The 144,179-nt window shown below is 48.2% G+C and overlaps 2 protein-coding genes and 1 pseudogene across 7 annotated transcripts in view; all 3 read right to left on the minus strand.

Annotated features, from left to right (window-relative positions):
• DDX3X (DEAD-box helicase 3 X-linked) overlaps positions 1–855 on the minus strand; it is a 15,543-nt gene extending 14,688 nt beyond the window's left edge. Inside the window, exon 1 of one of the 2 annotated variants that reach the window (XM_054714408.1) lies at positions 696–855. In XM_054714408.1, coding sequence (XP_054570383.1) covers positions 696–740 — 45 coding nt within the window. In that variant the 5' untranslated portion in view covers positions 741–855. The remainder of the gene's footprint in view (positions 1–695) is intronic. The other variant, XM_008153026.3, reaches the window with a different exon arrangement.
• Positions 856–36,017: 35,162 nt separating this feature from the next.
• Positions 36,018–111,922, minus strand: USP9X (ubiquitin specific peptidase 9 X-linked). Of its 5 annotated transcripts, none has more exons than XM_054714424.1 (45): positions 111,912–111,922; positions 92,924–93,177; positions 89,561–89,706; positions 88,507–88,586; positions 87,217–87,329; positions 86,082–86,300; positions 83,954–84,069; positions 83,501–83,752; positions 83,289–83,427; positions 81,450–81,602; positions 80,298–80,402; positions 79,735–79,941; positions 78,276–78,412; positions 76,955–77,103; positions 73,740–73,827; positions 72,830–73,172; positions 71,740–71,835; positions 71,021–71,232; positions 69,310–69,550; positions 68,600–68,749; positions 67,701–67,821; positions 66,386–66,516; positions 65,928–66,206; positions 63,924–64,049; positions 62,351–62,476; positions 61,057–61,223; positions 59,898–60,006; positions 59,553–59,699; positions 58,850–58,996; positions 58,279–58,501; positions 56,637–56,857; positions 54,620–54,810; positions 53,493–53,666; positions 50,724–50,865; positions 48,746–49,499; positions 48,036–48,159; positions 47,106–47,331; positions 46,497–46,626; positions 45,337–45,522; positions 44,691–44,911; positions 44,516–44,604; positions 42,426–42,582; positions 42,007–42,267; positions 41,054–41,149; positions 36,018–39,890 (listed from the first exon to the last, which is right to left on the minus strand). In XM_054714424.1, exons 2-45 carry the CDS (start codon positions 93,017–93,019, stop codon positions 39,753–39,755), a joined length of 7,728 nt encoding a protein of 2,575 aa, XP_054570399.1. In that variant the 5' UTR covers positions 93,020–93,177; positions 111,912–111,922; the 3' UTR covers positions 36,018–39,752. The 5 variants fall into 5 exon arrangements, with proteins under 5 accessions (XP_054570399.1, XP_054570407.1, XP_054570392.1 ...); XM_054714432.1 differs by lacking the exon at positions 111,912–111,922 and adding an exon at positions 110,767–111,459 and having other exon boundaries at positions 76,955–77,088; XM_054714417.1 differs by lacking the exon at positions 111,912–111,922 and adding an exon at positions 110,767–111,459.
• Positions 104,121–113,499, minus strand: LOC103296464 (60S ribosomal protein L38-like; annotated as a pseudogene).
• Positions 113,500–144,179: the final 30,680 nt, after the last annotated feature.

The raw sequence follows: 144,179 nt of genomic DNA on the forward strand, positions 1-144,179 counted from the left end.
CCGGAAACGCGGCCTCCGGGCCGCCGCGCTGGGCCTGCGGAAACCGGGCCGCGGCGAGGCCGCCTGCGGAAGGAAGGACGCCGCCGATGGACCGGGCGCCCCTTCCATCTCCCTTTCCGGGCCCGCGCCGGCCAGGGCCCCCGGGGATCCTCCCTCCCTCCCTCCCCCGCTAGTGGGCCGCAGCGCCGCCCCGCCACCCGGCGCCACACAAAGGAGGCCGCCGCCATTACCCGGCGCGCGGGCCGCCCCCCGCGCCGCCCCCCTCCCACATTCCAGGGCCGCGGTCCACGTCGGGGGCGCGCGCGCGCTCACCGACGCCGCCTGACGGGAATCCGGGCGGCGGGGCCACAAAGAGTCCACCGGGCGCACCCCCGCCGCCACCCGCGGGTCGGTCGGGCCGGGCCCGCGCGTGCGCCTCCCCGCGAGCGCGCGCACCCTCGCCCTCCGCCGCCCGCGCCGGCACACACAAAAGCCGCCATTGTGCTCGTCCCGGGGACAATACCGCGGGTCGAGCCGGGGACCCGGCCCGGGCGCCGGTCACAAGCCGCCCTCCCGTCACCTCCCCGCTCCTGTACAGCCCCGTGGACACGCGCCAGCTCGAGGTGGCCGGGAAATGGGGACGAAGGGCGTCCGCGGGCGCTGCGCCATAAGCCAAGTTGGCGGAGGGGAGGGATCCCGGGCGCCGGGCAGCTCACCTGCTGGTCCAGCCCGAGCGCATTTTCCACCGCCACATGACTCATCCCTGAAGAGTACCGGGAACTCGGAGTCTTCCGCTGCTGAGCGAGTGCGTTAGGTTCACCGCGAAGGTCCTCTCACGGGAGAACTGCGGCTCTAGAGCGCTCGGCGCTGCCAGGGATCTAATATACCCACTCGCAGGCTGTGACGTCAGCACGTAATGCGCGTGCCCTCCCTTTCACACCCCCGCTCCCGCGGCCCCACCACTTCTGCCTAGCGACTGAGCGCCTGGTCAGCCCTGATCTCGCGGGATTTCCTGCTTTCCCGTCCCTGGCTGGTCGTCCTACCTGGGAACTCAAAACGCAAACGGTGTCCTACTTTGCTAGAGCTTCCCTTCCCTGTCCCCCGCCGACAGCCCACGGAAGGCTGGCTCTCGAGATATCGCGAGAACTCGTCTTCCCGCTTTTCGCCCGCTAGGGGCCTTAACATTTCCCTTAAGGCCTCGGTCACCTTCCGCCCCCTCCACTCCCGGTGTTTGCTCTTCCCCCCCTTCCTGGCGCTCGCCCTCGCTCTCTTTTCTTTCCCTCAGTGTCCGGACGAGCAGATGCCGGGAGATTTTTCCAAACTGATCGCCCTCGCTCGTCCGCGGCCACCGTGTCCGCAGTCCGGGGTCACGTGACCGCAGGTGCCGGCCGCGGTGGCCATTTTGTGGATCAGGAAACCGAGGCTTAAATAGGGCGCTCGGAATGCGGGGGTCTCGAGGGGGACGTGGGAAGAGGAGTGGGAAAAGGAGGAGAGAGAAACGGGAGGAAGGGGAGCGGGAAGGTGACCGGGTTAGGGGCACGGGGGGCTGGCGGCGCGCGCCCGGGGGCCGTCGCTCTGCAGCGCGGTTGCCTAGGCAGCGGGGACGCCGCCTAGAAACGCAGCAATCCCTCAGTGTCACCCCCAGACTCCAGCGCGCTCCTGCGCGCGCCCCCGAACCCCGCGATGAGGAAACAATAAAACAATCACGCGCTGAGTTTGAGCGGCGGGGTGCGCACCCCGAAGGGACCCCGGCCTCCGCGGGTACAAGTGCTACATGAGGCCCTTTATTTCCCCCCTCAAAGCCCGGGGACCCTGGGTACCGAGAACGGCTCCCCTGGGGAATAGGGGGGTTGCGCTGGGCGAATCGGGGCTGCCCAAGTGCTGTGGCATTATTGGCCTGGGGTCCGGGGAACCCTGCAGCCACTGCGGGGGAAGGGGAGGAAACGTGGCCCCCCTCCGAGCCCGCCACCCCTGGCTCCAGCTTCCATGCCACAGGCCTCCAGGTAGAAGAAAGTGCGTTTCAGCGGCCGCACAGACGGGGTTCTTTCTTAGAAACGCTTTGCCCCTCTTCTCTGACCCGCAGCCTGACAAATACTACGCAGCGTTTTTCGCCACCACCGCCGCCCCCCCCCCCCCCCAAAGGGCCTTCTGCTGCCCGGATTCAGATAGCTCATCCTCCTCACATAATTTCCCCGGCACCACTCTCCCTTTCCAGTTTTTCAAATTGAAATAATCCCAAGGAGACCCGGAGGTAACACTTGCGCCCTGGGGCAAGCTGCTGAACTGCTTTGGGCCTCAAGGTCCTCATTTGTAAAAGGAGTCGGCAGGACTAGTAACCCTGTAAAGGATCTAACTCCTTTTGGTAACAGTATTTGGTAACGCCCCCAATAACCATACTGAAATAAGAAATCGTAGATAATAAAAACAACACACAATTTCAAAAAAAAATGATCTAACGAATAAAAGCGCGGATGGTTAGAATGAAACGATTTTAATAAGCGAACGCTCCCAGGCAACGCTAGCTGATGCCAGACACCTGCCCCGCGGGTCCCAGCGCAAACGGAAGGCCTGGCACCAAGCGCCACGGTTGCGCGTGGATTCCCGGCCCGCACACGAAGCAGGAGTTGGCCAATGGACTCATGGATGGACCAAACAAATAACGCGTCCCTCTCCCTCTCTCTCTCTCTCTCTCTCTCTCTCTCTCTCTCTCTCTCAAATCAATTTTTAAAATGCGACTGGAAACTTGTGTTTTCACCACTCCAGTATGATGAGCAATTTTGCCACTGGTGACTTTTACAAAACGGCTAATTCTTGATAATGTTTGAAACAAAATAGTACAATGTTCCCGCACTTGCTGAGGTAGTTACATTCCTGGAGAATATTTGTATCAAGATTAAGAGCCCTGCCCCATACCTGCTTAGAGCCATGGGGGGCAAACCGCGGCTCTCAAGCCACATGCGGCTCTTTGGCCCCTTGAGTTGTTAGCCAAGGCCAGTTTAGGAGGATACTAATTAAGTTAATAACAATGTACCTACCTATATAGTTTAAGTGTAAAAAATTTGGCTCTCCAAAGAAATTTCGTTGTCCTGTTGATATTTGGCTCTGTGACTAATGAGTTTGCCGATCCCTGGCTTAGATCATCCTTCCCCTAAGCCAAGGGTGGGGGTTCCATCCCTGGTCAGGGCACTCACACGGAGCAACCAATGAATGTGTAAATAAGCGGACCAACAAATCGGTGTTTCTCTAAAATCAATTTTTAAAAACTGGGCAAAGAGCCCTAGCCAGTTGGCTCAGTGGATAGAGCGTCGGCCTAGGGACTGACGGGTTCCGGGTTCTATTCAGGTCAAGGGTGCTACCCGGTGGCGGGCTGCCGGCCCTGGTCAGGACATGAGGGAGGCAATCAATTGATGTGTCTCTCTCACATTGGTATTTCTGTCTCTCCCTCTCTGTCTAAAAAAAAAAAGGAAAAAATATCATAGGGTGAGGATTCAAAAAAAAAAAACCAAACAAAAAAACTGGGCAAAGCTAGTTTGTGCTTGTGTGTCAAATAGAGTTAATTCTGGGAACTCGTTTTCAGGTGAGCGTCCCGCACTGTAGACCAGCACGCCTGGCGCCTGCCCACTGCGTGCCAGTAGCCCCTGCCACCCGAGTCCCTTTCCGCCGAGATTCGTGGATTCTCAGGGACCGTTGTCAGGTGTTTTTGCATCGTTTTGCTTATAGAGCATCGGCCTGCGGACTGAAGGGTCCCGGGTTCGATTCCGGTCAAGGGCATGTACCTTGGCTGCGGGCACATCCCCAGTAGGGGAGTGTGCAGGAGGCAGCTGATCGGTGTTTCTCTCTCATCGATGTTTCTAACTCTATCCCTCTCTCTTCTTCTCTGTAAAAAAAATCAATAAAATATATTTTAAAAAAGAGAGTAAGAGCTGTGAGTTCTGACAGTTCAAACTGCACATAACAGCAGAGGGATGTACTTACTATTCTGCTTCTGAGCTTGGTTTAATTTTGAGTAGAGCCGGTGTACAAGGTACTGCCTGGGAGTACCTAAAAGAATAAGTTATACAGCCTGGCCGGCGTGGCTCAGGGGTTGAGCATCCACCTAGGAACCAGGAGGTCAGGGTTCGATTCCTGGTCAGGGCGCAGGCCCAGGTTGCGGGCTCCATCCCCAGTGTGGGGCGTGCAGGAGGCAGGCAGCTTCTCTCATCATTGATGTTTCTGTCTCTCCCTCTCCCTTCCTCTCTGACATCAATACAAATATATTTTTAAAAAGAATAAATTATACAGCAGTTTCCTCTTTTCAATGAGCCCTGCTCGTAGGCATCCTCAGTTCAAGTCCATGGGTGTTTTGTTACTACATTATAATTGGACTATCGCGTTGGAAAGGGAGCGGGAAATATACAAGGCTTTGTCTTCAAACACATTCACTCTGAAAAAGAATGCGCACGTGGGGTGGCTGACTTTTCCACCGAGTCATTTGCATATCTTCCCGGGCAGTCATTTGCAAATTTTATTGAAAGTGACCTCAAAAGGCTTAGGAAAAGCTGAACGTGAGAAACTTTTTCCGGCCTCCCTTTTGTACATTCCGGGGCATTGTTAAAGGGAGCCCTCACATCGCAGCAAATAACTACCGTTTGTACCACCCCTCCCCCCTCCCTGGAGGCAGCCAATCAGACGAGAAAAGGCCTGGAAACTGCAAGATGCTGGCCGTTCAGATCCCCCCCTGTGACTGGGAACAACTTAACATCTCAATGCCTCAGTTTCCATCTGTAAAGTTAGAGTGAACCAAAGAATTTATATGCATATATGCATAATCCATGCGCACAGACCACAGTGTGGTGAAGGCGGGGGCGGGGGGGGGGGGTGGAGGTAGGTCAAAGGGGGAGAAAAGGGGGACATAGGTAATACTTTCAACAATAAAGATAAGTTAAAAATAAAACAGTTTTGGCTGGCCAGTGTGGCTCAGTGGTTGAGCATGAACCAGGAGGTCACGGTTCGACTCCCGGTCAGGGCACAGGCCCAGGTTGCGGGCTCCCTCCCCAGTGTGGGGCGTGTGCAGGAGACAGCCGATGCATGATTCTCTCTCATCATGGATGTTTCTGTCTCTCTCTCTGCCTTCATTTCTGAAATTAAAAAAAAATTTTTTTTAATAAATAGAACAGTTGTTTTGCCTCAAAAGGTGGTTGAGATGTAAGGGCTGGTGCATGAAATGCTTTGCAAAGAGGAAGAGCTTAGTACACGGTGCGTAAAGGGAAATATACACTTCCCTCCCCACCGTCTCAGCCGCCCAGCACACAGGCTGCCCTGCCACCCCCCCCCCCCGCGCCCGCCCCCCCCCCCCGGCCAAGGCTGCATCGTGACCCCTTGTTGTTCTGCAGCTGCGGGTGTGAGCCCACGGAGAAGGACTGGTCACACCCAGGGCCGTGCAAGGAGCGGCACACAGATGCCCGACGGATGACTGCTGGTGGGTAAGAGTGCAATGCCCCCCTGCCAATTCCAATGTGGGCGCCTTTTTTTTTCATGTGGGCACCTTAAGGGGGCTAGTTCCATTCGTTTGTTTCCGCAGGTGACTTAATTTTTTTAATATATTTTATTGATTTCTTACAGAGAGGAAGAGAGAGGGATAGAAAGTTAGAAACATGGATGAGAGAGAAACATCCATCAGCCACCTCCTGCACACCCCCCACTGGGTATGTGCCCGCAACCAAGGTACATGCCCTTGACCAGAATCCAACCCGGGACCCCTGAGTCCAAAGGCCGGTGCTCTATCCACTGAGCCACACCGGTCAGGGCCCGCAGGGGACTTTAAACCGCTTTCCTCACCTCTCTCTGAGACCGGCTTTCTCTTGCTTTATTGTTGACAGTATTACAGGTCTCCCATTGCCTCCCTTTTGCCCCCTCCACCCCACTCCTGACCGCGCCCCAGGCCTTCACCGCCCCATTGTCTGTCCCTGGGTGATGCATACATGCACACAAGTTCTCCCCCTCTTCCTGTCCCCTCCCCGCACCCGCCAAGGTCTCTTCTGCCCCATGCACCCATACCTCTGAGCCCGTTTGCTTCACCCGTTGATTTCGTTCTCTAGATTTCGCCTGTAAGTGAGATCATGCGCTATTTGTCTCTCTGACTGGCTCATTCGCCTAGCATCATTGTGAGAGCGATTTTTAGTGTCTGTGCTGCCCAAGCCAGCCCCGGCAGAGGCCGAGCCAGACCGAAATCGCATTATTGCGACGCGAACAAATAACGTGGCTGAGGAGCCCCCAGCCAGCAGGGCGATGCGGAGAGGACAGCAGCAGGAAGAGGGATTCCGAGACGTGGAGACCTCGGAGCCTTTCGTGGTGACTTCATTCCCCAAAGTGCTGAATTCTTTTTTTAAAAAATATATTTTATTGATTTCTTACAGAGAGGAAGGGAGAGGGATAGAGAGCTAGACACATCGATGAGAGAGAAACATCCATCAGCTTGCCTCCTGCACACCCCCCACTGGGGATGTGCCCGCAACCCAGGTACATGCCCTTGACCGGAATCGAACCCGGGACCCTTCAGTCCGCAGACCGACGCTCTATCCACTGAGCCAAACCGGTCAGGGCAAAGTGCTGAATTCTTGATCATGTTTGAAACAAAACAGTACGATGTTCTAGCAGCTACATTCCCAGACAAGTCAGTGTGGGTCAGAAGTAAGAGCGAGCCTTCCCGAGCGCCACGCATTTTTCCCCGCCAGGTCCAGGGGCAAGGCCTGGGTCCAGCCAGCCCTGCCTCCCTCTGGGGGGGGTGGGGGTAAAGTTCAACAGGGCAGAGCTCCCCGTCATCAGAGGTTAATTACAGGTGAGAGCAGTTGCCCATTGTGTCTCCTCTCATGTCTGAAAGGGTAACAGCCTTTGGGGGGGGGGTTGTTTGTTTGTTTGGGGTTTCAGATAGGGCAGATCCCCTCCCAAGCCGGTAAGTTACAGCATCAGGAGGATGCTGCTGACCAAGTTCTAAAGGGAAGCGGGGAGTCTTGGGCTCCAGGATATCATCCAAGGGCCAGAGCTGCTACTTACAAAACCAAGAATGGCTTAGGCCAGGGGTCGGCAAACTCATGAGTCCACAGAGCCAAATATCAACAGCACGACGATTGACATTTCTTCTGAGAGCCACATTTTTTAAACGTAAACTTCTTCTAACGCCACTTCTTCAACACAGACTCGCCCAGGCCGTGGTATTTTGTGGAAGAGCCACCCTCAAGGGGCCAAAGAGCCACATGTGGCTCGCGAGCCGCAGTTTGCCGACCACGGTCTTAGGCAGTGATACTCCTAAATAGCAGATCTGGCTGGGAACCCACTTGTTCCCCACAAAAGCGGCAAGGCGAACCTCAAAATTAGGGGGAAGACATGTTCTCTGCCGCTTTCAAACAGAAAAACTGGGTGCGTGTCTGCCTTCATTCACGCGAAGAGACTGCGGAGCACGGGATGAACAGGGGAGCCTGGGGGGGGATCTGAGCGGGGTGGGGGGGGGGCGGGCAGGAGGCTGCCTGGCCTCTGGAGAGAAGACAGGGGCCTTGGAAGGACAGCGAGGAGGGGCACGCGCCCGTGGGGACCCCCATGCCGCATCTCAGGTCGCGGGGCGCTTTTAAGACTCCCTGTCGGGTGACGTGGGACCGAGCTGGGCCTCGCCTCGCAGTCCTGTGCGGGCCTCGCACGCTCACCGCTGTCCCCGGCCCTTCCCTTTGTGACTCCTGGTGTCAGCGCCCCCCACACTTCGATGGCTACTAGGTTTCATCATTTTTTAATCTTTGAAACGTTTCTTTTCCTCTTTTTTTTTTTTTTTTTTGTGCCCACGCCACACTCCTTTGTCTGCCGGGCGCGAGCTGCCAACCCGCTTCAATGTTTTTTAATTTTTATTTCTTTAGAGGCTCAGTTGGTTAGAGCATCCTCCTGACACACCAAGGTGGCGGGTTCGATCCTTGCTCGGGGCACATACAAGAAACAACCCATGAATGCACAAACCAGTGGAACAACAAAACAAAAGGATCTCTCTCTCTCTCTCTCTCTCTCTCTCTCTCTCTCTCTCTCTCTCTCTCTCTCTCTCTCTCTCTCTCTCTTTCCCTCCTTCTCTTCCTCCCTACCCCCACCCTGTCTCTCAAATCAATGAATTAAAAAATAATAAAATAAAGCACCTTGATGTGCTGTGAGGATATATAACGAGAACTATTCTCTAGGTCTCCCACCCGCTCCTGACAGCTCCGAAAACCTTGGAATTTCCTGCGCGGCGGGCTGCGAGGGCCTTTTGTTATGTTAATGTGGGGCTGGTTGCCAGTGGAGACGATCACGTGACCACAGGGTTGGAATTTTCATTCCCACCCCACCCCCACCTCTGGGGAAAGGGAGACGGGCTGAATGGAGAGTGAGTTCAGTCGTCCAAGGACAATGAGGCTTATGTATGGAAGCCTCTAAAACCCGAAAAGCGGTGCCCCTGGGCAGGGGGGGGGGCACGGGGGGGGAGCGGGGGAGCGCCTCCCACTTCCCACACCTCGCCCTGCGCAGCGCTTCCCTCTGACCGGCCCCGAGGCACAGCCTTTTATAAGAAGCCGAGATCTGGCGAGGAAATGCTCCTCTGAGCCCCAGGAGCCGCTCGCAAATGAATCTGACCCAAATCGGGGGGGGGGGGGGGGGGGGGGGTCGCTGGGACCCCCAGTCTGTAGCTGGCTGGTCAGAAGCACAGGACAGCCTGGGTTTGCCGCCGGCATCTGAAGCCGGGGGAGGGGGCTGGTGGGACCAAGCCCTGAACCTGTGGGATCCACACGCTCCAGGGAGCGGGCGTGAGAACGGGGCTGGTGTGGGACCGGCTTGGTGACGGGGGGGGGGGGGAGCCCACATTATAATTGGAATCAATCCCGTCCCACCCAGTGTTCTCTATTAAGATATACAGAATGGGCCGAAACCGGTGTGGCTCAGTGGATAGAGCGTCACCCTGAGGACTGAAGGGTCCCAGGTTCGATTCCGGTCAAGGGCATGTGCCTTGGTTGCGGGCACATCCCCAGTGGGGGGGGGGTGTGCGGGAGGCAGCTGATCGATGTTTCTCTCTCATCGATGTTTCTAACTCTCTATCCCTCTCCCTTTCTCTCTGTAAAAAATCAATAAAATATATATTTTTTAAAAAAGATATACAGAATTAGCCCTGGCCGGTGTGGCTCAGTGGATAGAGCGTCGGCCTGCAGACCAAAGGCTCCCGGTTCGATTCCAGTCAAGGGCAGGTACCTGGGTCCGGGGCCGGTCCTGGTCAGGGCATGTGCAGGAGGCACCAATGGGTGTGTTTCTCTCACATCGATGTCTCTCTCTGTCTCTCCCTCTCTCTTCCACTCTCTCTAAAAATCAGTGAAAAATATCCTCCGGTGCGGATGAACAAAACCAAACAGAACCGAAAAAAGATACACAGACTTGGTCCTTGCTGGGTTTGCTCAATGGTTAGGGCATCGGCCTGCAGACTGAAAGGTCCTAGGTTCAATTCTGGTCAAGGGCACGGACCTGGGTTGCAGGCTCGATCCCCTCCCCCGTCAGGGTGCGTGCAGGAGGCAACCAATCAACGTGTCTCTCTCACATCAATGTTCCTCTCTCTCTGTCTCTCCCCCTCCCTTCCACCTAAAAGAGCATACAGAACTGTGTACTTAGGTAGGACCCTGGACCTTCTGCTAATTCTCCCTTCATGTCGGCCATCCTAATGTTATGAAGCAAAAGACAGGGGAGAGTGGTTAGAGACCAACCCTCAGCAGTCCCGGAGGGGGGGGGGGGGAGGCCTGGCCTCGGGCACAGAGAGGAGGCCCAAGGACATGCTGCTCTCACCTGGCGAGTGAGTGGCAGAGCCGGGAGCCAAAGCCAGGCCCAGTGCAGCCAGGGCGCCATCGCTAACCAGGGCCCTCGTACCCCTCGAACTCAGCAAGTCCTAAACAAGACGCCTCCCTACCTCCCCAACCACTTCCTCCTCCGGTCTTTTTTTTTAATGTATTTTTATTGATGTCAGAGAGGAAGGGAGAGGGAGAGAGAGACATCCATGATGAGAGAGAATCAGGGATCGGCTGCCTCCTGCACGCCCCCCACTGGGGATCGAGCCCGCAACCCGGGCCTGTGCCCTGATCAGAATTGAACCCTGACCTCCTGGTTCACAGGTCGAGGCTCGCAATGCCAGGTTTCTTAAGAGAGGCAGGGCATCCAGATGGCTGTGTGCAGTGTCTTGATTTGGGACTGTTGGCTGCTCAGGTTATTTCATGTTCTGTGTGGCTATTTTTTTAAAAAAAATACATTTTATTGATTTTTTTACAGAGAGGAAGGGAGAGGGATAGAGAGCTAGAAACATCGATGAGAGAGAAACATCGATCAGCTGCCTCCTGCACACCTCCCTACTGGGGATGTGCCCGCAACCAAGGTACATGCCCTTGACCGGAATCGAACCTGGGACCCTTCAGTCCGCAGGCCGACGCTCTACCCACTGAGCCACACCGGCCAGGGCTCTGTGTGGCTATTGGCACCATTCTAGTTGTTAAGCGGGTTGATGGGTACATCATGGGCCTGTACTCCCTGATTCCTCTCACCTCCTGGGAAGGTTATCAATCTCCTTTTCTGTGTATCCCGAGTTCACTGCCAAAACCTCTAAGCCCTTTAGCGAGTTCCATTTTGCCAGCAGACCACTCATTTGCATCCTGTACTGGATATTAGTTTGCAGTTCGGCAAAACTGGCAGATAACATGAAGGTCTGCGGCTCTACACCTCCACCTGAATAATCATCAGATTAGTGAGGCATTGCTTTGTGCTGAAAATAGAAGGCAGCAATGCTGCTTCTTCCACAGGAATTGTTCTAGGAAAGGAAAAATGGTGCAACTCGCCGACTGCCGCCCACGCTTCTCTCCTGGCATGTTTCTGAGTCTATCATGTCACCTTCACGCAGCCTGAGGTTGAATATAATAAGAACATTAATTAGCCCTGGCCGGTGTGGCTCAGTGGATAGAGCGTCGGCCTGTGGACTGAAAGGTCTTGGGTTCGATTCCGGTCAAGGGCGCATGCCTGGGTTGCAGGCTCCATCCCCAGTGGCGGGTGTGCAGGAGGCAGCCGATCCATGATTCTCTCTCATCATGGATGTTTCTCTCTCTCTCTCTCTCTCTCTCTCTCTCTCTCTCTCTCTCTCTCTCCCCCCATCTCCCTTCCTCTCTGAAATCAATAAAAAGAAATTTAAAAAAATACATGGAGCGAACGAATGAGTGGTACCAAACATGCAGTAAGTAACTGTTCTAAGGAGGAAGATACTCTGGTGGCCTACAAAGTTCTGGAAGCTTTGCAAGTTGGAGCTTGAATCAAACCTGGAGCCACAGGTAGGATTAGAATCAGCAGAGGGGAGGGGGAGGCTGCTTCTGGCTGTGGGCACGAGGGGGAGATGCCTGGTGTGTAGAACTAGGAAGGAGACTATGAGGATTGGAGAAGGAGGGACGTGGGGGGGAGGGGGGGACAGGATGACAAAAAGCACGCTCTGGTTTTAAGCCCAGGCATTTGCTGTGAAGATCAACTGGCCAGTCCTACACGGGCAAGGTCAGCCTTCCGCTCTGAAACATTCTTGGAGGAGAGCTGGGCCCAGAGCAAATTAAGATATACAGAAATGGTCCTGGCCGGTGTGGCTCAGTGGATAGAGCATGGACCTGGGGACTGAAGGGTCCCAGGTTCAATTCCAGTCAAGGGCATATACCTTGGTTGCGGGCACATCCCCAGTAGGGAGTGTGCAGGAGGCAGCTGATCGATGTTTCTCTCTCATCGATGTTTCTAGCTCTCTATCCCACACTTCCCTAGGCGCCCGGTAGGGAAGAGGGGACTCTGCTTGGAATATAGGCAAATCCTGTCTCCCCAGCCGCAGAGTCATTGGAGTGAGGCAGCTTGTCAGGGAAGACCACCGTTGAACGAACACGTGTCATTTTGTTTTATTTTTCATTATTTTTTTTAAATGTATTTTTACTGATTTCAGAGAGGAAGGGAGAGGTAGAGGGAGAGATAGAAACATCCATGATGAGAGAGAATCATGGATCGGCTGCCTCCTGCACGCCCCCCACTGGGGATCAAGCCCACAACCCAGAGATGTGCCCGTGACCGGAATCGAACCTGGGACCCTTCAGTCCGCAGGAGGACGCTCTATCCACTGAGCCAAGCCGGCTAGGGCCACATCATAATGTTAAACTTTGCTCTGCCAAAGACCCTGCTAAGAAGATTAAATGAGAGATTAAGGAGTACAAATTGCCAGTTATAAAAGCAGCCACAGGGCTGTAAAGCACAGGAAGATGGGAATGACGATGTATGGCGCCGGTGGGTACTAGATCTACTGTGGTGGCCACTTGGTAAGCTATGGAAATGTCTAATCACAGTGTGGCACACCGGAAACGAACACAGTATCGGATGTCAACTATCACCCAAAGCAAAGTTAAAAAAAGATGAAAAGACAAGTTCAAGACTGGGAGATGATATTTGCAAAGCACACATCTGACAAGGACTTGCATCTAGATTATGTGTATAAAGAACTCTCAAAACTCAACACTAATAAACAATCCAATTAGAAAATGGGCAAGAGACATAGGCAGATATTTCAATGAATTGGACACACAGATGGCAAATAAGCCCAGGAGGATATTCAACATCAGTGGTCGTTAGAGAAGCCCAGGTTCAAACCACAATGAGCCATCAGCACACCCCCTCCAAACGGCTAAACGCACAAATATTGGTGATACCAAATGCTGGACCATCTACAGAGAAACGGGCTCATTCACTCAGCGCTGGTGGGAACAGATGAGGCAGCCGCTCGGGAAGACAGCTTGACGGGTTCTTTTATTTTTTATTTTATTGATTTTTTACAGAGAGGAAGGGAGAGGGACAGAGAGTCAGAAATATCGATGAGAGAGAAACATCGATCAGCTGCCTCCTGCACGCCCCCTACTGGGGATGTGCCCGCAACCAAGGTACCTGCCCTTGACCGGAATTGAACCTGGGACCCTTCAGTCCACAGGCTGATGCTCTATCCACTGAGCCAAACTGGCCAGGGCTGACGGGTTCTTTTAAAACGAAAGAGGGACTTACCATATGACCCAGGATTACATCAGACATTTATGCAGAGAAATGAAACTTATTTTCAAACAGAAACCTGTACACAAATGTTCATAGTAGCTTTAATAGCCAAAGACTTGAAGCTACCCGAATATCCTTCAATGAGTGACGGTTAAACTGCGGTACAACCATACCATGGAATACGAAACAGTAAAAAGGAATGAACTGGAGCAGGGCTCCGTGGTTGAGCGTCGACCTGTGAACCAGGAGGTCACGGTTCCATTCCTGGTCGGGGTGCAGTTTGTGGGCTCGATTCCCAGTGTGGGGTGGTGCAGGAGGCAGCCAATCCATGATTCTCTCATCGTGGAGGTTTCTCCCTTTCCCTCTCCCCTCCTCTCTGAAATCAATACAAATATATTTTTTAAAAAGAAATAAATACAAAGGAATGAGCTAGCATGTTATGAACTCGATGTTTGTGTCTCCCCAATGGGAAGGTATTTGGAGATGGGGCCTTGGGAGGTGATTAGGTTTGGCTGTGATTATGAGGGTGGGGCCCTCATGATGGCATTCGTGCCCTTTGTAAGAAAAGGCCCAGCCAGTAAGAGGGCCCTCACCCAGAACCAAATCTGCCAGCTACCTTCATCTTGGACTTCCAGGATCCAGAACTCGGAGAACTAAATGTCTGTTGTGTAAGCCACTCAGCCTTTAGTATTTTGTTTCAGCAGCTTGAGCTCAGACATATTGATACATGTAACGACACAGACAGAGCTTCAAGGGATTCTGTTGAGGGGCGGGGGGAGCCGATCTCAAAAGTATGCACACCGTATGATTACATGTACACAACATTTGTGGAATAACATCATTCTAGAGCCGGAGGACAGTGTAATATTGCCTGGGGTTAGGGATGGGGACGGGAGGGGACCAGATGTGGCCATAAAGGGATAGCCTGAGGGAGCCTTGTGGTCATGGTACAGGTCATTATCTTGATCATGGTGGTTACACAAAGCTACACCGGAGAGCATTGCATGGAGCCCACGTAAAACTGGCAAAATGCAGCCCAGCCGGTGTGGCTCAGGGGATGAGCCTCGACCTATGAACCAGGAGGTCAGGGTTCAATTCCCGGCCAGGGCACATGCCCAGGTTGCAGGCTCAATCCCCAGTGTGTGGCGTGCGGGAGGCAGCCGATCCATGATTCTCTCTGATTCTCTCTCATGTTTCTATCTCTCTCCCCCTCTCCCTTCCTCTCTGAAATCAATACAAACATATATATTTTTAAAATCTGAATAAGATCTGTAGGTTGTACATTTCCTGGTTTTCATCTTATACTGGAGTTATGCAACTCCCTGGGAATCTATGATTAGTCTAAAATTAAAAGTTGTTTTTAAATGAAACCAGACAGCATTTCTGACTCGCAACTTTGTTTTCCTTTAAGCACGCCCTCTCTTTTAAATACTGTGTGTTACATCAAGATTCCTGAGGGCCTCGAGGCAATTAAAATCTATCTGGAGCCTTCCACAGCGCCTTTAAAGCTGTGATCCTTTGTTACTGTTTTGTGGTGGTAACAGCAGAGGTTTCTCTTAAAGGCCCAGTGCGGATTCCTCCCCTTTCCTTTCTGGTTACTGAAATCCCCGTGGCTTCCTCCTTGCTGAGCTCTTCTGGCAAATGGCGAGGGAAGGGTTTTCTGAGGATCCTGGAGATGAATCGTGTCCAGAAATGTGAGGAGTCAGCGATGTACACGCTGACCTTTGCTGTCGTCACGGCCCCGAGGCTGATTGGACAATTACACTCTACAATTAAGTGCACTGGAACAGCAGGCCGGGCTGCGGGCCGGGTCATTAACCACCCAACCTCCGTGTTTGCTGTCTTGACCTCATCATCACAATGACAGCTGGAGAGGGAAGTGCCTGCGCCCCTCTGGGCTGTTAGAACAGACGCCGCAGGCTGGCAGCTTACACACAACACACACTCATTCCTCGCAGTTCTGGAATGTCCAAGGGCAAGGCGCCAACAGTGGGTGTCTGGTGAGCCCGGGGCCTGATCCACAGACAGTTGTGTTTTTGCTGTACCCTCACCTGGTGGTGGGGCTAGGAAGCTTTCTGCGGTCCCTTTTGTACAGGCACTGACCCGCCCTGGTCGGGTTGCTCAGTGGTTAGAGTGTCGGCCCTCGGGCTAAAAGGTTGTGGGTTGGAATCCGGTCAAGGGCAGGATATCTAAGTTGCAGGCTCTGTCAGGGTGTGTGTGGGAGGCAACCAATCCCTGCCTCTCTCTCACATGCATGTTTCTCTCCCTCTGTCTCTCTCCCTCCCTTCCCCCCTCTCTAAAAATCAATGGAAAAATGTCCTCAGGTGAGGATTAACACTAAATAAACAACTAAATAAATAAAGGGCACTGATGCCCTCACCGGTGTGGCTCAGTGGATAGAGCGTCGGCCTGCGGACTGAAAGGTCCCAGGTTCGATTCCGGCCAAGGGCATGTACCTTGGTTGCGGGCACATCCCCAGTGGGGGGTGTGCAGGAGGCAGCTGATTGATGTTTCTCTCTCATCGATGTTTCTAACTCTCTATCCCTCTCCCTTTCTCTCTGTAAAAAAACAATAAAATATATTTTTAAAAAATAAAGGGCACTGATCCCATTTGTGAGGGTCCACCCTCATGACCTACACGAGGCCCCATCTCCTAAGACCATCACGTTGGGATTAGGATTTCTACATATGAATTGGGGGGGGGGGGCGGCCACAGTGGATAGCAAGAACATTTCTCCTGGGTCCTCCAGTTTGTGGGGACCCCGCACTGGCTGGCTGGGGAAGCAGGGAGAGAAAGGAAGTGCCCTCGCGGAGCGGAAATGTCTCTGGAGGAAGCCATGAGAGTTGGTAGCCCTTCCGGTCCTGCTCCCGCCTCCCCTGTCACCACCGTCACCATTATTGCTTCTGAGGGACCAGCCGCTCACTAAGCAGTCCCTGTGCCAGCCCCGGGCAGTGTTGACAGGGGTCTGTGCCACACAGGGTTGTTGTTCTTTGTGGGGGTTTTTGGTTAATACTCCCCGAGGGTATCTTTCCAGTGATTTTAGGGAGAGTGGGAGGGAGAAGGAGAGACAGAGAAACATCGATGTGAGAGAAACACACCGATGGGCTGCCTCCTGCACACGCCCCGCCCAGGGCCTGGGCCTGGGAGGAGCCCGCAACCAAGGTACATGCCCTTGACCAGAATTGAACCCAGGACCCTTCAGTCGGCAGGCCGACACTCTATCCACTGAGCCACACCGGCCGGGGCCCACACAGGGTTTTGAACAAAGCCATCCAAAACCAAACACTTCTGTTCCGAAGATGCCCTGGCTGACTGTCTGTCTGCTGCCGGTGCCCAGCCTGGGGGGCCGCCCTGGACGGTGAGCTGGGGTGTGACGCAGTGGCAGCATGAATGGGGCTCCGGGCTCCCAGCTTCCGAGCCACAGACTCATTCATCACACAGACGCTCCTGGGACCACCTGTGTCACCTGTGTCTCAGGACGGCGTCCAGCGAGCGGACAAGCCCTGCGCAGCGTCAGCTCCTTCCACGTGATCGCCTTGTGGTTTTGGGAGAGGAAGGAACTGCTGAAACTGTGATCCCGGGCAGCTCTCAGCTCCATGACTACGCTGTCCTGACGGCCTTCATGGATGTAATTAACCCATGACGAGGCTACCAGCTGCACCAGCAACCATTCCTTTCGCTTGTTTGTTTTGTTTTAAATATATAATTTTTAAATTGATTTCAGAGAGGAAGGGAGAGGGAGAGAGAGAAGCATCCATGATGAGAGAGAATCATGGATCGGCTGCCTCCTGCACGCCCCACACTGGGGATCGAGCCCACAACCCTGGGCATGTGCCCTGACCGGGAATCGAACCATAACCTCCTGGTTCCTAGGTCGCCGCTGAACCACTGAGCCACGCCAGCCGGGCTTGTGTGGCTTCTTAATGAGCCGTGACCACTCGCTGCTCCCTCCCCGGGGACAAGAGATTGTGTACTCAGATTATTGTTCTTTGGATGCAATTAGCAGGATCCTGAGACTTTGAACGTGAATAGCAGGCAGTCGCTATTGAGGAACCGACTCAATCCGGAAGCTGATGGGAGCAGAACATAATGGCAGGACTGGACAGAGACTGGGGTGCAGGGACTTGATGGTGGAGGGACATGGAGCTTCACAGCACAGTCCCCCTGGACCCAAGACGCTGACCTTGGGAAGGCCTCGTGAGGGGGCACAGGCTGAGGCTGAGGAGGCCGGAAGGCTGGTCTGTGATGTGCCTCTTGTTCGGGAGAGTTCCCCGCTGCCCTGGAGAAAGATAACTAGAGCTGGGCGGAGGCAGCTGGAGAGAGATGTTTGAGGCTTAGGAGACAGAGGATCTGGGGATGGGTGGGATCCGATGGGGAGAGGGGGGGGGGGGTCAGAGCCCTTAGGAAAGCAGCTGGCCCGGGACCCTGGGTGACGGAGATCACAAATACTGTCCACGGCCTGGCCGGTGTGGCTCAGTGGCTGAGCGTCAACCCATGAACCAGGAAGTTACAATTTGATGCCTGGTCAGGGCGCAGGCCCGGGTTGTGGGCTCGACCCCCAGTGGGGGGCGTGCAGGAGGCAGCCGATCCATGATTCTCTCTCATCGTTGTTTCTATTTCTCTCTCCCTCTTCCTACCTCTCTGACATCAATGAAAATATATTTAAAGAAACAAACAAATACTGTGCATGAGGCAGGGCTCCGTGGAGCTGAGGAGCCAGCGGGCATCCAAGTGGGAACGGCCAGCAGGCCTTAGGGGATAGGGACCCGAGCCACTGCCTCAGCCAGGTGATGTGCTGCTGAGCAAACACAGCGCCGGCTGCATAGACGCTGCAGCCACAGCTGCATTGACGCTGAAGCCACAGCTGCATTGACGCTGCAGCCACAGCTGCATAGACGCTGCAGCCACAGCTGCATCGATGCATCAGCCACAGCTGCATTGACGCTGCAGCCACAGCTGCATTGACCTGCAGCCACAGCTGCATCGATGCATCAGCCACAGCTGCATTGACGCTGCAGCCACAGCTGCATTGACCTGCAGCCACAGCTGCATCGATGCATCAGCCACAGCTGCATTGACGCTGCAGCCACAGCTGCATTGACGCTGCAGCCACAGCTGCATTGACGCTGCAGCCACAGCTGCATTGACGCTGCAGCCACAGCTGCATTGACCTGCAGCCACAGCTGCATCGATGCATCAGCCACAGCTGCATTGACGCTGCAGCCACAGCTGCATTGACGCTGCAGCCACAGCTGCATTGACGCTGCAGCCACAGCTGCATAGACGCTGCAGCCACAGCTGCATCGATGCATCAGCCACAGCTGCATTGACGCTGCAGCCACAGCTGCATTGACCTGCAGCCACAGCTGCATTGACGCCGCAGCCACAGCTGTAGTGCTCAGGCAGAGCCCAGTGTCACTGTTAGCTGGAGGGCACCTCATTCGGGTCCCCAGCAGTGCGGAATGGGCACAGCTTCCCACTGACATTGGTAACCCAGCTCATAACCTGATTGTAGGGGCGGGGGGGGGGCGGGGGGGCAGCCTAGAGGGGGGGAACGGGAACTCATGTTACAGACGCTAGAAAAGCCTAGATGCCACTGTTTCCCCGAAAGGAACTTCCTCTTCTGGTTAGTGTGTAACAGGGTGTGAAATCGGACGCTTTCCGTAGACACCAGCGCCGGTGAGTGTGACCTTGCAGAGCGTGTCCCCGTGCGGATTTACAAGCGCAACAGCTCCCTGGCCTAGTCTGCCACTCTGGGCACGTCCTGAGGAGCCATAGGAAAGGTGCCTCCGACCCTAGCCGGTGTGGCTCAGTGAGTAGAGCGGCGGCCCCTGAAGGGTCCCGGGCTTGATTCTGGTCAAGGGCATTACCTCGGTTGCATCCAGGCCCCTGGTCGGGCGCATGCAGGAGGCAACCAATCGATGTGTCTCTCTCACATCGATGTTTCTCTGTCTCTCCCCCTCCCATCCACTCTAACAATCAGTGGGGAATACCTCAGGTGAGGGTGAACCACAGATCAAAAGGTGACACAGGCTCCAAGCCCCAATGGCAAGGACTGCCCTGGGGTGTCCACACGTGGATCAGAATGCGGGGGGGGGGCCCACGGGGGGTTCCCCAGCCTCCATCAGCCACTAACGCGACCCAGGAAAGGGATGTGCTGCCACCAGGGGCCACAGGGACGCTCTGCAACCTAGAAGCTCAAGCGGACTGAGGAGTGGGGTCCGCTCCCTCCTGGGACTTCTAAAGGGCGAATGGGCCCGGCCGGTGTGGTTTGAGCACTGACCTAGGAGCCGGGAGGTCCCGGTTCTATTCCCGGTCAGGGCACAGGCCTGGGTTGCGGGTTTGATCCCTAGTAGGGGGCGTGCAGGAGGCAGCTGATCTATGATTCTCTCTCATCATTGATGTTTCACTCTCTCTCTCCCTTCCTCTCTGAAATCAATAAAAATATTTTTTTAAAAATAAAATAGCCCTGGCTGGTTTGGCTCAGTGGATGGATTGTCGGCCTGTGGACTGAAGGGTCCTGGGTTCGATTCCAGTCAAGGGCCCAGGCCCGGGTTGTGGGCTTGATCCCCAGTGGAGGGCGTGCAGGAGGCAGCTGATCCATGATTCTCTCTCATCATGGAAGTTTCTCTCTCTCTCCCTCTCCCTTCTCTCTGAAATCAATAAAAAACACACACGTATATAAAAAAAATAAAGGGCAAATGGTGGCCAGGACAGGGAACACTGTCGGGGGGTCAGCCTACCCTTGTAGAGGGGGTGGGGGGAGGTTGTCTGGGTGCTTCCTGAGGGAGGCAGTCCTCCCTAGAGGACTTGCACAGTGGGGCGGGGTGGGGTGGGATGAGGGGCACACGGAAGCTGAGGGCACAGCCTGTGGCCAGAGCTGAGCGGCCACAACCTCAGGAGCGGTCCCAGCACTGAGGCTTGAGCCAGGAGAAGGCCCGGGGAGAGAGAAGCACACCCCGCCCAGCCCTGCACCCTCCCCCACCCCAGTAGCTAGAGGGGGGGAGGGGGAAGTGAAAGGTGGAGAAACAGACCGGAAGCCAGCCATTACCATCACTGCGGGGGATTCCAACCCAGCAGCAGGCCTGAGCTGGGGGAGGGGCGGGAAACGGCCTGAAAGTCCCTCCCGGGGCTCCCCCCCCCCCCCCGCGCTCCTCCCTCCGGCCCCTCCCCCGCAATAGCCTTTAGCCCGGTTCCCATGGGATTCACCTCTGGTGCCATCGCGACTGCCCAGGAGACAGCGATGAGTGATGTTTGTCAAGAACACATGTGCATACCCCCAGGAACACATGTGCATACCCCCAGGAACACATGTGCATACCCCCAGGAACACATGTGCATATCCCGAGGAACACATGTGCAGATCCCCAGGAACACATGTGCATGTCCCCAGGAACACATGTGCATACCCCCAGGAACACATGTGCATACCCCCAGGAACACATGTGCATACCCCCAGGAACACATGTGCATATCCCGAGGAACACATGTGCATATCCCCAGGAACACATGTGCACACCCCCGGGAACACATGTGCATACCCCCGGGAACACATGTGCATACCCCCGGGAACACATGTGCATATCCCCGGGAACACATGTGCATACCCCCGGGAACACATGTGCATACCCCCGGGAACACATGTGCATACCCCCGGGAACACATGTGCATACCCCAGGAACACAGAGCGCGGGGGGTTATGTGTGGAAGGTGGGAGCGCACAGACGCCGGTACAGGACCCGTGTCCCCGCTGACTGTCTTCCGAGGAGCAGGTCATGGGTAACCACAGATCATTGAGGATGAAAAGCCCCCACAGAGGAGGCTGAGGCTGCTCCTCCTGACGGCGGGAGGGGGCGGCTGAGCAGGGGGGGGGGCAGGCAGGTGGGGCGGAGGCGGCCGGCTCCGGGAACTGCTGATGGCCCTCCTCCAGGAGCAGAGGGGCTCAGAGCAAATGGCCCCCAACCGAGGACCCGGCCGGGCACCTGAGGTGGCCCGGGTGCGACGCTGAGACACACACGCAGAGGCTGAGAGGCGGGCGTCTGTCCAGAGAGCTGCACCCCGGCCTCGCCCACTGGGCACAGGCCCATGCAGAGATGGGGGGGGGAGGTGCTGGCAGGGAACTGCCATTCACTTGTGTGCATATGTGCACAGCCCGGGGCACCACCGGGGAGGGGGCGGGGGCGGGTCAGTGGGGGAGGGAATGGGGGGCATCTGTAACACTTTATTTTTTTAATATATTTTCATTGATTCCAGAGAAGGAAGAGGGAGAGAGAGAGACTGGAACATCAGTGATGAGAGAGAACCATCCATGAACTGCCTCCTGCCACCCCCCCCCCCACAGGATCGAGCCCACAACCACCGGGCATGTGCCCTGACCGGGAGTCACGGCACAACCACTGCGCCACACCGGCCGGGCACATCTGTAGTACTTTCAGAGTTTTGATGTTTTACAGAGAGGAAGGGAGAGTGATAGTTAGAAACATCGATGAGAGAGAAACATCCATCAGCTGCCTCCTGCACACCCCCTACTGGGGATGTGCCCGCAACCAAGGTACATGCCCTTGACCGGAATCGAACCCGGGACCCTTCAGTCCGCAGGCTGACGCTCTATCCACTGAGTCAAACCGGTTTTGGCTCTGTAGTACTTTCTACAATAAAGAGACATTTTTTGAAAAGCCACCTGGAACTCGGCTTTTAAGTGATGGCTTTGCGTTCTCCTCGCTCGTTCACTTCCCATCACAAACCCCGGATTTGCAGCGTTTGGCTTTGCTGCGTGCCACGCGGGGACCCTCATCCAGTTCCATTCGGTACTATCACTGCATTTACCGAAAGGACATGCTCCTGGCCAGTGTGGCTCAGTGGATAGAGCGTCGGCCTGTGGACCAAAGGGTCCCGGGTTCGATTCAGGTCAAGGGCACGTACCTGTCCCTGGGCCCTGGTTGGGGCTCGTGCAGGAGGCAACCAATCGGTGTGTCTCTCTCACATCGATGTTTCTCTCTGTCTTTCCCTCTCTCTTCCACTCTCCCTAAGAATCCATGGAAAACATCCTCGGGTGAGGATTAACAACACAAATTACTGAACATAAATTTGCCGAGCCCAGACCCGTGGTCGGCAAACTCATCAGTCAACAGAGCCAAATACCAACAGGATGATGGAAATCTCTTTTGAGAGCCACATTTTTTACACTTAAACTTCTTCTAACGCCACTTCTTCAACATAGACTCGCCCAGGCCGTGGTATTTTGTGGAAGAGCCACACTCAAGGGGCCAGAGAGCTGCATGTGGCTCGTGAGCCGCGGTTTGCCGACCACAGGCCCAGACCATCCATGCTCCCAGGAAGAGCCCTCCTCCTTCCAGAGAAGGAGCCTGGGAGCCCACATTATTGGGGGGAAGCAGCTCAGCAAAGGTGCCTAGCCAGCCCCTTTCTTCCTCTTTCCTAGAGCAACAGCCCCCCGATATCATCGGGGGTAGCAACGGGCCATTCTCAGCCTCCCCGGAAACTACCCCAGTGAACTTGGCGAGGGCCCACGTCCTTGGGTGAAACTCAGCCCATCATCCCTTGCGCAGGATGGAGGGGGGCTGGTTGAGTGTCCCGGCCTCCAGCCCAAGTGTCTGCATGGTCTGTGGATTAGCTCCACTGTCCCCCCCCGCCCCGAAAGCGGCTAGTGGCTCTTGGAGTGTGGTGGCACATGTCCGGGGTGCGGGCTCGATCCCCACTGTGGGGCGTGCAGGAGGCAGCTGATCCATGATTCTCTCTCATCATTGATGCTTCTCTCTCTCTCTCCCTCTCCCTTTCCCTCTCCCTTCCTCTCTGAAATCAATAAAAAATATTATAAAAACAAAACAGAACAAGGTGGTTTGTGCCGAACGCCTGCTTTCCTCCTGCGAGTCCGGAGCTTGGGCAGGTGTCAGGCAGGGGTGAGCCACCAGCCCACAGTGACCGCCTGGGTGCTGGGTCCCAGGAGCTTGCCCGGGGCACCATTTCACGGCTGTCGTCACCACGCTTTGGGGGGACTAAGTGTGTCGTGTGTCCCCACAGGGACAGGACTCTCGGAAGCTTGTGCCCGGCCTCCCTTGGACTTTACCCCAGGGCCGTTCCCTCTGCTGACAGAGCTGTGTCCTTCGATTGCAATAAATCACAGCCCTGAGCATAACTGTTTGCTGAGTCCCCGAGCCCTCCCGGGGAACCACCGAACTGGGCTGGGGGTGGTCTTGGAGACCCTGACATCCCGGGCCGGGAGGGACCCGCTGTCACACAGACTCACACACAAAGCTCCCCTCCCCTGTTCTGCTGCCCCTCCTGCCGGCCCGCCCTCCCCGTCTTCCCTGTCTTGCCAGCCTCTCACCTCTGACCTTCTTTGCTCTCTTCATACCCCAACCCTGGACCTCATTTAGCATTCACTTTGCGTCCCAGTGGCCCTGCCCTTCCTCTGCCTCGGATGCCATTCCTTCCCTGTGTCACCAGCAAGGGACTGGGACCGAGGCAGGTCTGCAATGTGTGGGTTCTTGACTTTGTGCAGGAAACAACCCAGGTGGTTTTGAGAGGATGTTTATTAAAGCTGCGGACAGAGAAACAAGCGGAGAGCTCAAGATAGAGAGGCAGGATCCCAGCAGCAGGAGTGAGCCACACCGGGCTGCGTGGACTCTGGAAGCACGTTGTGGAGGCAAAAGGAGGACCCTTGGAGACAGGTTCAGGGGGTTAGCCTAAGACAGTGATGGGCAACCTTTGGAGCTTGGTGTGTCAAACTTCGCCAAAAAACTGAGCATAACTCAGGTAGTGTGTCACTTTGAGGAAAAAACATTATTTCGCAAATGTTTCATCCTCGGCATGCAGCCGCCTCAGCGGCCGCGTGTCAGTGCTGACACGCGTGTCATAGGTTCGCCATCACTGGCCTAAGACAAGCTGCCGCTACCCACTGCTCCCCTGGTTGCAAGTCTCATGGGGACCCTTAGAGCTTAGGAGAAAGAGAGCAAAAGTACACGCCTGAGGAAAGGGGGGTGGTGCAGGAATACTCAAGAGGAAGTGGCTCTGACTTCCTCTGTCTTAAGGTTTTTTTTTCTTTTTTCTTTTTAAAAAATATATTTTATTGATTTTCAACAGAGAGGAAGGGAGAGAGAGAGAGTTAGAAACATCGATGAGAGAGAAACATGGATCAGCTGCCTCCTGCACACCCCCTACTGGGGATATGCCCACAACCACGGTACATGCCCTTGACCGGAACCGAACCTGGGACCCCTCAGTCTGCCGGCTGATGCTCTATCCAGTGAGCCAAACGGGTTTTGGCATGTCTTAAGGGTTTTTATTGGTTTTTTATTTTATTAATTTATTTTATTATTTTTTTAAAAATATATCTTTATTGATTTTTTACAGAGAGGAAGAGAGAGGGATAGAGAGTTAGAAACATCAATCAGCTGCCTCTTGCACACCCCCTACTGGGGATGTGCCCGCAACTAAGGTACATGCCCTTGACCAGAATCGAACCCAGGACCCTTCAGTCCGCAGGCCGATGCTCTATCCACTGAGCCAAACCGGTTTTCGGCTACTTATTATTTTTAAAATATATCTTTATTGATTCCAGAGAGGAAGGGAAAGGAAGAGATAGAAACATCAATGACAAGAGAGAATCATTGATCGGCTGCCTCCTGCATGCCCCCCCCTCGCCCCCCACTGAGGATTGAGCTCACAACCCGGGCATGTGCCCTTGACCGGAATGAAACCTGGGACCCTTGAGTCTGCAGGCCGATGCTCTATCCATTGAGCCAAACCGGCTAGGGCTGTTTTTTTTTTTTTAAAAAAATATATTTTTTTATTGATTTCAGAGAGGAAGGAGAGGGAGAGAGAGAAACATCAATGATGAGAGAGATGAATGGATTGGCTGCCTCCTGCACGCCTCACACTGGGGATCAAACACCAGCCGGGCAAAAAAAATTGTTTTTTGGTTGAATTTTTAGAGCAGTTTTAGATTCCCAGCAAGATGGAGAGGAAGGCACAAAGGTTTCCCATCCACCCCTGCCCTGCACACGCACTAGAGCGGGCTCACTCTCAGGGCTGTGCATTGCACGGGTTTGGACAGACGCCTAATGACATGTATGACACACACAGTTTCGCGGCCTTAAAAGTCCCCTGTGCTCCACTCTTCATCCTTCCGCTCCCCCCACCCCGCCCATCAGCTGCTGACCCTGTTGCCGGTTCCCTAACGTTGTCTTCCCAGAATGCCACGCGGCTGTTCTCATCCAGCAGGTAGCCCTTTCAGACCGGGTTTCACTTAGTGACTCATTTGCCTTTTCCAGTAAGCTTCCTGCTGAGGGTTTCCCAGCCCTTCTCTCCTCCAGTGCACACAGCACACAGTCCCCCCCCCCCCCCCCCAAGAGAGAGACCTTACTGCAGGGCTGCAGGTCAATTGCAATCCAACGCTCTTCCTTCTGGAAAAGGGGAGCTAACGTTTCCTGAATATTGGAAACCACACATCCCAGCACCGGGAGGTTCAGCCACGGTACAGTCTGTCTAAATTGTCCGCTGCTTCATCTGCCAGAGCTGCCTACCCCTACCCCCCTACCCCCAAACGGGGTCCCCTCTAAAGTAAGAAGAGCCCAACCCGGCCGGTGTGGCTCAGTGGGTGAGCATCGACCTATGAACCAGGAGGTCACGGTTTGATTCCTGGTCAGATCCCCGGTGGGGGGTGAGCAGGAGGCAGCAGATCAACGATTCTCTCTCATCAGTGGTGTTGCTCTCTCTCTCCCTCTCCCTTCCTCTCTGAAATCAATAAAAACATATTTTTAAATATATTTTATTGATTTCTTACAGAGAGGAAGGGAGACGGATAGAGAGTTAGAAACATCGATGAGAGAGAAACATCCATCAGCTGCCTCCTGTACACCCCCCTACTGGGGATGTGCCCGCAACCAAGGTACATGCCCTTGACCGGAATCGAACCCAGGACCCTTGAGTCTGCAGGCCGACGTTCTATCCACTGAGCCAAACTGGTTAGGGCTATAATAAAAACATATTTAAAAAAATAAAATTAATTTTAAGTAAAACGAGAAAGAAAGCTTTGCTTTGAGGTTATATTATTTAGCACTCCATTGGGTATAAGTAACAGAAATTTCAAGCGCACTGAACCTCAGAAGGAGGTCATAGGTCAGAGGTGCGTGTGAACCAGGAGAGCCTCATGGAAGATGGGAGGCCTCAGAAAGGCCTGGAAGGTGGCGGGGAGAATAACTCACTTTCTTCCTTTTTTTTTTTTTTAACTCACTTTCTTCTCTCTCTCCCTCCCTCCCCCTGCCTCCCTGGCCAGCAGCCCCCCACAGCTCCCCTAGCCACACAGAATGGTCTCTGGCCCTTTAACAGACACTGCTTCCCCTTCGATCCTGAACTCCCGGGCAAGGGGACTGGGGCCCAGGACAGAGGCAGGTGCCCCAGCAACGCGGCCTTGGCCGCTGGTACAGAGGGAGCTGCCTGGAGCGCATCCCCGCAAGGAGGAGGGTGGGGGGCTAGGAGGGGTGAGTGTGGGGGGGCTCTCAGCTGGGCCTGGTTCTGTGCCCTGGGCCAGGCCTGCCCCGGAGCAGGAGCAGAGGGGAGACGGGGGGAGCTGCGCTCTGCGTTTGCTGCAGAGCCTGCGGGGCTGGGATCTGGGGCGGGACGCGGGGGACCCTGCGGCCAACCTGCCTCGCTTCCTCCTCCTTATGCAACGCGAGGGCCCCTGGGAGGACGGCAGGCTTTTGCTGGCTCGCTTCTTTTTTTTTTTCCCCCCCAGTTGCAGCAGTTTACTTATTAATAAATAAATGAGAAGGAAGTAATAAAATAACCTCCTGTCCCAGCCCGCCGTGCGCAGCGCCGGGAAGGGGCCGGACCCGGCGTGTCAGCATCTTCCGCTGCGGCGGCGACGGGCCAATGTGATTCATCCTCCGCTCCCCTCCCCCCACCCCCTTCCTCCCGCCCTCCCGCCGCAGTCCCCCCCCTCCCTCCTGGCTGGGGCGTCCTTGGAAGGAGGGAGGCCTCAGACCTGAGGTGCCCCATCCGTCATCCCCTCCATCTCGAGGAGGAGGGGACGCGATCAACAGGGACATTGACCCGTGGGGTGTAGATGAGGGGGGGGCTCACCTCCCGGCCGGATGGGGGCCCCTCTGGGGACGGCGCTGGCCCTCCCCCGCCTCCCAGCCATCTGCGCAGCGTCCCCGCTTGTATGCGACAATGCAGGGAGCCTGGGTGTCGGGGTTCTGGGGATTGTGACTCAGAGGGGCCCCGCTCCCCCAAACCCCGGAGCTCCAGAGCGACCGCGGGCCCCGGCGCTAGTCCCCTCCCCGGATGGACGCGGGATCCAGGGAAGGAAGCCCCGAGGCCAAAGCAGCTCCTGGCCCCACCCGCTGGCTGGGCGCCCCTCCCCCTCCCCCTCCCCCTCCCCCCTCCCAACCCCCCTCCCCACCCCCATCGGGAAGCCGAGCCCGCGCCGTCGTGACTGGCGAGCCCGGGGCTGCAGGGAGGAAATGAGGGCCCAGCAGCTGCCAGGAAGGCTGGGGTCCCCACTCCCCGCGCCCCGCGCCAGGGACTGGGGTTCCTGCCCTTTGGAGCCCCGCCTGGCTGTGCGGTTCATCCTTCTTGTCTCATGTCTAGAACATGTGTGTGACACTCAGGGGGCCGGAGAGGCACTGGAGGATCCACATGGGGCTGACGGGGGGGGGGGGGGGTGAATTTCACTGTGCATTACGCAACCGTGTAAAGACATTTAAATAGAAATTATCAGAAAAGGGGTTCAATTGCAAGTACAGAGAAGCACCCCAAAATGAACGCCCTCCCAGGCCACCGCGGACCACGTGTCTCCTGAGCGCGGAGCTGAGCAATTGCTATCCCCTGCTGACCCCTAGCTGCTCGGAGGGGGCACAGCACGTCACGCGCATGCGGGTGCGGGTGCGGGTGCGGGTGCAAGGCCTGGGCGGTGCACCCCAGGGCAAGCACAGTGAGCGGCAGGGTGTGAGCTCGCGGGGACGTGGCCTCGGGATCCGTCTCTCAGGCCACAGTCCCCTCTTCAGGCCTCGCCAGACTGTGTGCATCCGCATTGTTCTAAGCCATCATTTCCAACCCCCTTTGATTTTTTCCTTTTCACCATGAAAATGTCAAACACAGTCCCGGCCTGGGAGCTCAGTGGTTAGAGCATCACCCCGATGCACCAAGGTCGCGGGTTCAGTCCCGGTCAGGCCACAAACAGAATCAACCAGTGAGTGCGCAGGAGGGTGGCCCCTTTCTCTCCCTCTCCCCTTCCTCTCTCGCTAAAATTTTTTTTTAAAAAAAAAAATTTCTTAAAGAAAAATGTCAAACATACAAAAATAGATGAATAAATAATGAATCCCCAGCTTCAACAATGATTAGGGTCAGGCCCATTTTGATTCATCTCTACCTTCCCCCACTTTCCTCTCCTATTATATTGTTTTTTTTTAAAGCAATGTTTTTTTTTTAAAGTATATTTGTATTGATTTCAGAGAGGAAGGGAGAGGAGAGAGAGATAGAATCATCCATGATGAGAGAGAATCATGGATCCGCTGCCTCCTGCACGCCCCCTGCTGGGGATGGAGCCCACAACCCGGGCCTGTGCCCTTGACCGGAATCAAATCCAGGACCCTTCAGTCTGCAGGCTGACGCTCTGTCCTCTGAGCCAAACCCGCTAGGACTATTTTTTTTGTTTGTTTTTAATGATAGAGTTTGTGTTCCTTTCAAGCTGCTCTGGGTGCTGGGTCGCCAGGCGGCTCAACCTGCTTCTGGAGAGGAGTTATTTCTGTTCAGGGCGCACACCGGCCTCAGCAGGATGGATGTTAGTCTGCAGTGACTGCAAGGCGTTCAGATGCTGCAAATCCAAGTGTCACCAAAACTCTGTTTGGCTCAGTGGATAGAGCGTGGCCTGCGGACTGAAAGGTCCCGGGTTCGATTCCGGTCAGGGCATGTACCTTGGTTGCGGGCACATCCCCAGCAGGAGGCAGCTGATCGATGTTTCTCTATCATCGATGTTTCTAACTGTCTATCCCTCTCTCTTCCTCTCTGTAAAAAATCAATAAAATATATTTAAAAAAAAAAAAAAAAAAAAAAAACTCTGAAAAGCAGCGCATTCCTCACACGGGCAGGGGGACTAACGCTTTCTGGGGAGCAGCTGGCAAAGAGCTTACGGGGGATCATTCATTTGAATTTGAAAAACTAGCAAGAAACCTGTCACACACCAGGGCAAGCTGATGGATGGGACGGAGAGTCAGGAGATCAAACAGCAACGCCCCGCTCCGCGTGGAAGGAGCAGGTTGGAGAGAAATAAGGACCACGGAAAGTTCAGGACTTCAAAGAAGTAACAAAATATGTGTCTCCTCCGGCCCCTTTTGTGTGCAAAGGACAGCAGCTGCAAGACACAGGCGGCGCAGAAACCACACGGCGCAGAAACCACAGCGGGGTGTGGGCACGGGTGTGTCTGAGATCTTACTGCTCAACCATTTCTGTGAGCGCTGGGCAATCTCCTTGAGACCGAGCATCTACATTATTCATTCGTTTTTGCATAAGGTGATTCAAAGCAAAAGATACTCAAAATGCATCTCTTCGCCCTGGCCGGTGTTGCTCAGTGGGTGCGAGGTTGCATCTGGGTGTTAAACCTTCACCGGTCCGGGTATACATGTAAGCCACCACAATTCTGTGAATAAGAAGTGAATTGTGGACACTTGGAGAATAGCACTAGGTAGTAGTTAGGTAATAACTCATGAGAAAACTCCTGGCCAGTGGTATCTAAAATCAAATTTTCTCCCGGCCGGCGTGGCTCAGGGGTTGAGAGAGAATCCTGGATCGGCTGCCTCCTGCACGCCCCACACTGGGGATGGAGCCTGCAACATCGATCACAAGCTCACTTTGTGTGTTTTTTTTTTTAACTGTAAAGACCATTTTATTTTATTTTAAAACATATTTTTATTGATGTCAGAGAGGAAGGGAGAGGGAGAGAGAGTTAGAAACATCGATGAGAGAGAAACATCGATCAGCTGCCTCCTGCACGCCTCCTACTGGGGATGTGCCTGCAACCCAGGTACATGCCCTTGACCGGAATCGAACCCGGGACCCCTCAGCCCGCAGGCCAGGGCCCCACCTTTCGCTTCTTAAACTCTCCCAGGGCTCCTGGCCTGACTCCTCTCCTGCGGCCCTAACACCAGGTCAGGAGGGAGCCGCCTTGGAAGAAGAGGTGGAACCCAAGGCGGTACCCCAGCTTTGAAGGCCTGCATCTCAGGAACGAGCCCCCAACACATCTCGCTTGGAAACCACCGGGATGCGCGGCCGGTCGGGAGGACTCACCGCCTTGGGGGCGCGCAGGGACGCGGGGCGCGGTCCTGGCCTCCCGGGAGCTCTTCCTGCGTCTGGATCCCGCTCTTCCGCGGCCACCAGGGCCACCTCTCCCGGCCGAGGAGTCCTGGAAGGGCCACCACTTGCGGGCACAGCCAGAGGCACCCCGCGGCCCAGGCCCCCCGGGAAAGAGCCTCTCAGTCCAGGGCCCCCCAGCTGCAGCCGCTTCAGCCCTCCAGGCCCGCCCGCCCCTCCTCTGCCCCAGGCCTGCAGCTGTGTGCGCTTGTGTTTAAGGCCTGGGGTGGGGGTGGGGGGCGCCTCAGTGCTTGAGCTTTGACCTATGAACCAGGAGGTCAGGGTTTGATTCCCGATTGGGGCACAGGTCCGGGTGGCAGGCTCGATCCCCAGTGTGGGGTGTGCAGGAGGCAGCTGATCCATGATTCTCTCTCATCAAGGATGTTTCTCTCTCTCTCCCTCCCTCTCTGAAATCAATAAAAACATATTTAAAAAATACATATTTCTGATTAGCAAAGGAGGAAATGATGCAGGTCAAAGGGTGCAGACTCTGCTGTGAGAGGTTCTGAGGAACTAATGCGCAGCGGGGTGATCAGCCCGCAACCCGGGCCTGTGCCCTTGACCGGAATCCGACCCGGGACCCTTCAGTCCGCAGGCCGACACTATCCACCCAGCCAGACGGGCTAGGGCATAATCAGAAATGTTATTGCTCAAAAAAAAAAAAAAAGAAATATTATTGCTCAAATCAGAACCTCTAGTAACAAACTTCTAGAAACCTCTACATTTAGTGGTGAGCAACCTTTATTTTTCCTCACAAGAGCCAATTTAGGGGGAAGTGGTGTTTGTGAGCTACATACATTTGCACCTCAAAGGAAAATAGCTTTTCGTCCCATGGCGGCGGGGGGGGGGGGGGTGTACCCAGGTGGGTTTATCTAATGAGAAAACCAGGTCGCTTTCCAGTTGCTAAAAGGTTAGGAATTAGTTGAGATTCTCCCCCTGAATTAGCTGAGCCGGCGAACCCCTTACTACCAGCGGTAGCTTCATGTCTCCTGGGATTAATCAGTCAGACTTGTTTTGATCCGATACAGGAGACCAGCTTGCCAGAATCCTGCTGGTCCTTAACGCACGGCCAACCGTCCGGCCGTGAGCACGCGGCTGGCTCCCAGGCGCAGGGTCAGGCCGGGCTCCAGGCGGCGGCTGGGCCTCCTGGCAAGGCCCTCCGAAGAGGCCCCAAAGGGAGCCGGGAGCGAACCTTCTGGAATTGGTCTTTCGGAGGCTTTAAAAAAGGTATGTCACAAAAAAATAAGCGCTTGTCCTGGCCGGTGTGGCTCAGTGGATAGAGTTTGCGCCCTCGGATTAAAGGGCCCCAGTTAGATTGTGGTCAAGGGCACGTACCCCGGTTGCAGGCTCCATCCCCAGCCCCAATGGATGTGTCTCTTGCACGTCGGTGTTTCTCTCTGCCTCTCCCGCTCCCTCCCGCTCTCTCTAGAAATCCATGGAAAAATACCCCCGGGTGAGGACTGACAACGAAGGGCCGATGTTTGCATGCAGGTCACAAGTGGGGTTGGTGTGGTTGAAACATCGCCTTACCGCACCTTTCTCGCCGGCCCGACGTGAGCAAAGCGAGGGTTCAACTCCCTTGGCCGGTGAGCTGGAGGCCCCCCGCCAAACCGCCCGGGGTCCCGTCCCCGCGAAGCACGGGAGCTGATCTGGCTCCGCGGCGGGCCCTCCCGCCCCGGGGGGAGCCCCAGACGGGGGTGCGGGGGGGGGGGGTGCGGCCTGAGCCAAGATGGTAGATGCGGGAACTTCTCAGGAAGAACCCACAGAAGATACCGAAAACTCGGAGGCATCACATGACCTCGGAGATGCTTCCGGGTTAATTGCCCTTCGCTTGCAGTTTCGGGGAGAAGGTTCCTTCCCGCCGCGAGACCATGGGGCTGCCCTCACCCTCAAGTGGGTCTTCGTTGTCAGAAATGACTTAATGTTTCTCGCCCTCTCCCTTCCCCTCCGCAGTCATAAATAATACACAAACGGGGGCGGGGCGCTGCAGGGGATTAAAGGGGAGAAGGGAACGGAGGTGAGACTTTCACCAATCAAGACAAAAAGGGATTAAAAATCCCGGACATTTATTCAGCAGGAGCCACGGAAGTTGCCTTTATTTCTGCATTCCCCGTTTTATGAATTTCACTCCATTTTCTGCTTCGGGAGCACAGTTGGGGTGCAGGAGAAAAGGGCTCGCATGTTTGAAAATGCAGCACTTGCCCTGACCGGTGTGGCTCAGTGGATAGAGCGTCGGCCTGCAGACTGAAGGGTCCCAGGTTCGATTCCGGTCAAGGGCATGTACCTTGGTTGCGGGCACATCCCCAGTAGGGGGTGTGCAGGAGGCAGCTGATCGATGTTTCTCTCTCATCGATGTTTCTAACTCTCTATCCCTCTCTCTTCCTCTCTGTAAAAAATCAATAAAATATATTTTAAAAAAAGAGTAAGCCATGGAAATTATGGCTACAGACAGATACAAACGTATTAAAAATATAATATTAAAATGCAGCACTTGCTAGATTTGTTTCCACCTAGATCATCGAAGGCTCAGGAAGCCTGCGGCTCAGCCTTGCCGATGGGATAGATGGACAGAGCATGGCGTGAGCGGGAGGCTGGGCCTCCCTTTGTTCTCTCCGGCGGGGCGCGGGGCTGCTGGGGGCGGTGGGATGGCTGAGCGAGTAGCCCCCGCGCGGCGGTGCGGGGCCAGGATGTCCTCAGAGAAGGACACGCCCCGCCGGCGCCGCAGCGGAAGGTCCAGCGGAAGGTCCGTCGCTGCGCGGGGCGGGCGGACCGCACCGGCAAAGGCGCGGCCCCGACCCCAGCCAGCGCCGCCCCCACGGCGGCCGGGAGCGCACCCCGTATGCTGCCCCCGCCCCTTCGATTTATTTGACCAAGACTTTAAGACAAAGAAACCAATTTCTCGTTCCCCTCTCCCTGCGAGCAACCCCAGGAAAGCCATGTAAGCTCTTGGAGCTGATTTTTTTAAAAAATGTATTTTATTGATTTTTTACAGAGAGGAAGGGAGATGGATAGAGAGTTAGAAACATCGATGAGAGAGAAACATCCACCAGCTGCCTCCTGCACACCTCCCACTGGGGATGTGCCCGCAACCAAGGTACATGCCCTTGACCGGAATCGAACCTGGGACCCTTTCAGTCTGCAGGCCGACGCTCTGTCCACTGAGCCAAATCGGTTAGGCTGGAGCTGATTTTTTAAAATCCTCACCCAAGGACACGCTTTTGTCATTGATTCTATGGAGAGCAGGGAAAGGGAGAGAGAAAAGAGAAACACCCTTTGGCTGCCTCCCGCCCTGACCAGGGATGGGACCTGCCACTCGACTCTTCAATTACCCGAGCCCCCCAACTCCCCCCCCCCCCCCCCCCCCCCCGCCCAGGCTGCACGTCTTTCGCGTCTAAGATGAGGGTATTTCATGCCCCTCGGGGTTCTGGGAACCGAATGCGCCATCCTATCCATGCAGCCTCGTTTTATAGAAAAGGCACCATAAATACAACGCTATCTTGTGATATCATTTCGGGGATAGGTAGGAAAAAACTCCATAGGCATTTCCCAAAGCAAACAATGCAATAAAGCTGAGCCCGGCCCTGAAAGTCACCCCCCAAGCGTGAGCAGAGCCCCTCGGGGGGCCCGTTCAGCCCGTGTCGCCGAAGCTGGTTTTGCTAATTCAGCCACAAAGCTCGCTGTGCACGGCCAGCAACGCGGCAGCTGGGACCCCCCCCCCCCCCCGCCCTTTTCCTTCGCTTTTCTTCAGGAAGGAGGGGGCCGCCGGTCCCCAGCGCACGCGTCTGTTGCTCTAAAGCAAATCGCAGGGCGCCCCACGTCTGGGGTCCAAATGGATCGCGTCGTTTCTTCCGGAGCCAGAAAGTGCTGTCGGCGGCGCGGCGGGCTGTGCGCTCCGCTCCCGGCTTTGCTTTCGCTTCTCTTTGAAGCGGGCGGCTCAGCGCGCCCGTCATTTGTCATTTGTTGGGGACGCTGGGCGGCGGGGGTTGCAGGCGTGAAGTTGGGGGGATCGATCGTCTCGGGCGGAATCAAAGCCCCCGCGTTGCCAAAGCGGGGCTCCGCACTTTCCTTTTCCAAGAGGAAAATTGGACCGACTCGGACACCGTCCTCTTCTTACTCTTGAACCCCCGTGAGAAAATCAGATCCTAGCAATCGTATTCCCCAAATGGGGGAGGCTGGCACGTTACCCCCCCCCCCCCCCGCCATGGAGCACGCCACTCAAACCAGGAGCCCCGGCCACTTCAGACAAACACCAATTCCTTTGGATGGTCTTGCTCGCACAGACAGTACGTTATTGATGTTCCCGAATTTACCAATTCTTTTTCTATTTTCTCGGAGTTTTTTTTTAAATTTATTTTTATTGATGTCAGAGAGGAAGGGAGAGGGAGAGAAACATCCATGGTGAGAGAGAAGCATGGATCGGCTGCCTCCTGCACGCCCCACACTGGGGATGGAGCCCGCAACCCGGGCCTGTGCCCTGAGCGGGAATCGACCTCCTGGTTCGTAGGTTAATTTTGGAATATTATTACATCGCCGCCGCTGAAAAGAGCACTGGGCTCAGTCCCAGCAGGTTCTTGTCAATGGGCCAGCTTTGTTGATAATCACGCATACAAATAGGGTTTCTGTATCCCACTAGCTTAATGGGAAAAAGAAGCGCGAAGAGCCCACAACGAAAACTTGTTATTTCAAGATATATTCACAAGCATTTGCCTTGATTATTACCAAATGGGATCCCCACGTTCTTTTGGTTTTGTTTTTTAAATGTATTTTATTGATATGTTACAGAGAGGGAGAGGGATAGAGAGTTAGAAACATGGATCAGCTGCCTGCTGCACACTCCCTACTGGGGATGTGCCCGCCACCAAGGTACATGCCCTTGACCGGAATCGAACCCGGGACCCTTCAGTCCCCAGGCCGACGCTCTATCCACTGAGCCACACCGGTTAGGGCCCCCCCCCCCATTTTAATATCCCTGAAAGGCAGCTGATTTTGCCTAGGTGACTTGATGAAATGCGGTATATTCTAATGTTGGCGGAACACAAGATCCTCAAACCACTCCCACTTTGTAGTTTTGTACATTTAAGTGGAATGTCTTTCAAATAATCAACTCATTTTTACATGGGTCTGAAATGTTTGATGGAGGAGTTTCCCTTTAAGGAAATATTTTCGATTTCATAGATCAATGATGAGAATCATCAAAGGGCTGCCTCCTGCACGCCCCCCACTGGAGATGGAGCCTTCCACCCCTGCGTGTGCCCTGATGGGGAATCGAACTGGGACCTCCTGGTTCATAGGTCAACACCCACCACTGCACCACACGGGCAGTGCAGCTTTCACTTAGCTCCCATGAAAGCATGTGCCCTGCTTCATTGCTCATTATTTATTTAAAGGAACTTGTAAACACCAAAGTGTTTGCTGCGTCTTGATTTTAGAATGAACAGTTGTCAGCAATTACGTAACTCCATTTTTGAACTTAGATGTGAATATGCTTTGAATATACAGTGAGGGCAGAATGACAAACACTTCCTTTAAAAACCCTGTTCAAATCTATCACACCTCTAATTTACCTTCCGTTTAGAATTCGTATTTCAATAAATCAAAGGGAAAGCCGCCATTTAATTTAGAAAGTTTTATTTTTTTGTATATGTGCTAAATCTTAGGACCTGTGGACAATCTTCAGTCAGTCTCGGCTTGAAAAAGGCTGAGAAGTGTGTGATCTGGTGGTGAAATTTCCTTTTGGGAATCTGGGTTTCAAAATAAAAACATTTCACTGATTTCCAAGTTTAAAACATGATGTATCTTTCCCCCCTTTTTCTCACACCTCTAAGTTTGGAGGAGAAGTGCTACATTTTGCAAACAAATGAATCGTCAGAAATACAATCGGCAGCAAGGTAATACATTGAGCATTTCTGTAGTGAATCACACCCACCAACTTTCCAAACACTAAACACTCCCATCGGTGCGGGACCAATTCCGGTTGAGCCTTACTATGAAACCAGTACTGAATGGTTTTCCCGGTAACACAAAACTGGGGGGCGGGGGAGGGAAGGGGAGGGGGAGGGGGAGGGCGTGTTCTACTCGCTAGGCAGTATGTAGGTACCTTCAAACTAGAGACCAAAATCGGGCACTTATAATGAATGAAAAGGCAATTTTCTTATCCAGTTACAATTCTAAATAAGGCAGGGTATCCACCAAATGAACCACAAAATTCAGCAGAGTTCTTGGGAGAACATGAGCTGGAAAAATACTAAAAAACACTTGAAAGGAACTCTTTTGGAGTTATCTGAATATTCAGACTGCTGCTTTCGTTTAGAAATGTAATGCAAATAAAAAAAGGACGCTCATCTTTTGAACCACTACGAGGATTAAATACTTAAGTAGTTGTTATTCGCTAATAAAAGTTAACCATGAAAAAATATAAAACATTTTAATAATTCTAAATTTGTATACATAAGAGCTAAAAGACACAAGGTTGGGAAATTATTACTGAGAAAAATCAACGAAAGACAAAACCCCCAAATCGGATGGTGTTATGTCTGCCTCTACGATGCTGAACAGGGAAATCTGCTTGGTGGAGGGCTTGGAAACAGCAGCAATGTGGTTTTTACCAGGTTGTGCACGAAAACACTTCGATCCAACAGGGCGAAGCCCTTGCTCACAGATGAACAGTGAAAATATCTTCAGTCTTTAGGTCAACAGCTTCTACCGTCTTCTAGAAAGGAATCATGCCATTTAGAATTCTGGGGATACTTCTTCGAAAGGAAGACTAGCGATTCCGCAACAAACATTGAAAGTAGGAAATATATATATGGCTCAAGAAATCAGTTGAGGGATAAATAATCTTTAGGCACTTTGAAGACTTGAAGTTTAAAATGTGCCATTTATGTTCAGAAAAAGATCTCAAAATCACCACTACGTTGCTCTTACAGTAACATGCATCTTAAAATTTCCGGTTATACGTTAATGCTTGTTTAAGAGTTAAACATAGAAAATAATTTGCACAAACAAACAAAAATAACTTCATTTCCCCTTGATCCTGGTCATAACACAGACCACTCCTCCTCAAATGGAGGGAAAACGGAGTCACACGCCTCACCTGGCACCAGGGGACTTGGACACGGCAAGCAACCACGGTCGGAGCTCCCTCCGAGGAGAAAAATCCACAGCCTTCTAGAACGTCAAGCCATTCAAGTTGCTAAATGAAGTAGTTTGTTAAGGAGTAGGGAATGCCAGTCGCCTCTCGGATGGTGAGATGGTGTGTTTAACGAGGGCGACTTGTCCAAATCAGGTGAACCTATTGCTAAGGAAGCTTGGAATTGAGGAACTTTTCAAGGAAAAATGACCAAATGGAATTGCGAACAGCTTCCATCAAACTGAACACATTCAGATGTAATATATTTAAGGTAAAAAACAGGATCTATCTGGTGTCCAAATTTCCTAGGATCACAGAAAACCTAGAAGCGCAGATTGACTGCAGAGAACTGCAAGATACCCAAAGCTTCATCTGAAACACCGCCCCCTCCGACCACAATGTTGTCTCTGCTTTCATCCGTTCCAACCACAGCCTTTTGACAAGTTTCCTGTTAACTGAACTTTAAAAAGTACAACCAAGCTTGTGCTCATTAAATACACATGTATATAAAAAACATACAAAAAGTACAAGATTGATTGTTGGGAAGCCGTCTCAGGGGCAGCGGCCCGTTTCCCTAAATCCTCAGTGAAGGGCCAAGGTCAGCCCTCCCTGGGCACACCAACTCCAGGTGACTGAACCGGCTCCAGCCGCCTGCCGAGGCGGGCTATGCACAGAACTCACTTCAATACGCAGTCCTTCCGGAAAAAAGGACAAAAAACACCACCACACCAAGACAAAAAGTTCTTAAATCAAACTCTATTTGTGAATTGAGCAAAATAATTTCTATAAAACAAAACAGCAAAATATTTCAACAGAACAGGGGGGGGCTGTATCTGTGTGCAGGGGTGTTGGGTTTCCAGACAGGTTCCAAAAACTTACACAGATTCAAGTTACCAATGCTTTCCAATACAGTATGAACCGATGCGTTGCTTATCTTTAAGTCAGTTTGTTCTGAAATCACCACACCTCAAAGACGGTCACCAACCAGTATTCCCTCTTCAATCAGACCCTGCTTCAAATGTTAAACCTTTTTGGGGTCAGGGAAAAGGAGCTAGGACGATTCTTGCTTTCAAGTAAAACTGGCTGAGCAAACTCAACCGGACGCCTTGGTGCAGTGGCACCAAGCTCTGTGGGGCCCGAGGACTTCCGCTTCACTGTGATTCAGAAGGAAAGTTCGAGAAGACACACCTAATGAGCTCTACCAAAGAAACAAAACAAGCACACCAAATACAGTCTTCTATTAGGCTCCGAGCATCCTGACAGAGCCAAGTTTTGCATATTTGTCTTCAATGTTTTACAATTCCCATCACTGACACTTAAGTCTCTCTATCCCACCCAGAGATCGAGCTGTCCATCAGGTGTAAGCAACGGATGTGAAACTAACTGAAAACCGCCTGTTCGCCACGGTTCTCCCCTTGGTGTCTAGCGTATGTTCTAGGCGTAGAAGGAAAAGCTGAGCGCGACAGCCGTCGCCTGGGACAGCCGCCGTCCTGGTGATTTGTCCTCACTGGCTACACTAACCTGTGGGAAGCCATGCTAAATGTCACAGCGTAACTACAGCTTCGAAAGGATGAACTAAGGTCCGAGTAAAAAGGCAATGAAAAAGATCTAGAAACAAGGCTACATCACCAATGCGCCACATCAACCGAGTCATTTCCAGGCTGGCAGCCTCCCACTCATCACAATGAGACTGACTCTGGTGGCGGAGGAGGAACGTGAGCCTACGGGTGCGGCTGACATGGATGGGCTGCTGTTGGTTTGTGTTTTTGGGAAGGGGCTGATCGGCCAGCCGAGGCAGAGCGCTGGCTGCCGAGTGCACTGGGGAGAACGAGAAAATGAACTTCTGTCGCTTTTGGAGATCTGCGAGTCTCATCAAGAAAAAAGGTTCTTGCTTAAGAATTAACAGTCAAACATTAATATACTATATACACCTTTGCCATTTACACATTAGCATCAGGCCATTTATTACAAAACACTATACACTTTCCACTGCAGGCGGGTTATATATGGACAGCAAGTTTCTGCAGATGAGACAGTGAATAAACTTTCCACTCCATGTTGATTAGGAATAGTTTTTTTTGTTGTTGGTTTTTTTGTTTTGTTTTTTTTTTGTAGTTTTTTTTTTTTTAAGTTTTAAATATTAGCCAGACACAGAAAAAGGTTGGACTGTAAGGCCTGGGTGCACAGTCTTGATGGAACCAGTTAGGCGTGTGCGTTTCACTGATCCTTCGTCTGAGGCGGGGACACTTCTTCGCTGCCTTCGTAGTTTTCTTGTGCTCGCTGGCCAGCTCTCTGAGGGTTGTTCATGTGATGCGCCGCGGGGCCGGTGTACGGCTGTCCGTGCACATGGTTGTTCTGCGAGGGGAGAGGACACAGGCATGTCAACATGGTCATGTATGAACCTGAAACCTCCTAAGCACAGGCTGAAGTTGGTGGACATGTCAGTACTTCCTGGATCCCTGGGCCTTAACAAAGAATAAAAATGCTTGGCCTCACGGTGGGGAGAAAAATAATGGCCTGACTAGGAAAGCTGGCCTAAATGCAAACCCAAAGCCCCATGAGGCAGTGCGGGTCTGCACAGCCTGTGGCCCAAGTGGTTTTCCGTTTTGGACCCAAGGCTGACACGTAAGGGACCACAGCTCACCACTGCTCCCGCGAGCCACAGCACGTCTATTCTGACGCTGCCGAGCACCCAAAGTGCCCGTATGCTCCACCGAGCCCGCCCCCTTTCTGTCCATTCCCACCAGCCAGGCCGCGCTGGTTTTTGATTAGCTTTCTGTAATTAGTGTTATGAAAAGTCAAACATGCGACTTCTAACCATTTAACGTGCTTCTATGCCCCCTGAAATGTGGGGAAGAACGCCTTCAACGGGATCTGAAAGCATGGCTCCTGCATGGCAGCGGCGGCTCCCAGGACCCGGTTAAAAGCCGAATCCAATCGGCAGCTGCGGGCGGGCGGGGCCCGCACTCGGGGCTGTAACAAGCCCGCCAGGGGGCTTTGCTGCCTCGAAAGATCTGAATTGATCACACTGGGTTTTAGAAAGAGCTCTCACTTAGAAAGTTTCTTCATCCTAATTTCATTTAGTTATTGATTTTACAGGAAATTGATGGAACTGTCAAATCCTTGATTTTTCCCAACCACTTTTACTGTCTTGCTTAGGCTAAATAACCAGGAAATCCTTACATTATTACCATATCTTAATGTTTTCACAACCCATTTGCAGACTAAGCCTAACAGATGTTGTCATAATCCTTTGTGCTGTATACTATCATTTTATGTTGACACAAATTAGCGCCATTTTGCCAACTTTCTCTCCTAGTAAGAGAGGGGAACCTAGTTGACCAGAAAAACACCCATCACACCTCCCTCCAACCAGGCCCCGTCTGATCACGCACGCCCCCAAAGCTCGTTAGACAATCCCTCTTCTACTTTCGTTACAATAAAAAACGAAGCCATCCTTTAAATACAGCATAAAACTTAATTCCCAGGGATAAAAACACACACTGATCCCCACTTACCTGTTGATACTGAGATCCGGGGGAGTGGGGGTATAGCGGGGCATCTTCGGGGGGAGGCGACTCATGCTCATCTGGTGCATCTTGGTCATCTGGCTCCTAGTGTTAGAGATTTAAAGAGAAAAAAATCATACAGGCAAACTCAAGTTTACTTTAACCTTTTTTCTATCCTATCTAATTAAGAGGGAATATACTAATTGACCGTTATGCCCCCACAAAGATGGCGGCGCCCACAGCCAATAAGGAGGGACTATACTAATTGACTGCCACACCCTCAAAGATGGCAGCGCCCACAGCCACAAGATGGCAGTGCCCAGTCCCCTCAGCCCCGCCGGGGTGGCAGGCGTGTGGCATGCCTGGGCCCTCCCCGCACGCCTGCCTCCAGAGTCCCCCAGTCCCCTCAGTCCCCTCAGTCTCCCAGCCGCCCAGGGCCGGCCCGAGTTGCAGGCAAGCCTCGGATGGCAGCTGCCCAGCCTCCCAGGGCCACCCAAGGCTCAGGTAACCAGGGCTGGCCCGAGGCTTGCGCTGCCGGCAGTGGCAGCAGCAGAGGTGTGATGGGGGTGTCACCTTCCCCAGATCGCCGGGTCACCTCCCGCCCCTGAGGGCTCCCGGACTGTGAGAGGGGGCAGGCCAGGCTGAGGGACCCCCCTCCAGTGCATGAATTTTCATGCACTGGGCCTCTAGTTTGAAATAAAAAATTAAAAAATTGATAAAACTGACCCACTAACAACTTTTCTTTTACTGCAGATAAACAAATTAAAACAATTGAAAAAAATTCCTAATTTGGATTCTCTTAGAATTACTCTATTTCAGACAATTTAATAGAAATTTCTCTAGAAGGCAGCACTCTCAATTACTTAAGACCACATGTAGTAAGCACTGAAGCCAAGACCCCAACATCATATTTTTACATTACTGTTAACACATAAACACTAGCCTACGAAGTAAAGAATTACTTTGGCTTCTTCCATTCCTATCTGCTGCACACTGGTGGCTTTGTTTACCTCCTCTGGACAGAGTTCACAAGCTTTTGCAAGGGTCATCCTAGCACTATGCGATCTCTCCAAGAAATAACCATTTGAGGTCTCATTGCTTTGCACCGGAGGAGACCAGTTGTTGTACGTGTACTGAGGGTTGCCAGTGTATGGTCGTCTTTCGAGCTCATCTCCGAGCCACTCCACTGCCCAGGTCCACTTTCTTTTCAGATCTCCGTTGCCCTTCAAAAGAAAAGGAAACGATTTATGCCAAAGGTTTTGGGATCCTTTTCAAAGTGAACTTAAAATGACAACTCCAAATTCTCACGATTCTGTTCTTTTAAAACAGATTCCTTCATTCTGACTCAGAGTTCTACAAAATTGTAAGAGAAAATCCTCACCTGCAAAATCTGGTAAGCAACAGGACAATTGCTAAAGAGAGCCACCATACACTTTATGCACTGGTACGCTCTCTTTTGATAGTGATTCTTAGAGCGCTGGATTGTGTCAAACAGCCCATCGCGGTCATCTGGGATTCCTTTAAGTGCATTATGAATTCTGAAAGAGAACCAGATAGAAAATAAAAACGTCTAAAATCAGATAGCAGCTGACATTTACTGAGTGCCTGCTATGTGCCACTCAGTATCTTTGAGTAGTCATGTGTTCTAATGCTAGACAGTAGGTAGTTACCAATCCCTCGAACAGATGAGAAAAGGGGTAGGAAGGTTAAATAGCTTGTCCAAGCTCATACAGCTGCCTAGTAGTGCGGCTCTTCCCAATTTATTAGCAATTTCAAAATGATTTTGCTAGGTATGGAATGAAAATACACGACCAGAAGTGACAGGATAATACAAACTTTAAAAAATTAGTTTATAACAACTAAGTACTTAAGAACTTGCTTCATCAGTTCCTTTTCTAAAACTGCATTTCCAAAGGTAAGTGACAATCCAGGGACTCGGACACAGTGACATACTTTGGAAATCCAGAATTAGCTTGAATTCTAATAATGAGAGTATGTGGCAGGCAAAACAATTTTTACCAGCAGTACAATTGGGCTGCTTGGCCAAGGATGGATGATTTTATTTCAGCGCCTGCCAAACTACAACAGAACAATATGTAGCCAATGATTTATTGTTCTGGCCCTCCATAAGCAATTTGAAAAATGGGTGTGGCCTTAGCCGGTTTGGCTCAGTGGCTAGAGCGTTGGCCTGCGGACTGAAGGGTCCCGGGTTTGAGTGCAGTCAAGGGCACATGCACGTCTTGCAGCTCGATCCCCAGTAGGGGGTGTGCAGAAGGCAGCCAATCAATGATTCTCTCCCATCATTCATGTTTCTATCTCTCTCCCTCCCTCTCAGAAATCAATAAAAACATATAAAAACAAAACAAACTTAAAAAACAAAATGATTGTGGGGCAAGAATGTGCCTTGTTTCTTTTGTGTTCAAAACCCCTCCCGCCAGCAGACAAAATGTGGCATACATCCACACAGTGGGTTATTATTCAGCCACAAAAAAGCAACAATTTTCTGATTTGTGCTCTAACATAGATGAACTTGCAAGCATTACGCTAAGGCAGTGGTCGGCAAACTGCGGCTCGAGAGCCACATGCGGCTCTTTGGCCCCTTGAGTGTGGCTCTTCCACAAAATACCACGGCCTGGGTGAGTCTATGTTGAAGAAGTGGCGTTAGAAGAAGTTGAAGTTTAAAATATTTGGCTCTCAAAAGGAATTTCAATCGTACTGTTGACATTTGGCTCTGGTGACTAATGAGTTTGCCGACCACTGCGCTAAGGAGATAAGCAGTCACAGGAGGACAATTATGATTCCTCTTATTTGAAGTGTCCTGGCAAATCCTGAACATTCTGTCTATGAATAGGAAAATCCATAGAGGCAGTAGGTTGGTGGTTTCCAAAGGATAGGGGGACTGCGTAACTGGGTATGGGGTTTCCTTTTAGGGTGATGGAAATATTCTGGAATTAGACAGTGGTAATGGTTGTGCAACATGTGAATGTACTAAAAGCCATTAAACTGGTGAATTTTACTTATTTTTTTGTTAATCCTCACGGGAGGATATTTTTCATCAACCTTTTAGAGATAGTGGATGAGAGGGGGAAGAAAGAGAAACATCCACTGGCTGGCTCCCGTATACACCCCGGCTGGGGATCGAACCCGCAACCTGTTGGTGTACAGGACGATGCTCCAACAACCAAGCTACCCGGCCAGGGCGCGACAATTTTTACACAAGCAAATGTTATCTCATGTGACCAATTCGAAAATGTAATCTAATTCTAAAAAAAAGCCTAGGGCATTAATAAAATGAAATATTTACCAAAAGCCTATGCTGGTGTTCCTTAATTTAGAAAAGAAAAACCGAAAGAAAAAAGTTCCTATATTAAGCATGCAATGTGGGCACTGAGAGGAGAGAGTAAAAATCAAGTTACGAGGAACACTGACTGTTCGTTCCGAAGCTTCTGTTTAAGACACAAGGGCACCTACCTGTGCGTCTGCCAGGAGTCCTCGATCAGCAGGATTTGCAAAAGCAGGTCCAAATAGGGCCGCAGCTCGTACGTGTAGGAATACGCAACCTGAAAGCAGGCCAGACACAGTGAGTACCTCAGCTGGAGGAACCACACACCAAATGATCGATATAGGAATGTGTATGGTCTTTAACCTGCCACAGAAGTTCACTGAGGACAGTGGATGAGAACTGAGGATTCTCCCAGCAGCAAAAACGAAGCAGTTTGACGGTCTCCTCCGAGTTACTGCAATCCTCAATGATTTTCTTCACATAACTTGTCCTCACAAATAAAATGTCTGCCACATTCTGCTGAATTGGCATTATAGGCTGTGATAAATTGGGATCACCAAAAGGGTTGGGAAGAGGAGGATTACCTAGAATACAGACGTGCCATCAATGAAAAACCAATAGGCTCCTTCATAATAGTACAGAGCTTCCAGCATACAAAACAGCTTACGGGCTTTTAAATTTTTATTTTAGAAAAAACAGCATAAACCTTCGGTCTCGTTTCATATTTATTTATTTAATTTTTTTAAAGAAACATTTTTATTGATTTCGGAAAGGAAAGGGAGAGGGACATAGAATCAATGATGAGTCATCCTTCGGCTGCCTCCTGCACGCCCCCCAATCAGGGCTGGAGCCATGCCCTCGATCGGAATCGAACCCAGGACCCTTCATTCTTCGGGCCGATGCTCTATCCTCTGAGCCGAACCAGCTGGGGCAGGATTACTTTTAACCGGGTACCGCGTATGCCCAGCAGGGTCTCAGAGCCACTGTGAGGACAGAGCACTTGACTTACCATTGATTGAGGACTGCATTCTTGACGAGACATTGCAACAGCGGATCAGCTGTGACACTACTGAGTACAGCTTGCCCAACTCAGCATACTGGTATTTGATGGGGGGACCTGGGCCTTCGTCCAAAGACACAAGCATGAAGGTGGCAGGCACACTCAGTTTCAGAAGCTGTGTCTTCTCGGCCACACCTACGATGAAGAGGGACGAGCGACAGAAGAATTATACGAGAGGAATGAATGGAGATGGTACAGGTTTCAATAATAAAGTAGGCATCGAAAATATTTTTCTATAACTTTTGTGATCAGAGAATTATTTAACCAGAACAGAATATCTACTGCGTTGTATTGAACCTAAGAAGTATTAAAATGGTTAAACAGTGACCAGAACATGCCAATCACACCAAGTACCCATCTATTTCATTCAACAAACACCAAAATCTGCAGTCAGAAACAGTAAGTACAAGATAGTACAGCATACTTTCTCTTTAATTATGTCTTTCTTTTATTTAAAATAATTCCTTATTGTTGAAAGTATTACATATATCCCCCCTTTCTCCTATTGACTCCCTCCAGCCCGCCCCCAGTAAAGCATCCTGCCAGGGCAAGTATTACGGGATCACGGAAAGGAAATGATCGGGTGAGGGAGGAGCAGGTTACTAGGAGTGTTGTTATACCGAAGTAATAGCATTAATAACAGGGCCAATTTAAGTGAATATTCATATTATTCTTAACTTTAAGTGACTTTACTTCAACAAAAACTTATGGACAAGTCAGTCCCCTTCATTCAACTTGGTGAGCACATACAACCACCTGGGGACCTTTTAAAAATGTGGATGCCTTGGGCTGGCCTTGAGAATTCTGGTTCATTTGGTTGGGATGGGGCGGGACTAGGAATCAGCATTTAAAAAACAAGACAGATCTGGCACCGCCGCTTCCGGAGAACAGTATGATTGAGACCGACTCTGACCGGGGCTACTGCAGAGGTAAGACACGGGCAGAGCTACAGTACAAGGTGAAAAGGGCAGTGAAAAAAGTTCCAGAGACAATTCATACCAGCGTTTACGGGACACTCTATTTCAGACCAGGTTATGTCTTACCACTTGACTTAAATGACTCCACTATTGAATACACTTAACCAGCACTACGGAAACGCCAACTCCTACCTAAGTTGGCATACATCACGAACAGGTTGAAATACTGCTGCAGATGGCGCCCGTGCTCCGAGACCTCCCTCCTCAGGAGGTTCAGCACCGCTCTCAGCAGGTGATCGCTGAGGCTTAGGTTGTCATAAGCCTGCGAACGAGAACACATCAGCGGCTTTTCAGAAACAAGGTGCAGGCATGACACAATTCAGTTCGCATGAAAAAGGGACACACACATGTGTGTGCTGAATACAGGCAGAAGTTTCTGGAAGGATTGATGACAAAGTGATTAGAAAGGGTTGCTTGTTAGAAAAGGGAATGGAGAGCCAAGGTAGAGTTCATAATAGAGCCTTCATACTATTCTAATTTTTAAAAAATAACTCTATTTAACAGTAAGTGTATCATTAAGTCACCGCATGTAAATGATTCAACAGAGAAAATGCGAAATTTTCAAGAGCCGATAATCACTACTCATTGCTGTGAACTCCTTTAAACGGAACCCAGACATCACGCTGTGTGGAGTGTGCGCACGCGTACGTTAGGGCAAACATGTAAGAGAGAGGCACATACATGTGACTTCAACTCCCAGGAAACAGAATTTATTTGTAACCAAAAACCCCGAGCAATTACCTGACTAGAAGGTCCTGGAGATGCAAAAGGTGAAGGGCAGGGGCCATCTTGCAAGGAGAAGTGCGCAATGAAGACGATCAGCTTGGCAAACGCACCCCTCACTTCTGCACTGGGGCACTCCAAGAGGTATTCAGAGAAGCGATTGGAAACATTGAAAAGGACGTTATGAGCAAACCAAAAGCGCACATTCTTGCTGTGACGAAGGAGAATACACAATGCATCATACCTAAGATAAAGCAAAAAGAAAAAGAAAAAAGTCTGTGAATAGCAATGCAGGAGCATGTTTCATGTAGTCAGGGGTGGGGCTCTGTGAACCACATAAAACCCAAACATCTCTTCCTACTGGAGGGAACGTCTAGTACTCGCATTAAAGTGACAGGTGAGTACTGTGACTTGGTCTATTCTCACAACGAGACAGAACAAAACCGGTGCGTGCCTTCTCTATAAACCTATTACCGAACTCTTCCCAGGTGCACAATGGTAAAACCACGGCCCCTCCCTTAAACATCTCACCACGGGGTAAGTAAAAATAGTTAAATCAACGGATTATAATGGCCTTTACACTGTCACAATTAGAAACATAGGAAGCTCTTTCTTTACCGTTTAATCTATGGCACTATTTAATACAGGAAAGCTAAAATGCATTATTTCCTGATCAAATAGTTAGGTTTTTAACTATCATCCTGTAATCTTTCGTACAGGGGATGTCAAAGATGATACAAAATAGAAGCAGAAGCCTGCTTTTGAGTAAGAAAAGGCCATGTTTATTAATTTAAATAATTACTTCAATGTGCTCTCTCTCACTATTGCTACCAAGAGATTTTAAATTCTGTATTCCAATCTGAAATAAGATTATTATGGTCTGGAAAAAACTTAAAAGAACCCAACTAAATGCTGGTGGAACAGGAATGGAAACGCAATGCCATGTACCAATCACTGGCCGAGCCGCGGACTACTTTCTTGGTGTGAAACCCTGTGGTGAAGAGGAACCTAGCAGCAAGCTGAATACTAATCATGGTGATTTCTTCTGCTTCAGGCAACAGGTGGTCTTGCCCTATAAATAAAATTCAGACAGAAAAGTCAGACCAATTTCTATGTTCAAACCCATTTTCGAACACGCGTACATTCCCATCAATCCTCAGAAGTCTACTCATGAAGTAATTCTTTTTTTTAACATATATATATATATTTGATTGATTTCAGAGAGAAAGGGAGAGGGAGAAAGAGAGAAACATCAATGATGAGAGAGAATCATGGATCGGCTGCCTCCTGCATGTCCCCTACTGGGGATCGAGCCAGCAACCCGGGCATGTGCCCTTGACCGAAATCAAACCCGGGACCCTCCAGTCCACAGGCCAACGCTCTATCCTCTGAGCCAAACCGGCTAGGGCATGAAGTAATTCTTAGTTCTCTAAAGCACATTCCAAACTAATGCTCAAGTCAAAAACAAACTTATAATAAACAAAAGCTCCCGTTTTCCAACACCAAGACATTCCACTCCTCTTAAAGAGAAGTCTTCTGAAATAAGACTACCGCCCGCCAAATGTGGAAACCAAACATGCCGATGCCTCTGGAGAAGCCCGCCAGGAGAGGAAGAGCCACGCTTGATCGTGAAGCAGCTGCGTGTTTTTGGCACTTACCGGGAGGAGGATTTAAGTAAACACCATTACACGTAAGCAGTTTTTTCATGAACTGGAAATATTCCAGGCTGTACTGCATCCGGTTATGCATGAACTGCACGTTCTGTTTGCGCACGCTTCTCTCGATGGCCGAGGGCATGACGATCTGATGGGGTCTGCTGGTGACAGCCAGCTCGGATATGTATCTTACCAACTCATCGCCTTGGTCTATTGTGTCCAGTCGCTCATAAAAGAGTATGTAGGCATTCCACCACCTTTTCTGGCGCCTGTATGACATGCGCTTCATCATGTGATCGAACACTTCTCCCATGTACTCTCCCCCGAAACACTGGTTTTTCATTTCTTCGTCGTCATCCATTTTACACTCGGTCACATCGCCATCGTCGAATTTATACCAGCGATTTCTCTCGCCGTCCACCCCGTTCCTCTGGATGATGTAAGAGTAATAGTGGCCGCCGCTCGCCTGGCCGCTGTGGACCAGCACGCCCACGAGCCTGTACTTGGTGCTGCCCGCCGCCTCGCTCTCGGACTGCTCGTTCTGCTGGATCAGCTGACTCTCTGGGGTCACGTTATCCCCCTCCAGCTTGGCAACGCCTGCCACCGTGTAAGGCTCCATGTCCAGCTCTCGAGGAAACTCAAAGTAATCATTGAACTTGATGGCACACTCTCTTTCCCAGTCATAGTCGAATCGTTTCAGTTGAATAGCAAGAACAGGAGGTAATTTTTTAATTAGCAGGCGTTTTACAGTATCAACCTGAAACAAACAGACCCAGTTACTAGATGCTGCTCTCTTACAATCAACCCACCGCAAAAAACGGACTTTAAAATGGTCTTCTTCTTTCTTAATTGAATTCATTGGGGTCACACTGGTAAGTTCTCTTAAGACTAATTTGAAATTATGTGTCAACAAACACATGGTAAGGAACACAAGTTAAATCTGTCCCAGTTGATATTTTAAAAAATATTAACTAAAACTAGTATGGAAATAGCTAATGCCATTTATTATAAATTACAAGAATCAGTAATAAAGAAATTACTCACTGCACGGTTTTTACAGTCACTGAACCATTAATACTTGTTTGATAACTACTGTTAATCTAATGAAGGTGTAGTTTTCTGTGAGCAAAATGAAGAAATCCGATAATAGCAGCTAATATTTATTGGGTAACCAGGTACCAAATAACATGCTAGGTGCAGCCCAGAAGTAACATATTCAACCCTCTCAACCCTCTCAGCAGGTGCTACTGCATCTTAAGGATGAAGGTCAGGAGTAGCAGAGAGATCGAGTAACTTGCCTCCAGTCTGAGAGCTGTGGGTGGCAGGCAGTATGGCCTTACAACTCACCATATCTCAACCTCTAGACTTTGACACCTGCCTAAGTGGTAAGGCAGAAAACAACACAAAACCCAACACAGGTGAGTTCTATGTGAGAAAGGTTTGGGAGCCCATCCAAAAATACACATTACTGTCTGCCTGTCTGAATCGTTTCTCCCAAAAAGATGTTAAAACAATCAGGTGGGTCTAAAAATCTGACCTAAGCGGTAGAAGCAACCTGATGTGGCTAAAGGAAGTAATTCATGGTTTTAGCAAACTTCTTGGTCTTGACAAGTAACTCTGGACGTGAGAGAAGAATTGATAGGTTCAACGACTATAGCTTCGAGGATTTCAGTAGCAGTTTGGTTGAGTATGAATGAAAAGTGTCTGTGTTTCAGTCAAGAGAATGTGATACTAAGCTATTAGGGCTGCTTAAATGATTCACTCGTACCTCACTCACCTGTTGTCCATACCCTCCCAGGCACCTTTCTCTCCATCTTCTTCCCCTGACAAACCTTTCAATCAGTTACCATCTCAACTGCCCTCTACCACCACTACAAAGCAGGGTAGGAAATGAAGGCGAATTTTAAGAACAAACGTCAACTTCTTCCAAATCCATTAAATGTAGTCATAACTAAGATAAACGAGACGGGACAATTCATACCTTCTTATTGCATTTCTCACAATGATATGCATTTGCACCTTCTAATAAATCTCCTTTCACATACTGTTCCAAAGAATCAAGAAGATTTTGGTGATTTCGAATGTCTACATTCAGAGTCGTAAAAGATTCTTCACACTCGTATCTAAAGATATCATTTAAAAAAAGATCAGAAAGGAGTTATTCCTCAGTCTACTCAACATTTAGTCGTGGGCATGTGCGGTATTTACACTACAACATGAAACCCGTGGCTGTGTGGAAATGTCGACAGCACCATCTTCCTAAGACCCTCAAGTTAAATGCCTGCTCCACAACGGAACTCGTCTTGTTCCTGTCGCAGGCCAGTCCACACGGGGAGCCCCAGTTCGGGTTTAGGGCTTTATCTGTCTAGAGCAGGGGTAACAGGCTGTGGGGGCCATTGGTCACATGCGGCCCTGCGCCTGTCTTTGTCAAGTTTTATGGGAATGCACCTACCTTGACCTCCTGTCTGCCTGGCTGCTTTCACTAAACAACAGAGTTGAGGAGTTGCCTCAGAGGCCTCAGAGCCCAGATAAGCCTGCAATACTTATTTTCCTGCCGGGCCTTTTACAGGAAATCAGTCATTTCCAAATAAAATTGAAAACCATCGAAAACAAATCAAGGATGAACAGGAATAGATTAACTAAAGAGCTGGCTATCTGACCCTAGCCAGTTTGGCTCAGTGGATAGAGCATCGGCCTGCAGACTGAAGGGTCCCAGGTGTGATCCGGTTCAAGGGCACATGCCCAGATTGTGGGCTCCATCCCAGTAGGAGGCGTACAGGAGGCAGCCAGTCAGTGATTCTCTCTCATCATGGATGTTTCTATATCTCTTTCCCTTCCTCTCTGAAATCAATAAAAAATATACAAAAAAAGTTGGCTATTTTATCAGCAATTAAAAACAAGTATGGCCCTGGCTGGTTTGGCTCACTGGATGGGGCGTCGGCCTGCAGACTGAAGGGTCCCAGGTTCGGTTCCGGTCAAGGGCATGTGCCTTGGTTGCAGGCACGTCCCCAGTGGGGGGTGTGCAGGAGGCAGCTGATCCATGATTCTCTCTCATCGATGTTTCTAATTCTCTATCCCTCTACCTTCCTCTCTGTAAAAAAATCAATAAAATATATTTAAAAAAAACAAAAACACAAGTATGAACAACATAAACTGACGAACAAAAATAGATCCAGAGACATAGAAGCATCAAATAGACCGTCAAAACTCGCGGGGGAGGGTGTGTGTGTGTGTGGGAGGGGCGGGGAGGAGGGGGAGAAGAAGAGGGTAAGAGATCAACCAAAAGACTTGTATGCATGCATATAAGCAAAACCAATGGACACAGACAATAGGGGGGTAAGGGCATGTGCGGGGGGGGGGGGGGGGAGTGGGCTGGGAGAAGTCAATGGGGAAAAAGGAGACATATGTAATACTTTCAACAATAAAGAATTTTTAAAAAAGACGTGAAAATGAGAATTTTATTGTCCACCTAATGTTAACAAGTCTTTTTAAAAAAATATATTTTTATTGCATTTATTTTAGACAGGAAGGGAGAGTGAGAAAGAAACATCAATGAGAGAGAATCATTGACTGGCTGCCTCCTGCACATCCCACACTGGGGATTGAGCCTGCAACCCAGGCATGTGCCCTGACCGGGAATCGAACCCGTGACCTCCAGGTTCATAGGTCAATGCTCAACCACTGAGCCATGCTCGCCAGGCGTAACACGTCTTTCAAAAGGACCACAAGCTGTGCAAGCTATGTGAACAATGACATGCCCCTGATCTGAATGCTTTAACCTAATGCAACCTCTCATTCACACAGTATTACTCACCGCAATCATTTCTCTATGTTCCAAAGTGAAGCAGCCCACCAACCATACACACACACAACCCATGACCACATGGAATGCTGCTTGGGCTTGTGGAAAATACTGTGATATTTTGGCAAAAACAATTTCAAACCAACATTAATTGATAGAGTCCAAAACAAAATTTCCATGTAATAGGCATAAACATTATCAGTAACAAATTTTTAATAGTTATTGAACTATTTTCAGTAAGTCCTGATCAAACAATTTCCCTTTTAAGTAAAAAAAGCCAATTTGTTTAGTTAACTCTTGCTATATTCCTTGTGGAAAACATACCTTAAGGATAATGACCATAATCAATGCTCTTTTAAAAGTCAGTATTTCACTTGTATAGGAAATAGTGCTCTATTTCTGTCATCTTGTAAAGTCATTGTATTTACAATATTATAATTATTTTAATTCTAAAACAAAGGACAAATTTATAAGTAACATCTGCATCGGTATGGAAAATGCCATTTTACTTCCTCAAAAGTAACCATAAAATGCAAGAGTATGAAATAATAAGAGATTATACAGTAAAAAGAAGCAAATCTCTATCTATCTATCTAAAAGGCTAATATGCAAAATGTCCCCGTAGGAGTTTGACCGGGAGTTCTACTGCTCGCTATGATGTGCGCTGACCACCAGGGGGCGGTGTGGAACATAGGAAGGCCCTGATTGCCAGCCAGGCCTAGGGACCCTACCTGTGCATGAATTTCATGCACCGGGCCTCTAGTTATTTTATAAAAACAAACAAAAAAGACTCCCAAAGTAGTAAGGTATACACAGTATATAATTAATCCAGTCTGAGATATTTAGTCATCAGTGGCATACTCCACATAACTACTAATAAAAATTTTATTTTTGTTAGTAAATAAACAGCACAACATAAACTTAAACTATGTAATAATTACCACTTACCTATGTGGGCAGCCTTGGCAAATCTTCTGATCAGCAAAGGAACCTCCTAAAACTTTACTTAGCATAGCAGGATGTCCTAAGGCTTTCAAAGCTTCATCTAAACTATCCACCAAAGAATTAAAAAATTCTAAAGCATCATGTTGCTCACGCAGATTAACAGGCTCACCCCAAAGCCTAAGAAATGAACGGAATAAAAGATGTAATGTGACACTCCCAGAACAATATATGCAATGTATTTTTCAAGGGTGGAAACCTTTACAGGGTAAATGACTATTTTTTTTCTTCAACAAATAATTGCAAGGGCAAAAAAAAAAAGAGAGAGAGAGAGAGAGACTAGAGTCATAGCAGAATTTTGGTATATGGACTTAAGTAGTGTCCTGCTTTTAAAATACAGTAATAAACAATTATGAGACAAGGGTATTAGGACTTTTTAAAAAACAGGACGCCGAAACCGGTTTGGCTCAGTGGATAGAGCGTCGGCCTGCGGACTCAAGGGTCCCAGGTTCGAATCTGGTCAAGGGCATGTACCCTAGTTGCGGGCACATCCCCAGGAGGGGGTATGCAAGAGGCAGCTGATCGATGTTTCTCTCTCATCGATGTTTCTAGCTCTCTATCATTCTCTCTTCCTCTCTGTAAAAAATCAATAAAATATATATATATATATATAAAAAACAGGACAATAGAATTATGATTGTATTTTTCAAAAGACATCTGAGATACATACTGACATATTTACGGATGGAACTATGCATGAGATTTGCTTCAAAGCAATCTGGAAAGCAGTAGATGGGAATGTGGAGTGAACAAGCCTGGCCAGGAGTTGATAACTGAAGTAGGGTGACACATACCTAAGGTTTATACTATTTTCCCTACTTCTATAAATATGAGAACTTCTCAAAACAAAGAAAAAATTGTAACACCTTTCAAAGACTAAAGAATGCTGCCGCCCCTTGCTATGACACTTTCTCCCTCCTCCTCTGAGGACAATGAGCAAAAACCTAATAGGAAGTTTGAATGTCGCTACTGCGGACACGTACAGTGCCTTCCGACAGCTATTTTTGAAGTTTCATGTTTGGAGAGGGTCACAGGTTTAAGCGGCATTCCTAGCACCACCACCCGTGGTTTACCTGAACTGCTTCCAGAATCCTCGGGGCACATAGTACTGCAGCCGAGAAGCAGCCAAGTGGCCAAAGATAACCTGCAGGTGCCTGAGGACACCGATGTTGTATTCCTTCCTGTCCTCCGTTTTACTCAGCGCTGGCTTGTCTTCAAATTGCTGAGGGTATCCGAAGACATCGTCTCTGGGATCAACATTGCTCTAGGAACAACAAACGGCATCGATGAGCTCATTTAGCTTTCGAGTACACTCAAATATGCTGAGACAAATGCCAATTAGTGAACAATGATCTGTATGTCTACTTTTTATTTCCAAATAACGTGGAGTTTGTAAATTGTAATTTCCAACACTTCACAAGAGTTGTTCTAAAGGAAGAACGCCGGCCATGTATCGGAGAGGTGGGTAACACAGCTGATACAACAGTGTCGCGATGAACTTAGACGGGACATAAATGCAGGCTCGGCACTACCAGCTAGGGCAGTGGTCGGCAAACTCATTAGTCAACAGAGCCAAATATCAACAGGACAACGATTGAAATTTCTTTTGAGAGCCAAATTTTTTAAACTTAAACTTCTTCTAACGCCACTTCTTCAAAATAGACTCGCCCAGGCCGTGGTATTTTGTGGAAGAGCCACACTCAAGGGGCCAAAGAGCCGCATGTGGCTCTCGAGCCGCAGTTTGCCGACCACTGCCCTAGCCGGTTTGGCTCAGTGGATAGAGCATCGGCCTGCGGACTGAAGGGTCCCGGGTTCGATTCTAGTCAAGGGCATGTTCCTTGGTTGCAAGCACATCCTCAGTAGGGGGTGTGCAGGAGGCAGCTGATCGATGTTTCTCTCTCATCGATGTTTCTAACTATCCCCCCCTCCCTTCCTCTCTGCAAAAAATCAATAAAATATATATTAAAAAGGAAAAAAGAAAAAGAGTTCCTTTAAAAATTAACAACAGAACCCTGGCCGGGTGCCTTGGAGTGCTGTCCTGTAAACCTAAAGGCTGTGGGTTCAATCCCTGGTTGGGGCTCTCACGGGAGGCAACCCATACACACACATATCCTCGGATGGGATAAAAAATTAAAATACAATCACCACAGGATCTAGCAATTCTACTTCTGGGTACGCACCCCAAGACCCGAGAGGAAAGTCTCAGAGACACATGCACACTCATGCTCACAGCAGCATTATTCCCAACAGCCAAAAGGCGAAGCAACCCGTGTCCACGGAGATAGAACGTGGCCTATCCACACATGGGATACCGTTCCACCTTAAAAGGGAAGGAAACTGACACATGCTTTGACATGGATAAACCTGGAGGACAATGTGTCATGTAAAATAAGCCGCTCACAAAAAGACAGATACAGTATGATGCCAATCATGTGAGGGAACTGGGACAAATTCATAGAGACGGAGAGAGACTTGGGGCTGCAGAATGTGTCTGAGAAATAAGCACAGATAAAACCACGAACCGAACCCCAAACTCCAGCAGCGCAGCGGAGTGCCGAGACGACAGACAGCGGAGGGCACACCTTTGCGGAGAACAAGGCGGGACATCTTATTTGACCTTGTATCGTATTTTGTCTGCCTTGTTTGCTTGTGGGTACAATGAGGTCTCTCTCTGTGCTTAACGCAGCACCTCAGAGTTGTGACGGGCTACACAACTGGAATCTGAACTTCAACTTGCCCTCAGAGCAGTGGCTCTTCACCAGGGATGGGTGTAAGCACCCCCATAAAGCTTTTCTAAGAGGCAAAGATGCTTAGGGGGCGTGCAGGAAGCAAGCAATTGATGATGTTCACCTCTCATCGAGGTTTCTCTCTACCCCCGCCCTTCCCCTCTCTAAAAATCAACAAAAATATAGTTAAAAAACCGAACTGGTTTCAAGTCCAATAGATAGTCCACGCCAGAAGATTCTAGCTTTATTTCCCAACACACGCCAACAGGCCCAATGAAAGCACAACACTCCCTGAGAGAGAACAGCATTCGGCATCAGAACTTGGAACAGAAAACAAAAAACGCTAATAGAATAAAACATTTACCTCATTGTCCTGCTTCTCATCCCCAGACATATCATCATCTACATCACTACCTGTGCCTTCAATGGCAAGAATACCGTTCCTGATGGAGGGGATCATGTAGAGCTGCTGGATCACAGAGTTCATGTAGCAGGTAGCACCGGCATTCTTCAGCCCCACAAATCCTTTGGGAGGGCGGGGTCCAACAGGGGGCAGATACTCCCACTCAGTAAGTGCTTCACATGCTAAAAGGAGAGAAGAGATTCTTCTATTCTAGTACGGACACAACCATTTTATCCACTTCCAGCTCTCCCAAGCTGAGCAGTTAACATCAGCAACAATGCCACTCCCACAGCCGCCGGAAGTGGCGCTCCAAGCCTGCACCTCGCCCTCAGCAAACCTAGCACACAGCACCGTGCTGGCTCTATTCGGACCCTTACTCCCCGCCTGTGAACCCGCATTTGACCGGGCGTTGCTTCTTCCAATGGCAGCCTCAGCAGCCTCAAGGTTGTACGATGCCAATGCCTACAGCTACCTGTACTTTTAGCTTCATAGTTTAGTCATTATGAACTTTCTACTTTTGTATGTTTTTAAGTGCCTTCCAAATGCATGCTGGCATTAAAGGCTATATAAACACACCGACACATTACAGAAGGACCCCTGCTTCTGGTAGAATGGCTAAAGGTCTAAGCCAGTGGTCGGCAAACTCATTAGTCAACAGAGCCAAATATCAACAGTACAACGATTGAAATCTCTTCTGAGAGCCACATTTTTTAAACTTAAACATCTTCTAACGCCACTTCTTCAACATAGACTCGCCCAGGCCGTGGTATTTTGTGGAAGAGTCACACTCAAGGGGCCAAAGAGCCGCATGTGGCTCGCGAGCCGCAGTTTGCCGACCACTGGTCTAACCTTTAAAGCAGTCAGTTTCATTGGAATCTCCTAAAATGTTATTTAAAACGACCTTCTATTCTGAAGTCTAACATATCAAAAATAGTGACATGTTCTTAAAAATTTACTGTAATCGATTATATTCTTAAACTTTGCAAATAGTGGTTTTCTCTTAAGGAAAAAAAAAAGGCCTCTGTCGTGTTTGGGTTTTCATTCCTGCTTTTTAGGTCACTTTCTGTTGCCCTTTCGTTTTGAGCTTCAGCTCTGTATCTGTCAGTCTGGGGTCTATTTCACGGGCTTCACAGGAGCATTAACTGAGGACATGAAGCGCACCAAAGTGTCATCTTCTCCATCCCTAACCTTTCAAACCACATTTCCTTAGCGCTCACATGGAAACAACAGTCAAGAGCTGCTAAGTGAGGGCCTGGACGGTTGCCAATGCATGAAATTTGGATTTGAAGTTTGAACTCTGGCTTTGATTTTGGCTTTGGCTACATGGCACTCTGGAGTGTGGGCTTTATTCCAGATTTGATCGAGATGGAGTTTATTTTGCTCAGTAGTTACACTGCATACAGGAAGGCAGTTAACAAACATTTGAAAACTTTTACATTAAGGCTCCCTCCTCACTTGTCATGGTCTTAAATTATACATCCACTTGCCAGAAAGGTTAAACTAAACCAGCTGCTGAAAGAAAAGCCTGAGCTGAAGATGGGTTACTAAAAAACCAGGAAAACAGAATCTGAGCTCTGTTATCACAACATTACATAACACTTACTAGTTATTGCTGTGCCAATGTAATACATTTCAGTCAAAGACTCTACTATCTGCTTGAGATTCCGCACGCAGCCAACCGCCAATGCCACCAGTAGCTCAAAGCCAGCGTTGATGGTAGCCGGTGAGCTGCAGACGGGGATGGCCTGCTCCGCGGGCAGCTCCCCGTTCCTCATGTACTGCAGGTACACGTTGGAGGCGGGGAAGATGAAGTCGTCAATTAACTCCTATGAGGGCCGGAAGAAAGATGGCGTATTACGATGACGTAGTATCTGTGTGTCATCATACATTTATGTTGTAGACTAAACCACTTGTCAGAACGCAAGACCTCATTACATCTCCAGAAAACTTACTTGGATTTTCCAGTAAAAAGACCCCACTTTGTAACACTGCACTGCAATGAACAACCATACACAAGTGTGTCTCATTTTCGTCTGCCGAAGTGAAAAATTCCGATTTGCCAAAGAGGAAAATTAAACGGTGCTTGTTTAACTTCGTAAAATACATGGCAGCACTGAGCTTTACGTATGTGCAAAGTTCAGAAGGCTGCAGCGGGACCGAGACAACAGACTTACTTTAATGAGGCCAGCACCTCCCTTCTCACAACCGATGTGATACTTCTTCTCGGGGGTCTGAAAGGCCAGCAGCTCCTTTGTTACCCCCAGGTGGCCTTCCAAGATCGTCTCCTCGACACCTGTGTCACCTGTTCTCTTCACTTCATCCTGCCAAAAAGACAAATAAAAGAAGTCAAACATCAACGAATGAAAGGGAGGCAGCAAGGGAAGGAGGAACCAGAGCGAGAGGGGGCTGCACAGACATGCGGAAATCCCTGCTCACCTGTCCATTCAAGCCATCTCAGAACTTTCTAGAAGTCGCTTGAGAAGCTACCAAAGGCTAAAAGCTACAAATCTCTTCAGAAAGAAATTCTCATACAATTCTAAGTAAAAAGTATCAGGTCTTAAGATCAAGAATTAAATTAAGTGCTAGCCTATCAGATTTATCAAGAATACTTTTTAAAAGATGAAAATCTGTAAAAAGGCCCACAATTCTAAAATGAAAGGTGAAAACCTGCTTACCAAGTCCCAAGTGAAACAAAGCATTTTCCAGAACTAGCTATGCAGCCGTACTGTGATCACCGAGTTACTAACGGCCACCAATGCAGGGTACATTTGTCAGTCCTTTTTGTTACTCTTCAGTGTTTTTCACTTAACCAAAATGCTCAAAACTATAAGCTATTAATAAACTACTCAACTTAGCGATATGGTAAATGCAGCTTACCCTAATTCTTTTCAGCCAATCGATTTCATTGTTGAGCAGAACTTCGGCATTGGGTATGTTAATGTTGCTGTTGTAAGCGTAATTCAGAAGGTGCCGCAGGAGAGTGAAGTAGTCACCGGAGTGCTTAGCTCTCTCCCTGGCTGTGCTCTGAGACAGTAAAGCAGAACAGTATGAACTCGCTTCTTAAAAACTCACCTAGAGCCGCCGACTAATATCGGACGGGAAAGGATTCATCTTACTACACGGACAGACCGCGCTAACTGCAATGCCACCCAACAGCACGACTTCCTGAGGGCCCCTGGGGGGGAGAGCGCGCCACACGGACAAGCATCAAGAATGCCTCACCCCCAGGACGGTGAAGAGCAGCGTGATGAAGAAGAGCAGCGGCCGGTGGCCCATGCAGCACCTGGTGCACATCAGGAAGAACTGCTCCTGCGCCACCTGGCGGACAGTCCTGCAAGAACAAGGCTTCCGGTTAGTGTCTGACTCTCACGAAGGAAAACCCACAAAAACACAGTCCTGGTCTCCCTGGGGCGGGTGGGGACTGGGAGGGAGAGAAATCACAGAGTGAAAATACAAGTATACAAGGTAACACCCCTTAAGCCAGCAACATACATCCATGGATTTAGGCTGTGCGCCAAGAACTGTAACCTCAAGTTGTCACTGACGAGTTTGGAGGTGCCTCTTAACACTGTTCCTTGGCAAAGACAAGGACCACTCCTGTAGATACAAGACGCGCCACAGCTCCGGTGCGAGGGGCGCTGAGAACGAACGCCTCGCTCGCTGTAAAGAACCCGAGCGCACACGCTGTGTGCACTCACCCCTCCTGGGGGGTTGAGGGTTCTGAAACCCCACACGGTCCTACAAGTCCGAGGGCTGATTCTGGGGGAACCCATTCACTGAAGTCAGGAGTACCAATTTCTGGGGGAGAAGTCAGGTGGTGAAGGCCTGGGGTAGGGCGGGATCTGGGTGGAGGGGGACAGTGGGAGTGGGAAACAGCTGTAATGAGCTCAATAATAAATACTAAAAAAAGCTCTGATTACTCTTCAAATGCAAACGAGGGCTTATAGTTGGTTTTTATTCTTAGTGTAAAGTACAGAAGTTCATACCATAACCCTGCCTTTCTGAATGTCCTACTGAATTAACAACTTCTCTTAAATAAAAAACAAACACACATCTTGTAGCTAGGTATTCAAGATGGGAGGCTAACGCTCTATTTAATTTAAAACCTTGTAAACTAGACTTTTAAAACGGGCTAAAATATATATCTGTTAGGTCAGACAAAATTCTGCAATCAGAAAAATTAATTTCACTTTGGGAATGTTGGTGTTTTGCAGAGACTAAAACCAAGCAAATATGGGTCTAAGCAAAACACGTTGAAATAACATTTTCCTAAATATTAATATGCTACAGAGACAATAGTTTTGATTGCTGGGGTACGTTGTGCCGGCAGAAATGGCCTCTGTACGCCAAACCCAGCTTCTGACGAGGAAAAGGCACTCACTTGCTGTGACAGTGCAGCAGCAAGTCGATAATGAAGGTCTGCCACGCCTTCTCTTTGCTGAGAGCGTCCAAGGCCGTGGGAATCAAGGCAAAACACAGCGTCATCACCTCCAGCGCCTCGCAGCAAACCTGTTCGTCCTCCAGGTCCAGCTCGTTGCCCACGTTGGACTGTGAAACGACAGCGGTAGGTCACGTAGAAACGCATTGAAGGAAAAGCTCCCCCAGCTCCAAGCCCGTGAGCAGCACGTCCCTCCTCCCTCAGCCCCTCTGGCCCCGGCCGCCCCCTGCAGCTCTTGGAATGGGCTGGAAGGACTGCAGCACACAGCGGAGGGGAGGCCCATCCCGGGTCTCCCTTCCCAGGGAGCCGCAGGGGCGCGCTGACCACTCCACCACCTGCCTCAGCCGCCAGACTCCTGGAGACCTTCTGAGTCGGGGTCTTGGCACCAGCAGCCACTCCTGCCTAGAGAGCCACCCTGCACGCAGCCAGGAGCCCGACTAGTCCCACCCCGTAGCTCACCCGCAGCGCCGGCTTATTCTAAAGCACTTGTCTTAGTAACGGCTAAGGAAGGCTGGGGCGGTTTGACAACCTACACTATGTCCGGGTGGGTAGGTAATCGATTCTAATCTGACTATCAGACGTTCACAATTACAGCGCATGCCTGGGAAAGGAAAAGCACTCAACGTTAGCTGAATCAATCAGCCGTGTGCCACACATGTACTACAGGACACCGACATACATCCCAGGCAAGTTAGGGCTATGTTGGCCATAAAAAGGCAGCTCTACAGTGACGGCAATCCTACAGCGTAATGTCCCTTCTGAATACGCAGCCCTGGCCGGTGTGGCTCAGTGGGTTGGAGCGTCATCCCGTACACCGAGAGTTGGCAGGAGCGATCCCGGGTTGGGGCGTGTATGGGAGGCAACCTACTAATAATGTTTCTCTCCCCCCTCTAATAAATAAATAATTACAAGAAGTAAATATGAAGAAGTGGCTACCAGGGACAGGGACATATGACAGCAAAACCAGAGTCAAACATCGCCTTTCTTATGTAAATGATCTGCTTAACCTAAGAGAGGGTCAGAGGTGATGCCTAACTGGCTGACACTAGCTGCTTCTGACCACTCCCAGACAGTGAAAAGTAGTTCAATGCTGTGAGAACACAAGTGACGGTCAGCTAAAGCCCAATTTACACCGGACAGAAAGGTGCTGGGGGAAGAACAGTGAGGGTGGGAGCAATCAAATTCAGTACTGAACAACATTTACTGGGGAGAGAGAGATTTCCGTGCTAGCTCTTACCTTCTCATAAATTTTAGTGATTTCTTCATTTGGGCTGAACACCAGCTGCAGAGCCCCACACCCGGAGGCCCAGATGATTTTCTGGATGGCTCTGATCACACAGATGTCGGGCATGTACCTCGAAGCCTGCAAGACAGCGAGGATGACGACAGTAGCAAGTGAGTGAGCGGAGTAAGCACTGGAAGAGCAGACACGCTTCTCGGGAAGGAGTGAGTCCTGTGTGTCCAGGTTCCCACGTGGCCTGCGGTGCCACGCAGTACACCTCCAAGTCACACGACCCCCAGAAGAACCGCAAAGACTACCGAGGACGGCCACCCCTCCTCGCCTCGCTGTCAACCGGAGAGACGCAAACACCTGTGCTCACACCACACTCGTCCAGAACGTTCACAGCGGCTTCCCCCGCGACCAAAGGGGGAAGCCATCCTGATGGCCTTTGCCAAGTGGACGGACAAACGCAACCTGAAATGTCCACCGGGGACGCCCCTCGACAGTAAGAAGGGATGGACCAATAGTTCCCGCAGCGCAGCCAGTTCCCAGGCATTATCCGGCGTGAAAGCAGCAGACATAAAAGAACACAGAGTTTGCTTCCACCTGTGTGAAATTCTAGAAATAAAAAACTAGTGTCCGGTGACAAAGGATCAGCGGTCACATGGGGCAGGGATGGAGGGAGAACGGACTGCACAGGGCACCCCAAAAGTAATGGGATCACGTGCCTGTGAAGGCGTTTCTCAAAATTCACCAAATTACAGCCCGGCCGGCATGGCTCAGTGGTTGAGCGTCGACCTAGGAACCAGGAGGTCACAGTTCGATTCCCGGTCAGGGCACATGCCCGAGTTGTGGGCTCCATCCCCAGTGTGGGGTGTGCAGGAAGCAGCCGATCCATGATCCTCTCTCATCATGGATGTTTCTCTCTCTTTCCCCCCCTTCCTCTCTCTATAAAATCAATAAAAAAAAAATTCAGCGAGCCCTAGCCGGTTTGGCTCACTGGAAACTGAAGCGGGTGTGCAGGATGCAGCTGATCGATGCTTCTCTCTCATCGATGTTTCTAACTCTCTATCCCTCTCCCTTCCTCTCTGTAAAATATCAATAAAAATCTATTTAAAAACAAAAAGAAGTTCAGCAAATCACAAACTGGAAAAGCACGCTGCTTATGTCCACACAGAGGACCACGCCCAGAAAGCACGGACATTGCTAGGAGACCAAGGTTATGCTAAGGGAACTTGATCTTGTCTGAGACGGTGACTAAAGCCAGCAGGCCCGGGAAATGCAAGCCCTAACCCAGGCGTCCTCAAACTCCGGCCCGCGGGCCACATGCGGGTGTTTTTGCCGTTTTGTTTTTTTACTTCAAAATAAGATATGTGCAGTGTGCATAGGAATTTGTTCATAGTTTTTTTTAAACTATAGTCCGGCCCTCCAACGGTCTGAGGGACAGTGAACTGGCCCCCCGTTTAAAACGTTTGAGGACCCCTGCTCTAACCTGTGACAAGGGTTCACGCTAAATGCACAGAGGGGCGAAGGCAGAGAACCCCACGAACGCTCCAGGCGGCCAGAGCTTGCGAGGCCGAGCACCCACCTCGTCGGAGATCTGCTGGGCCAGGCGGATGGACACGTTCCGCAGCATGCACTCGGACGACGGGTTCGGGATGCTCTGCAGCGCGCTCTGCAGCACCACCGCCTGGTCGTGCGTGACTTGGTTGACCTGGAAAAGGTGACCGTTTCCCTTGGAGCCAATGACCGGTCCGTAACCACACCCGCTTGTTCCTGCCCATCACACTCCCTCGGGATGACCTCCTTCCAGACAGCACCCCACAGTGCCAACCGCGGGGGCTTCTTCTTCCTCTTAGGCGTGCGAGTGCCACTCCCCTCTCCCACCCCCTGCTCCTGCCCCATCCAGCTCATGTCCCTGCTCTGGGCTCAGCATCCCTGTAAGGGTTAGCTGAACTGACAGGCTGCAGCCCTACCCTAGCTAGAGAGCCGGCAAACTGCTCCTGGGCAGACCTGCCTCCGTGCCCCATGACCAAATTCTTCTTGGAAAAGGAGAAAAACCAAGAAAAATCAGTAACAGAATAGAAGGGCAAAAGTATGAATGGTACCAGTGTTTTACTTAAGAGAGTAACCATGTTTTTAAACCCACAAGAAAAGATTACTTTTAAGGGGTCCTTTTCAGGCAATCCTGCCCGCCGTTCCAGTGGTCCCGTCCCTTCTCCAAGCGGAAGCAGAACCACTGTGTACCTCTGCGCACCCGCCCGTTTTCGGAATCAATGCCGTAAGGGGACAGGCGGGAGGGAAGCATGGAGCTGCTTCCTGGGACGCCACCGAGCGCCTGCGCCAGGGCCCGTGCTGAGGAAGCTTTAGCTAATCAAGAACCACGTTTCCTATCCTCACAAACGTGTGCCAACAAAATGCAAGACTTAGGCCATGGAAGACTAATGAAAAATATCTAAAATATACAAACGTGGAGAGAGTAGTATTAAGAACACCCATGTACCCATTGGCAAGCACCAAAAATTAACAACAAAGGACCCAAATTGTTTAACTACCCCCCTTTCCTCGCTTTCTGTCCCTTCCCCAGCCCAGGATATATTGTGAAAATAAATCCTGGATATATAATTTCATCTCTATTTCAGCAACTACTTAAAAAAAGAAAGAAAGAAAGAAAAAGGGCGGTGGTGGGAAATAGTCCTTTCAAACATAACCACGGTGCCATTATCACACCCAAAACAATTATAAGTGCTATTATCTCAATTACATGTGACATTATGGTATCACATATCTAATCGACATTTCAACCTCCCTGATTAAAACCTAAGCCATTTAAAAAAAAGAATATATTCCTGAAGTCTTTATCTCCTATCAGTAACTTAGCAAATCATCACGATGCCTATAACTCAAATTTTAGTCTGTATTAAATGCAGCGTCACACCTCTAATAAACAGGCATTAAATTCTAGCATGTCGTGAGAACTTTTGGTGGCAACAGGCTAACTCAATTACACCTTTTCAATTCCCACCGGTGTCTTTAATACAGGGCAAATACAAGTCCATAAGAAATTCATATGGAGACTTTATTAGGTTTAAAAGAACTGAAAGTTGCCCTAACCGGTGTGGCTCAGTGGATAGAGCGTCGGCCTGCGGACTGAAAGGTCTCAGGTTCGATTCCGGTCAAGGGCATGTACCTTGGTTGCGGGCACATCCCCAGGAGGGGGTGTGCAGGAGGCAGCTGATCGACGTTTCTCTCTCATCAATATTTCTAACTCTCTATCCCTCTCCCTTCCTCTCTCTCTAAAAATAAACAATAAAATATATTTTAAAAAAACAACACTGAAAGTCAAACAGGATTTAAGGGGGCGTAGAAGAACTAGCCTCTCAAATAAAAATATAGTGAGAGAAAAGCATTTGCACTTTTAATACAAATAAAATTTAACAGGAAAAAAACACACCCTAAAACAATGCATCACTGGAAAGGAACCTGAGACAGTTTCCCTTTGAACTTGATACTCAAGAGTTGCTGAGAAGCTAAACTTTAAAAATGGCCAGCTGTTCCTATCCAAAGGGTTTTCAGAAGCCTGTATTATTACCGCTGTCAGAGGGTTCACGCCTTCTACGCCCGGCTGGAACGCCTCCGCCACAGCGCGGACGTGGCCGTAGCCGATGGCCGTCAGCAAGAGCTTGGCTATTTTCAGGGCATTGAGGTAGGCACCCCTCCGGGTCTCCATGTCCGCATTGGGCAGGAAGTTGTTTCGGGTCAGCATACTCAGGACCAGGGGCAGGCCACCACTTTTCAAGAAGTGAAACTGGAAATCAGAGGAGTCTTCAGCCAGAGGCGCCCCCGCAGGCATGAGCAAGGCATAGACCACCTGGAAGAGAGAGAGGACTGCATTCAAGGTCTTAAAAAGACAGCGCCAATTTCCCCTACTGCCGCGGCGAAGAAATTCTCCTGACCATTCCAGAAATACTTCACTCCGGCGCGCCTCCTCCACATCAGCGCGAAAGGCCAACGTGGAGGGCGCGGGCACGGCGAGAGGAGAAGGCGCACCTCGGTCAGGTACAGCACTTGGGAAGCGGAAGGACCAAAGAAGAGCGAGTCGAGAGATGGGCTGAGGCTGCTTTCTCCGAGCTTGGCGTGGTCGAGGCAAATGGCCCTCAGCTTCTCTATGGTGGTGCTATCTGCAAAGGGGAGACACAGGCTCAGACAAGACAGAACGCCCCGCGTGCGCGCACCAGCAGTTCAGCTCTAGGCTCCAGCTTCATATAACCAGATCTGGATTGATTCAAGAATCCCTAAGTCAGTCAGTCAACAAACCAGGGCTCCCTAATCAGCCAAGCAAACCCCAATAAGGAAGCAGGCTCCCCCTACTCAGACTTCAAATCGACATGCCCTCCAGCCCCTCCTTCAGCCACTGGAGCCTGAAAAAACACAAGACACTTCAAAAGGAAGTTCTTAATGAAAACAACAAAAAGGGGAAAATGGCAAGCTCCAATTGAGCCCACCACCCAGGCATGTGCCCTGACTGGGAATCCAACAGTGACTTCCTGGTGCATAGGCTGATGTGCAACCACTGAGCCACACCGGCCGGGACCCCTGCTTCCTTCTTTAAAGAGTGTGAGTGTATGTGTGTAGCAACCATGGCGACAGAAAATAAGCTAACATTTGTTGAATACTGGTTACACCCCAAGAACTAGACCATATATCAAATAGTTATTATTATTAGCTCAGTTTTACATACCAGGATTTGAACTGAAATCCGGGTGAGGCCAAAGTCTCTGATCTAAATACTGCAATACAGTCATTACTGGCCTTCCTGAAGTTGGCGATTTCAAATCTAGGCCTATACTTCGATTACATAAAATATGGACAGAAAAAAAAGTGCCCCCAAGTTTCCCTGCTTGGAGCAGCCTGGCAAGAGCTCACTGTCGCCACCTGGTGGCATTATGCTCTTAAAAACAAGACCAGGGATTCTGGAGTCCTGGGTCAAGCATCAAGCTGGTGGCTGGAGGGGATTGGAAAATGGCATTCCAATGAGGCAGGATTCAATAAATGGGTTAATGCGAGACCATACAATTCAGGTGCATGACTACGTAGAAGAAGAGAACCTGTACAAGGGCAGGGTGTTGCCCTTTAAGCGAGCACTGGCCCTGTCTGTCCATGGGTTCCATCTGAAAGAGGTTATTTGCGGGGAAACCGCCCACTGCTCCCAGGCTTTGGAAACCAGGCAGTGGACCGAAGACTGCCAACTCCTGCTCCGGCCCATGCCGGAAGGCGTGTTCCATCTACAAACAGAGCGGCTACTACATCCTGTTATTGGCCAGCATGTACTTTATCAACGTTAGTTTTTGTTTTTAAACCTTACCTGGTGGCATAAGTTTCATAAGCACTCTTGCGCCATCTCTGAGAGATGGCATATTCAGGCTGCTCCCTAAGTCTGCCACTTGCCAAAGGAAAGAGATGTATCTGGGATGCAGGGACATTATCTAGAACACAAAACACACAGAACGTTTACCTGTAAAGTACACACACCTTCCAGGAAAGCCCAATACATTTAACTGCCACACTTCTGCTTACGCCATTTCTCGTCTTTAAAACAGTCCGCCTTCCCTTCTTCCCACCTTTTACAAACCCTTCCAGAAATACACTGCCCAAGCCGCCTCCAATAACTGCTACGCGACAGTTCTTTTTTACTCTTTTGTTAAACGATTTCTCTCATACATGCAAGTTAGAATCTGTACTTATAAAAGTACATGCCCACTAACTGAATTCCTAACCCACTCGTAGGGAGCAAATCCTTTTTACACCGGAGGGGCTGTTATTGTAGCCATGGAAACTGCTGTGGGGAGGGTAGGAGAGGATAAGGGAGGGAGGAGTCGCTCTTTCTGTAGATACAAGTTACTGACAATCAGAGAGAATGTTTTCCGACAGAAATGGCTCTGAAGGACGGATGCACTATGGTGGTATGGATATAAAACACAGTGGTGTATTTCCAAACTTATATTCAATAGTTATAATTAAGCTGTACAACAGATCAACTTTATGAAAACATAACAATCTGTATCTACTGGGAGAGGTTTTAAATTCCAATTACAATCACCTTTCAGGAGATCCACTCTGAAGTTCAGAGTTAACTACAAAGCTATTTGATATGTAGGCACAGTAAATTACAAGCTCAAGGAAAACCCACCCTGTTCAATACACTGCTTTACTCTCCAAGAGGCCAGCACGAGGCCTGGCGTACAGTAACTCAAAGCTACTTACCACCCCGGGCAAACAGCTTTCCACTTCGGGATTGGGACCATCGCTGTAATGGTTGCCATGGTTTCCAGGAGATCCAGTTGAGGAATCAGAAGAGCTATCAGGGCTCGAAGGCATATTGGAACTTATTTGTGTAAGCTTGGCTGTGATTAGCTGAAAATGACACAGTACGTTAGCAGCAAAGACGAGGCAAATAAAATACACAAAACTGAAGTCGGTAACACACCAACAAAAACCCACACGCTACACTTTCCCTAAGTACTGTCTAATACAATCACACCACTGGTTTTTAGAAAACCTTTCCTCTACTACATTGATGCCTGTTTCACTTACTGTTACAATCCCAACACCGATATAGAGCCTCACACATTAACAGATGCTCAAGTAACATTTACTGAATGCAATGTTGACTATGGAAAGAAAAGATAGCCTTAGCTTTGACTTGCTTTTTAAAAAAATATGTATTTTTTATTGATTTCAGAGAGGAAGGGAGAGGAGAGAGATAGAAACATCTATGATGAGAGAGAATCATGGATCGGCTGCCTCCTGCACGCCCCACACGGGGGGCCAAGCCCGCAACCCAAGCATGTGCCCCTGACCAGAATTGAACCCGGGACCCTTCAGTCTGCAGGCCGACGCTCTATCCACTGGGCCACACCAGGTAGGGCTCAGCTTTGATTTTCTTGAAACGTCTGGTATTTCTACATACTTACCGATTTATCTTTTAAGTTTAATTGTCCAATCAACTTCCTGTCATCGGCAGGATCTATCAGTTCCCCGCCCACGAAGAGCTCGATTTTTGTGTGGGCCACGTTGGCTTTAATGCGATTGAGAATGCACCGCCGCACGGAACCGATCGTGTCGTTTGTATGGGACCACACATCCAGGTCTTCCACCTGTCTGCCCTGGTTCGGAAAGCGGACTATGAAAGAGAGGTGCTTGCCACGGAAAGCCCTGGGGAACAAGAGAGAAAACATCACCACATTCAGCAGACTTTCCAACCTCCCCGCAAAGAAGACAAAGCTACAAATCTAATATGGAATGGTTTTGATTAAACCAGAGAAAGTGAGTTAAGGCTAGTTCATTTTAGGGTCTTGAACATAAAAACTTACTGCGCCTTTGAACTACAAATACTGTTAAGTGATCTTAAAAACACATTCCATTGTTGCTACTGTACTTTTGTACCTATGGCTGCAGAAAATGAAGCAGCTAGTTTACAAGAAATTCACACGAAGACATGAGTAACACTTGACTTCTTTTAATGCTATAAAGCTCAACCCACTGGGACGTTTCAAATGCGGAAGGTAACTATCTCGAGAGCACCAACGAAAACGCTAAGGTGTTCATTTTTTTCTGAAAAAGTCTTAATATCAGAATTCACCAGCTCAGAGTAATATTTATATTAGTCTAAATATTATTGCAGATAAGACACAAAAAGTAAAAATAAATAAGGAGCAATTGTAAATAATTTCAAGATTAACAAAGAGAACCATTTCATAAAGAGAAATCTTTTAAAGGAAACACTGACGACACTCATTCCATAAACATCTCTAAATAATAAACACTCTTTGATTTACTAAATGGCAAGGCCGTAAAAGAACTGTTAGCAGACCACTTGGAAATGTTCTTGCTATTCTGGCTCTCTGTCAAAGCAGCTTTTAACAGTCCTTTACGATTACTCGCTGATCTTACTACGCCATTATTTTTAACGGTGTAAATGAATGGCATCAAAACACTTTGAACTGCAAAACATTCCTGCGACACTTACCAGAAAATAAGTCATTGGCAAAAATAAACCGATAAGAGGGCAAGCTTGACTTGAGTGAGAACACTAAACAAAAAAATTCCACGAAAACAAAACAGAAAACAGATCCCAGAAAACAAAGAGGTCTAGTATTAACCAAAGATTTTAAAAGATGCAAATAATGTTCTTCATGGCCAAGATCCCAACACTTTCTTCTGGTACAGTGACTTGAAAGAGAGAGCCATCAATGCGAGATGGAAACATCGATCCACTGCCTCCTGCATGTACCCCATCAGGGGACAAGTGCCCTGACCGGAAGTCGAACAGCAACCTTTTGGTGCACAGGACGACACTCAACCAACTGAGCCGCACTGGCTCGGGCTGGAACATCACTTTTCCAAACCCCATGGTCGGCAAACTGGGGCTCGCGAGCCCCATGCGGCTCTTTGGCCCCTTGAGTGTGGCTCTTCCACAAAATACCACGGCCTGGGCGAGTCTATGTTGAAGAAGTAGCGTTAGAAGAAGTTTAAAAAATGTGGCTCTCAAAAGAGATTTCAATCGTTGTCCTGTTGGTATTTGGCTCTGTGGACTAATGAGTTTGCCGACCCCTGTCCAAACCCAATGGCTAGGAAATACCAAGCCATTAAAGCAACAGCCCTGGGGCTCACGTATTCACAAACCTCGACATGGGCAGAATGGTTCTTTCCTCGTGGTAGTCGCTGTCGCATTCATTTATGTATTCCCTCAGCACGGTCAACACTCGAACCATCCGCACAGCTTCCTGTCTCGCACAATTAATACTGTCTTTGTCACCATCCAACACACACAGCGTGTCATAGGAGGCTTTCAAACGATCAAAGCAAGACTGAATGAAGTCTTCATGGATCACCACCTACAAATAACGGGTCAAATAGGACAGTTCAAGTTGCTCTGAAATGTAAAAATTAAATGCACACATAAAACTTTATTCCAATTAAAGATGGCAACAACTCATTTAAAGGTAGCCGTCAATTAACCATGATCGTATTTAGCCAGGGAGTCTATACTGATAAAATATATTATGTATTGTCAAAAGAAACTAGAGTTATGTAAGTACAAACTAGATACTCAAAAAAACCCCACAAACCTTCAGGAATAGCTGTTATAATCAAAAGAAATTCAGTCAAAATCTCTTGCCATAATTATACTCAAAATAATCACCAACATAATTATTAGGACTAGATTCATTTAGATAGCATTTTGTACGAGAGAAATAGGGACCAAACATTTCAGCTATATTTATAATAAGAGCTGAAACAAAAGAATTTCTAGTTAATTCTAAATTAAAGTTCTTTAAAGCCAAAGAGTTCTTCAACCAGAGTTTCAATTTGTGTACGTCTGCATGCACGGCAGTCCTCACCTGATTGACCTGTAGCCTCGGCCCCAGGTTTGTGTATATCTCTTTAAGGAGATCTATAGCTCTGCTGGCGATATCATCATTGCTCTGAATCACAACCTAGGTTCAAAAAGATATCTTAGTTGGCCATTTCAATTCAAACCATACCCTCAGTTATTTTTAATATAGTATTCAATCATTTCAGGATACACCGACTTCGTTAATCAAGAAAACCAAGTACGATTGAGAAAACAGACCAAAAAAAGAAGACAAATGCAAGTCTTTGAATAAAGAAATTTGTTGAAGGGAAGACTCGTTTTCCTAAGGACATAATGCGTTTTAATCAGGAGGATCATTATTTTTATTGACATACAATATGTGTTACTCTCAGGTGTACATTAGTGATTATTTGTATAGATTATGAAATGACCACCACGGTAACTCTTGTTACCATCTGACACCAAAGTTATGACAACACTGACGATATCCCCTGTGCTGTACATGAAATGCCCATGACTCATCACTGGAAGGTGGTTCCTCTTCATCCCTTTACCTCTTTCACCTGCGCCAACTAACTTCTTCAGCTCTTGATCCTTCCCCTCCTTATGGCAGTGGTATTCCAATTAGAGGCAGAACTCGGGGGCTCTGAGGGGTGTCTTAGGGCTGAGCCCTGTGGCAGGATTGGGGAAGCGGGGGGAAGAGCACCAGGGGACTGAGGAGCAAAGTCAACAGGCTTTCCGTTCGCACTGCAGCTAAGTTTTCCATTCGGGAGCGGTGTGTACATTTTTATTTTAAAAAAGGGTTTCTGCCGTTTAAAAATGCTGAAATCATGTCAACCGTAATTGAAATTTTAAAAAACTATTTAAAAATGTTGCAAACCCCTTAATCAAAACGTCTGAATAATCAAATACCGCACTAAAGATCTTAGGCTAGCTAGCTTGCAGAAAAGTATTTCATGTAAAAATGATACGTATACACCGCTGAGAGCAGGTCAGATTTTCAAGGCAGGAATAATAAACTAATCCCACACTGTGCCCACATGCATAAAGCTTGGGGGTATCACTGCTCAGTGAAGTAAGTTGAGAAGCTCCAGCCCACACAGCGCCTCGCTTACCCTCCACAGGTAGTCTAACCCGATCAACTCCAAGTCGTCCATCATGTAGGCTCTCCTCTTTGCCACGAGTTTTCCTTCTCGACAATTCACAGCTTTGAAGAACCGCTCGAAACACTTCATCCCATTTTCAGTTAAGAGGGAGGGGTCGAGCTGAAGCACGTTGCTTTCGAAGAAGTCCTTGTTAATGTCGGGGTCCAGGTCGGGCTCGTCCCCCATCAGCTTGGAGTACCACTTGAAGCAGGCCTCGCGGTCGCACAGGTACACGGCGTTCTCCGCCAGGCACTTCCAGATCTGCTTCGCCTGCGGGGCGCACAGCCACAGCTGGCCGTCCTTCAGCAGAAACCTGGAAACACGCAACGCGACGAGCCATCAGAGCCCCATCACGTTCACCCCGAGATGCAACCCATCTGCGCGTGAACCGTCAGAGCCTTGTCCTCCATTTAGCTTCGGCTTAAGGAAGTGAACCTCTCCCTCAACCCCACCCCGGTCACATGAACACGTGACCCGGGACTGCCTGTGTCAGCCACTGCTGGGGTGCACCAGGCACCCGAGGACTCAACCATTCTTTCGGGTGCTGGTCCAGCAGCCTTCTGGCACCTTTTCCTTAGTGTGTGACGCCATTACGGTCTCCAAGGATGGGAACTTGCGCTTAAGAAGAGAATTCTGTGTAAAAGTTTAAAATGTGTTCTCTCCAAGCACTGCAAAGCAGGAGTTAACACTCAGACACCAATTCTAAATGTTTAATGAACGAGCACTAAGGGAAACGTCCTGTGACTTCCGGGCAATGATTTCCACGTGGGAAGAGGCCACCTAAAAAAGACCTCAGCGACACATCGGACGAAGCTGGCTTTCTTATCTGTGTCTTTTCACAGAGTCTTAAAGAGAGCAACAGTGACTGCCTGAAACAAACCTCAGGAAGTTGAGCCGTTCTTGGACTTCTTGAACGTGACTGTATCTACTGCCCAGCCTTACAGTCTGTGGGTCATAGTCCTCGTGGTCTGCAAATGAGAAAGGAAAGCAGGCGTGACATATTCGGACCCCACATCACTGGGACTCTCATCGAAGAAAAGGAAGTCACTTAAAAAGGCATTAACTTGACATTAAAAGGCATCGTGAAGTTTACGAAGTATTGGCGATTTCTAGTCCTCTCCTATGTCCCCCACAAAAATAAATGTTCCTTCAACATAACCAAAAGAAAAGGACCTGTTAAATGCGCTATAAAAACAATTACTGACCAGGTTTCTCTGTAACTGGTAATCTGTGGGGAGCTACTCTGAGACTAGGTAAGTTGTCTTCTTTGCCCATTAGTTTTAGCATCTTCCCCTCCCCTCCTTTTTATTCAGGTGACAGCACTGTACCAAGACCTGGGACCCAAATGATCAAGAAAAGTCACGAAGAAAGATCCCTCTATGCTAAATGGGAATGGAGAGCCCCTGTACTTCATGATAAAAAAGCTTCCCGGCTGTGAAAACAAAGACGGTGGTGGGTTCCCTTGTAAACACTCAGCTCCAAACAAATCCTGTGACTAGTGAGCAGGCATGAAGGTTGAGCCACACGGCCATTTTTGAATCATGCTGCCCAGCTATTAGAGATCCCACTGAAAACAGGAAAAAGTAGGTGAGACTCAATTACCTCACGCGGCTCTGGCTGAGGCTAACATAAATTGGTTCTTGTCATTACGAACTGCCCAATTGTCTAGAATCCATTTCAGAACTCATGAGAAGAGTTCACTTTTTAAGAAGCATCTGTAATTGATGCATAATTCAAATACCATAAAACCTATCCACTTCATATGTATAACCCAATGGTTTTTAGTATAGTCAAAGCTACAAGATTTGAGTGTCACAACCTACCCTCACATTCGACAAGATTTCCCATCATCTCATCAAGAGGCTCATTTCATACAAATGGAATCTTATAATATGTGGTCTTTCGTGACTGGTTTTCCTCTACTTAGGCTAACGTTTTGCAGGGTTCATCCATGTGTAAGATTCTTTTACTGCTAAATAGCATTCCATTATATGCATATACAACACATTGTTTATCCATTCACCAAATGATGGCCACTTAGGTCACTTCCACTTTTCTGGCTAACATTCACATTCAAGGTTCTGCGGGGATCTATGTTTTCATTTCACCTGGGTCTACAACTGGGAGTGAATCGTATGATCAATTCTGTTGACCACTTTGAGGAATTGCCAACCGATACTTCAAGGTGGCCGCACTTTACAGTCCCACAAACAACGGACGAAAGCTCCACCTTCTCCTCATTCTTGCCAACACTTGCTGCTGTTCCTTTTGTCATCCTGGTAGGTGGGCAGTAGCTTCTCCCTGTGGTTTCCATTTGCATTTCCCCAGTGACTAACGAAATCGAGCATCTTTTTATGCACCAACTGGCCACGTGCTTATCTTTGGAGACATGTCTACACAGATCCTGTCGTTTCTTAATTGGGTTGTTTTTAACTGTTGAATTGTACGAGTTCTTATATATTCTGGATACAAGTCCCTTACCAGATACATAATCTGTAGATATTTTCTCCCATTCTTGGGTTATCATTTTACTCTGATTGTATCATTTGCAGTTTTAAATTTCGATGTAGTTCAATATATCACGTTTTCTTCCCTAAAAATGTTGCTTTGCCTAACCCAAAACCACAAGAATTTATTCCTATGTTTTTTCCTAAGAGTTTTATACTTTTAGGTCTATGGCAATCCTACCAATGAGTTAAAACTTGAGTGAAAACGGAAAAGTGGTTTTATACTGTGCCGTATTCACATAAAAAACTTTAAAAGAACGACCTGGTAAGCACCAGTGACTGAATGCACTAGTAGTAAGAACACGAGTAAATGTTAAGAATTTTAGTAAATTTATTACTTTAGCTAAATAACGTTAAAGAGGAGGTAGAATCAGCTGACTATACTACTGAGAAATGTTTCCTTTCATAGATGAAGATGCGAGTGGTGAAATACGGCCAGGATAGTAATATTGGTGAAATAGTTATCAGAAATTGGAAATATCAGCCAGCTGTGGAAGCCTGATGTTAGCCCTCAATTTCACACGTTTATCTGAGTTTTACATAGGAATGTATGTCAATGTTAAGCAAAGATCTCACGTTTCATAGGCATGTTGGGATTTTATACAATGCCAAGAGTCTACCCACTACACTCTTCAAATGAGCATTAGAAATACTCTCATTTTAACCAGTTAACTGCCACGATAGTTTGAATTTAATTAAAAAAGGCCCACTGCTTGCGTCTATAGACTAAGCGTACAAATGGTTACAAATATATTATCGGCTTAAAAGTCTACTCTAAAATGTCAAGAACGTTATGTTCACTTCTACCTCGAACACTGGTTATATACGGTTTCCTTTCCATGGCTACGGGAACAAACTTGAGCCTACAAGGCAGTTTTTGTATAGGCTGTGTGTGTGTGTGTGTGTGTGTGTGTGTGTGTGTGTACGCGCGCGCGTTATGAATTGGGCATAAGCCAGAGGAGTATGTACTAAGAACACCCCTGAACTCCAGCACACAGACTCAAATACAACTGTCAGAGGGCAAAGAGCATTGACACGGAGCTCCAGACGGCAGGCACTCACAAACTGGCTGTTGAAACAGCAGGACGCTTGACAGTGACATGTTTCAACAGCTTCCCACTTTGAAACAAACGTAAACAGGGGTTCTTGTAGCCTTGCACCTCCCCACCTGTGACTTTTTAATTCATAAATCGATGCACTTATGGAGCACAGACTTAGCCAAAGAAGTTTGCTTGAAAAGAGAACGGTGGTGGTGGTAAGGAAACAGAGGCTGAAAATGAGTCAGTGCATACCGAAGAAGGCAAGAAACAACTGTAGGCCAGGCGGGCCCAGCCTCCGGGCAGGGCAGGGAAGGGAAAAGACTTAACCAGGAGAGGGGGCAGGCAAACACTACAGAGCCTTGGAATGCTGGCGGGGAGGTTAAGACTGGGTAAGAGCTGAGAGGAAAGGGAAAGTGGGTCAGAAGCTAAGGAAGGAACACAAAATACATCTGCTGTCAGCTCTAAGGTAATTAATGCCGACCCCGCCCCCAGCGGGGAAGGGAAGTGGCTGTTATTTCCCAGAATTCCCGTTAGCTTGTAATACATACCTCTAGCATACAGTCTCATGCTTTCCATGTAAGTTGCAAGGTTTTCTGCTACCAAAGTAACTAGGGCATGATTGTGCTGAAGTTGATTGATTAAATCATGGCGATAAAATACATGGGGACTTCGCTGAGTTTGACTGAAACGAGAAGAACTTAACAATATAATTAGGCAATTAATTCTGTTGGAATCAGAAGAGCTTATACAATCTAAATTCTTAGCTACTAACTGAAAAACTTCAAACGGGTTCTTTCATAACAGAAGCATACTTCTGGCCATTTACTTTAGTGGCAAGCAATTTAAAAGAAAACCAATGCCTCAAAAAATAAAACATACCATTATCATCTTACACACACACAAAATACATTCATCTTCTCCACTACCACACCAATGGGAGTCTACTTTAGTAACCGATTCCTACTTCCTATTATACTACTGCCAAAGCACTTAAGTTCGCATAACTATTTGCAGAATTATAAAACAGAAACTCCTTGCAAGATTAGCACCACAAAAATTAGGCTGTAATTACAGTAAAGAATGTCAATTTTCTCCACTGTTTACTCCTATAGCTTTTGTAATTTCATAGTATTTTTCTAGCCTTAAAAAAACCCCCCAAAACACACGGCAGATGACAAAGTTCAAGTGTTAAAACCCAAACACGTGGCCTTTTCTGTATTAGGCATAAACATAATAATCGAGTTGTAAAGGATCTTGGCAATCATTTAATTTTATACGAAAAATACATTTCTGTAGTTTAGAGAATCTTGGCAGAATGATATGACTGTTTGGATATAAGGGTCATAACCCAGGAATCCTGATTCCACTGTGAGTCCTCTTTGCATTACACCCAGCTCTCTTTCCCACATTTTTCTTTTTCATGTTCCAACTCTATAACCAAACAATACAAGGACAAATTATTCCAGGAACCACAATTTAGCAAGTAAGGTCATATATGTATAAGGGCAGACACTGGGCAGAGAGGGACACAAGCAGGAAGGAAAAACTGAAATGAGAGATGAAATTGACACAGCACATGCCATGACACTGTCTGGCTCACTGGCTGGAAGAGGGAATTCTGAGCCCAGAACCTGAAGGCAATATTATTGTCTTGATTGTGATACGTATCACTTAACTGCAGCTTACTTCCTCATCAGTAAAATCAAGTAGGTGGTTATGATAAAGGAATCTTTTCTTCCAAGTAAGCTCTTCTCTCAGCCGATCATCCCAGTCTAATTTTCTTAGTTTGCTTCGACCAGCTGATAATGCTGCTGTTTCTTTTCAAAAGACATAAGTGAAAAGACTGAAATTTTCTGTTAAAAGCCTTACCTCAAATTCTGAGGTGCCTCCCCAAACAAACTACAAATTTCTCTAATTTGTTTCAGTGCGGGGATGACCCATTTGTCATTTGTACGAAGTTCTTCTATAAAGCGATCTATCCACTGGATCTTCTGTGTGTCACGGTCCTTAAACGATTTCAATGTTTTATACAGGTCAATATAGCTTTCAGAATTACAAAACACAGCTTCTCTTGTACGATTAGCAACACAAACATTATGCCGTAACTGCAGTAAAGAGTTCAATGATAATTTTAAAAGTTGCTTTAAGTACATGTTTATTTCACATTTACTATCAAAACTCTAAAAAGAAAGACTCTTAGAAAAGTTCAATATGACAGAGACTCAGATATAGCTACAGCTAGCTACACAGAGGTCTAGAGACTAAGCATTAGGCACACGGACAGAAACTGTGATTTGAAACGTTTGCCAGGAAGTGGGCATTCAGCTTTATCAGTTTTTAGAGATTCTACCATATAATAAAATTCAGCAGTAACATAGAACCCTGATTGTTACACTACACACGTTTGTTTTTAGCACACTGAGGAACACTGAGGATTTATATTTTTACCAAGAAAATAATGGTATGGCAACTTCTACCACAAATAAAAACAAGGACATGTCCACATACACACAAGGAGAGAAAGGGACAGAAACGTGTAGAGGCAGTTAAAGTCAACGTTATTTCATGTATCATGTTTACTGCTCATACCTCTCCTTTACTCCTTCCCCCGTCAATAATAATCAGAAATGCACGTCTGCGCACCTAATCTTAAGTTTGAATTATTTTGTGTGTCTCCATTTACTAGTTGATATATTAAATAAATACTTAACGGTCACAAACAAGCAGAGTCAAAAACAGTAGCATCTGACTCACACATCTAGTTGAGCTTATTTCTTAGCTCTTACTGAAATTTCAGTTCATCGGTGTAGCAAACAGTTCTAATGAGTGAGAAATTGATTGTGCAGCCATGTCCATGCATGAATTAAAAGGATCCGTATACCGCAAGTTAGAATGCAGAGAAGCTGCTGTGTAATTTGTTCACAGGAAAAGGCACTAAATGCTTTGCTGGTTAGGAAATTTTATTAATTTTTCTTAACTTCTCTATAAGCAAAGAAAACCTAACTTCCCTTACGCTCTGAAGTCTCTACCCAGCTTTAATACCTATCTCATGATCTGGTTGAAACTGGCATTTCAGCACCACACGTTAACAAACCACCACAATGTAGCCTGTGGGGGCTGTACTGCCTTTTTCCCAAGGAGACTAAAATGCTTTTCAGATGATACCCCAAACTGTGACAGAGAGACCTAAGAGGCAAACTTATACGAAGAAAGTCAATCCTTGAAAATTGCTTCAAAAATAATATTGGAATAACCTGAGACTATTCTGTAGCTAAGCCACCCTAATTGTGAAGGGGGAGAGGGGGGGCGCCGAGTGGCACCCGCTCACCTGGGAGCAGCTGTAATCGAGTATTTTGATGTGGGCACTGAGGGCCAGGTCCATGATGTCCACGGGCACGTCGTCGCTGTGCGCCAGGTTCCACAGCAGGTTCAGCACCTTGTGCGCCATCACCCCGTCCTTGTCATCCTCTGCAAGACGCCGAATCAGCTCAAGCAGCTTCTCACGCTGCTTTTTACTTGCATTTGTCCAACTCGCCTAGAAAAGCAATTTCAATGAATGAAACGCATTTCTTTCTCCCTGCTTACTGTCCCCAGATGAGCTACAGTCATCACAAAACCATGGCTGAACACAGAATTCTTTGGCCTCTCGAGTGTGGCTCTTCCACAAAATACCACGTGCGGGCACACACGTCCAGTGCGATTGAAACTTCGTGGCCCATGCGTAGAAGTTGGTTTTCGGCTCTCAAAAGAAATTTCAATCGTTGTACTGTTGATATTTGGCTCTGTTGACTAATGAGTTTGCCTACCACTGGTCTAGAACAACTCACAGATCTAATGAATTAAATATATTAAAAACCAAAGGGTGCTCCTTTAATTTATGTTGAAGCTTACCTTAAAGCAATCAAAGAGATGATCGAGTTGTTCAGGAGAAAAATCCCAGGCCAACTTTGCCAGTAGATCATGTACATTCTTCACAATGGCCTCGTGCTTCCCCGCCTAGTGAAAACCCAAAGAAAACCAGAGACTTTGCTGACATCCATCCTGTATAATAAAAGCCCAATAGGCTAGGTGTCTGAACTTTCATTCCACCAGTCGCTATGACGCGCACTGACCACCAGGGGGCAGACGCTTGATCAGTAGGTTAGCTTGCTGCTAGGGGTCCGGCCAACTGGGACTGGGAGAGATGGGCCGGACCCGCCCTGGAGCCCTCCTGCGATCCCTCCCTGGCCCAATCGTGCCCCGGGCCTCCAGTTAATTAACAAAGCATTCCCAGCCATCTGTGTAAGCACGAACATAAAAAATGTGTGACATTTTAAATGCTTTATAACTGCCATCTAAAACCTGCCGATTCAATTTTTTGCTCTGCATGGGAATTCATGTGAACCGTTATTGAATTTAATGTGTCAATTTTAACGCTGCACGTAGGAGAAACAAGGCACTCCAACGGTATTGTTCCGGAACTGCAACCTTAAGCACTTCCAGGCACAACGGAATGTGTTCTTGGTTTCTAGACTCAAGGAAAAAGCGTTGCCATCTAGAATTCAGTAATACCTCCCACGTGACCCATGAGTAGACACTTGTCACTAAGATAACCAAAGGAATCATTTCCAGCCCTGAACTAAAACCGTTTGCTCTTCTCTCTGAGAAACTATAAATCCTTTGATTATAGATGTGTATAAACAATCTAGTGATTTCACTCCTCACAGTGACCTTTTTCTTTGTGTTGCTTATAAAGAAACCAATTGTAGATGTCCTTCACTCTTTTAATAGACATTCCTTATTATTCCCCAGTTTGCCTCTTATTTCAAACCACCCACAATGACCAAATATATCCGGTACATAATATAACATATTTTTATTAAAAAATATTATTGGCTATTTCAAAAAAATTCCTGACAGGATCGCTGTAAACAATAAGCATTTAAATATATTAAAAGTAATATGACATAAGCTTTCATTCCATTTCCTAACGACTATATTTCCTTAGTTTTAGCATCTTTCTTTTTTTTAAAATTCAAGCAGCCACTATTGCACATCCCGTACCTGTGCTGCCCAGATATTGTCAAGGTCTTGCAAGGTCAGAGCCTTTTCTTTGATGACGAAACGAAGAATCTTCTCCAGCTTCTCTACGTACTGTGGCTGGTGCAGGCTGTCTCGCAGGACGATGGATAAGATGTTGTTCTGCTGTATCCATTCCTAAACACAATTCAGAAATCATCTTAAAGCAGGAACTAAACACAGAAGCTTTTAAAGAGACACGAGTAGACAGACAACGCACATGCAACCTTTTGTCTCCCACCTAAGTCCCTAGCCCAGGGCCGATGACTAGGCCCCCAAAGCAAAAATAAACAAGTGAGCCTCCATCAAACAAAAGCTTCTATACAGAAAAGGAAACCATCAATAAAACTAAAAGCAACCTATTGAATGGGAGGAAATAACTGCAAATCATGTTATCTATTAAGGAGCTAATATCCAAAAGATCTATAGAACTCATACAACTCAATAGCAAAAGAGCAATCCAATTTACAATGGGCAGATCTGAATAGACATTTTCCCCAAGATGACAGCCAGATGGCCAACAGGTACATGAAAGGATGCTCAACGTCAGTCATCAGGGAAAAGGCAACTCAAAACCACAAGGACCTATTACCTCCCACCTGTCAAAGTGGCATCATGGGAGACAAGGGAGTGTTGGTGAAGATATGAACAAAAGGGAACCCTTGCACACTGCTGTTGCGAACGTAAGTCTGTGCAACCAGTGTGGAAAAAGGATGGAGGTTCATTAAAAACAGAACTAGTGTATGATCCAGGAATTCCACTAGAGGGCACACGTCCCCAAGAAATGAGCTCCTCCTCTGAGCTCTCTGTGCGCTCACTGCAACGTTCTTTTTTTTTTTTTTTAAATAGATTTTATTGATTTTTTACAGAGAGGAAGAGAGAGGGATAGAGAGTTAGAAACATCAATCAGCTGCCTCTTGCACAACCCCCACTGGGGATGTGCCCGCAACCAAGGTCCATGCCCTTGACCAGGAATCGAACCTGGGACCCTTGAGTCCACAGGCCGACGCTCTATCCACTGAGCCAAACCGGTTTGGGCTCACTGCAACATTCTTGACCACAGCCAAGATAAGGGAACAGCCTAAGTGCCCAGGGAGAGAGGCGTGGATAGAGAAACTGGCGCACACACACTCGGAATATTCTTCAGCCACAAAAAAGAATGAAACCTCGCGATATGTGACAACCAGGGGCCTATGTTAAGTAGAGCAAGCCAGACAGACACACACACCAAAGAATGCGCAGAGAGAACAGATGGGTGGTTGCGAGAGGCAGGGGATGAGAGAAATGGGTGAACTGTTTTTTATGTCCCCCGTCCTTTAAGTTTAAATAAATTGAAGAAAAAATTTTAAAAATTGCCAGCAGTATTAATTAGCAATAGTACGAATATGCCCTACATACAAATATGTATGGTAAATAAGGTTTCCTAAACTTTCAATGTCAAAATGATATAAACGTTGTGCTTACGTTCTTAAAACGATCCAACAGTAAATCATGTAAATCTGATTCTAGCAATTGCAGTTCCTATTTGAAAACCTTTAAGTACCGAATACTGACCAATCCCTTTCCAAGATGATCGTTATGTGCTCCTCTGCAACCAACCCCGCCCGACAAGCTAGTAATTACTTCAGCTGTAAGGTGACACAGGTGGGCTAAGGTAATAATAAACGAGGCCACTGCAGCAAGTCCTCAGGATTACCCGAGTCAGAAATCAATCCAACACCTCGCGATTTCAAGGTTTTCTCTGAAATGCAAGCCCTGACTTTGAGTAGCGCTAGTCTATCTTGTGCCTGGCGTAGACTCAGGAGAGCAAAACCAAGGACTTACTGCCATTCGCTCAGCTGTGAGCCACTCTTCCTCCTCGGGGTTCCCATGGCGGTGAGTGTAGTACGACACGCTGGAAATCACCTTATTAACCTCGTTCAGTGCGTTCATCTTGCCATTGAAAGAAGAAATTTGCAATAATCTGTAAAAGAAACGGTGTTGAGTATGATTCTAAGTGTCCAATAAATAATTGTTTCAAGAGGTAAATATCTTACCTAAGTATCATTTTTAACCTAAATATTTCTAAATTTTTTACAGTTTCTTCTTGTCCTGGAACCCTTGACGCTAAATTCTTCAAAGATTTAATAATCATTGAAAGGGCATCATTTTTGGCTTCATTCTTTGCTTCTTTTTTCAGCTCTTCGTCAGTTAAGTTTTCTAAAAACTGTGGAACCATTTCTATGACGGGAAGAAAGTACTTTTTCACCGTGTGGAGAGTGAGAAATTCGTAGCTTTGTCCAAACGGTCTGAAATAAGAAGGGCAATAAGGATTACTCTTGTAATACATGACTTCTTACAATCAACTAAGACTGAACTCAACTATTTATATTAACTTAAAAAATCCAAGTTATCAGTTAAAGAAGAAGCCATACTTGAAAAGAGAAACTCAATTTGTCATCTAGCAATTTCTAGAATGCACTGAAGATTTATTTTAAAACATAACTTACTTAATAAGAGCTGCAATTATTTGAACATTTAATGCTGATCCACTAATAAAACGATCATGCAAAATCTGGAACCCATTTAAAGTGCCGAATTTGTTGAGGAGATCCACTAGCCAACCCTGCAATACAGTTAATGAAGAGAGTTAACTTCCTGCCTTTAAAAGTACTAGCTGCAGTAATTTCTTGACTGAAATAAGAAATTCAATAAATTAGGTAAAACCATCTTAAAAAAACCCAACAGAACAAAATACTGCACATGCTCACAGTAAGTAACAGATACCTTTTTATCATCTGAAAACATATCTTAAAAAATCTAAGGATAAAAGATTCTTTAAACACACACACACACACACAAAGACAGAATATATTCAGTAACGAAGATGTCTGAATTCCCTTTTTGTTACAGGTAACCAACCCCTGGTATTATATCGGATTCTCCTGACTAGAGCATGCAGGCTGATGCTTTTGCTGACTCATGGGAATGCACTCAGTTTTCATCTTGGAGGCAGCATGATGTTATAGTAGAGGTTGTCTTTCAACCGCTTCCCAAAGAAAGAGCAGTGACTCAAAGTAAAATGCCAACGGGGATGTAGCTAAAAGCGTGCTTACATGTAAAAACTTCACATGAATTCAAATGTTAGAGAGAGATAAGAATCAAATGTATCTAAACATGTATGTACACATAACCTGTTATACCGTGCCTTCTTCTAAAAGGCCATTTTAGAAGCCATCGAGGGGAGAACAAGAGCCAGTTTCTCCACTAAGCCTTAAGGAAAAATAATTCCTATCACTACCAAAAAACCAAAAGACATGTCTAGCAAAAATGAAAAAATGCTAATAAGTAAAAGTAACTGATTTAAAGAGATAATATGGAGTTCGGGGTAGTTCTGATGTGATCTTATGAAAATCTAAATTCTCTAATAAATCAACTATCATATTTCTATAAATCCAGTATTTCCTACCTTTTTATTTGGTCTTACAAGCTAATTCAAAACAATTAATTCACCAGGTCCCTCTTGGCATCCAGCAACCCTAAGAAAGCACACACTGATGTGATGTCTTTTTACCTCTCCAGTAATCGGAACGCAACCATTAGGCTGATATAATCTCTCCATATGTTTTCAGCTGCAATGTATGTTCAAGCAATTAGGAATACTCAGTAATTATTAACACTCAAGAGCTAGGCTTGAAAGATAAAATATCTTCAACTAGAATCCACCTTAAATTAAGTTTTTCCCTGTGAGTCTCTTACAGATTATTATTGACCTACACAGGAAAAAATAAACTAAAATAAAGGAAAAAAAATACAGGTCTATTTTGGAGATTGCCACCATTTCAAAATTAATTTGGTTTGCTCAAGCACAAATAAGCCGGAAGTGGCAATAATATGAGCCTTGGGAAATATCAGAAAACCTCAGCTCTAAATTTAGCACATTGTGATCATTTTCACTTTTAACAGAAAAAACCCACTATTACATACATAAACTCAAATTTTCCTGGCTGGCTTTTTCCATTTATAAGGCCTACAATATTAAAAATGTCTCCTTAATGTCTAAAAATTAAAACTATATTGTTAGTTACATAATATTTACAGAAGAATTATATAGTTAGGGATCTATTTTAAAGTATACACCGTTTATGCTGACATAAAAATTTACATTGGAGAACTTTTACATAATGGCATTTATGTATACTATTTCATTGATATTGACGTTTTACTTTTTCCTTTCATTTATCATTTCTGCAACTTTACTTTTATGACACATTAGACACTTCTATAGGATATACTTGATCTTGGAGTTGAAATCTTGGACATAATTGTAGCCTTGGTCAAAGTAGTATTTAATAGGAAAAATATGGTCAGCTTTATACTAACCCAAATCAGCACAATTTCCCAAGAGGCTGGGCAGAACAATGGGGACTAACTACACAGGGAAAGCTTAAAAAAATCCAGTCCAAAACTACTTTGTCAATTATACCTCAATAAAGCGGAAAAAGAAATCCCCACACACAAAATAATGCAGATCTCTTAAAGAGCAGTATTAAATTATTCTTCCCCATGTTGCTAGGAGGTTCTGTAGCACAGCAAAGCAACTTAACATGGAATTGTGAAAATAACAAACCAACACACTTTTGGTGAGCGAGGGTCTGGAGAACGAGCAAAGAGTTCATCTTCAGGCAGCTGAACACTTGAGGAAACGGATTCACATGGACGGGTACCATTGTAGATATGGAATTTGCAATGAGGATTTAAGGCCATGGAGAGAAGTTCTAGAAGTGGAAACCAGTCTTGGGACAACTTGGCCACACACAGTTCCACCAGGCGATGAGTGTTATTGATAATACACCTCTGTTATATATAAGGGGGAAAGGTGATTTAGAAGATCAAAACATTGCAATTCCAAACAAATATTTCCTGATCTTCATTAATTATGTTGTAATGCTCTTTCCATCCTTCCATATTGATCATTTGGACAGTTCACTAATATTGTAGGTACTATATAAATTATAAAGTAGATGCAAATTGCCACTGTTTTCTCTTTGGAATTTATATACTAGAGGCCGCAATTCTAAAATCGAAATAATACAGCAATTATCCAAGGTGGGGTAGATTTGCTAAGCCTCAAAGCAAACATCTGCCAGCACCTGCAAAGCTTCCAGTTCTATAGTTACGGTACACTTTGCTAGACAGAAGGTGTCCATAGAGAATGCCTTCAATTCTCCATCTGAGAATTTTTTGTGCCGCAACCACAATTTGAAATCAAGACAACAAATATGTTTGAATACCGGCTTGTGGTTTAAATTTTCCGTTTTCACCTCTACCACGTGCCAAGGTTGAGGCATGTAGGTTTCTTTGCTGTCTCTGCAGGGCAGGTTTATGCCTCTGCGTTAACCCTTTGTGTTCCAGCTAATAGAGCCCCACCTTGGGTATGTTTCTCCCCTAGTGGCACAGAAAAAACGAGTAGAGCATCTCGCAATTGGGAGCATCATTGAAACGCGGTGACTCCCCTAAGGTCACAGATTAAACCAAAGTTTCCTAAGTCTCAGTCTCATACTCATTCTCAATGATCACGCTTCCTTCAATAGACATTATAATTTATAAAAAGGATTCTCAAAGTTCTGCATTTTCAAACCTTTTTAATTCAACCAAAGGATCAAATATATATAACCAAATATACGTGTGTGTATGTGTGTGTGTATATGAATGAGAAATACAAGTATCACTACGTAAATCTGAATTTTTAAAAGTCAAATGCAAGACTCACGTGAATCTCAAACTTCCAGCCACTCACTGCCTCGTCTGTAAGGATCTTCGTGAAGGATATTGTGAGCCCATCTCGAAAGAATCGCTGACATGCTTCACTTTTAACATCAAGGCCTAAGGAAAAGGGGAAAAATTAATGTAAACAAAATATTTCTCTCGTTGTCTTATGATGTCCAATTACACAATAAAAGGTAATAAGCAATTATAAACTAGTCACTGACAGCTAACAAAGGCCGACTAGAGCTTTGGGATTTTAATTATATAAAAGAAGTGACAATTAAAATCAGGACTGTACTTAAAAACAAATATGAACCTTCCCTAATAGTCCCAGAAAAGAAATACAGAGGTGGGGGAGGTACATGTCCAGTGCCTAAACCACGCCAAGGACAGAAGTCTCTACAAATCTGAATTGATAACTGTATAAATGAACATCAAATACTTGAGCAGTGGGAAATAATCGTAATCTGATCATGCATTTTCATAGCTTATTACATTATTTATACCTACTGACAACTAGAACATATCCATGGCTACCCTATTTCAGGAACTGAAATATAACTGCCTGACTGGACAGTGTTGCTCAGTGGTTGACCCCTGAACCAGGAGGTCACAGTTCAATTCCAGGTCAAGGGCACATGCCCGGGGTGGCAGGCTCGATCCCCAGTGTGGGGCATGCAGGAAGCAGCCTATCCATGATTCTCTCTCACAATGGATGTTTCTCTCTTTCCCTCTCCCATCTCTCTGAAATCAATAAAAACATGTTTATTTTAAAAAATGTAACTGCCCTTTATTTGAATTTCCAATTCCTAAAAAAGTGAATAGAGAATACTACAACAGTCGTCCTTTGCTAAGGAGAATTCAACTGCACCTAGTAGACCAAAGTTATTGGGGGAAAAAAGATTAATTCCAACATTAAGTATTTACTTCTAGATAACAGAATAAAAAGACCAGATTCCTTTTTCTTGGCTTATTGAAAAAATAAAAAAACTGACCTCATCTTTCAAGTGTTTTAGAGAAAAATCAAACTTTTCCTATGTATTAAATAATAAAAACATGTAAGCTAGGCAGTTTGCTTTAAATATGCATATACACAGATTTTATGTATAACTTCAGAATTTACAAACACCCTTAAGGCTGTCCAAAGGACACGAACTCTTGCTCTAGGCATATACCAGAAGCCATGGCAAGAAGCCATTGTTAGATGTGAGAGGAAAAATCAAGTGTTCAGCGATGAAGTGACAGGCTATGTAGCAGCACATACTGTAGAAAGCATCCCAACACCGAAACTCACCTTTTTTACTAAGGTCAATAGCAGCTTCTAAAAGCACTTCTAATTCCCCTTTCGGCAAAACTGGAACCACCCACCGAGGCCTAAGAGTTTTAAAAATAGAAAAAGATGTTTATTTATTGGTGCACTAAAAGAGGCACTATAAATGAGCTACTACTTATAATACGTCAGCATGAAAATACTGATATTCAAATAACATTAAAATATTAAAACAACAGAATATCTGCGTTGGCAGAATATCTGCGCTGTGAGACTTGTTTTCTAACGCTTTTAAGGAACTGTCAAACAAAAGATATAGCTATGAGAGAGAGGAGAAATAAAATTATTTTACTAATAGAATATAAACCTACTGCAATAATCAAATGTCAATTAAATGGATAAGCTATTGTTCGAGTTCGTGGGAAAGCGCTCTTTCAGGATTCAGATTAGGAGACATTATGATGAATCACTACTTAGTTGTTTTCGATTTCCTCGCAAAGAAGAAAAAAAATGGGAGGCAATGATTGACTTCAGCTTTGATTCATCACTTTGTCACCTTTTCCTGAAGGCTGAGAGGGGAGTCTCCAAATTTACTCATATGCGTCCACAGGTACCCAACCCGCTCCCTCCCCCAAACCAGGAGGCAGCCAGCATCCTTGTGCTAGATCCTCTGGCGCCAGACCAGCTAGGATCTCTTCATGGCCTGGTTTACCTCAGGGCCATGCAAAAATCACTCAAGTCACCCAGCAACCAACATACCAGTAAGGAAAGACATCTTCATGAAATCTCAAAAAGGGCAATCACACGTACAGCTCTCCCTCAGCAGCCTACCAGCTCTGGTTGCGATCAGTCTGAAAACTACCGGCATAGTGCTCTTTCATTTTAAAATCCATTAAGAACCACAGGTTCTAAGCACTTGACAATGACTTACTTGCCATGTCAGGCTATTAAGGAGGCCGCGTGGTTACTGTGGTACCCTGTCCACTCTTCCTCTTCTTCTTCTCTGCTCCCCATCACTATGCTGAGACCTGGGTGCTTTGCCCGTGTATCACACCCACTCAAAGCCAAACCAACTCACCTATTGATCATGTCATCCAACTTGGCCAGGTCGGTGTGTGGAAACGCAGGCTCCTCCTCTTCCAGCTGCGGGGGAGCATCACCCTGACCTTGCTCATCTGGAGGAGTTGCCGGGGAATTTTCATTGGAAGAATCAGGCGATGACGTCTGAAAAATCAACAATTCCAGATTGAGCTTTGTATAACGCATGTACATCTAATAATTCAAACACCAACACTGACTAGGGGGAGATGACATAAGTATTGTAAGCTGAGGTTTAAGGCAGTCTCCGTGCCACTATGCTTTAAAATAATTTCATTTCATTCCCAACAGCCTAAGGAAGTACTCTGCCATTTAATAGATGGAAGAACACAATCAGACAATCATTAATTAGCCCCAAGTTACAAAGCTCCACTCCAACTCTGTGGTCAGGATTTGAACCCAGATCTAATTCTAAAGTTTGTGTTCTCAATCACCATGTATACTGCTGTTCTGCTTACACTTCCCACCACGACAGACTTTATTACACAAATAAAAAAAGTCACATTTTACAGATTTAAAAGTTTTGACTTGTTATTTTTTAATTTGGAGAGAAAAAAAAACACTTTATTCCATACTTTCCCTAGTCTCAGATCATTATCCAAAAACTATTAAAACTTCATGATTGTGGTTTCTAAATAAATCACACCATTTTCACCTGATGTTGCTAATTTTATTCATTCATTCTTCCTTTTTAGCTCATCTTTCTCTTCACCCTACTTCAGCTGTGCATACTTTTACAACCTAATAAACTTTTCGGACCTTAATTCTCAGGAAAGCTGGTTTATTATTTTTTTTTAAAGCCCCTTTCCCCTCCCGTGGTATATATAAGTAATAAACTTTCACGTACTCACAACTGTAAACCTACTTTTGCCCATCCCTATATACATGCTCATAGAAATCATAAAGACAGAAATAACAATTAAAATACCTGTAATAGAACAGAAAAGCACCAACATTTAAAATGATTTAATTCCAATCTTTGTTCTATGAGCAAAAAAACCCGCCTATATATGTATAAATTTCAATAACATTAGGATGACACCTGCTTAAGCCTGTGTCTTTCCATTTGACATTTGCGTCTTCTCCTACACATCATTAAGAATCTTTTATAAAAAGTGTAATGCCATATTAAATGAAGTAAACAAATTAAAGGGTATTTAGTATTGTGCAACTTTTATTGCTCAGATAAACAGAGCTGCAATGAATCTTCTTATACATCAATCTTTGTGCTGAACCTCAATCATTGCTTAGGATGGATCCTGGGCGGAGAGTTGCTACAACAGCAGCAGAGACGATTTCTTAGTGCTGCTGTGCGTGCGCATTGCCCAATGCCATCCCGGAAAAGCGCACCGGCCCAGCAGCAGCACCCAAGCTTGCTGAGCCAGTGCCTTTGCCAAGGCTATTTCATGTGCCACCGAGCGCTCCTCCACACCGGAGCCCAAAATTCCCCCGGAGGGAACACCCTTTAAAAAAATATTACATGTGAAGTGAAAAACACCTGATGGATTTTAGCAATTCCTTTAACGCCAATATGTGAAAAGCACATCCCAAAAGCAAACTTAGAGCTGGGAAGTGATCAATGCTATAGTTCCTTCTTCTTGGTCCGACAGTGTCAAATCTTGTGAAATACTGAAACTAAAATTCTAACATTAGAAGTAGAGAAGAAGAAAATGAAAGGGACTTGACAGATAGTTAATATAATTTATTTTGTTCCTTTGTTGTTTAAATCATCATTTTTCCGAATTGCAAAGATCTACTAGAAGAGAACATAATGTGGAATCATAATATTAAATGGAATACCACATAATAATACATTGAAACCCAAGAACTCTAAGAATTATTAAGAACACCTTAGCCCTAGCTGGTTTGGCTCAGTGGATAGAGCGTCGGCCTGCAGACTGAAGAGTCCAGGGTTCAAAATTCCAGTCAAAGGCACATACCTAAGGTTGCGGGCTCGATCTCCAGTAGAGGGCATGCAGGAGGCAGCCAATCCATGATTCTCATCATTGAGGTTTCTCTCTCCCTCTCCCTTCCTCTCTGAAATCAATTAAAAAAATAAAAATAAAAAAAGGAAACCTTAAATAAAAATAAGGTTAGAATAGAGGTTTAATTTTGTTTAAAGCCACACAAGCCGTAAACACTGCAAAAGACATGAGGAATCCATGCACAGCACAGGTATAAAGCTTGGGACAAAAGGGAGCAAAAGATACGCGAACTTCACTACTAGCTCCTGGTTTAAAAATAGAAATCTTTGGCACCCAACCTTAGACTATGTTTAAAGAAACCTGAATACTGGCTAACAAATTCATGACACAGGAAAGACAACTCTGTCCAACACCTGTGACCACGTACTTCAGTCCTTTCATGTCTTAAAAGTGCAGACTGGAGAGAAAGAGAAATAAAGTTGACACATTTATTTGGAAAAATATTAAAACGTGACCTGCTCATTTCTCTAAAATGGCAGGGGAGAGGAAAACAGGGAGAGGGGAAGATGCATGTGCAGCTCTTCTCCTTCTTCCTCTCTTTTTAAAATATATTTTTATTGATTTCAGAGAAACATCAATGATGAGAGAATCATGGATCGGCTGCCTCCTGCACGCCCTCTACTGGGGATCGAGCCTGCAACCCAGGCATGTGCCCTTGGTTGGAATCAAACCTGGGACCCTTCAGTCCACAGGCTGACGCTCTATCCACTGAGCCAAACTGGCTAGGTCCTTTCCTTCTTTTTAAAAGTATATTTTTATTGATTTCAGAGATCTAGAAACATCAAATGATGAGAGAGAATCAGGATCGGCTGCCTCCTGCATGCCCCACACTGGGGAGGAGCCCGCAACCCAGGCATGTGCCCTTGGTTGGAATCGAACCTGGGACCCTTCAAGTCCGCAGGTCCACGCTCTATTCACTGAGCCACACCGGCCAGGGCTTGCGCAGCTCTGTTCCATTACACTTGTACTAGAGAATGCCTACTCTATGACACCAGTTACCAGGGCCATAAAGCTGGCATGGTGCACAGCTAACATCGGGACACCAGCAGCATGAGCCGAGTCCGTGCTCTTAACCATGGGCTACGCTGCCTGACTTGCTGCTCCCTCCAGAAGTGACCCAGGGCTTTAAATACTTCATCTGGCCGACCCACAGGGTGAGGTACCAGGAAAAGGAGGACTACAGACTCGTGTCACCATCTCCAACACCCGAGCTGTCTCGTTCCTGTGTGAGACAGCTAACATGGACTTTTCGAATGGTTAATGGTCGCTTCACCAATTCTTCAGAACATGGTCCATCCGTTAAGTACCCCACAGTAGACACATCAATGGAACTCTGACGCGCCTCCTCAAAGTCCTACCTGATTCTGCTGGAGGGGGGGCTGAGACTGGCCATCAGGAGCCTGGCCCTGGTTGTCATTCCCTCCTACCGGAGAGCCACGAGTCGTGGCTGTCATACTCGACACAGGGCAGATCTTTGCAATTTTGTCTGCTTATGTAGTTGTCTTGAGAAAAGAAATCAGAGTCCACTTATAGAAGATGAAGTACCAGCATCTGTCAGTCTTCGGAAGCTCCAATTCAAGAATAAACCATCCTGCACAGACCATTGCATAACCTACAAGTAGAAGAAAAAGGAACCTTTGTTTTAGACACAACAAACATGCATTAAGGAATCGCTCCCACTCAATGTCACCAGTGAATCAGTCAGGAGAAGGTAGTTATAGAAATGAGAACGCAAAGTGAGACGCTCAAGTCTCCTTAATACTGGACCCAACTTAATAAACTGGTGGCAGCGCATCAGCGGTTACATCAAGGAAACGTAACGGTCTTCCTTCAATTCACTGATGCCTTAAACCAGGGGTCGGCAAACTCATTAGTCAGCAGAGCCAAATATCAACAGGACAACGATTGAAATTTCTTTGGAGAGCCACATTTTTTAAACTTCAACTTCTTCTAACGCCACTTCTTCAACATAGACTCGCCCAGGCCGTGGTATTTTGTGGAAGAGCCACACTCAAGGGGCCAAAGAGCCGCATGTGGCTCGCGAGCCGCAGTTTGCCGACCACGGCCTTAAACGCACTGCCAAAATGTGTCTGCTCAAGACAAACGAAGGGAACAAAACCTGACTCTATAAACTTTGCAGGAAGCACTGCACAACCAGCATTCATCACTGGTATCAAATGGTTTTAAACAAGCTTACCGGAGGTTTTAACCAACTGAAAAAGTTTGGGGACCTTTCCTTCCAAGGTTCAACCTCTATACTGTTACTCCAATGCAGCTGAATCTGTCAAGCGACCAACTGCCAATGACCACGATGCCCCACTTTGGGCCACCAGCCTCGCAATTCTAGACGCAGGGTCTCATCCTTAGTTGCACAGGAACATCATCTGAGGGGCTTTAATTAGCGCTGACATCCAAGCCCCTCTCCAGATTGAATGGATTATCATATGACATAGATGTTGCTCTTGCTCTCTCACCTCTTCCTCCCTCCCACTCTCTCTAAAAATCCATGGGAAAAATATCCTCAGGCGAGGGTTAGCTAACAAAAAAACCTACCCCAGTAGTTGATTCTAATGTGCCAATTTATTGAGAACTGTAGCTGATTGGTTATAGGTATATCCTGCTGTAAGTAAAGCGGCCAGCGTGTCCCTTTACCCCAGAACAGCCTAACATTTACACCTCAAAATTAAGTATAATTACTCAATCCAGAGATGGGGTTCTAACAAGATTTTGTTTCACTTGTCAACAGGAAAAAATCTTAAGTACTGATGAGGTTAAAGGCAGACAGAAAAATCTGTCATATGTGAAGTGGAAAAACAAAAGATTACATGATTGAGCAAGCTCTCACTTTTGTTTTCCATTTTTATACACCCTACGTTACCAGAAGTTATGTGAATAGACGATCTTAAAAGCCTGAAGAAACTCGCCTATCTTTAGCTATTTTGGTCTGCTGGCAATTTATTTGAACAACATTTTTCTTGCCACTCCAAACATCAGCTCACCAGCTTAACTCCCTCCTTCTCTCCTTCAATCTGCTCCAATCAGATTGAAGTAGACCTGGACTCAAAATGGCCCTGTGTGCTCCCCCCGCCCCCCAGTGGGCGGTGCTCCAAGCACCCCCTCAACTTCTCCTGCATGCTTTGTCCTTAGCCTAGAGTCTAGGCCCTAGCCCTTCCTTTCTGGAAAAAAATCAAGCTCTGCCCGCCCCCTGCTCCCAAAACCTTAAAAAAAGCCTGTCTCTCCCCTTTCCTTCTGCCATCCCCTCATCCACTGCCGTGTCTAAGCTACCAACACTGTGTGCTGCCGGCTGGTTTTAGTTGAAGGCTGTGGATGGTTAGAAGATCCACTCCCATAAAACCCCACGCAAAGCTTTGTGGACATGAACATCTGGTGGGGAGAATGAGGTCTGACCCCCGGATCATCAGTGCTCCCACCAATCACACGGCTGCCACCACCCGCTCCGTCTTTTCCCCGGATGCTAGCTTGGGAGACTTAAGAGTAAGAAATTTGTCAAATCTGTCAAATCATGAGGAGCTTAAAAAAAACACTGAACCCATCAAAACTAATTTCTGGACACAAACAGAACTCTTATTCAAAATCCTACCTCTGCCCCTCACAAACTGCTTTTTTTTTTTTTTTAAATTAAATTTGCCTATCTTAAAGGCAGTAAGAAACTCTCACAATTTTTCCAGGTCTTTCCAACTGAGATAATGCTATCCACAAAAATGCTGTGAGAATTATTTTAATAAAGGTGTTTTGCAAATACCAAGCACACAATAACTTTTTAAAATGTAATTTTCTTTTTTCTTTTTATAGGTACTGTGTAGGATTTTTGAGTATTTGAAGAAAATTATCAAAGATATGCTACAACTAAGTTATGCAAGAATAATACTGTTACATTTCTTAACCAATGCCATTTAGTCCACATGGCAATATCAGGTTGCCTGAACATGGCATCTTTTCATATTCAAACTTAGCATCTCCACACCCCCCAAGATGGGAAAAACATAACCCTCACCTGGATCAAGATTGCCATTATGTTTGTTTTCTTAAGGGGAGAAGAGGGAGAGGGAGGGAGGGAGGGGAGAAACATCCACCGGCTGCCTCCTGACCAGGACTCGAACTCACAACCTTCCGGTGTAGGGGAAGATGACTGAGCCACCAGGCCAGGCGGGCATCATTTGTTTGAAATAAGCAAGCCACTTACTAGCTATTTCATACTTTGCTGAACTGGCTTTCTCTAGCAGCTTTCAATGGGAAGTCCTTAACACCAGACCCCCCAGGACAAAGAAGACTCCTTCCCTGCCCAGTTGTTATTCTCTCTGCTCAAATGGTCCTCAGAGGCTAGAGTCTCTCCCCGAAACCCTGAAGCTTGGTCAAACCCGTTTACCTTGCCCCCACTCTCCCGCAGCATCCAAGTCCAGTGGATGGTAAGGTGGGTTCAGTTACACTTTGTTTCCTTCAAGTCCAGAACCTCCTGAGAGTAGTTAAGAGAGGACTTCACTGTGTCCACTCCTACCCGGGGCTCTCTTGTTTCATCGCATCTGCGCGGTGCCCCCCCCCCCCCCCCCCGCCAAAACGCCAAGTTCCGCCAGGCCAGAAGCCGTCTGAACTCTTCCTCACTGAATGCCAGGGACTCACTGGCACACAAGCAGGTGCTCAAACTAAAGTGGGGGGCTGGCGTGGGTCGGGAAAACAACAAAGGCAGACCCTTCCCATCTGCATCAGTGTTATCGGTCCCACTCCCACGCCCACCCTCCGGGACCCAATGCGAACAGCAGCCTGGCTGGTCTCCCTGCTCCCAACCCGGGCAACCTCTGCGACAGCTCCCGCCACCTGTTCCACCTGTTCCGTAAGAACTCGGATTCAAGGGCACCCACAGTCAGCCATAACTTATTTTTCCAACACCGTCTCTCATTCCCCAATTCCAATCCTTCAACACAATTGTTCTTACTAAGGGTCATTAGAGCAGCTAACGGGAGTGTTTGCTTTGTGTGGGGCTCTATTGCAAGCGAGTTATGTGCACAAGTTTACCCCTCAGAACAAGCCTATCATCAGCCCCATTTCAGGAGGAAAGAAACTGGGGCGATAGCTAGGCGGTCAGAGGGGAAGAGCCAGGGGTCTCCACTGTTAACGCCCAGGCCATGCACTGATGATGCTGGAAAATCAGGAAGAAACACTTTTTCTAAAGCTGGACTTCTCACTTTTTATGATGTCCCCATGTTAAGGATTCTAAGTCATCGCCAACGGCCACGCACCACAGACTTTGCTTCTATAACCCAACAGCTGTATTCCTGAGAGATGCGGCATACACAAGAAATGTTCCAGAACTACTGTGCAACGGGAGGTGAGCTTCACACAGCGGACTTTGAAATGCAGCAAATTGCTTTCCACAGCGGAGTCCACAGCGATGTTCAAATGTAGCCTTTGCTCGAGTGAAGGCCTGGTTTTCCAAGTCCACCAGCACGTTTTCCAACACCAACAACATTATCATTAGCACAGGACTCATCATTCTGATCACGTTGTCATGATAAACTGGACACAAATCCACGTCAAGGCCGTGAAAAACCACCCACAGAATGGGAGAAACAAATCCGAAACCATGAATCTAATTAGGGACTTGCATCTGAAACATAAAAAAATGCTTACAACTCTAATAAAAAGACAATCCAATTTAGAAACAAGGCCAAGAAGCCCAAGAGGCATTTCTCCAAAGATCTAGAAATGGGCCGAAAGCACACGGAAAGATACACACAATCATGAGCCTTCGGGAAACGCCAAACAGCTCCAATGATACACAGTGCATATAGGGCTTGGTATATAACTGGTGGTTTCAGGCATCTGGGGGTGTATCCCCTGTGGGTAAGGGGGGGATACTGTATGTCAATAGTGACATGAAACGTGAGTGGGTCCAATCACAATGGAGAGAGAGGCTGGAATTGAAGAAGGAAGATCCAATCACATAATGTCAACAGGAGACAGATTTTAGATCCAAGGACACAAATTGGTTGAAAAATAAGCAACAGCAACCATTAGAAAGCTAGAGTGGCTACACATTTATGAAAATAAAATTGTAGACAAAAGGACTGCTCAAGATAAAGAGGAATAGTCTACAATCAAAGGGCCCATTTATCAAGAGACATAACAATCATAAGTATTATAGGCACAACATAACAGAGCCTCAAAACATATGAAGGGGAAAAAAGAGAAAGGAGGGACATAGACAATTCAACAATAACTGAAGACTACAAGGTCCCACTTTTATAATGGATAGAACTAAGCAAAAGATTAACAAGAAATGGGACTACATCAAACTCAAATGTTTCTGCACAGCAACGGCAACGAAATGAAAAGGCAACCTAACTGGAGAAAACATTTACAGATCATATATCTGATAAGGCTTAATATCCAATGTATAAAGAACACATACAACTCAACAGCAAAAAATAAAAGAAAAATCTTGCATTTGCAACAACATGGATGGACCATGAAGGCATTAAGTGAAATAAGTCCACCAAAAAGAGAAATACTGTAAGATCTCACCTATATATGGAATCTAAAATGAAAACATAAAACCCCAAGTTCATGGTATAGAGAGAAAAGACTGGTGATTGATTGCCTTATGGACAAAATGGGCAAAGGTGGTCAAAAGGTACCAATTTCCAGTTATAAAATAAGTTGGTCACAGGAGGTAATGTACAGCCTGGTGACTATATATATAAAAGGCTAATATGCAAAGGGTACCCCTGGGAGTTCAACCTGGAATTTGATTGACAGGCACTGACCACCAGGGGGCGGAGTGGAACAAAGGAAGGCTCTGGCTGGCAGCTGGAAGGCCCTGATTGCCCTCCGGGCCTAGGGACCTTTCAAAGTAGCTAGGAAGCCCTGGCCCATGTGGCTCAGTCAGTTGAGCGTCTAAGGTCACTGGTTCAATCCCTGGCTGCGGTGCATACAGGACGCAACCCATCAACGTTTCTCTATCTCCATCTCTCTCTCTCCCGCCCCCAGCTTCTCTCTAAAATCAGTAAAAACATAGAAAAAAGGTAGTTAGGAAAATGGATCTTGAAAGTTCTCATCACAAGAAAAATAATTTTTTAACACTGTATGGTAATTTAGGATGTTAACTGTACTCACTGTGCTGATCCTTCTGCAATATATACGAATATCAAATCATTACACTGTACACCTGAAACTAATAATGCTGTCAATTACACCACAATTAAAAACTAAAAACGAGACTTTAACACTATATATCAACTAGATCATACAGACACCCTTAGAACACCCTACCGAAGAGCAGCAGAACATGTCCATTCCGAGTGCACAAGGACAAATCACATACAGTAATGTTTAATATAAAAATGAAAACAAAACAGACTAGTTTTTAAAAGAAAACACTTGAGCACAAGAAGAACAGAGATACTGTGAAGGCTAAAACCGCGCAAGGAAAAGGAGACGGGTGCGCAAAGACTATTAAAACTTGAAATTAAATGCCCCACATGTAGGCATTTCTACATGCAATCTGCCCTGAACATCTTCGGTCACAGCACTGTGAAGCCCACTAAGTCAGCAGGAAGAGCTTTCCTCCTTTGAATCAAAGTTCACTTCCCTCGTCATTCATAACTACCTATTGTTAGTTTATAGTTGGGCCCACTGACCAGAAAGTTAGTATCACAACTTTCTACACTATAATCCTTCAAAACACCCAGCTTTACAGTGCACGTACACCCGGATTGCTTTTCAAGAGGAAGATATACCTTCTACTTACACATTCATCCATCAAACCCTTCTGAACAGTGATGTCCCAGTGCCTACAACAAATCAACCTAATAAGTGAGCAATGGTGACTTAAAATATCTGACACCATCACATACCAAATGTCACAGAAGACAAGCCTACTCATCAGTTTCCTCCTTGTAAAATGACAGGATCACAACGAAGTTACCTATTAATAGTTCTCACCAACCTTTATCACAATTAACTTACAGACGTCACCAATCCAATCATGAGATGCTGATCCAATCAATACACTGCAAACAAAGACCTCATTTCCTTTAGTCAACATTTTCAGCAAGGCGGATAGATGATCAATAATCAGTTTTCAATGTGCTTCTGGCCGGTCCTCTCTTCTACCTGATTCTCCAGTTAGATTACGTCACAAATGTCAAGAATTTCAAGAGAAAACCAAAGAATCTGAAATTCCTTTTAGTCAATGAGATTATCTTCAGGATATTAACAGCCTTGAGATACAATCCACTTACCATACACACCACCCATAATGTGTACAATTCACCTGATTTTAGTTTATTCAGAGTTGTACAATTAGCACCACAATCAATTTTAGAACATTTTCATCGGCCCAAAGAGAAACCCCATATCCATTAGCATCCATCACTCCCCAGTCCCTCCTCCCTCCCTCCAGTCCTAATGTACCCTACTTTTTCTCTCTGAGATTGGTCTATTGTGGACATTTCGTATAGATGGCATCACATAACATGGCACCTTTTGTGACTGGCGTCTCTCACTAGCATCGTCGTCTGTCAGTTCATCCAAGTTGCATTTCTTTTTCTCGTCATTAAGTATTCCAGTGGATGGCACACATTTTTATGTGTTCATTAGTTGAAAATTTGCATATATCTTTTTGAGTTAGTGTTTTCGTTTTCTTCAAATAAATACCCAGAAGTGGCATTACTGAATCATATGCTAGTTCTACTTTTAATTTTCTGAGAAACCGCCATACTGTTTTCCATAGTGGCTGCACCAATTTACATTTCCGCCAACAAGGGATCCTTTTTCTCCGAATCCTTGCTTATTTCTTGTCTTCCTGGTTTATATCTGAAGGCTGTTTTTTAGTCTGAAGTATTGAATCTCTCAAGAGAAAAGATTTTCCAGACATATTCTAAAGCCAAACGTGCATAGTTTTTTAATTAACAGGATGTTTAATCTCCCTTATTACTAAATAGATTAAGGTGGGGGTTTTTAAAATCTTGATGTGGGAAGAAATTGATCATCATAAGGAAGACAACTATATTTTATTGATTTTGAGAGAGAGAGGGAGAGAAAGAGATGGAAACATCGATTGGCTGCCTCCTGCACTGCCCCTACTGGGGATGGAGCCCACAACCCTGGCAGGTGCCCTGACTGAGAATGGAACATGGGACAACACTCAATCCACTGAGCCATACCGGCTGGGTGATTAAGTTCATTTTTAAAAAACATCTTCTTTCAAAAAATTCACTCAACTAGTGATTTTGAGCTACAAGGCTTAAAGCTATCTGCTGGTCAAACTTAAAATTTTATAGGTAAGCAAGAGTTAAGTATCAGTAAGATCAATAAACATGTTAAAAGATTATAAACATCTAGAGGCAAATGAACATTTAAGCCACAATTAGCAATTCCTAAATCCCCATCAAAATGGCCAAAGTTAAAAGGACTAACAGTGGGAAGTGACACTGCTGGCGGGATCCTAACTTGGCACAACCAGTTAGTTACCTGGGAAATGTGGTCGGCGGCATCTCCTAAAGCTGAACACACACATACCCTGTAACACCCAGCAATTCCACTTCGGGGTGTGTAGCAAAGACCACCACGGACAGACATGGGCTAAAATAATCATGGTAACACTGCTTATAATTGGTAAAAACACTGCAACAATAAAATGGAGACGTAAACCATGGCATATTTCATTCAATGACTACACAGTAATGAAAAAGAAAAAATTAATCAAGCATATGTTAGGTAAAAGCAGCAAGACTCAAAGGTGTACACTCTCTTATTCCTTTTATGTAAGTTCTTAAAGGGGCATAACTAACTCATTGCAAGATGGTCAGAATATTGTGGGGTGGTTTTCTTTTTTGGGGTGGGGAGAGGAGGCATGAGGGAGCCTTCTGGGATGCTGGAAATTGTCTATGTTGATCTGAATGGTAGTTCTGCAGACATTTGTAAAAAGTTATCAAACTGCACATTTAAAACGTGCAGACTTGCTGTATGCAAGATATATCTCCATTAAAAAGTAAAAATTCACAGTAGATAAGCCACTCAAAAGAGAATGCAAGGTTTCCTTGGGAGCCTGAGGCACTGGTTCTCACTAAGACCCCTGTTCAGGAGATTCAGGAGATGAAAACGGTTTTCATGATAATAAGGTGGAATTTGCCAATTTCCCGGCCATTCTCCCTCAGGTGTACAGCCGAGTTCTTCCCGAGGCAGCATGTAATTATGTGACAACAGATTGAAGGCAGAGGCCGATAGAGAATCCAGCTGTCTTCTATTAAGCCAGATATGCAAATTTGCAAACATGTAAAACAGCAACACTCTTCTCACTAATTCCTGTTTGGGGAAAGTTATTTTCCAGAAAAGCATTATTTACGTTAATGTGCAATGATTTTTGTGTTGAGTGCATACACACATTTTTAAATGTCTGTTTTAATTTCTAATGTGGTAAATATCATTGGATAGAACCCCACATAAACAAAAGCTCTTCCACTGAAAATATGAATGTGGTTTAAAAAACACACACACACCCAAATGGAAGCCAGAGAATCTTTCCATGATTCTCCTTTCACTGACATGATTCTCCTTCCCATGATGCACTGAGGAGAACGAGGCCATCCTCAAGCAGAGGCCACCTGAGACAGCTAACATTGACATTGTCAGACAGTGGCCTCTGCTATCAGGCAAGGAACACACCCGCAGGCACATTAGGTTCCTCCCCCAACCCTCAGTCTGGACCCACAATCCCTCTCAAGCTCCAAGTCAAGAACTCAAGAATTTTGAATAATTGATTGATATATCTAAAGGACACAGTAAACAGATATATACGTACTAATTAAACATGAGTTTCTAGGGGTTTTTCCACTTCTCAAGTCAGAGCACAGCAAAGTATTATAAACCCTCTAATTATACCTCACCTCTTATATATAAGCTTTATTACACATTTGCCATACTTAATTTCCTGCTTCATCCTAATGATTTCATTCAGCCCTGAACAAAGTCAACCAATAGAAGCAGCGAGCACAACCTAACCCCACCAGGCTACAGGTTCAGACCCTGATCAGGTCCCTGTCGAAGGACACCAAGGCCACCGCTGAGACCTCCAGGCGACGCGCTTTTGTTTTCCAATTATTTTTATTTTTATTTTAAAAAATATATTTTATTGATTTTTTATAGAGAGGAAGGGAGAGGGATAGAGCGTTAGAAACATCGATCAGCTGCCTCCTGCACACCCCCTACTGGGGATGTGCCCGCAACCAAGGTACATGCCCTTGACCGGAATCGAACCTGGGACCCTTCAGTCCGCAGGCCGATGCTCTATCCACTGAGCCACACCCGTTAGGGCATTTTCAATTATTTTTATAGAAGAGCAAAATGCAACTACCTTGCAAATTCGCACACAAGACACGGGAAGCTACTGGAACAGGGCTGTTCTCAAGCAGGCAGTACCGCCTTGCAAGACAAAGAAACACCTTTATCAGCCAACAGGCAGAGCAGGACCTGACTCAGGTTGACAACTAGTTAACGTTTTAAAACGGGAAAAGGCATAGAAACAGGAAGCAGAGCCCAGCACCCAGTTCTTGTAAGAGGTTTTCACTCTCCATATACATAAGTGTAACATGCGCTGCTCTCTCATGTCCCAGGCCAGCACACAGAGAGGGAGGTAACGAAGACCTGAACCACAACAATGTGAAAATGACCATTAGAAAAAAGATAGCTTAAAAACAACCCCTCAAAACAAAACAAAACAAAACAACACCCAACAACATTTGTTCAAAGAAGCCTAAAGCATAATCTTGTAAAGCTCAGTAGCCACTGAAGAGGCAAAGCAACAGAGATGCATAACATGGACCAGGCCAAAGAGCAATTCAATTATGTTCAAGATGTTACTGAGAGAGAACACCGGGGCGCTCTAAAAGGAACACTGAGTAGCAGAAATGGGAAAGCATAGGGAGTGTATGGAGAATTGGGAGTCAAGTGAATGGAGAATAGGGGGACGGGACAAAAATAGTGGGAAATTAAGTTGGAACACATTATATTCAAGTCTACTTCATGATGACAGTTTGGGGCAGTCTTTAAAAAGGAGCTGGGGCCCTAGCGGGTTTGGCTCAACAGAGTGTTGGCCTGTGGACTGAAGGGTCCCGGGTTCGATTTCAGGTCAAGGGCACATGCCCAGGTTGCAGGCTCGATTCCCCAGTAGGGGGTGTGCAGGAGGCAGCCGACCCATGATTCTCTCTCATCATTGATGTTTCTCTCTCTCTTCCTCTCTGAAATAAATAAAATAAATAAATAAAATGGGAGAGCTCGGAAGGAGGGACATGAAAACCGTTCCGTAGGCAGGTGAACAAATGGCACACACTCAGGTCCCAAGGCAGAACACAATTTAGTAAATTCATCAGGTCACTGCTGAGAACCTTTGATTCAACACACATTTATAATATGGTTGCTTCAACATAACGGAATTATCAGAGGTAGGGTTTGTGTTTTTGCTTTTCCCCTCTTATATTCCCCCAACTTTTTCTTTCGGGGGGGGGGGGGGTAACATTTTAATATAGATCAGTATCTGGTTCATTTCAGCTCCTTCACGGCCAGTACTGGGGGCAAGACTGCTTCCGTTTCCCTGCCTTCTGTCTGCGATGACCAAGGTATACAGGTATCTGCTGCACTGGACTTGAAACTTCACATTATCCTTATTTTTCTCGACAGACTTGGCATCGTTTCGCCTGGCTGTGTGCAGGGTCCTTGATTTCCTCAATTTTGTGAGGCGACAAGGTACAGAGAGCTCGCAACCCACTCAGCTTTTTCTTAACAGAATACACTGACTTCGTAATTAGATAAAAGTTATAAAGAGAAAGTATAGAACTTTAGGAAACTTTCCAGCAAATAAACTCATTTAAGTATTTAAAAGTAAGCTTTAGTGTGTTCTGAAAACTTACTTTATATAGAACACTATCCCTCAAGACATGAAAATAAACTACTTTGATACCACATCGTTCCGATTTAGCTTTCCTTTAACATGGAATCAAACACCACGATGCTCTCTTAACTCTAAGCGCAAAGCCCAAAATATTTATGATCTGGCCCTTTATAGAAAGTTTGCTGATCCCGGAACGGACCCACCAAAGTCAATAGGAGGGAAATGGGCAAATGGGATAGGAAAGGGAAAGAAGTCAAAGACTCCTTTTCCTCCTCTTAATGTTTTCTCTCTTCCCAATACACAGGCTTTGCGCCCGAGGATGGGACCCTAACCACCACGTCAATCATCCCAGGAAAGAGAATGCCTTTGGTGATGGTCGGTCCATGTGAGCCTAAAGCGACCCAAGCTTCCATGACTGGTCAGTCACAGAAAGGGTAACCGAAAGGGCGACACATCCATTTCGGAGAGCAGTTTAGGTTACTGGAGGTCAACTATTCCTCCAGATTCTGCCATTCAGACAATCAAACAGTTATTGTAAACAACGGAATACTACGTGCTCTAACACACAAAGATAAAGGACAGGCTCCCTGACTTTACGATCCATTATCAACCAGGGAGAGACTTTAGTGTAAATTTTATGAGAGTGACTACAAAGGTAATGGGATTTCAAGAATCCACTCATTAATGTGACTCCGTCCATCTGGAGACAGCTTCATGAAGCAGCATGCTACCTCTGTCCAGTTGCTTTACCTCTTTGAGCCACGTTCCTTATCTGAAAACCAGAGTTTGACTAGAGCTAAGACTCCTTTCAGAGCTGCTCATCATAAAAGGATTATTAGGTCAAGTTTAACTCCAAACAATAAAGAGAATGGGGGGGGGGGAGGTGAGAGAAATCAGACCAAGAATATGGTGGACTATTCATCCAACAAAATATTATTGACTGCCTCATGTGCCAGGAACTTTCCAGGTGCTAGGGATGTATCAGTGGCCCTAGGATCTTGAGTCTGACCACATGGGTGCCACCAACCTAAAAGAATTCGGGACAAAATTAATCATCTAAAAAAAAATCAAACAAAAAGACACAGTATGGAGATAACTTAGAGCATCAACACAGGAAAGAAATGGCAGGAGGAAGAGGTGACACCAGAGCATGTCATTCCAGACTCCTAAAGCCAACTTGCAAGAATTTGGAGAGAATCCATTTCTACTGGGCATGACATTTGGGTTCACTGGAGAAGACTGGGCTCAGAATGAACTTCTATTTAACTTATTTAAAGAAACTGAAAGGTAAAAGGAAAATTCCATTGGCTTATACCCCAACTAGATAGACGTCTAATACAGTAACTTAATTCAGTCTCCTAGGAGGCGCAATAAAGAATGACAAAATTAGTTAGGACAACTTTTGAGATCAGCTAGTCTGACCCCCCCCCCCCCCAATTTCATACCAAATAAGATTCTAGACAATAGTAATTCCTAGCCCAATAAATGTGTTGAATAGATAAAAAGGAAACTAATGCCTTAACAGATGTAAATGTCAGTGGCAGAGCTGGAACCATGTGAATGTGCGTGAAATTGTAAGTGCTAGCCCGGTCTCTGCCCACTCCTCACCCATGTCTGAACCTTCCACTGGGTCTGCTCTGGAACTGTCGGCAGTGTGACTGACAAGGGTATCACTGCCTAACGGTGGGACACAATCTCAGCCTCAGATCTCCCCTTTCCCTAAAATGAATTGCAGAAAGAACCAGAAACCCCTAACCGCGTATCAGAGTCATCTTTTGAGGTTTTGTTTTTGTAATACGTTTTTATTGGTTTTTTCTTAAAAGGGGGAGGAAGGGAGAAGGAGAGAGAAACATCTATTGGTTGCCTCCCGCACGTGCCCAACCCAGGATGGAACCCGAAACCTGGGTAGGTGCCCTGACCTTCTGGTGCAAGGGATGCCACTGCAGCCAACGGAGCTGAGCCACACCGGCAGGGCCAATACATGTTTTAAAGCTCCCCAGGTGATTGTGATGCACAGCGAGGTGGGAAATCACTGTCAGTGACTGAGAATAGCTGGGAAACGCATTTGCTGTGGAATACACGTCTAGTGGATGGGTGTTCATTGAAGCTCATGAGACAAGCACAACACCTTTCAAGAACAAACATAAGGTAGCTCATCTTAACAGTATGTCTTTTCACACCTTATTCCTTAACAGTATAATACACTGGCCTTTGTTATTGAATAGCAATAACTGGGTGATAATCCCAGCTCCAATATGCATAACAGAAGGTTCATTAAGTCTACTTTCCTTATGATAGACTTCATAGCATAGGAAATAAGACTATAGTAATCATTAATTTAACAGAAAGACCTGACAAATCACGTGCCACGTTAAGAATGCTCAGAGATTCTACCATAGCAGGCTTTCCTCACTTCTTTCAATACAGAATTTAGCACAATGGATAGACCAAAGGAATTAAAACAATCAAGTGTTATCACTATTTCATTCATTCCATAAAATTATCAGCCCAAACTATAAAAAAGCTTTAGTTTAAAAAAGCTTTTGTAAAATGTACAGATATTAAACAAGGCTAAATAAAACTTAGAATTCTCAAATTGAACACAGATGCTCACATGATACTAAATGTTCACTTGTGAGATGAGTTAAACTACGGGGAGACAGTGCCTCCATTTCGCATTTTTTAAGAAAGGGGGTGGGGGTAAGAGATCAAGGAAAGGACTTGTATGCTTGCTTATGAGCATAACCCAGGGACATAGACACTAGGGGGGCGAGGGCCTGTGTTGGGGGGTGGGGTGGCCAGGGAGAGGTCAGTGGGGAAAAAAGGAGACTCATGTAATCCTCTATGTAATGCTTTAAACAATAAAGGACTAAATAAAAAGGGTTGAAAGTTGCCTAACATCATTTTAATAGCCAACTAAGCTATCAACCTGAACGTGTGGAAAGAACATACTTGCCTCAGAGCCTTAGCATCTCCCTGGACCAACCAAGACATTCCCCAAACTGCAGATTACTGTCATATTTTAAATTCTTAATCTAAAGTCACTCCAGGATAGAAAACAGCCCAAAAGTTGTTTTTTTGTTGTTCCCAAAAAACAGTAATCAGTGTTGTGTCACTAACCACGGGCTGCGCCTGCCAGACCTCAGTCCCTCATCTGTGGAATGGACACGATACCCTCTCTGGAAGGTAAGAAGTGGGAAATGTTTTCCAGTGCTGGCACTTTTAATGCCCGACGAACGACAATTATGCTGATAAGTGAGAACAGTTGAGAAAGGAAGAAATTGATCTTATTTGTCCACTTGGAAGTTCAGTAAGAACATGCTCACAGCAGTAACGCGGTGGTTTGCAAGCCCCTGCATCTGAGAAATCACCCTCCAGTGCTTTCCAACAGAGCTGTGCCCAGACCCCATCGCAGAACCAATCCCCAGTCTCTGGGAGTGGGACCCAAGCGTCTGCATTTTTTTTAACTCCCCCAAGTGCTTCTAATGTGCAGCCAGGGGTGGGGTCTGATGCATTAACCCTTTCCCAATTACTAACATTAGACTCTGTGAATGTTAAAATAAGACAACTCAGCCCTAGCCGGTTTGGCTTAGCGGATGGAGTGTCCACCCTCTGACTGAAGGGTCCCGGGTTCGATTCCCGTCTTGGTTGCAGGCTTATGCCAGAGGCAACCAATCATCTCACATCGCTATTTCTCTGTCTCTCCCCATCCCTTCCAAAAAACCAATGGGGAAATTTCCAGGGTGCGGATTAACGACAAGACACCTCAGCCATAAATACAACAGCTCTTATAGCCCCTAAAAGAACCAAGTGGAAACTGAAACCATGTTTTTCAATTTTTGAGGAAAAACAAAATCAAGATTCAGAAAACATAACAGCAAAAGAGGAAATATAATGCAGGCTTTTATACAGCATTACATTCCTTTAAAATTAAAAATCAACAACCACAGCATTAGACACCACCCCCGACCCGGTAACTGCCCCCCAAAACGAACCCTTTCACCACACCCCCCTATGTATTTCAAACAACCGTCGTTAGCCTGATTTAAACAAAGACTGGTTTCAATATTAAAATTCTGAATCTGAAGTGTGAAAACTTGATTCGTTTTCAAATTGTCCTTACGAAATAATAAATGGCCTAAAAGAAAAGAACTAACAAATCCAGGTTAAGTAAATTCAAGGGAAACATCCATCTTCAAAAAGTGCAGGAGCATTATTAATACCACATCAAAGAAAAATTATCGCTGGAGATAGCCAATGCAATCCCCCATCTTCTTGAGATGTTAGAAAATGCATTTCAAAATCCTGAAAGGAAAAAAGATCCAAAGTAAACCCCACTTGAGCATTCCAGTGATAAAACCAGAGAGCTACGGAACACCAAGAGATCCCCCTAATTTGATGAAAGGTAAAAGCTGCCTTCAAAGTTACTTTCTGAGGAATTTAGGTTTCAAGAACGTCTACATGTTCTTGCTGTTATCTAATCCCTCCAGAAATTTTCCCTCACAAACTACCAAGGTCAGCAAACAAAAGAACGTCAAGATACTACGTGGAGAATTACAAGTTAAATGTTCATGCAAAAAAAAAAAAAAATTTTTTTTAAAGGAACGGGGAGCAAAAATCCGTGTAAGTTCCAATGTGCTATTTTTTTTTTTCATTAGAGGAAGCAAAATACACCAGACACATTCTGAGTCCCCCCTGGGCACACCAATTTGAAATACTTCTGGTTTTCGCCGTATCTGCACCCTGGGAACACACAGCTTCGAGTTCAAGTTAGAAGACCAAGCGCCAGCTTGAAAATTGAGGACAAACAGCGACACATTGGTGTCGGTGATACACGAATCTGGAAGCTCTTGGAAGGCGTTTGCTGAAAGCAAAATGGCAGCGCACTGAAAGCAGCAGGCCCGGCGGAGCTGAAGGAGAGCTCGTGGGCTCTATTTTTACCAAGTTCAAGCGCACGGGCTCACAAAACCAGGCTGGCCGCGGGTAATCGGTCCTTCCCATGTAATCACTGGGCAGATACTGGGCTCCGGGAGAGGGTCAAGTGCCTGCTGAAAAGTTGCCTAATGGATGCGCTCCAAATTTTTCCTCAAAAGTGAAGCTCTACCCACGTTACAGACTTCAGGGGCTCAAGGGTTTCCAGGTGAAGGAATGCCGGCGCCGACTCCCCTCCCCCCCACATAAAGCACGAACCTTGAACGTACACGGGCCTCGCTCGGTTGCGTTCCGAGACCGGGAAGGCAGGCCACACACCTGTGCAAACCCAACAGCGGCAAAGCCAACGGACGGCAGTGCCGACTGCGGAGCTTTGCAAAAAGGAACCTGCGCCATTTGAGGCAAGTTGTCTGGGAGCGGCGAGGAAACCCCGGGGCGGGGGCCAGCCGCCGCAGAAACGCACCCCGACCTCACCGAGCACGGATCCACCTGCTCCGGGAGGCCGCCCGCGAGGATTTCACAATGAATGAAAAAGCAACCATTTCTCGACGCCCCAGCCTCGCGTCGCCTGGATCGGAAGGTCTTTGCACTAACCGACTCGCACACGCTACTATTTGGGGCAGAAACGGTTACGAATGGAAAGGTGGGGGGTCCCCGAGGCGGCTTTTCTGCACCCAAACCCCCGTCTGCGGTGGCCCGGGGGCCGGGGCGGCGGCGGCGGCGATGACCCGGCTGCGGCTGGGGTCGCGGGGAGGCTGCGGGCTTCGACGGGAGGGCGGGGGGAGGCGGCCGAGCCGCGGGGCCCGATCGCCCGACGTCGCCGAGGCCTAGCGCCCCGGCTCCAAATCACTCCACCTCAGTAATGGCGTTCGGTGTCAAGTGGAACAAGAATGGGGAGGAGGGCGAAGCCGTCCGTGCGCCCGGGTGGCAGCCCCGGACCAGGGGGGCCCGGAGCCCCCCGACGCCGCGCCGGCCCCCCGGGTGCGGATGCGGAGGCTGCCCGCAGGGCACGGAGACTCCATCCTCCCACTCGGCCCCAGACAGGACGGGAAGGGGGAGGAGGGGGAGGGACGGAGCCGTCAGCCATTTTCCCTTCCAGCCCCAAACACACACACACACACACACACACTCTCTCTCTCTCTCACTCCCGGGACGCCGGTCCGCGGGGAGCCCGGCCCCGCGCCCCCGCCCGCCCAGCCGGGGCCCGGGGTGGGGGCGGCGGGGAAGCCCCCGGGCCGGCCGTCGCGGGGTGCACGGCGCACACACACCCCCCTCGCCCTCCTCCCCGCGGCCAAGTCCAGCTGTTGCCCCGGGAAAACGCGTCCGTCCTCCCCCCCCGTCGCCCCGGGCGAGGTGGCCACTCACCGCACAACCCGGGCGTCTCGTCTTCGGCGGCAGGACACGCGGAGCCGGCAGCGCCACTCAGTCGCGGGGCCAGACGGACGCGGGTGCATCCCAGGCCCCCGGTCGGGGGAGGGGGGAGGGGGACACGACGGGCGACAAAGTGTGTGGAGAGGCCGCGGCGACAGCTCGGGTGCCGGGACTCCGCGCTCGCAGCGCCCGCCCTGCAGCGGTGGCCGCTCCTCCTCCGCCGCCGCCGGCCCTCTTCCCTTCCTCTCAGGCCGGGCTCTGCGCTCCGCTCCGACGGCTCCGGGCGGTGCGTCTGTCCTGCGTCACCTCCTCCCGCTCCTCCTCCCGCCGCGGCCGCCTCGCTTTCCCCGATCGCCGTCCGCGTCCGCGCTCCGGCCTGCTCGCTGCGCTGCGGCTCGCTCCTCGCGGCTCGCTCCCGGCGCCGACCGAGCCGGGCGCTGAGGAGCCGCCGCCTCCCGGGAGGGGCGGCACACGGACTCCCGCGAGGCCTGCGAACTGAGCGCGGGAGGGGCTGAGCGGGGAGGCCCCGGCGCGCCGGCTGCACGGGGGCTGCAGCGCCGGCGGCGGCCACTACCTTCCGCAGCCGCGGCTGCCCGTCCTCGTCAATATGGCGGCTCCAGCAAAGCAAAAAAAAACACACAAAAAAAACCGCTCGGCCAGCGGCGGCGGCGGCGGCGGCAGGGGCAGCGGCGGCAGCGCAGGCGGCGGCGGCGCAGACTCCCACCCGCTCCAGAGCCGCCCAGAGCCCCGGCCCCGCCCCCCGCAGGCCCCGCCCCCCGCAGGCCCCGCCCCCGGCCCGCGCCCGCCGCCCCCGCCTACCCGGGCGATCAGCTGTTCCTCCCACTCCCTGCACTCGAGCACCTCCCTCCGCTCCTCCTCCACCCGAAGCCTGGGAGCCTGGCGCGCCGCCCTGGGAGCCCGGCCGCCAGACGCGGAGAACCCGGAAAGCTGGGGGAGGGGAGACAATGCGGGCAAGATTGTTCGCTCAGAGGCGCTCCTGCCGCCCCGCCCTCCGGGATCGCGCTGCCCCCTCCCGGGGACACTGTTACCCAGCCCCGGGCTCCCCGCGGAGCAGGGGCCGAGGTGGCAGGAGGACGGGCGGGGGTGGGGGCAGGGCGGCCCGCGAGGACCCGGCGTACCACGCGGCAGGAGCTGGCGGATCGGGGTTGGCAGGCTGTACGGACAGGACAGAGTTAATCGCGCGAGCCACAGCCGCGTCGCTCAGAGTTTGACTGGGGCCGCTTGTTTTTGTTCCATTGTGAACCGTGGCTCCGCCGACGAGTGCCCGGATGATGACGTCACCGCCCCCCAGTTCCGGGATTGTGGGGGGAGGGGTGGCGGAAAGACTAGATCCGGAGACCACGCGCCGGGCGCTCGCACCCGCGATGTCTGGGGGGGGGGAGGGGCGGCTAATGAGGGGGGGGGGTCCCGGCGGCGCTCGGGGTCCGGGAGGCGGCCAGGCCCCCGAGGCGGGGACGCTGCCAGGCGGCACGGGTGCGAAGTCCCTGGCCACCTGCTCCACACCGATAGGAGGAAGGTGTGGCTATCTCCCAGGGCTGCAGGGGGTTACCAGCCAGGGGGAGCCTTCCCAGCCCCAGGAAGCAGGTGCTCCGAGGCGCTCAATCACTGGATCGTGCAACATCAGTACCTGAAAGCACTTAGGCCTCCTCCAGCCGCACCATGACCCACCACCCTCTGACCACAGAAGCCCTCAGAAAGGCAAGGGAAAACACTGGGAAGTGGCACAGACAAAGAAAGCACTAGAACTAAGCAGCCAGACGGGCCTCTCTCCCCAAATCATCAGCACCATTCCGCGCTGGGACCCCGAAGGGTCTTCGGAACCCGTGATACACATTATGTCACACACACTATTGTCTATGTTGATATTCCAGGCCCTGGAAGGGTAGCTCGGTTGAATTGGCCCCATAGCCAAGGTTGTGGTTTGATCCCGGGTCAGGGCACATACAAGAATCAACCAATGAACACATAAATAAATGGAACAACAACCCTCTCTGTCTAAAAAAATCAATTAAAAAAAAAAGCCTGCTATGTTGACATTCCAAAGTGGAGGTTATCAGGTTAATTTAAGATGCACGGACTGCTAGGAACAAGTCTACACAGAGTACCTTTGATGCCCGAACGCAGTTCCTAGTTTACCACAGCTTTCCTTTTGACTTAAAAATGCTGTACACACCCAACTGGATGCAAAAATCATAGCAAAACCCCATAAAACAAATCATTATATTTTGTATAGGAATGAGTTGGATGTACTTACATTATACCTTATGTTAATTTGTAATAAAGGGTCGGAATCCAAACTAATTTAGGGTGACACCGTGACAGTACAATACTAGCATCCTGATTTTTAAAACCATTTGTTTAGCCCAGCCGGTGTGGCTCGGTGGTTGAGCATCAACCTATGAATCAGGTTCATTTCCCCGTCGGGGAATGTACCCGGGTTACAGGCTCCATCCCCCATGTGGGGCGTGCAGGAGGCGGCCGATCAATGATTCTCTCTCATCATGAATGTTTCTCTCTCCCTTCCTTCCTTTCTGAAATCAATAAAAATATATTTTAAAAACATGTTTAAAAAACCCCACAGATTTGTTTACAGTATTAGACTATAGTTTCCACCACAAAATTTAACTAATAAGGTGTCCAAGACACAAACGTCATAGCCCTAATCATTCCTAGCACATTTTATCTTGCTTTTAAACTCACTTCCATGAACGGTCTGTGCACTAGCTTATGAGTTCCTAAAAAGCAGACACTACCATCCACGCACACTGCAGGTTTGCTAAATGCATGGTTATTCTAGTTAACCCTCAGCACCCTGGGAGGTAGCCAGTACATTCCCTGCTACCATTGGTTTGAAGTAAGGAAACATTAAGGGTGAGTAAATGTTGAACACAAGCCTTTTAACCCCAACAAAAAATGCCCCTTTCACGAGGATGTCGGCTCTCAATCCCATTGTTTCTGTTTGGGACAATGAAAAAGTTCTGGAAATGGAAAGTGGTGATGATTGCCTAACATCCTGAATAGACTTGAAGCGAATGAATTTTTAAAACGGTTAAAGTGGGTCCTGGCTGGGCGGCTCAGTTGGAGTGTTGTTCCATACACCGAAGGGATGCAGGTTCAGCCCTAACCGGTGTGGCTCAGTGGATAGAGCGTCGGCCTGCGGACTGAAGGGTCCCAGGTTTTATTCCGGTCAAGGGCATGTACCTTGGTTGTGGGCACATCCCCAGTGGGGGGTGTGCAGGAGGCCGCTGATAGATGTTTCTCTCTCACCGATGTTTCTAACTCTCTCCTTCTCCCTTCCTCTCTGTAAAAAATCAATCAAATATATATTTTTAAAAAGTCTGTTTAGAAAAAAACAAGGGTTGCAGGTTCAATTCCCGGTCAGAGCACATACCTAGGTTTCCGGTCGATCCCTGGTCGGGACACATATGAGGGGCAACGAGTTGATGTTTTCCACATCAGTATTTCTCTCTTGCTTTCTCTCTAAAATCAATTTTTAAAAGAACATATCCTCAGGCGAGGAGTTAAAAAGAAAAGGTAAATTTTTCTCTCTATATTTTACCACGATTTTTAAAAAGTGGGGAAAATTCCATTTCATATGGTTCAGTCCCTAAATTACACTCCCACCAGCAGTTCTAGAGGGACCTCGTTTATCAGGGCAAGCTCGCCAGCCAGCGAGTCCTCTCTGTGCCCGCTGGGCGCCCTACCGCACTGCCCACTTCTGACACCTTTCGCCCAGTTAATGGGATGGGAAGTGAACAGCTGAGTTCAAAGACGAGCTTCAACGCCACAGTGCAGCTCCTTAAGTTCAAGTCCGCGGAGTCCAAGCCTGCCTTTTTATCGCCTGTGTTTTGGTTTCTCTTTCCTAACACCTGTGCTTTAGCTTTAAAATAAATTTTTTTTAACTTCCTGGTCCTGCCTTGGTAGGGGAAAGCCTTATTATATTACATTTCCTCATAGAATTTCCCATTGCACTCCCTCCCCGCCCCCGAAAGCCTTGCTAAGTATGCTCACTGTTTACTAGGACGCTTATCTTAAAGAATACGCAGAATTTCCTGGGCAAGCTGACATTATTGGGAACCATCAGGGCTATGAATGCCAACGTTCTTTAAACAAGAGAGTAAATGCCGCCCAACGGGGTAAAGGCTCCCTACCTGTGGGACTGTGTTCTGGGTTCAAGGCTAAGCGGATATAAAACAGGAGGCAGCTTCCTTAATGCGGCCCCTGGAGAAGACTTCGTGATTTGAATGGAATGAGGAAAGTCCACAACGATCCGGTATTCTGACCATAAATATACGTTAACTCAGAATCGAAGGAAATGGCCCCATTTCATCGCCCTTCGTGGCAGCAGGCAGCGGACCCAGCTAGAGAGAAAACACAGGGAGGACCAAGTGCACCGGGAAAGGTCACAGCTGATCCCACGCCGTCGCTCCCGGATGTTCAATGGAATATGGGCCCCCAGTGCCGGGAACCGACAGGCTTACAAGCACCCGCCTGCCCCCCGCCCCCCCCCCCCAGAGGCCCCGAAACGGACCTGCTCCCCGCCAAGGACTGGGAGGCAGGTCCCTGGCACTATTTCCCTCCTTTCCCTCTAGGCTTTTTGGATCCCGTGGCTTTTCTGTACAACTTGAAGGGTTCTCCTTTACTAGTGCATGTTCTGTAGGAACCACCGCCGTGCAGCGTAAGCTGAGCCCTTCACTTGTTTTTACTAGCCCACCGGAGGGGTACACGCTTTCCTGGTTGGAGAGGAACAACTGCTTCCTGAGGAGCCCGCATCTTCCCTCCCCAGCACCTTCCCTCCCCAGCACCTTCCCTCCCCAGCATCTCCCCTCCCAGCACCTTCCCTCCCCAGCACCTTCCCTCCCCAGCATCTCCCCTCCCAGCACCTTCCCTCCCCAGCACCTTCCCTCCCCAGCACCTTCCCCTCCCGGCTTCTTCCCCTCCCCAGCATCTTCCTCTCCCAGCATCTTCCCCTCCCCAGCACCTTCCCCTCCCAGCAGCTTCCCCTCCCCAGCATCTCCCCCCCCCCCAGCATCTTCTCTCCCCAGCACCTTCCCTCCCCAGCACTTTCCCTCCCCAGCACCTTCCCCTCCCCAGCATCTTCCCTCCCCAGCGCCTTCCCTCCCCAGCATCTCCCCCTCCCCAGCATCTCCCCTCCCCAGCAGCACCTTCCCCTCCCCAGCATCTCCCCTCCCATCACCTTCCCTCCCCATCACCTTCCCTCCCCAGCACCTTCCCCTCCCCAGCATCTTCCTCTCCCCAGCGCCTTCCTCCCCCAGCATCTCCCCCCCCCCCCACTCTCCCCTCCCCCCCAGCACTTTCCCTCCCCAGCATCTTCCTCTCCCCAGCGCCTTCCCTCCCAGCGCCTTCCCTCCCCAGCATCTCCCCCTCCCCAGCATCTCCCCTCCCCAGCACCTCCCCCTCCCCATCTCCCCCTCCCCAGCATCTCCCCTCCCCAGCACCTCCCCCTCCGCAGTGGGCCAGGTGAGATGCCTCAGTAGGACTTAGGGCTCCTCATTAGGCCTCAGCTGGGCCCTAGCCTGGTTCTAATCAACTCAGGGCTCCTGAACAGCAGTGCAGCTCAGCTCTGTGTCCAAAAAGATCCCAAATTTTCCAGGTCTCACCCGGCTAAAACGTGAGCCTCACGATCTCAATGTGGACGCGCAAAGCCAACCTGCTTTCCACAACCATTTCACAAGCAAAACCGCACTGCGCTCCCCGGGGCGACCACCTGGTCATCGGATTGAGACAGACCGCGGCGGGTACGGCTCCAGCTCCATCTTGCTTTCTGCCTTACCACACGCCCTCCCACTCCTCCTGGGCAGCCTGGAGATCGTGTAAAAAGGCCGCATTTCAACCAAGTCTTCTTTTGCCAGAATTTCTTCCAAGTCTAGTCTATAATTTGAAGGCATTATTGCTTATCAAAAGTAAACAATGAAGCGCTAAGATTTTGATCGCCAATTTCAACGTGTGTGTGTGTGTGTGTGTGTGTGTGTGTGTGTGTGTGTGTGTGAGCATCTCCAACAGCAGTCGGGTGTCCTACCACCATTCAACTCAATTTTGACACTGTCCACCCAGATCCCACTGATTACGACTGCCCTCCACCTGACATGCCGATTGCAAGAATACATTTTACCCGAAATGACTGGGTAAAATTTCTATAGATTAGAGTTTCTATAACCCCATCTCCCTGGGTTATAGGTTAAGGGCTCAGTCCCACAATACTGCCCCCCCACACACCAATTGAAAAACCAGGATGTCACCTGTGCTTCTGAGCAAACGGCCATAAATCAAGCCTCCCAGAATTCCTCAATCATTCTCAGTAATGAAAGCAGCATCTCCACAGCATCCGAGGCCGGCAAGGGATGACCGGAGGGCTATATTTCACAGAGCTTTCCAGAAGCACGAGTGGAAGGGCTGCGGGTCCAAGTTAAAGGGGTGCCATCCCCCCCACCCCCCAGGGACTCTACTGCAAGCTACTCAAGTTTGAAATTCACTTTCTTCAGGACTCATGTGCTCTAAGTGCATAATAGCACACAGTGATGTATATTACAGGTAATATACATCATATATGAGCACCAAATAATTATACATTAATACATGCAACAAGAGTGCCCTGTCTCTAAGTATATTCTGCAGTTCAAACTTTTCACCAATACAACGAGGCTTTCTTTCAGCCCAAATCGGTGAGGTTTCTGGTTTATTTTCTTATTCCAAACCTTGCATTTTTTTTACTTCTTTCCTGGCTCTCCGGCATATTTTTTGTCTGGTTCTTTTGAGTAAGATTTATTCCTTTTAGAAAAAAATGCAAATGATTTGTCAATTACACAGCGCCAATCCGCTCCCTTCCTTCGAGTTTTGACTCATTTCGGGACTTTGGGGGGTTGCGGGGAGGGGAGAGGGCAGGGGTGGTGCAGAGGCCCTCAGCTCGGCTCCTGGGTTTGCAGACCCAGGTGGCTGTTTGCAAAAAGTGCAACTGTGCGCAGCTGCCTGGCTCCCTCTCGCCGTTTCCAGACCAGCACGTCTTGTATGCTTGGCCAGGCTTTAACACGGGGTTGCAGACCAAAATGGTGATTTCCCATGGCCTCTGGATGTGCTGGGAGGTTCCTAGAACAGGTGGTATAACAGCAAAAGCGGGCCCGCTCCCTTTTGTAAAAGGGCCGCTATCATTTCTGTGTATTCCCTCCCAGATTGTTTTGTTTTGGGTATGAACAGTCCTTTAACCAAATTAAGGAAGTCTGCAAAAAATTGAGAAAAGGGGAAAAACGATCCCCCATCATGCTCAAATGCAATCGTAATTTGGGACTAGGTTCTAATCTTTTAAAATTGCTTTATCCTGCCCTGACCGGTTTGGCTCAGTGGATAGAGCGTCGGCCTGCGGACTCAAGGGTCCCGGGTTCGATTCCATTCGGGGGCATGTGCCTTGGTTGCGGGCACATCCCCAGTGGGGAGTGTGCGGGAGGCAGCTGGTTAATGTCTCTCTCTCATCGATGTTTCTAACTCTCTCTCACTCTCCCTTCCTCTCTGTAAAAAAATCAATAAAATATATTTAAAAAAATTTTTAATTGCTTTTCCTTACTTTGAAGAACAGGAGGTACGTGCACCTATCCTTTTCTACAACATTCAATCGCTTCCAAGAACAGTCAGCAAATGTGAGCGCTGTTCCTGTTCCACACCCTAAATGCCTCACTCCCAACACCCGGCAGCCGGGCCCTGCCAGGGCCTCCAGCTGCCCCTTGAGGGCATGGTATTCCCGGGGTGCGGGCCGCCGCCAGCCCTCTCCTGGCGCACATTTGGCACGTGTGACCACCTTCTGCTATTGTAAGAAAACGCTGACCTCCACTCTCCCATCCTCACCAGAAAGCAAGTCAAACAGACTGGATAGCAACAACTCCTCTTACACCCATCAGCAAATCGAGGCCCCCGGGCTAACTGCTGCCCCCCAACCTGGAAAGCCGGGGCGCAGAGAAGAGTCTCGGCTTACCAGCAGCCTGGGATCAGGAGCTGCGGCCGCCGAGCCAAGGCCGGTGGCAAACAACCCGCCGTGAATGGCTGGCCGCAGTCAGACAGGCCGGGGGTGACTCCGGAGGTGGGTGGGAGGCGGCCTTCGGAGGGCCTCCCTCATTCTGTAAGTTTTATCTCAGCAGGAGAGGGAAAGTAACTTTTTGAAATTGCCCAGAACATTCTGTTCTCCTTAACAAATAGCTGCCCTCTAGGGAGACTTTTTTCTCCTCCCAGGGCCTAAGCACCTTGTAAGTTACAAGGGGGGGACGGGGGTCCCTCGAACCTACAAGGGGGAAGGGAAATGCGGGACTCCAGCGCCGTCTGGCCACCCTGTCTCCCCTAAAGGGGGGATGGAGAAGGGCCTAGAAGGGCTTGTAAATCACGGAGACCTCCTCACCGGACTAGCAATCTCCCCTCCCCGCACAGGAAAACATCACTCCAGGGCCACTGACCACGGTACCCTTTCCCCCAGTCCGTCACCCCTGCCTTTCAACCCCAAATTACAAGGCGCACCACCCGACAACACACGCATTTCGTGTCTCGGCAGAGGTGTTAGAATGATCAACTAGGGATTTCTAAAACCCATGAGGAACATGCTAATAGGACTGGTGGGGAAAGTGGACAACAGGTAAGAACAGATGAATGCTGTAAGCAAAGAGCTGGAGACCCTAAGAGCGAAAGGGAAAGGCCAGAATAAAATCTGGAACGCAAACGGAGGAAGCTGCCGAGGGGCGCGTTAGCAGATTGGACATGCCCAGAAGAGTAAGTGAGCGTGAATGTATGTGAACAGATGTTCAGACACTTCCAAACCCCAAATGCAAAGAGGACCAAAAAAGAACGAGAGACACAGAACAGAATCTCTAAGAAGCCTGGGGCAATGACAAAAGGTATCAACACAGCCGAAACCGGTGTGGCTCAGTGGATAGAGCATCGGCCTGCGGAATCAAGGGTCCCAGGTTCGATTCAGGTCAAGGGCATGTGCCTTGGTTGCGGGCGCGTCCCCAGTGGGGGGGGGGGGGGGTGCAGGAGGCAGCTGATCGATGTTTCTCTCTAATCGATGTTTCTGGCTCTCTGTCCCTATCTCTTCCTCTCTGTGAAAAATCAATAAAATATATTTAAAAAAAAAAAGACAAAAAAAAGGTATCAACACACACATAACAGGAAGAACAGGAGAGGAAAGAGAAAAAAGGAATAGAAGAAATATTGGAAGTCATAACGGCTGAGGATTTTCCAGTATCAATGACAGACACCAGGGAGCTCAAGGAATTCCAGGTGGCATAAATGCCAAAAAAAAAAAAAAAGCGACATCCAGGCATGTCATAGTCAAACTGTAGAAAACCAAAGACAAAGAGGAAAACCTTGGAAGAAGCCAGAGAGAAGAAACACCTGCCCAAAGAGGAGTAAAAAGAAGAGTTGCACTGATTTCTCTTCAGAAACCAAGCAGGAGAGAGAGGAGTGGAGTCAATATTTAAAGTGTTGATACATGCCCTAACCGGTGTGGCTCAGTGGCTAGAGCATTGGCCTGGGGACTGACGATTCCGGTCAAGGGCATGTACCTTGGTTGCGGGCACATCCCCAGTAGGAGGTGTGCAGGAGGCAGCTGATCGATGTTTCTCTCTCATCGATGTTTCTAACTCTCTATCCCTCTCCCTTCCTCTCTGTGAAAAATCAATAAAAAATATATCTATAAAAAATATTTAAAGTGTTGATCCAACCTCGGATTCTGTATCCAGACAAATTATTTTTGTAAAGTGAAGGGGAAAGAAACACTTTCTCAAACAAACAGAAATCGAGGGGCCTTGTTGCCAGCAAACATGCCTTGCAGCAGTTGGAAGTGCTGCAGAAAGAAAAGAAAACGATGCAGGCAGAAACGCCCCGAAGAGCACTGGAGAAGGACTAAATGGAGGCAAAAGAAAATATTTTCTTCTTCTTCATTAATCTAACAGATAAGTTTGTTCAAAAGAGTAAGAGTGACATGAACAAAAATCATAGCAATGCTTGCCCTGGCTACAGCCCATCGATGTTTCTTGCGCTCACACTGATGCTTCTCTCTCCCTCTTCCGCTCCCTCTCCTTTCCTCTCTCTGTAAAATCAATAAAAATGTGTTGTTGTTTTTTTAAATTATAACAACACTTACTAAGGGTGATAGCTTATGGATAAGTGACATGAATAACAACAATGGAATAAGAAACCGAAGGGAGGAGGGATTGGGAATACTCTGTCGTAAGTACTTGCAGCAGCATGAAGTGGTCTAGTGCTAGCTGAAAGTGGACTTGGACTACTTGTGAATATACACTGAGTGGCAGGTTATGATGATCTCTGAGCGCATAATAATCTGGCCACTCAGTGTGTATCCTATCTAATAAAAGGCTAATATGCAAACTGTCCCCTCAACTGGGAGTTCGACCAGCAGGCAGGCCGGCCAACCGCCCATGTCCCCTCCCCCTGGCCAGGCTGGCCGGACCTCACCCATGCACGGATTCATGCACCGGGCCTCTAATACACACACACACACACACACACACACACACACACACACACATATATACACTGAGTGGCTAGATTATTATGCGTTCAGAGATCATCATAATCTGGCCACTCAGTGTATATTACAAACTCTAGGGCAACCACTAAAAACAGTGTAAGTGATAAGCTAAGAGAGGAGAGAAAGTGGAATATGAAATACTCAGTTAAAACCAGAGAAGGCAGAAAAACATCAGGAGACAAAACGCACACCAATAAACCAAAGAACAAGACAAAGCACTAACAAATATGGAAGATATGAATACAACGATATCAATAATCACTTTCAACACCAGTGACCTAAATAACAACAAATAAAAGACAAACTGCCAAAGTGGATTAAAACCAGACCCAGCCCTGGCCGGCGTGGCTCAGTGGATAGAGCATCAGCCCGCAGACTGAAGGGCCCCAGGTTCGATTCCGGTCAAGGACACATGCCCAGGTTGCAGGTTCCCTGGCCGTGGTTGGGGCGCGTGCAGGAGGCAACCCATTGATATGTCTCTCTCACATCAATGTTTCTCTCTGTCTCTCCCTCTCCCTTCCACTCTCTCTAAAAATCGATGGATGAGGATTAACAACAACAACAAAAGACCCAACTATTTTTTGTCTGTAAGCAACCCGCTTTACATAGAAACACACAGGTAAATTCAAAGGAAGGGGGTGCAGGAAGATTTGCTATGCTGACATTACTCAAAAGAAAGCTGGACAGGACTGCTCTGCGTGATTACCATTGCACACTTCGTTTTTTTCTTCTTTAGCAGACAGATGAGCTCTTTTTCTCTAAACTTTTCTGCTTTGCTTGATTTTCCGTTTTTACTGAGGTACAAAACAAATAGAGTAATGTGAACAGAATGCACTCGAGAGCATAGCTGGATGGGCCTCGCACACGGACATTCCCCGCATAGCTTTAACAATAATGTTATCAAGCGATCTGGCCGCGATGTGCTGAAGCACGGCTCTAAGGCTTTACATGGTAAGTTCCTTCCATCCTAATAATAAACCCCTCCATTCGGTGCTATTAGCATCCCGTTGTAGAGTTGAGGAACCTATGGCATAGATACATCATGTGTCTAATAGGTTCCGAGCCAGAATCCAGACCCCAGGGTCTGTGATCTTAACATTCCTATCCGATACCCACAGTCGCCGAAACACACTATGGAGTGCTCCGTATTATCATCATCGTTATCACTACTATTATTACTGTTCGATTGAATTGGAGGTGCCATCCATTGTGAGATACACCGTTATTTTAAATGCTACCCCCAGGAAAGGAAACGCTGTCCGTCCTAACAATGAAGACGGTATTGAGTGCTAGAAGAGTCATCCCAGTTTCCAAGATCTGAACAGGTGCCGGGCTGCATTCGGCACGGTTGCGTGTGGAGTTCTGCAGTTAACACTAATGAAGACCCCAGCACTTGTGTTTTCAGTCCTGTCCAGTCTTGGAACTGGCAACATGCATAGCCTATTGCTTACTGAATGTCTCCACGTGGCTGCTAACAGGCACCTCAAAAACGCATGCCTAAAGCGGAGTTCTTTTTATTTTTTTTAAATATATTTTTATTGATTTCTCTCTGTCTCTCCCTCTCCCTTCCACTCTCTAAATATCTTCGGGTGAGGGTTAACAACAACAAAAGTTTTCTTTGTTGTGGGAGAAACTAAAGGAAATGAAGGATAAGGATTACTGTCACAATAAAACTTGCTTTTTTAAAAAAATATTCTTTGTTCTTTTTTTAATATATATATTTTATTGATTTTTTACAGAAAGAAAGGGAGAAGGATAGAGAGTTAGAAACATCGATCAGCTGCCTCCTGCACACCCCCCACCGGGGATGTGCCCGCAACCCAGGTACATGCCCTTGACCGGAATCGAACCTGGGACCTTTCAGTCCGCAGGCCGACGCTCTATCCACTGAGCCAAACCGGCCAGGGCAAAACTTTCTTACATTGAAGAAAAAAAATGGCCCTAGCTGGTGTGGCTTAGTGGATAGAGCGTCGGCCTGCAGACCGAAAGGTCCCGGGTTCGATTCCGGTCAAGGGCGCCTGCCCAGGTTGCGGGCTTGATCCCCAGTTGGGGGTGTGCAGGAGGCAGCCGATCCATGATTCTCTCTCATCATGGATGTTTCTCTCTCTCTCTCTCCCTCTTCCTCTCTGAAATCAATAAAAATATATTTTAAAATATTGTGTAAAAATTGTTGCACTTGAGCCAGTGGACAATGAGGAAACATACTGGAGATGGACAGTCTTGTTAAATAGCAGCAAAATGCTGGCTGAAGATGTTTCCTGTAATCAAATAGGAGTCAAAGCCAAGTGCCACTTGAGTCTATAGCCCGAGTGTACAGTGTTCGGGAAGGAGGGCGGGGAGGGACGTTAGCTCTCGGAGCTGGTGCACACGGATGGTTACTTGCCGTGTTCAGCAAGGTGCTGCAGAGACTGGTAAAGGAAAAGCTCGGGTAATACCTGGCTGGTGGAAAGGCAGAAAGGACATCTGGGAATGCAGGGTTAGAAAAGCGGACTGCTTCTGTACCCCCAATAACAAAAGACTGAAAAAGGCTTCGGGGAGCGACGTGTAGGGGAAAAACTCCACGATGATATGCTGGTGACCTTGCCCGGTCCGCGGAGGCCACACAAGAAAGGCTCGTCTGTAGTCTGGCCCGGCTCTTGGCAGCAGGTCCTGTGATTCCTCCCGGGACAAAGGGAGTGAGGACGGGCGTGCTGCGAGGCCGTTCCTCATCCTATCTGTGGGAGACTCCACAAGGCCGTTTCCCACTCCCCCCCTGGTTTGGGGGAGGGCGACCCTTTCCACCCCCTCTGCCTCCCGGCTGGGGTCCCGGCGGCTGGCTTCTGGGGCAATGGGATTGCCAAAGAAACCAGAGCCTGATCAGAAAAGGCTGCCAGGCTTAAAACAACCTTTGGGGGTGCCCTGGCCGGGTGGTTCAGTGGGTTGGGGCATTATGCTGTACAACGTAACCATACAACTGCTTGGCTCTGGCTTCTCTGTGGCAGAGGGACTTCCGCTGGTGGTCTGTCCTCTACCTCATGGTCAGTGTCACCCTGTTGGCCCAAGGCCCTGGGGACTGACCCCGTGCTGCTCTTGCTTGTGGTGTCTCTGTAGGTAACATGCCATCTACATTTTTAAAAAATATATATTTTATTGATTTTTACAGGAAGGAAGGGAGAGGGATAGAGAGCTAAAAACATTGATGAGAGAGAAGCATCGATCAGCTGCCTCCTGCACACCCCCCACTGGGGATGTGCCCGCAACCAAGATACATGCCCTTGACCAGAATCGAACCTGGGACCTTTCAGTCCGCAGGCCGACGCTCTGTCCACTGAGCCATACCGGTTAGGGCTTGCCAGCTACATTTACTTGGCCTTCTCACCAGCCTCACAGCCTCAACAGTGTCAGCCAACCCCGCCGCCGCCTGGACCACTTGACGCAAAGGCACTGGAGAGGCGGGTAACCCACCAACAAAATGAAGAGGTAATCTACTGAAGGGGAGGAGACATCCCATGAGGGGTGACTGTCCAAACCAGAAAACACTCACTCAACTTAACACCGACACAAACAAACAACCTGATGAAAAAATGGGCTGAGATCTGAACACACATTTCTCCAGAGAGGACCCACAGATGGCCAACAGACATATGAAAATATGTTCTAGCTCACTGATCATCAGAGAAATACAAATGAAAACCACAATGAGCTAGCATCCCACACCTGACAGAGTGGCTATCAGCAATGAATCAACAAATAACAAGTGTTGCCCTAACCCAGTGGTCGGCAACCGCGGCTCGCGAGCCACATGGGGCTCTTTGGCCCCTTGAGTGTGGCTCTTCCACAAAATACCACGGCCTGGGCGAGTCTATGTTGAAGAAGTGGCGTTAGAAGAAGTTTAAGTGTAAAAAATGTGGCTCTCAAAAGAAATTTCAATCGTTGTCCTGTTGATATTTGGCTCTGTTGACTAATGAGTTTGCCGACCACTGACCTAACTGGTTTGGCTCAGTGGATAGAGCGTCGGCCTGTGGACTGAAGGGTCCCAGGTTCAATTCCAGTCAAGGGCATGTACCTTGGTTGCGGGCACACACCAGGTGGGGGGTGTGCAGGAGGCAGCTGATCGATGTTTCTCTCTCATCGATGTTTCTCTCTCTATCCCTCTCCCTTCCTCTCTGTAAAAAAATCAATAAAAATATACTTGAAAAACAAAACAAACAAACAAAAAAATAACAAGTGCTGGTGAGGATGTGGAGAAAAGGGAACCCTCGTGCGCTGCTGGTGGGAATGCAGACTGGGGCAGCCACTGTGGAGAACAGTATGGAGCTTCCTCAAAAAATTAAAAACAGAACTGCCCTATGACTTAGCAATTCTACTTCTGGGTATTTATCCAAAGAAATCCAACACTAATTCAAAAAGATACATGTACCCCTATGTTCATTAGCAACGTTATTTACAATAGCCAAGATATGGAAGCAACCTATAGTTCTATGAACGGATAAAGATGTGATACATACCCCAACTGGTATGGCTCAGTGGATAGAGCGCCGGCCTACTGACTGAAGGGTCCTGGGTTTGATGCCAGTCAAGGGCACATGCCAGGGTTGCAGGCCCGATCCCCAGTAGGGGGCGTGCAGGAGGCAGCCGATCAATGATTCTCTCATCATGGATGTTTCTCTCTCCCCTCTCCCTTCCTCTCTGAAACTAGTAATATATATAAGCTGTGGTACATATACACAATGAAATATTACTCAGCCATAAAAGAGAGTGAAATCTTGCCATTTGCAACAACAACATGGATGGACCTAGAGGGGATGATACTAAGTGAATTAAGTCAGACAGAGAAAGACAAATATCCTATCATTTCACTTATACGTAAAATATAAAAAATAAAATAAACAAACAACAGAAACAACTCATGGATACACAGAACAAGTTGATGGTTTTCAGATGGGAGTGGATGAAAAAGATGAAGGGATTAAGAAGTACAAATTGACCTGAAATTAATACAAAATAATTCTGAATATAACGTGTGTGTGTGTGTGTGTGTGTGTGTGTGTGTGTGTGTTTTCTTTTTTGTTAATCCTCACCCGAGGATATTTTTCCATTGATTTTTAGAGTGAGTGGGAAGGAGGGAGAGACAGAGAGAGAGAAACATCGATGTGAGAGAAACCCATCAATTGGTTGCCTCCAGCAGGCACCTTGGCCAGGGCTGGGGATCGAGCCCGCAACCCAGGCATGTGCCCTTGACCGGAATCGAACCTGGGACCCTTCAGTCTGCAGGCTGATGCTCTATCCACTGAGCCACACCGGACAGGGCTGACCTGTATGTTTTTAAGACTATTCAGTTACAGAGGGGCTCCTCCCTGAAGCAAAAATCAGACTGTGGGCGGGGTCCTCATGTAAGCACCATCAGTGAGAGAAGGGAGAGGCACGGAACGAGTGGGCCAGCACATGCAGCAGACTTTGCAGCTGTGTCTAGCCCAGTGGTCGGCAAACTGTGGCTTGCGAGCCACATGCGGCTCTTTGGCCCCTTGAGTTTTTAGCAAAGGCCAGCTTAGGAGAACCCTAATTAAGTTAACAACAATGTACCTACCTATATAGTTTTAAGTTTAAAAAAATGTGGCTCTCAAAAGAAATTTCAATCGTTGTCCTGTTGATATTTGGCTCTGTGGACTAATGAGTTTGCCGACCCCTGGGCTAGGGAAGCACTTCGGATGGGATTGCAGCGCACGGAACTGCCTGGAAGCGAACAGATCGGGGGCCTGCTAAGGTTCAGAGGGAATGGGATTGCCAAAGAAACCAGAGCCTGATCAGAAAAAGCTGCCAGGTTTACAACAAGCTTTGGGGGTGCCCTGGCCGGGTGGTTCAGTGGGTTGGAGCATCATGCTGTACCCCAAAAGGGTTCGGGTTCAATCCCCGGTCGGGGTGCATATGAGCAGCAACTGATAGATGTTTTTTTTCTCTCTCTCTTCCCCCCCCCTCTCTCCCGTCCTCTCTTTCTAAAAATCAATTTTTAAAAAACCCACACAAACGCATCCGTGGGTGAGGATGAAAAACAAGCACCTTGGCCAGGAAACGATCGGAGACAGCTGCCTTAGTTGCCAATCCCCATCCTTATCTTTCTGACCTTGTCGCCTGCCCCCTCACTCTGTCCCAACAGCCCCCGCCTCCTCACCAGGCCTTCACACAGTAAGGGCACTGTCACCGCGCGCCCTTGGCCCTGGCTGTCTCCGTGCCTGAAAAACAAGTGTTTTGCAGATACTTACCCGGCAAAGGACACCCTGGATCCCAGCCCCAAGTATACTCAGGGCTAACTGAAAGCCAGCTCCCTCCTGTCCCCGCCGCTCCCAGACACCAGGCCCCCCGCCGGCGGCATCAAACCCCAGCCGGGTAGCCTAACTGCCTAACTGCCCGCCAGCGGGCCAGGCCGGGCCAGGACTCAGGGCCCCAGAAAATGGCCCAATCGTTTCCAGCAGGTGCTAGGGGGTTGTCACCGATGTTCAGCGACAAGTCCACTCCAACAGTCCCGGGGAGACCCTGCTCGCAGAGGGACACCGTGCGCACGGGGCTTGGTTGGTGGGGGATCGTGCCAACTGGGACCCGCAGGCCAAGGCGGCGGGACCTGGGCCCCCTCCGCGTGTGGATCTTTTGGGGTCCCCTCCACGTGTGGATCTTTAGGGCGTCCCGAGACCCAGTTTCCAAGGTGTGGACGGGAGGTTTCACCACGCCAGCCAACGTTCTCAGCCACCAGGTGTCTAAGAATCCAACTCCGTCCCACTCATTAGGGCACCACCTCCCCGGGTGGCATCCGAGTCCCCGGGTTCAGGGTTCAGCCTTCAGCCCTATGACTGCCCTCTCGCCCCATTCCAGGCGCCAATCCCGAGTCCAGGCTTTGACCTGTGCTTCTGACCGGCCGGCTCCAGATCCCAGCAGCAGCCACGAGGGCAGGCAGTCACCTACCCCTCTCACCCACAGGCTAGGTTCCAGGGACCCCCCCCCCCCCCGCCGCCGCCCCTTGGGGTCAATTCCTTTTCTAGAGCAGCTCATGGAACTCAGAGAAACATTTCCTCACTAGATCACCGGTTTCCTTGAAAAGGATGTGGCTCGGGAACAGCCAGGTGGGAGAGGCACAGGGCGAGGTGTGGAAAGGGGCAAACTTCCCTGCCCTCCAGGGTCACGGTCACCCTCCGAGCCCTGCCCTGTGTGTGTGTAGGGCTTTATGGAGGCCTCAGGACATAGTGGTGAATGAGTAAGTCATTGGCCATTAGTGACCCAGGCCACCTCCAGCCCCCCTGCCCTGGGCGGCGGTGGCGGTGGTGGTGGTGGCGGTGGGATGGGACTGAACGTTCTAACCCCTGGCAAGCTTCCATCCGAGGGCCCCACGCAAGTCACCTCGTTAACATGACAAAACACACCCCTGCTGCTATGGTTCAGGACATGCTGTGCGGAGGGTTTAGGAACTCAGCCAGAAAGAGGGATGAAGACCAAATACATATTTCCTACAAATCACGGCATCACACTCCACGCCCGGTCTCGGGAACACCTATCCCTAATAGCAAAGCCATCACAGAAGACACTGGTGCGTTGCTAGAATCTCACTCAGTCATCACCAACTGCCCAGTCTGCCCCAGGGCCTCTGAAAGTGTCTCCCAGGGCCAGGCCGCGCAGGCTTGTGGGTTTCCGTTTGATCTTGCCCAGTCCCCAAGGCGCAAGGTCTCAGGAACATGTACCCCTTAACCTTTCCCAGACGGTGGGGTTAAGAGATAGCACCATCTCCAGCTCTGACCGCCTTTGAGCCGTTGATACTGGATTTCCCCCATCACCTACTTTTCCTTCTCCGCATTTACACCCCAACTTTCCCACCTCTGGAAGGCACCTGAGGCTTGGCCACCCCGCTGGCCTAGATCGCAGGCAGCAATACTAGTCTGGCGAGTGCCTCCCTCCTCCTCACACATCTTCCGGGGAGGAGGCCACACAGGACTGACCCAGTGAGTGGCTGTCTCTGCCAGCCCCGCTGCCTCCCATGGGGTGAGGGCACATCCCGCGCATCAGGCCCATAGGAATCCTGACACAAAGGTTAAAACCTCAGCGACACTTCCCTGCTTAGAAAGCATTCCGGTTTCAGCCCTTCTGGTTGCAGCTCTGCTCCTGCTACTATTGTGTCACGTAGAAGGAAAAATTGGATGTGATGTCTCTCTCTCTCTCTCTCTCTCTCTCTCAAAAAAAAAAAAAAATTCCTTGGGTGAGGATTGCCTCAGAAAGAGCCCCACTGTGTGCCTCAGGGGCTGAGGCTGAGCCACGCACGGAGAGGCCAAGGCTGCATTCCTGGTCAGGGCACCCGTCTGCCTGGCAGGCTCCATCCTCAGCTGGGGGAGTGCAGGAGGCAGCCAGTGGATGTTTCTCTCTCTCCATTCCCTCTCTCTAAAAATCAATGAAAAAAAACATTTAAAAACATTCTTCTCTCTCTTTTTATAAAAATATATTTTATTGATTTTTATAGAGAGGAAGGGAGAGGGATAGAGCGTTAGAAACATTGATGAGAGAGAAACATCCATCAGCTGCCTCCTGCACACCCCCCACCGGGGATGTGCCCGCAACCAAGGTACATGCCCTTGACCGGAATCGAACCTGGGACCCTTCAGTCTGCAGGCCGGTGCTCTATCCACTGAGCCACACCAGTCAGGGCCCGGTCGGGCTTTTATGGCCTCTCAGAGCCCAGTCTAGAGGCCGTGTCCCTTCCTGGCAGGACCCATGAGTAGCCACCAGCATCAGTGTCACTTGCCAGCTATGTACAGCCCCCCCCCCCACCCCCCGGCATCTGCCAATAGCCCTTTGCACCCCTCTCTTTTGCGGACAGAGCAGTTCTCACCGACACATCTTGTGCCTCAGAAGGTGCCAGAGGAAGCCGGCTGGCATCAGCCCCTCCCTGCGCTGCTGCAGCCCCCGTGCCCGCACATCTCACGGGCTCAGGGGCACCCTAAGCGAGTACATGGATGTAGGGAGTGGTTATAGGGTTAAGCCTGACTGACCTGCTGGCAAAGCCGCAAACAAGTCCCAGCTTGGAGGGCTCAGTCCTCTAAGCATAATTAAGCTTGATCTTGTGACCCCCCTAGATCTTTCCTGGGTAGCTAGTGGGCTGTGGGAGGGGCAGCAAGTGCTGCCAAAACAAGTGAAACTTACAACAACATTGTTAATTACCTTGTTTGTCCCTGAGTATAAATAAAGCCTCAGCTTGCTGTCTGGATCTGTTCTGTGGCCTCAGCCAGGCACAGAAGATCCTCCTAGACCCAGCTTTTTCTCTGTCTTTTATTCATCCTTCACCGGCCTCCCTCAGGCTCGCCGAACCCTTGGCTGTGCTGGCGTGGCACACGTGGGTATCTGCTTGTCAATCCCAGTCACCTCCCAAACCTGGAAAGTTCTGATGGGCATCGACGTGTCCTCTTGCAACGCACCCCTCAGATTCCCATAGGGCGGTGCCCCGCACGGGCGTCCCTGCAACAGGCCAGGTTTCCGTGGCCCTCCTGCCCGAGCACAGGGCCAGGCCATGGCCACTGCCCGGGAGTGAGTGACAAGCCACACACGGGGGCTTGCCACAGCTCAGGCCTCCCCTGACGGCTGGGAAAAGGCATGCCCTGCAGCCCACCAGGCCGGCCTGTTTTGTTGTTGTGAATCCTCCCCCGACGATCTTTTTCCATTGACTTTTAGAGAGAGTGGAAGGGAGGGGGAGAGGCACATCGATGTGAGAGAGACACATCGGTTGGTTGCCCCTTGCACATGCCCTGGCCAGGGCCAGGGACCAAGCCAGCAACCCAGGTACGTGCCCTTGACCGGAATTAAACCTGGGACCCTTCAGTCTGAGGGCCGATGCTCTAGCCACTGAGCCACACCAGCTCGGACCAGGCCGACCTGTTTTGTCTTCTTCGGCGTGGTGGCCACCCAAATAGGACATTGTCCATTCCCCTTGGTACCCTGTCCACAAACCGGCCGCTCCTCACACAGCCTCTCGCCCCCGGGGCAGCACAGTCCATAAACCATTTCCCCGTCATCGTGGCATCTTCTGGGCACCGCCATCCCCACTGGGGCACTCCCCCCACCTCCTCCCAGACGCGGTGGCTAGTTCATGTTGTGATCACTTTATGTCCTTCCATTAACAATGTCCAATAACAAGGCAGTAAATATCCCTCCCAGGGAACTCTCGTCCGAAGACCAATAGACGTGAGTGGGAGGCGCTCCCAGGCTCTTGCCGGAAGCCCCGATGTCAGTTCCACGCAGGGCCACCGCGCAGGGCATCTGTCCCCACCCGCACCCGCTTCTACCCACACGGCGTGGGCCCAGCAACCCTCCCGGTTCCCGTGCAGCACCCCCAGCAAGCCTGCTTGAGGGGCAGGTCCACATGCCTGTGTTACGATAGAAGGTAAGGGAACATTCCTCAGCCAGATAAAGAAAGCTGAGTTTCCCAACACATGCAAATGTTGAATCCTTATGCTGTCTTCCTGGAATTATTCTAGTATTGTAGTCAGTCATTCCTCAATTAAAAAATAAAAGATGCAACCAACTTCACATAACGCCGTTCAAACATCCCAACTCTCCCGCACACTTTTCACCCCATTTCCACCCACCCCACCTTCCTAAAGGTGGCCTCCTTAGGGCTTCATCATAAGCTGGGACTCCACAAGACAGGTTCCTAAACCAGATATAATATCCATTCTCACAAAAAACGCAGCAAGTTACCCGCCGGCGTGGCTCGGGGGCTGAGCGTTGACCTGTGAACCAGGAGGTCATGGTTCGATTCCCGGTCAGGGCACAGGCCCGGGTTGCGGGCTGGATCCCGAGTGGGGCGTGCAGGAGGCAGCCGATCAGTGATTCTCTCTCTCCCTCCCTTTCTCTCTTCCTCTCCCTCTCCCTTCCTCTCATAAATCAATATATATAAATATATATATATTTTTTTAACTCAGAAACTTCACACCATGCTTGCTGAGACCTTCATAAGCCTACCGACCGTTTCACCGGTGGGTTTGGTGCCGCAGCTCAGAGGGGTCTCATGTCAGGGAGCCTGGCAACACCTCTTCTCCGCCCCTGATCACTTCGCCCACGCGTGTGCCACTGCTTCAGGCCCCCAGTTAACATCAGCGCCCATTTTATTCATCCCGTGTCCTGACAACCATCTACAGATGGCCACCCTGTGGGGACAGGTCCTGGGACCCCCTCTTTTCTGTCTCCTCTGGGCCTCTCCCCATATTCGCTTTTATTTCGTCCTAATAGGGGCTTAATCACAAGGAACAACAACAGCCGGTAATTATTGGAATCGAGAGTCTACCTTTCACAGGGTTCCACCTCTTAGGGCAGAGCCCCTCCCCCCTCCTCCTCCCCCTCCCCCTCCCCCTGCCTACTCCCTTTCTCTTGTTAATGAGCCTGCTGTTTCCATCAGCATCTGTAAGGGCGCGGGGAAGCTGAGACAGGAAACCCCAGGCTTTGGGGTTTCACAGCAGAAGGTGCGTGGGTGCCCACGGGAGAGGCCCCCGTCCCCGCAGCGCTGGCCCTGGCAGAGCCAGAGGCACACGGGCCGGGGGACAGGGCGGTCCCCCGGAGCCAGGGCCCCCCCCCGCTGCAGACGCCGCCTGATCAGCGGCTCCATCTGGGCTGTTCCACTCGGTGTTCTAGGGGGAGCCGGGCAGGCCCCCCTTCTCTGGGCAAAAAGACCTTCCAGAGGCTTTTATCCAGCTCCCCGCGCGGCTGGGTGCCCCAGGAAATGCCCCCCTCGCCGTCTGGGTCACACCGAACAGCCACCGTCACTGCGCGGGAGAAGCTGCGGGGCCTCACCCACCCGACACGCTCTCCCACGCGGCGGCATTCAACGCCAGAGACGGCGGGGACCGGTCACGGCCACGGCCCCGTCCCACAGCTGCCTCGGGTGACAGACACCACCTACAAGATGAACGGCTCCTCTGCTCCCGCCCCCCCTCCCCCCCAGTTCTCGGCTTCTGCCCTCCCCCACAGGGATTTTACCTGGCGGGTGGCTGGGAGGCCAGGGGCCGACACTCTCGGCTCAACAGCATCTGAGCTTGGTCCAGCATCAGCTCCACCTAGCCTGCTCCTCGGAGCTCAGCCGCGACAGATGCCAGGGACAGGGGGACAGGGGACCTGCCTTCCTCCAGCTCCCTGGGGTGGCCCCTCTTTTGGCAGCTGCTCGCAAACCAGCTGCTGCCCCACCCCAGGGGTGACCTGGGGCCACCCGGCAATCAAGGCTCTTCGTGGGCCATCCTTTCATCCTTTCTCTTCCCCAACTGTCTGTTTTGGGTGAATCGGGGCCATCTAGCAACTCCCATTTCCCGAACACAAACTCTGGGGTTCCAGGCCCCACTCCTAAGGATGTGGGCGGGGGGAGGCACCCCACAACATCAAGAACACCCGGACGCCAGCAGGGTGTATGGGAGCCAACTCAGTCCTCACCCCAGCCGCCTGGATGCCGCCGGAGATCCCACAGATCCTGGTTTCAGACCCACACGCCTGCCCCTGTCCCCGCCCCCCGCTTCTGACCGACGGCCTAGGTCCCGGCGAGCCCCTCCGTGGGCCCCAGGAATCCCCTAGCGCGGCTCACAGAAGTCCAAGGAACATTTACTTACCGGCCGCCGGCTTATTCTACAAGGATGTGACTCGGGAACAGCCAGATGGAAGAGAGGCACAGGGCGAGGTGTGGGACGGGGCGAGGGGCCTCCGTGCCCTCTCCAGGGGCACCGCTCTCCACAAACCTCCACATGCTCACCAGCCGGAAGCTCGGTGAACCCTGGCCTTTGGGGGGTTTTGTGCAGGCCTCATTACCTAGGCATGATTGATCAACGCACTGGCCACTGGTGACTGATCCAACCTCCAGCCCCCTCCTCTCCCCAGGGCAGGGGGTGGGACTGAAGGGTCCTCTGCGATCACCTGGTTGGCTCCACAGCCCAGGAGGCCCCAGCCGGAGGTTCTGGCCAAAAGGCGCCTCGTTGACATAATAAAAGACACCTCTGCTGCTCTGTAATTCAGGAAATTCCAAGGGTTTAGGAGCTCTGCCAGGAACCAGGATGAAGATCAAATATCTATTTCTCATAAATCACAGTATCACAGTGTGTAAATGGGAACTACATCTTGGAGGACATATTTTTAACATCGAATACAAGTTTTAAAATATGCATTCTCTTAGCCCCAGCAATCAGACAAGACAAAGAAATAAAAGACAGACATCCAAATTGGAAAGGAAGAAGTACAACTCTCATTATTTGCAGGGAACATGATCCTATACATAGAAATCCCTGAAGACGCCACCAAAAACTATCAGAATGAAATGACTTCAGTGAAGTTGCAGGATGCAAAAATCAATATACAGACATCTGTTGCATTTCTATATGCCAAGAACAAAAGATCAGAAGAGAAAAGGAAGAAAACAATCCCATTGACAATTGCATCAAAAAGTATAAAATACCTAGGAATAAATTTAACCCAAGAGGTGAAAGGCCTGTACTCTGAAAACTTAAGACATTGAAAAGGTTTGGCTCAGCAGACTGAAGGGTCCCGAGTTCCATTCCAGTCAAGGGCACATGCCCAGGTTGCGGGCTCGATCCCCAGTAGGGGTGTGCAGGAGGCAGCTGATCAATGATTCTCTCTCATCATTGATGTTTCTATTTCTCTCTCCCTCTCACTCTCTAAAATCAATAAAAAATAAAAAAGACATTGAAAGGGAGGTGGGGAGGTAGAAGAGGGTACAGGAGGGATAAATGGTGATGGATGGAAGGAGACTGGACTCGGGGTGGTGAACACACACTACAACATACAGATGATGTATGTATTACAGAAATGTACCCCTGGAAACTATATAATTTGATTAACAAATGTCACCCCAATACATTCAGTTTTTAAAAAAGACATTGAAAAGAAGAAATTGAACATGATACAAGTAAGTGGAAGAATATACCTTGCTCATGGATTGCAAGGATTGATTTTGTTTAAATGTCCTTACTACCAAAAGTAATATACAGATTCAGTGCAATCCCTATCAAATGACCTACGGGATTCTTCTCGGAATTAGAATTAATCCTAAAATTTATATGGAACCAAAAAGACCCCGAATAGCCAAAGCAATCTGGAGAAAGAACACAGTGAGAGGTATCATGCTCCCTGAAATCACACTCTAATACAAAGCTACAATAATCAAAACCCTGTGGTACTGGCATGAAAACAGATATACACTGAGTGGCCAGATTATGATGACCTCTGAACGCATAATAATCTGGCCACTCAGAGTGTGTGTGTGTGTGTGTGTGTGTGTGTGTGTGTGTGTATGTGTGTGTGTGTGTATATATATATATTTTTTAGAGGCCCAGTGCATGAATTCGTGCATGGGTGGGGTCCGGCCAGCCTGGCCAGGGGGAGGAGACATGGGTGGTTGGCCGGCCTGCCTGCTGGTTGAATTCCTGGTGGAGGGGGCAATTTGCATATTAGCCTTTTATTATATAGGAGGATATACACTGAGTGGCCAGATTATTATGTGTTCAGAGATCCTAGTAATCTGGCTACTCAGTGTATAAATAAATGGAATAGAACAGAGAGCCCAGAAATAAATCCTCGCTTATATGGCCAATTAATACATATATGCCAAAGGAGGCAAGGATATACAATGGGGTAAAGCCAGTCCCTTCAATGAATGGTGCTGGCCAAACTGGACAGATATGTGCAAAAACAATGAAACTGAACCACTTTCTTACACGAAATGCAAAAATAACCTGAAAATGGAGTCAAGATTTACATGTTAGACCTGAAATCATAAAACACTTAGAAGAAAACACAGGTAGCAAACTGTGACATGACTCTTAGCAATAACTTTTTGGATGTAGCTCCTCCAGCAAGGAAACAAAGAAATAATCAACAAATGGGACTACATCAAACTAAGAAGGTTTTGCACAGCAAAAAATAAAATAAAATAAAAAATCAACAAAATGAAAAGACAATCTAATGAATGGGAGAAGATATTCACAAATGATCCACCCAATAAGGGATTAATATCCAAAGTATAAAAAGGTCTCATACAATCTAACACCAAAACCACAAATAACCTGATTAAAAATGGGCAGAGGGGCCTGAATGGACCAAGGAAACATGTAAAGATACTCAGTGCTACTAATCAGGGAAATGCAAATGCAAATGCAAATCACAATGGGACGGCACCTCACAGCTGTCAGAACGGCTATGGGCCGCGCATTAACAAGTAAGTGTTGGTGCAGCCACTGTGGAAAGCAGTATGGAGGGCCCTAAAAAAATTAAAAATAAAGCTGCTATATGGTCCAGCAATTCCACTTCCGGGTATTTACCCGAAGAAAACAAAACACACTAATTCAAAAGATATACGCAGCCTTACGCTCACTGCAGCATTATTTCCAATAGTCAAGACACGGAAGTAACACAGGTATGCACCGATGGATGCCTGGATACAGACGTGGTGCACATACACAATGGAATGTTACTCGGTCAGAAAAACGACGGAAATATTGGCATTTGTGACACCATGGATGGACCTGGAGGGTAGTGCGCTAAGTGAAATAAGTCAGACACAGAAAGACAAATACCAGGAGATCTCACTTATATGTGGAATCTAAAAATAAATAAATGAATAAACAAACCAAAATAGCCCTGGCCAGTTTGGCTCAGTGGATTGAACATTGGCCTCGGACTGAAGGGTTGCTGGCTCAGTGCCGGTGAAGGGCTCTTACCTCAGTGCAGGCTCCATCCCCGGCCTGGTCGGTGTCTCTCTCGTCATAGATGTTTCTCTCTCTCTCTCCCCTTCCCTTCCACTCTCTCTAAAAATCAATGAAGCCCGGCTGGCGTGGCTCAGTGGCTGAGCACCAACCCATGAACCAGTTGAAAGAGAATATAATTATTACAACTTAGGAGGTCAGGGTTCGATTCCTGGTCAGGGCACAGGCCCAGGTTGTGGGCTCGACCCCCATGTGGGGCGTGCAGGAGGCAGCAGACGGATGATTCTCTCTCATCATGGATGTTTCTATCTCTCTCCCTCTCCCTTCCTCTCTCTGAAATCAATACAATCTACTTTGGTAAAAATTGATTAATTTTTTAAAAATGAGGTGGATCTGTGTGTCCCAATATGGAGTGTCTTCCAAGGCAAACTGTTTTAGTGAATAAAGCAATTGCACAAAGATATGTATACTATCAAGTCAAAGCAAAATAAAATCTACAAAATAATGCCTCGTGTGTTTTAGGAAGCATATATGTAGGGCAGTGCATGGAAGAGATAAAGGTAATATATATTTTTTTGATTTTTTACAGAGAGGAAGGGAGAGGGATAGAGAGTTAGAAACATCGATCAGCTGCCTCCTGCACGCCCCCTACTGGGGATGTGCCCTTGACCGGAATCGAATCCGAGACCCTTCAGTCTGCAGGCCGACGCTCTATCCACTGAGCCACACCGGTCAGGGCCAGAGGCCTTACCCTTATGCTTAATGCCCATGTGTCTTGCCAGGGTAATGACTGCTTGCGTCATTAGAAATTAATTTTTCTAAAGGGCATTTGGCTGTGTAGCAGGCATTGCCATGCCGCCTCGGCCCCTCGGCCCTGCGCCTGGCACCTTGGCGCACAGCCCCGCACTGGCTGGCCCACCATCACCTTGCCCGGGACTTTCTCTTGCCACCAGGCCGGCTGTTCTGTGGCTTTGCCACCCATCACCCAATGCGGCGGCCCAGGAAGGCTGGGGAGCGACCCCGCGGCAGCTCACACCGATGCTGGCGGGAGTCGGGGTGCTGCTCAGCCAGAGCCCCGGCAGGAGGCCAAGGCCACGTTCGCTACGCGCACAGCCACGATTTCACGTGGAAACTGGTCAGCGGGTGGAAAGCGGGTAAGGGAGGCGTCCGAGAGAGGGATCGCCAGGGGCTGCTCCACGCCAGGGGGGGGGAGGGGGCAAGGAGAGAGAATATAATGGTTACAACTTAGGGGCTTGGAGGAAGGGCTCCACGTGGCTGGATCCCAGACCTCAGAAGAGGGGGCGCCGCTCACCTCATGCTGGTGTTCCTGATGAGCCTGGGCCTGTGAGCTCGGACAGTGACCACCCGGAGTCAGCTCAGCTGGAGACGGGGAGCCGCCAGGACTGACGGGAAGGACGGAAAATGGGGTTCCCGCCCTCCTCCAGCCGCGCAGTCTCTCTGGCGCCCCCTATAGACGGAGTCTGTCAAAGAGCCGCTGGCAAAGCAGGAACGTGAATGGCGGACTCTCCTGCCCTGAATCAAAAGGCAGAGGGTAGCCCTGGCTGGTTCGGCTCAGTGGATAGAGTGTCGGCCTGTGGACAGAAGGGTCCCAGGTTCGATTCTGGTCAAGGGCACAGGCCTGAGTTTTGGGCTCACTCCCCAGTAGGGGGCGTGCAGGAGGCAGCCGATCCATGATTCCCTCTCATCATGGATGTTTCTCTCTCTCTCCCTTCCTCTCTGAAATCAATAAAAATATATTTTTTTAAAAAGGCAGAGGGTAGAAAGGCGAGCTTGGAGCTTAATCACAGCCACAGACACACAGAGCAGAGCCACACGAGTCCCAGGCCATCGCTCACTCGGCCGCAACGGTTATTACTACTTCGGCTTCCTCGTTCCGTTGATCCCCCTGCAGCATTTTAAAGCAAACGCCATCATTTCGTCCATAAATACTTCCCCATCTACCAGGCGGCAGGCTTTAAGAGCACGGTACCACCAACACCCCCGGTGAAAGGACTGCTAACTCCTTAACAGCAGCTCACACGCAGTCCGCGTTCACATTGTTGGATCGTCCCAAAGATTGCTGTTGGTTTGCTTGATCAAGACCCAAAGTCCAGGTCTCTGAAGCCTCTTTTAGTCTCTAACCCGTCGGCCCCCTCCCTTTCCTCTTTGAGATCATTAATGCATCGCAGAAGCCATGCCATGCGCACGGTAGAAGGTGCCATGTTCTAAATCTGCCGGGTTGGATCCCGTTGGTATCATTTCACATGCCCCCCTGTCCCCCCTTTATCTTCTGTAACGTGGTGGTTACCTCTGGAGCCCTGGTTAGATTCAGGTTCAATGTTTTGGCAAGGAGAGTTCATCACACCTCACTGGAAGGCACAATGATGATTTAAAAATATATATATATATATATATATATATATATATATATATATATATATATATATTGATGTCAGAGAGGAAGGGAGAGGGAGAGAAAGAAACATCCATGATGAGAGAGAATCATGGATCAGCTGCCTCCTGCACGCCCCACACTGGGGATCGAGTCTGCAACCCAGGCCTGTGCCCTGACCAGGAATCGAACCCTGACCTCCTGGGTCATAGGTCAATGCTCAACCCCTGAGCCATGCCAGCCGCGCACAATGGCGATTTTTAAAAATTGAGGTATAATCTTTAAGTGGAGGTAAAATGATTAAATTGAGGTATACTTAACTACAATAAAATGCACAAAAATTAAGTGAACTGCCTGGTGAATAATTACATGCTATGCAGCCATGCAACATCCCCATAGATCAGGATATTAAAGCATTTCTATAACCCAGACCCCTCCTTCAGGAAATGGTGATTTTCCAGTTCTGTCATTCTTTCAGAGTTTGAATGCCTTTATAATGAAGAACTTTCTCATCAGTTCTGGCTGCTCTGAAATAGTCAGGCAGGATAAATGTTTGATTTTTTTTTTTTTGCTGCCAATTAGTTGATTAATTGATTAATAAGTTGGTGTCCTAGCAGCCTCCAAAAAGTGACCATGGAGATTTTATTTTTTTTTTTGAGGTTTTATTTTTTAATGCCATTTAGAACTCATAGTTCTAAATGTCCTGCTTTGCAGTCAGTATGCTTTTGGATGCGCAAATTGTCCAATCTTGGGCCAGGAGAGTCCCCTTTAAAAACTGGTTTTAAAACCCTGGCTGGTGTGGCTCAGTTGGCTGAGCTTCCTTCTATGCATCAAGAGGGGACTAGAGTCATAGCAGCAGGAACAGACTGTGGAACCTCAGAGGAAGGCAGGGGCGGGGTGGGGAGAGATCAGCCAATGTACTTGTATGCACATGGGCATGGGCACAGACAACGGGGTGGTGAGGATGGGGTGGGAATAAAAAGAATGGAATGAAAGAACACTAAAAAGAAAAAAAAAAAAAAGGAGGGACAGGTTGGATTCCCAGGCAGGGCACATGCCTGGGTTGTGGGCAGCTGATTGGTGTTTCTCTCCTGGATGTTTCTTTCTCTTTTGAAAATCAATTAAAAAACATATTATTTTTTTAAATGGTTTTTTTATTTTCCGTCATTTAATGTGACTTTGTAATTCTTAATTTCTAATAAGACAGGATATTCCAGGTTCATCTTTTACGTTTCCAGCCTCGGAACTGAACTGAGTCATTTCCCCACGGAGTTCTGTATATGTTGGTTTGTTTGATTGATTTTATATTTAGCCACGGCAATCGGGACGCCGGGTCTTTATTGCTATTGTGTTGTTATTTCTCTTAGGTCTTTCCAGGGCACAGAGCTAGGAAAGATGTGCTTTTTAGAAAAAGAAAAAGAAATTATGCATTAATACTGCTACATCCAATAGAAAGTACTTAATTTCTTTGATTTTGTGTTTCTCTCTCTCGTGTATAAAGTCTTGGTTCTTAATGATATTAGCATAATAACTTGCTTGCTTCACGCTACTATATCGCTAGAACAGTGTCAGGGTAACAGTACCGATGTCATTGCTAACAGTTAGATCCCTGACTGCCACTGGAGATTTATTTGTAGTTCTTTTTGTCCCTAGGATCCAGCCCACTAGGATGCACAGTGAAAATACTGTGTTTGCAGCTCACCTCGAATAATTATTCTGGGTAGTTTTGGCCCCAAATTGATATGTAGTTATTTAGGTTCATTTGTTTCAGTTCTTCTTCCATTTAAAAAATATATATATATTTTATTGATTTTTTACAGAGAGAGAGGGAGAGGGATAGAGAGTTAGAAACACCGATGAGAGAGAAACATCGATCAGCTGCCTCCCGCACACCCCATTCTGGGGATGTGCCCGCAACCAAGGTACATGCCCTTGACCGGAATCGAACCTGGGACTCCTCAGTCCACAGGCCGACGCTCTATCCACTGAGCCACACCGGCCAGGACTCTTCTTCCATTTTGAAGGAAAGCTTTTTTTTTTCTTTATTATACTCAGTTTTTAAATTACTTTGAACAATTTTATGGCTCCAATGTATATTAGTGATCTGTTGCTGCATAACCACATTTAGTGGCTTAAAATCACAAGCATTTATTGCCTCACGGTTTACCAGGGTCAGAAATCTGGATCGGCTTAGCGGGGCGGTAGTTCTGGCTCAGGGTCTCATGAAATGGAAAGACGTCAGCCGGGCCTGCAGCCATCTTAAGGCTTAACTGGGGCTGGGCGATCTGCTCTCAAGATGGTTCATGTCCTAGCCGGTGTGGCTCGGTGGATAGAGCGTCGGCCTGCGGACGGAAGGGTCTCGGGTTCGATTCCGGTCAAGGGCATGTACCTCAGTTGCAGGCTCCTCCCTGGCCCCGGTCCTGGTCAGGGCGCGTGCAGGAGGCAACTAATCGATGTGTTTCTCTCACATCGATGTTTCTCTCAGTCTCTCCCTCTCTCCTCCACTCTCCCTAAAAATCAATGGAAAATACCTTTGGGTGAGGGTGAACAAATAAATAAATATAGGTGGTTCACTCATGTGTCTGTTGGCAGGCTTCAGACCCTCACTGTGTGGGACTGCTCCAGAGAGCAATTGGTTTCCCCCAAAACGAGTGACCCAAGAGAAAGAAAGAAAGAGTCAAACTGAAGCCACATTGTCTTGTAAGAGCCCAATCGTGGAATGTACACACCATAGCTTCTGCCACGTCCTACTGATCATGCAGACCAACGGGTGCTTGGGGCCAACGTTTACCCACAGCATTCAGAGAGGTCTCGATGCCATTTTTTAAATTGTTTTCTTTTAAAACATTTTTATTGATTTCCGAGAGGAAGGAAGAGGGAGGGAGAGAGAGATAGAAACATCAATGAGGAGAATCACTGATCAGCTGCCTCCTGCACGCCCCCTACTGGAGATCATGCCCACAACCCAGGCCTGTGCCCTTGACCGGAATCGAACCTGGGACCCTTCAGTCCGCAGGCCGATGCTCTATCCTCTGAGCCAAGTGGGCTAAGGCCAGATGCCATTTTTGAGCTTTCCACATTCTCTCCCTCCTGCTTTAGGAAACCACTTTTTATTCGTTTTGGCTTTACCTTTTCATTGTTTTATTTTGAAAACTATCAGAAAATACGTGCCTACATGTATATTTCCAAAACATACTCCTTTCTATACAACTTCGCTGCACCTTGCCTTTTTCAGTTAGCACCGTATCTTACAGATCACTAACAGCAACAGAGAGCGTCCTCACTCCATTTCATGGCCTTATTCAAGCTCACTATGTAGATAGACTATAGTTTGAATAAAACTTCAATGGCTTCATCATTCATTAATTTGTCTCCACTTTTTGGATGCCTAAGTTGTGTATAATTTTCATCATTATAAAGAATGCTGTGGCCCTGGCCAGTGTTCCCAGTGGCTAGAGCCTCGGCTGGCGCACCGCACCGAAGGATTGCGGGTTCAATTCCTGGTCAAGGGCACGTATCTGGGTTGCAGGTTCAATCCCAGCCCCTGGGTGCATATGGGAGGCAACTAATCGATGGGTCTCTCTCACCTTTCTCTCTCTCTCTCTTCTCTCTCTTTTTAAAATATTTTTTATTAATTTTTCACATAGAGGAAGGGAGAGGGATAGAGAGCTAGAAACATCGATGAGAGAGAAACATCGACCAGCTGCCTCCTGCACACCCCCCACTGGGGATGTGCCCGGAACCAAGGTACATGCCCTTGACCGGAATCGAACCTGGGACCTTTCAGTCCGCAGGCTGATGCTCTATCCACTGAGCCACACCGGTTTTGGCATCTCTCTCTCTCTCTCTCTCTCTCTCTCTCTCTCTCTCTCTCTCTCTCTCTCTCTCTCTTTTTTTCCCTTCCTCCCTTACACTCTCTCTAAAAATCAATGGAAAAAGTATCCTTGGGTGAGGATTAACAATAAAAAAGAATAATGCTTTAACAACTATCTTTGTATATGCAGGTTTTTCTTGATGTAGGATTATTATCTTAGATTACAAGACTCTCAGATACAAATTGAATTCAGTCAGAGGTATGAGTAATTGCGCTGTTTTATTGCTAAATTGGTTCACAAAAGAGCTACACGGCAGTCCATTTCCGCCTGTAATCTGCAGAGCGCTCATCTGCCCTGCATTCTCATCTGAACTGGGCGTTCTAATGCCTTTTCATCTTCACTATTATGATATACTTAAGTATATTCTTGTAGCAGCCATGATTTTCACATCAGACTTTTGTACTAAGGTAGTTTATTTTATTACTGTCTATTTAAAAGATAACATTTAGAAATCATAATATAGCAAGTATCATTTTTGACTAAATTCACCTTTCTATATCTTTAACCTTAAAAGCATGCGGACTTAGGGAATATCTTCCTGAGCTAGTAAATAACTAGTACTTACATGCCAGACCATAACATGTGCAAGAATTATAAAGTACAATGATTATACAAGAGCCATAAAATACAATAAAAATTATTCCAGCCATTTTATTTTATTTTAAAAAATATATATTTGATTGATTTTTTTTTACAGAGAGGAAGGGAGAGAAATAGGGAGTTAGAAACATCGATGAGAGAGAAACATTGATCAGCTGCCTCCTGCACACCCCCCACTGGGGATGTGCCCACAACCAAGGTACATGCCCTTGACCGGAATCGAACCCGGGACCCCACGCTCTATCCACTGAGCCTAGCCGGCTTCGGCCCAGCCA

The sequence above is a fragment of the Eptesicus fuscus genome, chromosome 1, assembly GCF_027574615.1.
Source record: "Eptesicus fuscus isolate TK198812 chromosome 1, DD_ASM_mEF_20220401, whole genome shotgun sequence".
Taxonomy (NCBI): Eukaryota; Metazoa; Chordata; class Mammalia; order Chiroptera; family Vespertilionidae; genus Eptesicus; species Eptesicus fuscus.

Bases quoted from the DNA above. Each gene is read 5' to 3' on its own strand.
- USP9X (XM_054714424.1), bottom strand. From the start codon at position 93,019: ATGACAGCCACGACTCGTGGCTCTCCGGTAGGAGGGAATGACAACCAG. The intron at 66,517-67,700 runs GTAAGGTTTAAA...TCCCCTTTGCAG, and splicing joins TATGAAACTTATGCCACCAG to ATAGCACCACCATAGAGAAG. The intron at 54,811-56,636 runs GTAAATGTTTTA...TGTTGTTCCTAG, and splicing joins ATGAGAAGCAGGACAATGAG to AGCAATGTTGATCCCAGAGA.